This window comes from Oncorhynchus nerka, linkage group LG3 (genome assembly GCF_034236695.1).
Source record: "Oncorhynchus nerka isolate Pitt River linkage group LG3, Oner_Uvic_2.0, whole genome shotgun sequence".
In the NCBI taxonomy this organism is placed as follows: domain Eukaryota; kingdom Metazoa; phylum Chordata; class Actinopteri; order Salmoniformes; family Salmonidae; genus Oncorhynchus; species Oncorhynchus nerka.
This window is the reverse complement of record NC_088398.1, coordinates 59,414,211-59,558,389: the sequence shown is the minus strand read 5'-3', so window position 1 is coordinate 59,558,389 and position 144,179 is coordinate 59,414,211. Positions and strand designations below refer to the sequence as shown.

Genomic DNA, 144,179 nt, shown 5'->3' with positions numbered 1-144,179 from the left:
GTCTGTAGACCTGATGGACTAATGACTGTCATTCTAATTGTCTGTAGACCTGATGGACTAATGACTGTCATTCTAATTGTCTGTTGACCTGATGGACTAATGACTATCATTCTAATTGTCTGTAGACCTGATGGACTAATGACTGTCATTCTAATTGTCTGTAGACCTGATGGACTAATGACTGTCATTCAAATTGTCTGTAGACCTGATGAACTAATGACTGTCATTCAAATTGTCTGTAGACCTGATGGACTAATGACTGTCATTCTAATTGTCTGTAGATCTGATGGACTAGTGACTGTCATTCAAATTGTCTGTAGATCTGATGGACTAGTGACTATGTTATTCAAATTGTCTGTAGACCTGATGGACTAATGACTGTCATTCTAATTGTCTGTAGACCTGATGGACTAATGACTGTCATTCTAGTTGTCTGAAGACCTGATTGACTAATGACTGTCATTCTAATTGTCTGTTGACCTGATGGACTAATGACTGTCATTCTAATTGTCTGTAGACCTGATGGACTAATGACTGTCATTCTAATTGTCTGTAGACCTGATGGACTAATGACTGTCATTCAAATTGTCTGTAGACCTGATGAACTAATGACTGTCATTCAAATTGTCTGTAGATCTGATGGACTAATGACTGTCATTCTAATTGTCTGTAGACCTGATGGACTAATGACTGTCATTCAAATTGTCTGTAGACCTGATGGACTAATGACTGTCATTCAAAGTGTCTGTAGACCTGATGGACTAATGACTGTCATTCAAAGTGTATGTAGACCTGATGGACTAATGACTGTCATTCAAAGTGTCTGTAGACCTGATGGACTAATGACTGTCATTCAAATTGTCTGTAGACCTGATGGACTAATGACTGTCATTCAAAGTGTCTGTAGACCTGATGGACTAATGACTGCCATTCAAAGTGTCTGTAGAGCTGATGGACTAATGACTGTCATTCAAATTGTCTGTAGACCTGATGGACTAATGACTGTCATTCTAATTGTCTGTAGATCTGATGGACTAGTGACTGTCATTCAAATTGTCTGTAGATCTGATGGACTAGTGACTATGTTATTCAAATTGTCTGTAGACCTGATGGACTAATGACTGTCATTCTAATTGTCTGCAGACCTGATGAACTAGTGACTATGCTATTCAAATTGTCTGTAGACCTGATGGACTAATGACTGTCATTCTAATTGTCTCTAGACCTGAAGGACTAATGACTGTCATTCTAATTGTCTGTAGACCTGAAGGACTAATGACTGTCATTCTAATTGTCTGTAGACCTGATGGACTAATGACTGTCATTCTAATTGTCTGTAGATCTGATGGACTAATGACTGTCATTCTAATTGTCTGTAGATCTGATGGACTAATAACTGTCATTATAATTGTCTGTAGACCTGATAGACTAATGACTATGCTATTCAAAGTGTCTGTAGACCTGATGGACTAATGACTGTCATTCTAATTGTCTGCAGACCTGATGGACTAATGACTGTCATTCTAATTGTCTGTAGACCTGATGGACTAATGACTGTCATTCTAATTGTCTGTAGACCTGAAGGACTAATGACTGTCATTCTAATTGTCTGTAGACCTGATAGACTAATGACTATGTTATTCAAATTGTCTGTAGACCTGAAGGACTAATGACTGTCATTCTAATTGTCTGTAGATCTGATGGACTAATGACTGTCATTCTAATTGTCTGTAGATCTGATGGACTAATGACTGTCATTCTAATTGTCTGTAGATCTGATGGACTAATGACTGTCATTATAATTGTCTGTAGACCTGATAGACTAATGACTATGCTATTCAAAGTGTCTGTAGACCTGATGGACTAATGACTGTCATTCTAATTGTCTGCAGACCTGATGGACTAATGACTGTCATTCTAATTGTCTGTAGACCTGATGGACTAATGACTGTCATTCTAATTGTCTGTAGACCTGAAGGATTGACTGTCATTCTAATTGTCTGTAGACCTGATAGACTAATGACTATGTTATTCAAATTGTCTGTAGACCTGAAGGACTAATGACTGTCATTCTAATTGTCTGTAGATCTGATGGACTAATGACTGTCATTCTAATTGTCTGTAGACCTGATGGACTAATGACTGTCATTCTAATGACCTGATGGACTAATGACTATCATTCTAATTGTCTGTAGACCTGATGGACTAATGACTGTCATTCTAATTGTCTGTAGACCTGATGGACTAATGACTGTCATTCAAATTGTCTGTAGACCTGATGAACTAATGACTGTCATTCAAATTGTCTGTAGACCTGATGGACTAATGACTGTCATTCTAATTGTCTGTAGACCTGATGGACTAATGACTGTCATTCAAATGTCTGTAGATCTGATGGACTAGTGACTATGTTATTCAAATTGTCTGTAGACCTGATGGACTAATGACTGTCATTCATTCAGACCTGATGAACTAGTGACTATGCTATTCAAATTGTCTGACCTGATGGACTAATGACTGTCATTCTAATTGTCTCTAGACCTGAAGGACTAATGACTGTCATTCTAATTGTCTGTAGACCTGAAGGACTAATGACTGTCATTCTAATTGTCTGTAGACCTGATGGACTAATGACTGTCATTCTAATTGTCTGTAGATCTGATGGACTAATGACTGTCATTCTAATTGTCTGTAGATCTGATGGACTAATGACTGTCATTATAATTGTCTGTAGACCTGATAGACTAATGACTATGCTATTCAAAGTGTCTGTAGACCTGATGGACTAATGACTGTCATTCTAATTGTCTGCAGACCTGATGGACTAATGACTGTCATTCTAATTGTCTGTAGACCTGATGGACTAATGACTGTCATTCTAATTGTCTGTAGACCTGAAGGACTAATGACTGTCATTCTAATTGTCTGTAGACCTGATAGACTAATGACTATGTTATTCAAATTGTCTGTAGACCTGAAGGACTAATGACTGTCATTCTAATTGTCTGTAGATCTGATGGACTAATGACTGTCATTCTAATTGTCTGTAGACCTGATAGACTAATGACTGTGCTATTCAAACTGTCTGTAGACCTGATGGACTAATGACTGTCATTCTAATTGTCTGTAGACCTGATGGACTAATGACTGTCATTCTAATTGTCTGTAGACCTGATGGACTAATGACTGTCATTCTAATTGTCTGAAGACCTGATTGACTAATGACTGTCATTCTAATTGTCTGTTGACCTGATGGACTAATGACTATCATTCTAATTGTCTGTAGACCTGATGGACTAATGACTGTCATTCTAATTGTCTGTAGACCTGATGGACTAATGACTGTCATTCAAATTGTCTGTAGACCTGATGAACTAATGACTGTCATTCAAATTGTCTGTAGATCTGATGGACTAATGACTGTCATTCTAATTGTCTGTAGACCTGATGGACTAATGACTGTCATTCAAATTGTCTGTAGACCTGATGGACTAATGACTGTTATTCAAATTGTCTGTAGATCTGATGGACTAGTGACTGTCATTCAAATTGTCTGTAGACCTGATGGACTAATGACTGTCATTCTAATTGTCTGTAGACCTGATGGACTAATGACTGTCATTCAAATTGTCTGTAGATTGGACTAATGACTGTCATTTGTCTGTAGATCTGATGGACTAATGACTGTCATTCTAATTGTCTGTAGATCTGATGGACTAATGACTGTCATTCTAATTGTCTGTAGATCTGATGGACTAATGACTGTCATTATAATTGTCTGTAGACCTGATAGACTAATGACTATGCTATTCAAAGTGTCTGTAGACCTGATGGACTAATGACTGTCATTCTAATTGTCTGCAGACCTGATGGACTAATGACTGTCATTCTAATTGTCTGTAGACCTGATGGACTAATGACTGTCATTCTAATTGTCTGTAGACCTGATGGACTAATGACTGTCATTCTAATTGTCTGTTGACCTGATGGACTAATGACTATCATTCTAATTGTCTGTAGACCTGATGGACTAATGACTGTCATTCTAATTGTCTGTTGACCTGATGGACTAATGACTATCATTCTAATTGTCTGTAGACCTGATGGACTAATGACTGTCATTCTAATTGTCTGTAGACCTGATGGACTAATGACTGTCATTCAAATTGTCTGTAGACCTGATGAACTAATGACTGTCATTCAAATTGTCTGTAGACCTGATGGACTAATGACTGTCATTCTAATTGTCTGTAGATCTGATGGACTAGTGACTGTCATTCAAATTGTCTGTAGATCTGATGGACTAGTGACTATGTTATTCAAATTGTCTGTAGACCTGATGGACTAATGACTGTCATTCTAATTGTCTGTAGACCTGATGGACTAATGACTGTCATTCTAGTTGTCTGAAGACCTGATTGACTAATGACTGTCATTCTAATTGTCTGTTGACCTGATGGACTAATGACTGTCATTCTAATTGTCTGTAGACCTGATGGACTAATGACTGTCATTCTAATTGTCTGTAGACCTGATGGACTAATGACTGTCATTCAAATTGTCTGTAGACCTGATGAACTAATGACTGTCATTCAAATTGTCTGTAGATCTGATGGACTAATGACTGTCATTCTAATTGTCTGTAGACCTGATGGACTAATGACTGTCATTCAAATTGTCTGTAGACCTGATGGACTAATGACTGTCATTCAAAGTGTCTGTAGACCTGATGGACTAATGACTGTCATTCAAAGTGTATGTAGACCTGATGGACTAATGACTGTCATTCAAAGTGTCTGTAGACCTGATGGACTAATGACTGTCATTCAAATTGTCTGTAGACCTGATGGACTAATGACTGTCATTCAAAGTGTCTGTAGACCTGATGGACTAATGACTGCCATTCAAAGTGTCTGTAGAGCTGATGGACTAATGACTGTCATTCAAATTGTCTGTAGACCTGATGGACTAATGACTGTCATTCTAATTGTCTGTAGATCTGATGGACTAGTGACTGTCATTCAAATTGTCTGTAGATCTGATGGACTAGTGACTATGTTATTCAAATTGTCTGTAGACCTGATGGACTAATGACTGTCATTCTAATTGTCTGCAGACCTGATGAACTAGTGACTATGCTATTCAAATTGTCTGTAGACCTGATGGACTAATGACTGTCATTCTAATTGTCTCTAGACCTGAAGGACTAATGACTGTCATTCTAATTGTCTGTAGACCTGAAGGACTAATGACTGTCATTCTAATTGTCTGTAGACCTGATGGACTAATGACTGTCATTCTAATTGTCTGTAGATCTGATGGACTAATGACTGTCATTCTAATTGTCTGTAGATCTGATGGACTAATAACTGTCATTATAATTGTCTGTAGACCTGATAGACTAATGACTATGCTATTCAAAGTGTCTGTAGACCTGATGGACTAATGACTGTCATTCTAATTGTCTGCAGACCTGATGGACTAATGACTGTCATTCTAATTGTCTGTAGACCTGATGGACTAATGACTGTCATTCTAATTGTCTGTAGACCTGAAGGACTAATGACTGTCATTCTAATTGTCTGTAGACCTGATAGACTAATGACTATGTTATTCAAATTGTCTGTAGACCTGAAGGACTAATGACTGTCATTCTAATTGTCTGTAGATCTGATGGACTAATGACTGTCATTCTAATTGTCTGTAGATCTGATGGACTAATGACTGTCATTCTAATTGTCTGTAGATCTGATGGACTAATGACTGTCATTATAATTGTCTGTAGACCTGATAGACTAATGACTATGCTATTCAAAGTGTCTGTAGACCTGATGGACTAATGACTGTCATTCTAATTGTCTGCAGACCTGATGGACTAATGACTGTCATTCTAATTGTCTGTAGACCTGATGGACTAATGACTGTCATTCTAATTGTCTGTAGACCTGAAGGACTAATGACTGTCATTCTAATTGTCTGTAGACCTGATAGACTAATGACTATGTTATTCAAATTGTCTGTAGACCTGAAGGACTAATGACTGTCATTCTAATTGTCTGTAGATCTGATGGACTAATGACTGTCATTCTAATTGTCTGTAGACCTGATGGACTAATGACTGTCATTCTAATTGTCTGTTGACCTGATGGACTAATGACTATCATTCTAATTGTCTGTAGACCTGATGGACTAATGACTGTCATTCTAATTGTCTGTAGACCTGATGGACTAATGACTGTCATTCAAATTGTCTGTAGACCTGATGAACTAATGACTGTCATTCAAATTGTCTGTAGACCTGATGGACTAATGACTGTCATTCTAATTGTCTGTAGATCTGATGGACTAGTGACTGTCATTCAAATTGTCTGTAGATCTGATGGACTAGTGACTATGTTATTCAAATTGTCTGTAGACCTGATGGACTAATGACTGTCATTCTAATTGTCTGCAGACCTGATGAACTAGTGACTATGCTATTCAAATTGTCTGTAGACCTGATGGACTAATGACTGTCATTCTAATTGTCTCTAGACCTGAAGGACTAATGACTGTCATTCTAATTGTCTGTAGACCTGAAGGACTAATGACTGTCATTCTAATTGTCTGTAGACCTGATGGACTAATGACTGTCATTCTAATTGTCTGTATATCTGATGGACTAATGACTGTCATTCTAATTGTCTGTAGATCTGATGGACTAATGACTGTCATTATAATTGTCTGTAGACCTGATAGACTAATGACTATGCTATTCAAAGTGTCTGTAGACCTGATGGACTAATGACTGTCATTCTAATTGTCTGCAGACCTGATGGACTAATGACTGTCATTCTAATTGTCTGTAGACCTGATGGACTAATGACTGTCATTCTAATTGTCTGTAGACCTGAAGGACTAATGACTGTCATTCTAATTGTCTGTAGACCTGATAGACTAATGACTATGTTATTCAAATTGTCTGTAGACCTGAAGGACTAATGACTGTCATTCTAATTGTCTGTAGATCTGATGGACTAATGACTGTCATTCTAATTGTCTGTAGACCTGATAGACTAATGACTATGCTATTCAAACTGTCTGTAGACCTGATGGACTAATGACTGTCATTCTAATTGTCTGTAGACCTGATGGACTAATGACTGTCATTCTAATTGTCTGTAGACCTGATGGACTAATGACTGTCATTCTAATTGTCTGAAGACCTGATTGACTAATGACTGTCATTCTAATTGTCTGTTGACCTGATGGACTAATGACTATCATTCTAATTGTCTGTAGACCTGATGGACTAATGACTGTCATTCTAATTGTCTGTAGACCTGATGGACTAATGACTGTCATTCAAATTGTCTGTAGACCTGATGAACTAATGACTGTCATTCAAATTGTCTGTAGATCTGATGGACTAATGACTGTCATTCTAATTGTCTGTAGACCTGATGGACTAATGACTGTCATTCAAATTGTCTGTAGACCTGATGGACTAATGACTGTTATTCAAATTGTCTGTAGATCTGATGGACTAGTGACTGTCATTCAAATTGTCTGTAGACCTGATGGACTAATGACTGTCATTCTAATTGTCTGTAGACCTGATGGACTAATGACTGTCATTCAAATTGTCTGTAGACCTGATGGACTAATGACTGTCATTCAAAGTGTCTGTAGATCTGATGGACTAATGACTGTCATTCTAATTGTCTGTAGATCTGATGGACTAATGACTGTCATTCTAATTGTCTGTAGATCTGATGGACTAATGACTGTCATTATAATTGTCTGTAGACCTGATAGACTAATGACTATGCTATTCAAAGTGTCTGTAGACCTGATGGACTAATGACTGTCATTCTAATTGTCTGCAGACCTGATGGACTAATGACTGTCATTCTAATTGTCTGTAGACCTGATGGACTAATGACTGTCATTCTAATTGTCTGTAGACCTGATGGACTAATGACTGTCATTCTAATTGTCTGTTGACCTGATGGACTAATGACTATCATTCTAATTGTCTGTAGACCTGATGGACTAATGACTGTCATTCTAATTGTCTGTTGACCTGATGGACTAATGACTATCATTCTAATTGTCTGTAGACCTGATGGACTAATGACTGTCATTCTAATTGTCTGTAGACCTGATGGACTAATGACTGTCATTCAAATTGTCTGTAGACCTGATGAACTAATGACTGTCATTCAAATTGTCTGTAGACCTGATGGACTAATGACTGTCATTCTAATTGTCTGTAGATCTGATGGACTAGTGACTGTCATTCAAATTGTCTGTAGATCTGATGGACTAGTGACTATGTTATTCAAATTGTCTGTAGACCTGATGGACTAATGACTGTCATTCTAATTGTCTGCAGACCTGATGAACTAGTGACTATGCTATTCAAATTGTCTGTAGACCTGATGGACTAATGACTGTCATTCTAATTGTCTCTAGACCTGAAGGACTAATGACTGTCATTCTAATTGTCTGTAGACCTGAAGGACTAATGACTGTCATTCTAATTGTCTGTAGACCTGATGGACTAATGACTGTCATTCTAATTGTCTGTAGATCTGATGGACTAATGACTGTCATTCTAATTGTCTGTAGATCTGATGGACTAATGACTGTCATTATAATTGTCTGTAGACCTGATAGACTAATGACTATGCTATTCAAAGTGTCTGTAGACCTGATGGACTAATGACTGTCATTCTAATTGTCTGCAGACCTGATGGACTAATGACTGTCATTCTAATTGTCTGTAGACCTGATGGACTAATGACTGTCATTCTAATTGTCTGTAGACCTGAAGGACTAATGACTGTCATTCTAATTGTCTGTAGACCTGATAGACTAATGACTATGTTATTCAAATTGTCTGTAGACCTGAAGGACTAATGACTGTCATTCTAATTGTCTGTAGATCTGATGGACTAATGACTGTCATTCTAATTGTCTGTAGACCTGATAGACTAATGACTATGCTATTCAAACTGTCTGTAGACCTGATGGACTAATGACTGTCATTCTAATTGTCTGTAGACCTGATGGACTAATGACTGTCATTCTAATTGTCTGTAGACCTGATGGACTAATGACTGTCATTCTAATTGTCTGAAGACCTGATTGACTAATGACTGTCATTCTAATTGTCTGTTGACCTGATGGACTAATGACTATCATTCTAATTGTCTGTAGACCTGATGGACTAATGACTGTCATTCTAATTGTCTGTAGACCTGATGGACTAATGACTGTCATTCAAATTGTCTGTAGACCTGATGAACTAATGACTGTCATTCAAATTGTCTGTAGATCTGATGGACTAATGACTGTCATTCTAATTGTCTGTAGACCTGATGGACTAATGACTGTCATTCAAATTGTCTGTAGACCTGATGGACTAATGACTGTTATTCAAATTGTCTGTAGATCTGATGGACTAGTGACTGTCATTCAAATTGTCTGTAGACCTGATGGACTAATGACTGTCATTCTAATTGTCTGTAGACCTGATGGACTAATGACTGTCATTCAAATTGTCTGTAGACCTGATGGACTAATGACTGTCATTCAAAGTGTCTGTAGACCTGATGGACTAATGACTGTCATTCAAAGTGTATGTAGACCTGATGGACTAATGACTGTCATTCAAAGTGTCTGTAGACCTGATGGACTAATGACTGTCATTCAAATTGTCTGTAGACCTGATGGACTAATGACTGTCATTCAAAGTGTCTGTAGACCTGATGGACTAATGACTGCCATTCAAAGTGTCTGTAGACCTGATGGACTAATGACTGTCATTCAAAGTGTCTGTAGACCTGATGGACTAATGACTGTCATTCAAATTGTCTGTAGACCTGATGGACTAATGACTGTCATTCTAATTGTCTGTAGATCTGATGGACTAGTGACTGTCATTCAAATTGTCTGTAGATCTGATGGACTAGTGACTATGTTATTCAAATTGTCTGTAGACCTGATGGACTAATGACTGTCATTCTAATTGTCTGCAGACCTGATGAACTAGTGACTATGCTATTCAAATTGTCTGTAGACCTGATGGACTAATGACTGTCATTCTAATTGTCTCTAGACCTGAAGGACTAATGACTGTCATTCTAATTGTCTGTAGACCTGAAGGACTAATGACTGTCATTCTAATTGTCTGTAGACCTGATGGACTAATGACTGTCATTCTAATTGTCTGTAGATCTGATGGACTAATGACTGTCATTCTAATTGTCTGTAGATCTGATGGACTAATGACTGTCATTATAATTGTCTGTAGACCTGATAGACTAATGACTATGCTATTCAAAGTGTCTGTAGACCTGATGGACTAATGACTGTCATTCTAATTGTCTGCAGACCTGATGGACTAATGACTGTCATTCTAATTGTCTGTAGACCTGATGGATTAATGACTGTCATTCTAATTGTCTGTAGACCTGAAGGACTAATGACTGTCATTCTAATTGTCTGTAGACCTGATAGACTAATGACTATGTTATTCAAATTGTCTGTAGACCTGAAGGACTAATGACTGTCATTCTAATTGTCTGTAGATCTGATGGACTAATGACTGTCATTCTAATTGATCTGTAGACCTGATAGACTAATGACTATGCTATTCAAACTGTCTGTAGACCTGATGGACTAATGACTGTCATTCTAATTGTCTGTAGACCTGATGGACTAATGACTGTCATTCTAATTGTCTGTAGACCTGATGGACTAATGACTGTCATTCTAATTGTCTGTTGACCTGATGGACTAATGACTATCATTCTAATTGTCTGTAGACCTGATGGACTAATGACTGTCATTCTAATTGTCTGTAGACCTGATGGACTAATGACTGTCATTCAAATTGTCTGTAGACCTGATGAACTAATGACTGTCATTCAAATTGTCTGTAGACCTGATGGACTAATGACTGTCATTCTAATTGTCTGTAGATCTGATGGACTAGTGACTGTCATTCAAATTGTCTGTAGATCTGATGGACTAGTGACTATGTTATTCAAATTGTCTGTAGACCTGATGGACTAATGACTGTCATTCTAATTGTCTGTAGACCTGATGGACTAATGACTGTCATTCTAGTTGTCTGAAGACCTGATTGACTAATGACTGTCATTCTAATTGTCTGTTGACCTGATGGACTAATGACTGTCATTCTAATTGTCTGTAGACCTGATGGACTAATGACTGTCATTCTAATTGTCTGTAGACCTGATGGACTAATGACTGTCATTCAAATTGTCTGTAGACCTGATGAACTAATGACTGTCATTCAAATTGTCTGTAGATCTGATGGACTAATGACTGTCATTCTAATTGTCTGTAGACCTGATGGACTAATGACTGTCATTCAAATTGTCTGTAGACCTGATGGACTAATGACTGTCATTCAAAGTGTCTGTAGACCTGTTGGACTAATGACTGTCATTCAAAGTGTATGTAGACCTGATGGACTAATGACTGTCATTCAAAGTGTCTGTAGACCTGATGGACTAATGACTGTCATTCAAATTGTCTGTAGACCTGATGGACTAATGACTGTCATTCAAAGTGTCTGTAGACCTGATGGACTAATGACTGCCATTCAAAGTGTCTGTAGAGCTGATGGACTAATGACTGTCATTCAAATTGTCTGTAGACCTGATGGACTAATGACTGTCATTCTAATTGTCTGTAGATCTGATGGACTAGTGACTGTCATTCAAATTGTCTGTAGATCTGATGGACTAGTGACTATGTTATTCAAATTGTCTGTAGACCTGATGGACTAATGACTGTCATTCTAATTGTCTGCAGACCTGATGAACTAGTGACTATGCTATTCAAATTGTCTGTAGACCTGATGGACTAATGACTGTCATTCTAATTGTCTCTAGACCTGAAGGACTAATGACTGTCATTCTAATTGTCTGTAGACCTGAAGGACTAATGACTGTCATTCTAATTGTCTGTAGACCTGATGGACTAATGACTGTCATTCTAATTGTCTGTAGATCTGATGGACTAATGACTGTCATTCTAATTGTCTGTAGATCTGATGGACTAATAACTGTCATTATAATTGTCTGTAGACCTGATAGACTAATGACTATGCTATTCAAAGTGTCTGTAGACCTGATGGACTAATGACTGTCATTCTAATTGTCTGCAGACCTGATGGACTAATGACTGTCATTCTAATTGTCTGTAGACCTGATGGACTAATGACTGTCATTCTAATTGTCTGTAGACCTGAAGGACTAATGACTGTCATTCTAATTGTCTGTAGACCTGATAGACTAATGACTATGTTATTCAAATTGTCTGTAGACCTGAAGGACTAATGACTGTCATTCTAATTGTCTGTAGATCTGATGGACTAATGACTGTCATTCTAATTGTCTGTAGATCTGATGGACTAATGACTGTCATTCTAATTGTCTGTAGATCTGATGGACTAATGACTGTCATTATAATTGTCTGTAGACCTGATAGACTAATGACTATGCTATTCAAAGTGTCTGTAGACCTGATGGACTAATGACTGTCATTCTAATTGTCTGCAGACCTGATGGACTAATGACTGTCATTCTAATTGTCTGTAGACCTGATGGACTAATGACTGTCATTCTAATTGTCTGTAGACCTGAAGGACTAATGACTGTCATTCTAATTGTCTGTAGACCTGATAGACTAATGACTATGTTATTCAAATTGTCTGTAGACCTGAAGGACTAATGACTGTCATTCTAATTGTCTGTAGATCTGATGGACTAATGACTGTCATTCTAATTGTCTGTAGACCTGATGGACTAATGACTGTCATTCTAATTGTCTGTTGACCTGATGGACTAATGACTATCATTCTAATTGTCTGTAGACCTGATGGACTAATGACTGTCATTCTAATTGTCTGTAGACCTGATGGACTAATGACTGTCATTCAAATTGTCTGTAGACCTGATGAACTAATGACTGTCATTCAAATTGTCTGTAGACCTGATGGACTAATGACTGTCATTCTAATTGTCTGTAGATCTGATGGACTAGTGACTGTCATTCAAATTGTCTGTAGACCTGATGGACTAATGACTGTCATTCTAATTGTCTGCAGACCTGATGAACTAGTGACTATGCTATTCAAATTGTCTGTAGACCTGATGGACTAATGACTGTCATTCTAATTGTCTCTAGACCTGAAGGACTAATGACTGTCATTCTAATTGTCTGTAGACCTGAAGGACTAATGACTGTCATTCTAATTGTCTGTAGACCTGATGGACTAATGACTGTCATTCTAATTGTCTGTAGATCTGATGGACTAATGACTGTCATTCTAATTGTCTGTAGATCTGATGGACTAATGACTGTCATTATAATTGTCTGTAGACCTGATAGACTAATGACTATGCTATTCAAAGTGTCTGTAGACCTGATGGACTAATGACTGTCATTCTAATTGTCTGCAGACCTGATGGACTAATGACTGTCATTCTAATTGTCTGTAGACCTGATGGACTAATGACTGTCATTCTAATTGTCTGTAGACCTGAAGGACTAATGACTGTCATTCTAATTGTCTGTAGACCTGATAGACTAATGACTATGTTATTCAAATTGTCTGTAGACCTGAAGGACTAATGACTGTCATTCTAATTGTCTGTAGATCTGATGGACTAATGACTGTCATTCTAATTGTCTGTAGACCTGATAGACTAATGACTATGCTATTCAAACTGTCTGTAGACCTGATGGACTAATGACTGTCATTCTAATTGTCTGAAGACCTGATTGACTAATGACTGTCATTCTAATTGTCTGTTGACCTGATGGACTAATGACTATCATTCTAATTGTCTGTAGACCTGATGGACTAATGACTGTCATTCTAATTGTCTGTAGACCTGATGGACTAATGACTGTCATTCAAATTGTCTGTAGACCTGATGAACTAATGACTGTCATTCAAATTGTCTGTAGATCTGATGGACTAATGACTGTCATTCTAATTGTCTGTAGACCTGATGGACTAATGACTGTCATTCAAATTGTCTGTAGACCTGATGGACTAATGACTGTTATTCAAATTGTCTGTAGATCTGATGGACTAGTGACTGTCATTCAAATTGTCTGTAGACCTGATGGACTAATGACTGTCATTCAAAGTGTCTGTAGACCTGATGGACTAATGACTGTCATTCAAAGTGTATGTAGACCTGATGGACTAATGACTGTCATTCAAAGTGTCTGTAGACCTGATGGACTAATGACTGTCATTCAAATTGTCTGTAGACCTGATGGACTAATGACTGTCATTCTAATTGTCTGTAGACCTGATGGACTAATGACTGTCATTCTAATTGTCTGTTGACCTGATGGACTAATGACTATCATTCTAATTGTCTGTAGACCTGATGGACTAATGACTGTCATTCTAATTGTCTGTAGACCTGATGGACTAATGACTGTCATTCAAATTGTCTGTAGACCTGATGAACTAATGACTGTCATTCAAATTGTCTGTAGACCTGATGGACTAATGACTGTCATTCTAATTGTCTGTAGATCTGATGGACTAGTGACTGTCATTCAAATTGTCTGTAGATCTGATGGACTAGTGACTATGTTATTCAAATTGTCTGTAGACCTGATGGACTAATGACTGTCATTCTAATTGTCTGCAGACCTGATGAACTAGTGACTATGCTATTCAAATTGTCTGTAGACCTGATGGACTAATGACTGTCATTCTAATTGTCTCTAGACCTGAAGGACTAATGACTGTCATTCTAATTGTCTGTAGACCTGATGGACTAATGACTGTCATTCAAATTGTCTTTAGATCTGATGGACTAGTGACTATGTTATTCAAATTGTCTGTAGACCTGATGGACTAATGACTGTCATTCTAATTGTCTGCAGACCTGATGAACTAGTGACTATGCTATTCAAATTGTCTGTAGATCTGATGGACTACTGACTATGTTATTCAAATTGTCTGTAGATCTGATGGACTAATGACTATCATTCTAATTGTCTGTAGACCTGATGGACTAATGACTGTCATTCTAATTGTCTCTAGACCTGAAGGACTAATGACTGTCATTCTAATTGTCTGTAGACCTGAAGGACTAATGACTGTCATTCTAATTGTCTGTAGACCTGATGGACTAATGACTGTCATTCTAATTGTCTGTAGATCTGATGGACTAATGACTGTCATTCTAATTGTCTGTAGATCTGATGGACTAATGACTGTCATTATAATTGTCTGTAGACCTGATAGACTAATGACTATGCTATTCAAAGTGTCTGTAGACCTGATGGACTAATGACTGTCATTCTAATTGTCTGTAGATCTGATGGACTAATGACTGTCATTATAATTGTCTGTAGACCTGATAGACTAATGACTATGCTATTCAAAGTGTCTGTAGACCTGATGGACTAATGACTGTCATTCTAATTGTCTGCAGACCTGATGGACTAATGACTGTCATTCTAATTGTCTGTAGACCTGATGGACTAATGACTGTCATTCTAATTGTCTGTAGACCTGAAGGACTAATGACTGTCATTCTAATCGTCTGTAGACCTGATAGACTAATGAGTATGCTATTCAAAGTGTCTGTAGACCTGATGGACTAATGACTGTCATTCTAATTGTCTGTAGACCTGATGGACTAATGACTGTCATTCTAATTGTCTGTTGACCTGATGGACTAATGACTGTCATTCTAATTGTCTGTAGACCTGATGGACTTATGACTGTCATTCTAATTGTCTGTAGACCTGATGGACTAATGACTGTCATTCAAATTGTCTGTAGACCTGATGAACTAATGACTGTCATTCAAATCGTCTGTAGATCTGATGGACTAATGACTGTCATTCTAATTGTCTGTAGATATGATGGACTAATGACTGTCATTCAAATTGTCTGTAGACCTGATGGACTAATGACTGTCATTCAAATTGTCTGTAGACCTGATGGACTAATGACTGTCATTCAAAGTGTCTGTAGACCTGATGGACTAATGACTATGTTATTCAAATTGTCTGTAGACCTGATGGACTAATGACTGTCATTCAAATTGTCTGTAGACCTGATGGACTAATGACTATGTTATTTAAATTGTCTGTAGATCTGATGGACTACTGACTATGTTATTCAAATTGTCTGTAGATCTGATGGACTAATGACTGTCATTCTAATTGTCTGTAGACCTGATGGACTAATGACTATGTTATTCAAATTGTCTTTAGACCTAATGGACTATTGGGTATCTCACTAAAGGGCCTCTAAACCGGATGCACATCACCAAGAGGTTTGGCGTACGTCTGCAGTTTCATTTCATCTTTAAAAAATATATTTTGTTCTTGTATCAGCTGCGGCATCAGAACAGAAATAGAACAGAGAGGTGGTTTTAAGGAGAAACATCAAAGCACAGCTTAGTCACTGAGCCTCAGGCAACAATTAAACACAAACTCAAAATAAGGGAATAAGGATTCTCAAAGGATTTTACTCCATTACCATTTCATACCTAATGAAACTGTAATCTCAGATATAATAATGTAATTACTAGTTTCACTTCAATCTCAAGCAACATTCAGCACCTGCACCCAACCTGTATGTAAATATACTGTAGTTTGGGTGTGTGTGTGTGCGTATGTGTCTGTGCACATGTGTGTGCAGCAGTATCTATCTAGGGAAGAGAAGGGCTCCATGAGAAAATGCATTATGTTCAGGTCACTTTGTGTAGTTACTGTTGCCAGGACGTGAGTGTCACGTCCTGACCATAGAAAGCCTTTATTTTCTATGGTGGAGTAGGTCAGGGCATGACTGAGGGGTGTTCTAGTTTATTATTTCTATGTATAGTCTAGTTTTTGTATTTCTATGTTGGCCTGGTATGGTTCCCAATCAGAGACAGCTGTCGTTGTCTCTGATTGGGGATCATATTTAGGCAGCCTTTTCCAGCCTTTGTGGAATCTTGTTTTTTTGTATTGTTGCTTTTGAGCCCTACAAGGCTGTACGTTCGCTTGTTTGTTTCTCTTTATTGTTCGTTGCTGGTTCACATTTAAATAAATTATGATGAACCCAAATCACGCTGCGCCTTGGTCTACCCATTTCGACGAGCGTTACAGTGAGAGAGAAGGGAGGGATGGTGAGAGCGAGAGAAATAGAAATTGAGAAGTTTTGAGTCTTTTGTGACAACTCCAGCCTTGCTAACAAATTATTATGAGAAAATAGTAAAATGTAGTAATGGTGGTGCAGTGTAATTGATAATAAATGTTGACGCCAAACAAATATTTGAACATTTCACACTGGCAATTTTGTGTAATTTCTGGGGCTAGCCCCAAATAGACAGTAACGGACCAGGGTAGGTTAGGTTCCAGTGCTGGATTAGGCAGGAAAATGTACAATGTGAAAAGCCCCCTTTTTTCTCATCCCTGTTGTTAGGATAAAGTAATCCTTCTCACCCCCCCCCCTTAAAATATTTAGATGCACTATTGTAAAGTGGCTGTTCCACTGGATGTCTTAAGGTGAACGCACCAATTTGTAAGTCGCTCTGGATAAGAGCGTCTGCTAAATGACTTAAATGTAAATGTTAGAAAACTTCACCTTCAAGAAAATCGTTTTTTTTTTTTGCAAGGTCACAGCATCATGCTTGGTCACATCTAAAGGAGGGCACAATCCGAAAATAGTGAGGCAGAGGGGGAGGCTTAGTGATGAGTGAGAAAAGAGAGATTGGAGGAAGGAGCAAATGTTTAATCACTACATCTCCAGCTTCACATTTCCCCTCAATTTCTCTCCAGAACAGCACTTTAATTTCCACCACAAAGAGCACTGATGATTTTCTTCTCATAATTCATGAAGCACACAGGACGAGGAGAGGAGAGGAGCACAGGGTCTTTAAACATGTAACTTCAATCAATCAAATGTTTTTATTAAGCCCTTTTTACATCAGCAGATGTCACACAGTGCTTATACAGAAACCCAGCCTAAAACGCCTAAGAGCAAGCAATGCAGATGTAGAAGCATGTAGCTAGGAAAAACTCAATTGAAAGGCAGGAACATAGGTAGAAAGCTAGAGAACCAGGCTCGGAGGGGTGGGCAGTCCTCTTCTGGCTGTGCCGGTGGAGATTATAATAGTACATGGCCATTAAGGTTAGATCGTTCTTCAAGATGTTCAAACATTCATAGATGACCAGTGGTTATAGGAGCGTGCAACAGGTCAGCACCTCATGAGTAAATGTCAGTTGGCTTTTCATAACCAAGGATATAACCAAGGATATTAGAGGTACAGTAAACTGAATACAGTAGATTACCGTAGAATGCACAATAAAATAAAATACTGTACATTTGTTTTACAGCACACTGTAAGACCCTTCTGTAAATTCAACAGTAAACACTGTATAATGCACAGTAAAATAAAGTAAATATGTTTTACAGTATTAATTATGGTGCATTGTGGGGAAATGTTGTGGGCGGTGAAAGAATCTGGCTAATTAACATATTTTAAGGAGGGTCTTGTCCCATGAGTGAGATTGCTGTACCCCCACAGAATATGGTAATATACTTTATTTGAGGAATTCTACAAACCTTGTCCTGAAACTTTACAGTAACATACTGGCCAATTGATGCCAGTCATTTATTGTAATTCAGAATACACTACCATGCCGCATTTTTGGAGTGCCAAAAACATTTTGAACGCTAGTGAGTGCATGGTATTGTTGTTTCTCACTAATACTTTTGAGGTGTGTCTTGTAAGAGGCTTTATCAATTGAAGTGATATGTGGGAGTGGTTCCCTATTAATTCCATGTATTTAGGGGACAGATCAGAGTGGTAGAAAGTCTCAAGACTTTATTGATTGAGTGGCTAGACATGTCCTTTTGATCTGTTTTGCCCTGTAGTCACTGTCAGTCTAGAAGCCTTTGTTAAGGCCTAAAGTGCAAGTGATATTTTCAACACCAACATCAGTTGGTATACTGTCATATATACAGTAATACAATATTCACTATTAGCAATTGCTGATTTTATTTACAATACAATTCAACAATAAAGTACTGTATTGCTGTTTTGCTGTATATTTACTGCAGCATACTGTAAATGATGATGCATTTTGGAAAAATATTGTGGGAGGAGAAATAATGGTTGGCTCATTAACATATTTTAAGGCATGCCTTGTAGGTGGCTATACAGTGCCTTGCGAAAGTATTCGGCCCCCTTGAACTTTGCGACCTTTTGCCACATTTCAGGCTTCAAACATAAAGATATAAAACTGTATTTTTTTGTGAAGAATCAACAACAAGTGGGACACAATCATGAAGTGGAACGACATTTATTGGATATTTCAAACTTTTTTAACAAATCAAAAACTGAAAAATTGGGCGTGCAAAATTATTCAGCCCCCTTAAGTTAATACTTTGTAGCGCCACCTTTTGCTGCGATTACAGCTGTAAGTCGCTTGGGGTATGTCTCTATCAGTTTTGCACATCGAGAGACTGACATTTTTTCCCATTCCTCCTTGCAAAACAGCTCGAGCTCAGTGAGGTTGGATGGAGAGCATTTGTGAACAGCAGTTTTCAGTTCTTTCCACAGATTCTCGATTGGATTCAGGTCTGGACTTTGACTTGGCCATTCTAACACCTGGATATGTTTATTTTTGAACCATTCCATTGTAGATTTTGCTTTATGTTTTGGATCATTGTCTTGTTGGAAGACAAATCTCCGTCCCAGTCTCAGGTCTTTTGCAGACTCCATCAGGTTTTCTTCCAGAATGGTCCTGTATTTGGGTCCATCCATCTTCCCATCAATTTTAACCATCTTCCCTGTCCCTGCTGAAGAAAAGCAGGCCCAAACCATGATGCTGCCACCACCATGTTTGACAGTGGAGATGGTGTGTTCAGGGTGATGAGCTGTGTTGCTTTTACGCCAAACATAACGTTTTGCATTGTTGCCAAAAAGTTCAATTTTGGTTTCATCTGACCAGAGCACCTTCTTCCACAAGTTTGGTGTGTCTCCCAGGTGGCTAGTGGCCAACTTTAAACAACACTTTTTATGGATATCTTTAAGAAATGGATTTCTTCTTGCCACTCTTCCATAAAGGCCAGATTTGTGCAATATACGACTGATTGTTGTCCTATGGACAGAGTCTCCCACCTCAGCTGTAGATCTCTGCAGTTCATCCAGAGTGATCATGGGCCTCTTGGCTGCATCTCTGATCAGTCTTCTCCTTGTATGAGCTGAAAGTTTAGAGGGACGGCCAGGTCTTGGTAGATTTGCAGTGGTCTGATACTCCTTCCATTTCAATATTATCGCTTGCACAGTGCTCCTTGGGATGTTTAAAGCTTGGGAAATCTTTTTGTATCCAAATCCGGCTTTAAACTTCTTCACAACAGTATCTCGGACCTGCCTGGTGTGTTCCTTGTTCTTCATGATGCTCTCTGCGCTTTTAACGGACCTCTGAGACTATCACAGTGCAGGTGCATTTATACGGAGACTTGATTACACACAGGTGGATTGTATTTATCATCATTAGTCATTTAGGTCAACATTGGATCATTCAGAGATCCTCACTGAACTTCTGGAGAGAGTTTGCTGCACTGAAAGTAAAGGGGCTGAATAATTTTGCACGCCCAATTTTTCAGTTTTTGATTTGTTAAAAAAGTTTGAAATATCCAATAAATGTCGTTCCACTTCATGATTGTGTCCCACTTGTTGTTGATTCTTCACAAAAAAATACAGTTTTATATCTTTATGTTTGAAGCCTGAAATGTGGCAAAAGGTCGCAAAGTTCAAGGGGGCCGAATACTTTCGCAAGGCACTGTATTTGAGCCTTGTACCAATTGAAGTGATATGGCATAGTAGTTCTCTAACAATTAAATGTACTGTATATAGGGACCAGATCAGAGTGTATTGGGTTTTAAAAAATGTAATGGTTGAATATTTACCCATTTGATCTGTTTTGCCCTGTAATCAGTTTGAAAGCCTTTGTTAGGCCTCTGGAAATTAAAGTGATATAAAACACATAGTATTCATTAATGTGCTGTAATATGTAAATACCTACAGCCAACCTGCTTGCTTTCTCTAATCCCCTGTAATTATAGTAAAATACTGTAAAAAAAATCTTATAGTTTAATAGTCACTTTTACTGTATCGAGTACAGTTACATGCACACTAATAATACGGTATTAAACTGATTATGGCAGTAGGCCGAGTATGGCAATAATCATGTAAACACTTTACTCTGTTTATCCTAATCGGCGTAAGGTCATAATCAAAGTAAGCATACGCCGATTAAAACACCTGGTTTTCTAATCAATCTTTCAAATTACTAGGACATGTAAACGGCAATCCAGTGGTGTATTTGATCTGTGCATATGCCTGCACTGGTAGCGCAAGCCTCCCTCTTATGTTATGCACGAGTGAAGTGAGTTCGGAAAAACAGAGATAGTCAGATATACAGTGCATTCGGAAAGTACTCAGACACCTTAACTTTTTCCACATTTTGTCACGTTACAGCCTTATTCTAAAATTGCTTAAATAGTTTTTTTCCCTCGTCAATCTACACACAATACCCCATAAAGACAAAGTAAAAACTGTTTTTTATCAATTTTACCATATAAAAAATATAATAAAAAATGAAATATCACATTTACAGAATTATTTAAACCTTTTAATCAGTACTTTATTGAAGCACCTTTTGGCAGCGATTACAGCCTCGGGTCTCTTGGGTATGATGCTACAAGCTTGGCACACCTGTATTTGTGGAGTTTCTCCCATTCTTCTCTGCAGATCCTCTCAAGCTCTGTCAGGTTGGATGGGGAGAGCCGCTGCACAGTTATTTTCAGGTCTCTCCAGAGATGCTTGATCTGGCTCAAGTCTGGGCTCTGGCTGGGCCACAGAAGAACATTGAGAGACTTGTCCCGAAGCCACCCCTGCATTGTCTTGGCTGTGTACTTAGGGTCGTTGCCCTGTTGGAAGGTGAACCTTGTCCCCAGTCTGAGGACCTGAGCACTCTGGAGCAGGTTTTCATTAAGGATCACTCTGTACTTTGCTCCGTTCATCTTTCCCTCGATCCTGACTAGTCTCCAAGTCCCTGCCACTGAAAAACATCCCCACAGCATGATACTGCCACCACCATGCTTCACTGTATTTTAAAATTTTTAATTTAACCTTCATTTAACTAGGCAAGTCAGTTAAGAACAAATTCTTATTTACAATGAAGGCCTACACCAGCCAAACCCAGGGCCAGTTTTCCCCCCCTATGGGACTACAAATCACAGTCTGTTGTGATACAGCCAAGTTTGGTGCCAAATTGCCAAGTTTCCTCCAGACATGACGCTTGGCATTCAGGCCAAAGAGTTCAATCTTGGTTTCATCAGACCAGAGAATCTTGTTTCTCATGGTCTGAGAGTCTTTAGGTGCCTCTTGGCAAACACCAAGTGGGCTGTCATGTGCCTTTTACTGAGGTGTGGCTTCCATCTGGCCACTCTACCATAAAGGCCTGATTGGCGGAGTGCTGCAGAGATGATTCTCCCATCTCCACAGAGGAACTCTGGAGCTCTGTCAGAGTGACCATTGGGTTCTCCCTGACCAAGGCCCTTCTCCCCCGATTGCTCAGTTTGGCCGGACGGCCAGCTCTAGGAAGAGTCTTGGTGCTTCCAAATTGTTCCATTTTAGAATGCTGGAGGCCACTCTGTTCTTGGGGTGTTTCAATGCTGCAGACATTTTTTGGTACCCTTCCCCAGATCTGTGCCTCAACACAATCCTGTCTTGGAGCTCTACGGACAATTCCTTCAACCTCATGGCTTGGTTTTTGCTCTGACATGCACTGTCAAATGTGGGACCTTGTATAGACAGTTGTGTGCCTTTCCAAATCATGTCCAATCAATTGAATTTACCACAGGTGGTTCAAATCAAGTTGTCAAAACATCTCAAGGATGATCAATAAAAAAACGGATGCACCTGAGCTCAATTTCGAGTCTCATAGCAAAGGTTATGAATACTTAAATAACTAAGGTAATTATGTTTTTCATTTTTGATACATTTGCAAAAACGTTTTCGCTTTGTCATTATGGGGTATTGTGTGTAGATTGATGGAAAACGTTTATTTAATACATTTTATAATAAGGCTGTAATGTAACAAAATGTGGATAAAGTCAAGGGGTTTGAATACTTTCTGAATGCACTGTATATCATAAGGTATCTAATTGTAATTACAGTTATTTTGAAGATCAATGTATCCCTAACTACAACAACATTTTGAGTCACTGTTACAGAAACATTTGACTTACTATGACTGTGATATGTTTTTTTTTTATCAACCTTGGTTGAATGCACTGACTGTAAGAATGCCAAGCTAAATGACCAAAATGTAAATATTAAAACATGCAAAGAACACTGGGTAATATGTTGCTGTGTGGGTAATTCCAGTATTATACTGTAAATTAAATTACCATAAAATGGATTACTGTCAAATAAATGACAGTAACTTACTGGCCAATTGAAATTACTGTACATTTTACATTAAATGTTTTACAGTGCAATATCTCCTCTTTTACACTCAGCTCTTGTTGGTATTTTCCAGGGCAGAGGGGAGAAATCATGACTGATTCAGTTTGAAGGTTTTTCTCTGAAAACGGCTGGTCTGCTCCTCAGCTACTGTGATCCTTCAAGATCAGCTGAAGGGCATCAGATAACCACACAGCCATTTAGTGAAGAGAGAGGGAGAGAGAGAGAGTATGTGTGTGTGTCCTGAAAAACAGTGGGTTTGTTTATGAACATCAGGATTTTTATTCCAGAAGACAGTATACCTATGAGAGTATAGTATATGTAGTGCCTTCGGAAAGTATTCAGACCCCTTGACTATTTCCACAGTTTTTTACATTTACAACCTTATTCAAAAATGGATTTTAAAAAGTTTCTCAAACTAGACACTAATGTACTTGTCCTCTTGCTCAGTTGTGCACCTCCCACTCCTCTTTCTATTCTGGCTAAAGCCAGTTTGCCCTGTTCTATGAAGGGAGTAGTACACAGCATTGTATGAGATCTTCAGTTTGTTGGCAATTTCTCGCATGGAATAGCCTTCATTTCTCAGAACAAGAAGAGACTGACAGGTTTCAGAAGAAAGTGCTTTGTTTCTGGCCATTTTGAGCCTGTAATCGAACACACAAATGCTGATGCTACACATACTCAACGAGTCTAAAGGCCAGTTTTATTGCTTCTTTAAACAGAACACCAGTTTTCAGCTGTGCTAACAGAATTGCAAAAGGGTTTTCTAATGATCAATTAGCCTTTTAAAATGTATAAACTAGGATTAGCTAACACAACGTGCCATTGGAACACAGGAGTGATGGTTGCTGATAATGAGCCTCTGTACGCCTATGTAGATATTCCATTAAAAATATATTTAATTGAATATACAACATTAACCATGGCTACACTTTATTTCTGATCAATATGATGTTATTTTAATGGACAAAAAATGTGCTTTTCTTAAAAAAAATTAAAAAATAATAATAATTCTAAGTGACACCAAACTTTTGAACGGTAGTGTAAGTATTCAGACCCTTGCTATGAGACTCGAAATTGAGCTCAGGGGCATCCTGTTTCAATTGATCATCCTTGAGATGTTTTCATAACTTGATTGGACATGATTTGAAAAGGCACACACCTGTCTATATAAAGGTTCCACAATTGTTAGTACATGTCAGAGCAAAAACCAAGGAATTATCCCGAGAGCTCCGAAACAGGATTGTGTCGAGGTGCAGATCTGGGGAAGGGTACCAAAACATTGCTGCAGCGTTGAAGGTCCCCAAGAACACAGTGGCCTCCAACATTCTTAAATGGAAGAAGTTTGGAACCACCAAGACTCTTCCAAGAGCTGGCCGCCCGGCCAAACTGAGCAATCGGGGGAGAAGGGCCTTGGTCAGGGAGGTGACCAAGAACCCGATGGTCACTCTGACAGAGCTCTAGAGTTCCTCTGTGGAGATGGGAGAACCTTCCAGAAGGACAACCATCTCTGCAGTACCACCAATCAGGCATTTATGGTAGAGGGGCCAGATGGAAGCCACGCCTCAGTAAAAGGCACATGACAACCCACTTGGAGTTTGCCAAGAAGCACCTAAAGACTCTCAGACCATGAGAAACAAGATTCTCTGGTCTGATGAAACCAAGATTTAACTCTTTGGCCTGAATGCCAAGCGTCACGTCTGGAGGAAACCTGGCAGCATCCCAACGGTGAGGCATGGTGGTGGCAGCACCATGCTGTGGGGATGTTTTTCAGTGGCAGGGACTGGGAGACTAGTCAGGAATGAGGCCAAGACGAACGGCGCAAAGTACAGAGATCCTTGATGAGAACCTGCACCAGAGCACTCAGGACCTCAGACTGGGGTGAACGTTCACCTTCCAACAGGACAATGACCCTAAGCACACAGCCAAGACAATGCAGGAGTGACTTCGGGATAAGTGTCTGAATGTCCTTGAGTGGCCCAGCCAGAGCCGGACTTGAATCTGATATAACATCTCTGGAGAGACCTGAAAATAGCTGTGCAGAAACGCTCCTTATTCAACCTGACAGAGCTTGAGAGGATCTGTAGAGAAATGGGAGAAACCCCAAATACAGATGTGCCAAGCTTGTAGCGTCATACACAAGAAGACTCGATGCTGTAATCGCTAACAAAGGGTGTTTAACAAAGTACTGAGTAAAGGGTCTGAATACTTATATAAATGTGATATTTCCATTTTTTTTTTCTAAGAAATTTGCAAAAATTTCTAAACCTGTTTTTGTCATTATTGGGTTTTGTGTGTAGATTGATGAGGGGGGGAAACGATTTAATCAATTTTAGAATAAGGCTGTAATGTACCAAAATGTGGAAAAAGTCAAGGGGTCTGAATACTTTCCGAAGGCACTGTATATGAGAAACATATAAATGGTAAAATACTGATACTTTATTTAACAAAATGGAGCAGAAAGTTCATACAGTACATACAGCAAAGACTCCTTCCATCTGTTAAGGCAGAAACTGAAAATATTTTGAAAAAAAAGAATCTTTTAATCTAGCCTATGGTAATATTTAAAATAAGATTCATTGTTTCAGATCCACTATTTCAGCTTTCAGTATATGATTTCATATTCGTTTTATTTTATGGTTCAAAAAGCTCACAAATGCAGGATTTGTGTCGGGACGGATTTTAATCGCAACGTTTTAGACTTCAGTATGATTGAATTTGGGTCTCAGGTCATCTGATCAGTTTTGTCTCTGGGAGACATGGTGGAAGTAGGTAGGGTCAGGATCAGGGTTAGAAGACAGGGTTAGAGGTAAGGGGTCAATAAGTGTAAGGACTGAAATAAGAGTTCATAGACAGGTTGAGGGTCCAAGTTAGGATGTAGGTCAAAGTTAGGATGAGGATAGGGTTAGAGGTCAGGGTCAAAGGTTACAGGTCAGGGGTAAGGACAAAAGTAAGGGTCCATGGCTGAGAGATGGGGCCAAAAATAGACCCAGTTCCATGTCCCAGTACAAGTTTCAGATCAGGGAAGAGGTTGGGCATAGATGTGGTCAGGGTTAGTGTTAGGGTCAGGGTTTACATCTTGTTAGATGTGGTCAGGGTTAGTCAAGCGTCAAGTTACATCTTGTTCTGGGGACCTATACATTTATAATCAACTCAAATTAAAACCTACGGTCGTTAAATAACATATTTGAATGCAATAAAACAGTAAAAGTTTTAAATCTTACCATCTTTTCTCCATTATGTTTACAAGTTATTTACATATTTGAACAGACTGCTGGTTGGTAGATCTTCGGACTGTTGAACTTGTTATTGTTGAACCATTCAGAGGAATTTGTCCCAGGTGCTATGAATACAGTCTGTCTCTGTCCATCTGTTGTTCTCTGTCTGTCTGTGTGTCTGTCTGTCCTTCAGACTACATCCCTGGCCTGGCTGAGCACAGAGCTACAGGGAACATTGATCCTCTGAAGGATTTCATTGCAATTGAAATATTCTACATTCACATTTCACAGGTTCTTCAAGTTGTTCCCAGAGGGTTCAGTCAGTAGTCTGATCTGGACATCACAGCAGCCCCGCTCCAGGGCAAGTCACATGGCAACTTCAGCCATTTCGGACGCAGCTTATAGAAGCAATGTTTCCATGATGTATGGACCAAATTGGCAGCCATATTGGATGTTCTCATTTATAATGTTCTTTTTACTGATGCACATTACTTAATCTCCCAGAGTTCATCACTTCCGCTCCCTCATTGTTCTATTCATGCAACACTGCAGACTGGATCGTTCCGCCATCTTAGGTGCTGGAGAAACTATCCTGCATCGTTCTGCCCCATCTCTGTCTGTGGTTATACACGTGTGGTAGAATGTGTGTGTGTGTTGGGGTGTGTGTGCGTGTGTGTATGGGGCAGGTGAGTGTTACTGTAAGGACTATAGCCCTGCATGGGCTGCACCCCCACAACAGATCCAGGGGTCATGGGGGTGGCAGGGTGAGAACCAGGGGTCATGGGCAGGGACCTGGGGGTCATCAGGGGCACGTCGTCAGGGGAGCGTCTCAGGGTCAGGGTGTAGTCAGGTGGACAGGTCAGTCGCAGGGTGTCCAGAGTGTTGTAGATGTCCTGTGTGTCCAGCGTGTCCAGAGCCTCCAGTGTGTGGTGTATGTTGTGTGTGTCATGTATCTCCAGCGTGTTGTGTTGGTGCAGAGCCTCAGCCTCCAGCTGCTTCAGAAGTCCCTCCCCCTGCAGTTGGTGTGTGATGTCAGCGTTCATGATGTCATGGCGTGGAGGTGGGCGTGGCAGCCTCCGGTGTTCCATCTTGCGTTTGTCCTTCTTGTAGAGCAGAGCGGCAAAGGCCAGGATGTTGAGGAAAAGGAGTGAGGCTCCCACTGCGATGGTAACACTCAGCTCAGTGGAGTAGTCCTCCATGACGGGGTGGGGGACCTGCAGCTCCTCCCCCTGCAGTGCTGGAGCCTGGGGCGTGGCAGGGGGGTTGGGGTTGGGGTGTCGCGTGCTACCCAAGCCCAGGCCTTTAGACAGCCGCTTGGTGTAGGAGTGGGGGGTGGTGTCCTGGGGAGGGCTGTGGGTTGCAGAGGACACATACTGCAGCAACTCGTTGATGTTGTGGAGGTGGGGCACCAGCTGTAGCCAGAAAGCTGTCTTGGCGGCTCTGGAGTCAGAATCATCATCCATACAAAGAAAAATACATTTAACAAGGAATCGGATAATATACTCAATAACGTAAGATAACATCATAAATTATAAATTATAGTTATTATACATTAAACAGTCAGAAGGGGAAAAGTGGCAAGTGCTGCTAGCATGAAGTGCTAACACTGCAAAGTGGTTCATTATACATAATTTAACAAGATATGGAAGCAGCAAGATATATATTGCTCTTGGAAAGGTAGGCAAAGGAATATCTACCTGTAGTAGTCTGTGATTATCTGATCTACCTGTAGTGGCCTGTGATTATCTGATCTACCTGTAGTGGCCTGTGACTATGTGATCTGTCTGAAGTGGTCTGTGATTATCTGATCTACCTGTAGTGTTCTGTAGTGGACTGTGATTATCTGATCTACCTGTAGTGTTCTGTAGTGGACTGTGATTATCTGATCTACCTGTAGTGTTCTGTAGTGGTCTGTGATAATCTGATCTACCTGTAGTGGTCTGTGATAATCTGATCTACTTGTAGTGTTCTGTAGTGGACTGTGATTATCTGATCTACCTGTAGTGGTCTCTGACGCGTGGCTTCAGGCCGATGTGCAGGTACAGCTGTTCCTTGGGGGTGTACTTGGCCCAGGCCACCTCCTCAAAACGGTTGGGTTTGGTGTGGATGAACTTGGTGTCCTGGGGCACCGGCTGGTTAGGATCTCTGAGACACAGCACAAACACAATCAGAAAACGTGATCTTAAAAGTGAACTGTTGTTACTTTACCATTCATTAGAGGAAAGTAAGATATTTCTTAGCAAAGAAGTTAGACAAGAGATTTTTCTCACCCTGTCTTGGCGAAGTTGGTCCAGTATGTCATGACCACGGCGCTGAGCATCACATCGTTCTTAGAAAAGTTACAGTTGAAGAGGTCCGTGGGGCCGATCAGCGGCAGACCGAACACATACGGCACCTCATCTCCATGAGCGGAGTCAGCCCAGGCGGGCGACGCGTCACTCTGACAGTGGTGGTAGAAGGAGTAGAAATATGTTGGCGATCCGTACTGGGCATGGAGGTCTGCTGTGGCCACCGCCGGCGCCACCCACTGGTGATCAGTGAACAACGCGACTAGCGTCTTCCGCCGCGTTTCAGGGTTCTCCCGGTCGGCCCAGTCTGTGTACATGAACTTGATGCTCTCTCTCAGCGTGTCCTGCCGCAAGGATAAAAACAAGGTAAAAAAGACCTTGTCAATAAAGCACATGAGAGCATAGACAGATTGCAGTATGCAGAGTGTAGTTCTACTTTTTGCTGAACTTATTCTTTGCCCTCCAGCACCTTGCGTAGAAACACTGGATGGGCATATATATTTTCCTACAGCCTACCTTCCCCTCTGGGTAGCCGTAGAGACTGTCCACGAAGTCCGACACGGCAAAGTCAAAATCGTCGCTGGAGACACCATCCTCACTGTCCACCATCCCGTCAACAAACTGAAGCCCCTCCCCCTGGTTCACACCCAGCATGATGTCATAGTTGAGGAACTCTCCCTATGTGTGACGAACAGGGTTGACAATAACAACATTATGCATCCTTAACCCTGACTCAGAACCAAATCTTGCTAAATCTAATAAACCATATTTTATTATTAACTTTTATTTAATCAGGGGAGCCCAATTATATTATTATTCTTTTTTTACTCCATATACAAACTTATACGAACATCAACTTACAGACACACAAAACATGAGTACATTTCATCTGCCCGGACCAGCATGCTCACACCCCCATCCCTAGTGCCTGCATTATTGTTTGCTAAATGGCCTGCAATTGTATCGATTTGTTTTTCTCAGTCGCCAAGGCTATTTATATATTTTAATAATAAATCATTCGATTTTTCCATTGTGTTAATGATGGCGGATTGATTTATTTCCAAGTTTTTACAATAGGTTTTTTCAAGTGATGAGAAGATAATTGTCCAGTCCATTGGTATCTAACTACACCCCAATATGCCATGTCTTGAAATATGCAGAAAGATTATAAGTAAGTTACATTGAAATACTTCTGACAGCAAACTTTATAGCTCCGCCCACAACTTCCGGACTTTATAGCATTCCCAAAAAGCATGGATTATTGAGTCATTATTAGTTTTACACGTAAGACATGGATTTTGCATCTTGTATAAAAAATTATATACAGTAGTTTATACCTCCATCTTGTACCATCATCAGTTCTTTATAAGTCTTGGTTGCAATAGTTTATATATTTTTCTAAGAGACTGTCAGTTGGATATGCCCTCTGCAAGGTTTTGTATGTTCCCTATCATTTGAGCATCTGTTTCCGTAACTTTTAAGTTGCATATATTTAATACTACTGTATCTTCACTGGTCAGTCCAAAATTACTTTTTAATTCTGTCATGGAAATACATTTATTTTCTGTTACCAAGTAATTTAGGGTTTCTATGCCTTTAGTTTTCCATGTGGACCAATTCATCTGTGAATTCTGAAAAGCTATCCAAGGATTGTTCCATAAGGTTGTGTTTTTAGGGAATTATATTTTTTATTGTAGAATATGTTTCATTTTCTTCTATACTGTTATAGTGTTCTTAACTATGAAGTTGATCCTGGAGATGAGCATCTGCATTTTCAATATGTACCATTGTTCCTCTTTAGTGCATTTTATCATATGTTGCAAATAAAAGCCTTGGGTAGTGAGTTGATACAATTCCATGTCTGGAAGGTTAAAGCCAACCTCAGACTTATACATTTTATTTGCCCATATAAATTCTGTTATGACCAAGTATACTTTTTTAAAGAATGTCTTCGGTAGGGTACTTGGTATTAAATCCAAAATCATTGGCAGCCATGCCATTCTAAAGAGGTTTATCCTACCTGTAAGATTTATGGGAAGATACTTCCATTTAATTAGACCTGCTTTCATATAGTTGAGTAATGGAATAAAGTTATTTGTTGTTATTTATTAAGCATCCTTAATATTTCATATTTTTGTGGTCCACTTAAAGGATTCCTGTAGATCGTGACTTATTATTTTACTTTTTCCTAATGCCATCATTTCATTTTTTCCACATATATTTTTGATCCTGAGATTTGAGTATTCATAAAATATTTTTAGCAAAAGAGGGCATTGAGTTTTCAATATTGGTCAGTATATCAGGAGATCATCTGCAAATAAGTAAAAAATTTTATTAATGTTTACCAATACTGATACCTGTTACGTTTGGGTCCTTTCTAATTCTTTCTGCAAGTAGTTCAATAGCCAGTGCAAACAGGAGTGGGGAGAGGGGACACCCCTGTCTTGTGCACCTTTCTAAAGCAATTTCAGCAGATAATTTATTATTTGTGTATATTTTGGCTTTGGAACATTCATGCAATATTTTTATAAATGTATTATTTCAGCTGGAAAGTAGAAAGCTTCCAAAGTTGTGAATAGAAAAGACCATTCAAGATGGTTGAAACCTTCTCGGCATCAACAGACATTATTGATAAATGTAAATCGTGTTTTTTGGGGTATTGTATTGAACTGAAACATGATCTTGTATTTCTTTGTGTATATTTTCAATAAACCCTGTTTAATCAATATATACTGTATCAAGTCTGTTAAGATTTTTGCCATTCTATTGCTTATAAGCTTTGTTATTATTTTATTGTCACAATTTATTAAACTTAAGGGTCTATAATCAGCAGGGGACTCTCCAGGTTTTCCTGGTTTTAATATAACTGAAATAACCGTTTGATACATGAAACTAGGAAGTATTGAATTGAGTGACATGTGCTTTGTCATTTGTGTGGGGCTATTTTGTCCCAAAATGTTGAATAGAATTCTATGTGAAAGCCATCCATTCCTGATGCTTTTCTCCATGTGAATGTTTTAACAGTATCTAATATTTCTTCTTGGGTGATATCTGTTTTTTCAATGGTGTCCTGAGGACATAAAATAAAATATAAAAAACAAGTACATCACATTAGAACATCACAGGCATCATTAACAAATTATTAAAGTCAATTAAAACAATTGCACACCTCAGTGAACTCATTCATCATCAGAGTTTTAAACTGCCCTAGTGGCACCAGGGAATCCAAATGTAATCAATTTTGTAAGTGATTCCAAAAATGTGGAGCATTAAAACAAAAAACAGATATACCTAGTTTGGTGGAGACCAGCCCTGTGAACGGGTTTGGTATCTCATGTTTTTATACTTTAAAAAACTAAGTTAGGTAAGTCAAGAGCTTGTATAGTAGAGCTTTGAACACAAAAAGGGACTCATGAAGTGATCTACGGGACTTTAATGAGAACCAGCCAACCTTTTAATACAGGATGCAGTGATGCGTATTAAAACTATCACCTGTGATAAAGCGAAGGGTGCTATGGTAGACGGCATCCAAAGAGTTAAGAGTAGTGCCTGCTGCATTCCAATAAATGGTCACCTTAGTCAAGCTCTGGCAGGAAAGTTGACAATACAAATCTGCCTCTTGTTGATCAGGGAGAAGCATGATCTATTTCTATAAAAGAAGCCTACTTTAAATGTCAGCTTCTTAACTAGCTCATCCATATGTTTTTTACAGACATATTGTCAGTCCAAAAGCCCAGATATGTATAGGTGGGAACCTGCTCAATTACCCAAGCCCAGCTCAGTTAATCCCTACCATTGTGTCGCTGAGTCATCATAATGCTTTAGAAAATGTACATTATACCAGGGGCATTGGTAGACACAATGTAAGTAACCTAATATATGTCCCTCTAACTGCCCTGAATGCCTCTGCTGAACCTACAGCTATTGTACGCAGCAATCATCTGTCTATTAACCAGATTTATGCTGTTAGCAATGAGGTGGTGTGCCCTAGTAGGAAGTCCACTGTGTGCAGCTCACCCTGAACTAACATAAATACCATGAGAATATCTACTTCTGCTAAGCTTCCCAATAAAGCTATGAAAAGAAGCAAGCCTCCCAGAAAAGTGCTCAAAATAGCCCACGTTAACATATGTAGCTTTACCTTTTGCGTGTAGGGGGCAGTATTTTTGTTTTTGGCTAAAAAAACGTACCCATTTGAAACTGCCTATTTCTCAGCCCCAGAAACTAGAATATGCATATAATTGTCGGATTAGGATAGAAAGCTCTAAAGTTTCCAAAACTGTCAAAGGATTGCCTGTGAGTATAACAGAACTGATATTGCAGGCGAAAACCTGAGGAAAATCCAATCAGGAAGTGCCTCTTATTTTGAAACCTCTCTGTTCCTATGCATGCCTATCCTCCATTTAAAGGAATATCAACCAGATTCCTTTTTCTATGGCTTCCCTCACGTGTCGACAGTCTTTAGACATAGTTTCAGGCTTTTATTTTGAAAAATGAGCGAGAAAGATCACATTGAGTAAGTGGATAGGTGGGGGCTCTCAGAGTGAGTTTTGCGTAACAGAGTAAAGCGGCCATTGTTTCTCCCGGTCCTATTGAAAAACCTACACTCACGGTTGATATATTATCGAATATATATTTGAAAAAATACCTGAGGATTGATTATAAAAAACGTTTGACATGTTTCTGTGGACATTATGGATATTATTTGGAATTTTCGTCTGCGTTGTCGTGACCGCTCTTTCCTGAACATAACGCGACAAACAAACGGAGGTATTTGGATATAAAAATAATCTTTATGGAACAAAAGGAACATTTGTTGTGTAACTGGGTGTCTCGTGAGTGAAAACATCCAAAGATCATCAAAGATAAATGATTAATTTGATTGCTTTTCTGATTTTCGTGACCTAGCTACTTAATGCTTAGTGTACATAATGTTTTGTTGTGCTATCGATAAACTTACACAAACACTTGGATTGCTTTCGCTGTAAAACATAATTTCAAAATCTGAGATGAAAGGTGGATTAGCAAAAGGCTAAGCTGTGTTTTGCAATATTGCACTTGTGATTTCATGAATATGAATATTTTTTTGTAATATTATTTGACTGTGGCGCTATTGCTGATGACAATTATCCCGCTTAAGGGATGGGTAGCGTCAAGATGTTAAGAAACAAGGTTCATGAAATTAATAACTTGTAGTAACAGATTACATTAATTTTCTGACTATCTTTGAAACTCACTTAGACAATACCTTTATTGATACAGTGGTAGCAAGACAAGGTTATAACATTTACAGAAAATACAGAAATGCCAGTGGTGGAGGTGTTGCTGTTTATATTCAGAACCACATTCCTGTAAAGATTAGAGAGGATCTCATGTTAAATACTGTTGAAGTAATATGGCTACAGGTTCATCTGCCTCACCTAAAGCCCATTCTTGTGGGAAGCTACTATAGACCACAGAGTGTTAACCTCTTGAACCTCTTGGGGCAGTATTTCATTTTTGGACGAAAACGTTCCCGTTTTAAACAAGATATTTTGTCACGAAAAGATGCTCGACTATGCATATAATTGACAGCTTTGGAAAGAAAACACTCTGACGTTTCCAAAACTGCAAAGATATTGTCTGTGAGTGCCACAGAACCAATGCTACAGGCGAAACCAAGATGAAACTTCAAACAGGAAGTGAGCCAGATTTTTGAGGCGCTGTGTTCCAATGTCTCCTTATATGGCTGTGAATGCGCCAGGAACGAGCCTACACTTTCTGTTGTTTCCCCAAGGTGTCTGCAGCATTGTGACGTATTTGTAGGCATATCATTGGAAGATTGACCATAAGAGACTACATTTACCAGGTGTCCACCTGGTGTCCTATGTCGAAATTGGTGCGTAATCTCCAGCTGCATGTATTTTTCCATGTGATTCAGAGGAGAAACCAAACTGCCACGAATGACTTATCATCGAATAGATATGTGAAAAACACCTTGAGGATTGATTCTAAACAACGTTTGCCATGTTTCTGTCGATATTATGGAGTTAATTTGGAAAAAAGTTTGGCGTTTTGATGACTGAATTTTCGGGGTTTTTTCATAGCCAAACGTGATGAACAAAACGGAGCGATTTCTCCTACACAAATAATATTTTTGGAAAAACTGAACATTTGCTATCTAACTGAGAGTCTCCTCATTGAAAACATCCGAAGTTCTTCAAAGGTAAATGATTTTATTTGAATGCTTTTCTTGTTTTTTGAAAATGTTGCCTGCTGAATGCTAGGCTTAATGCTATGCTAGCTATCAATACTCTTACACAAATGCTTGTTTTGCTATGGTTGAAAAGCATATTTTGAAAATCTGAGATGACAGTGTTGTTAACAAAAGGCTAAGCTTGAGAGCCAATATATTTATTTCATTTCATTTGCGATTTTCATGAATAGTTAACGTTGCGTTATGGTAATGAGCTTGAGGCTATAATTACGATCCCGGATACGGGATTGCTCGTCGCAACAGGTTAACAGTCAGTAGCTGGATAGCATGTGTGAAATGCTTGATAATGTATGCAATATCTGTCACGTCCTGACCTTAGTACCATTTTTATGTCTCTATTTTACTTTGGTCAGGGCGTGAATTGGGGTGGGCATTCTATGTTTTCTGTGTCTGTGTTTTCACCATACAGAACTGTTTCGATTTTCATTTCTTTCCTGCACTTTGTTATTTTGTATTTTCTCGTGTTCTGATATAATAAATGATCATGGACACTTACAACGCTGCATTTAGGTCCGATCCTTCCTACTCATCATGAGACGAAGAAGAAGTTTGTTACAATATCAACAGAGAGGTATAATTTTCTAGGTGATTAAAATATGTCTTTCATCAAGCTGCCCACTCAAGAAAAAGCTTCAAACTGTAACCAGTGCCTGCAACCTGCTTCAGGTTATCAGTCAACCTAACAGGGTAGTTACAAACAGCACAGGAATGACATTTACAATATGTATTGATCACATCTTTACTAATGCTGCAGAAATATGCTTGAAAGCAGTATTTGGATCCATCGGATGTAGTGATCACAATAGTGGCCATACCTAGGAAACCCAAAGTTCCTAAGGCTGGGCCTAATATAGTGTATAAGATGTCATACAATAAGTTTTGTAGTGATTCCTATGTTGTTGATGTAAATAATATTTGTTGGTCCGTGGTGTGTAACTAAAATGAGGAGCAAACAGACATTGAAATGAAATTGCTTATCCCAGTTACTAATAAGCATGCACCCATTAAGAAAATGACTGTAAAAATGGTTAACTCCCCGTGGATTGATGAGGAATAGAAAAATTGTATGGTTGAGATGTATGAGGCAAAGGGGATGGCAAATAAGTCTGGCTGCATAACTGATTGGCAAACGTACTGCAAATTGAGAAATCATGTGACTAAACTGAATAAAAAGAAGAAGAAACTACACTATGAAAGATAAATGACAAAGAACACTAGTAAAACGCGTTGGAGCACCTTCAATGAAATGTTGGGAAAGCAAACTCAGCTCCATCATTCATTGAATCAGATGGCTCATTCATTACAAAACCGACTGATATTGCCAACTATTTAAAAACAAATAATTGGCAAGATTAGCAAACTTAGGCATGATATGCCAGCAACAAACGCTGACACTACACATCCAAGTATATCTGACCAAATTATGAAAGACAAGAATTGTACTTTTGAATTCTGTGAAGTGAGTGTGGAAGAGGTGAAACAATTATTGTTGTCTATTAACCGCCCTTGCTGTCTCTGCCTGGCCGGTTCCCCTCTTTCCACTGGGATTCTCTGCCTCTAACCCTATTACAGGGGCTGAGTCACTGGCTTACTGGGGCTCTCTCATGCCGTCCCTGGAGGGGGTGCATCACCTGAGTGGGTTGATTCACTGTTGTGGTCATCCTGTCTGGGTTGGCGCCCCCTTGAATCAAATGTATTTATATAGCCCTTAGATCAGCTGATATCTCAAAGTGCTGTACAGAAACCCAGCCTAAAACCCAAAACAGCAAGCAATGCAGGTGTAGAAGCACGGTGGCTAGGAAAAACTCCCTAGAAAGTCCAAAACCTAGGAAGAAACCTAGAGAAGAACCAGGCTATGAGGGGTGGCCAGTCCTCTTCTGGCTGTGCCGGGTGGAAATTATAACAGAACATGGCCAAGATGTTCAAATGTTCATAAATGACCAACATGGTCAAATAGACATAGACCTATGCATACACACATATGATAACATACACACTATACACATGTACACATGTATTTTGTGTTGTAGATATGTGGTAGTGGTGTATGGGCCTGAGGGCCCACATTAGTGTGTTGTGAATTCTGTAATGAATGTATTGTAATGTTATTAAAATTGTAAAACTGCCTTCATTTTGCCAGACCCCAGGAAGAGTAGCTGCTGCCTAGGTTTTAAATCGACCCCTGTAGGACACCTTTAGTAATAGAGGAAACTTGACTTAACACCATCAGAATGCACACATTGTGTCCTATCTCACAGATAGTTCCTAAACCACTTGCAAGTATCCTGGTCAAGGCCCATTTCAGACAACCTTTGAATGAGTAAGGGATGGTCGACAGTATCAAAAGCCTTGGATAGGTCTATAAATATGGCAGCACAGTGATTCCTATGATCCAAGCAATTTAATATAACATTTAAGACAAGCGCAGCTGCTGAAATGGTGCTATGTCCAGGTCTAACATTTTAAGAATAACTTGTAATACATGTATAATATATATAAGCCATAGAGTGTTCTATATTTTCTCACCTGCTCCATTAGTATCTGGGGGTCATCAGGGATGACATCACCGTCGATGACAGGTCCGAAGGCGGTGTGGTATTTAGCTGGAGTGATATTCTGTTCCACCAGCTCCTGGTAGGTCTTCCCCTGCAGACAGACGATGAGCTCTGATGAGTCCTCCAGGCTGCAGCCCACCTTGTCCCCCAGCAGCCTTGCATACTTCCCTGGCTGGTAGTTGACCGCCCAGCTGGACAGGGCTGTCCCACTCTGGATGATCGCCTTCTGGAACAGATCTGATACACAGCATGCTGACAGAGGTTAGAGGTCAGAGGTTATGGGTCAAGAATTGGAGGTGACTCTTTGAGAAGTGTGACCAGGCTAACAGTTAGAAATTAAAGGTCTAGGGTAAGGGTTCATAGGTTGGGTTCAGGGGTTAGAGGTTACTTACCCTCAGAGTAGTGGGACAGAGTTAGTAGGCTGACACAGGAGGCTCCAGCCCCGGAGCCAAACACAGTGACTCTGTCTGGGTCTCCGCTGAATGCAGCAATGTTCTCCTTCACCCAGCGCAGAGCCTGGATCTGGTCCAACAGACCATAGTTGCCTTTAGCTGCCTGGTCACCCGTACTGAGGAAACCTAAGGGAATAACACATATAAAATACACAACAATATAGAAGGAAAGTCTAGTAGATATTAGAGTAAAAAAATATATATAACACAACAAACAGAAATACAGTGCATTCAGAAAGTATTCAGACCCCTTGACTTTTTCCACATTTTGTTACGTTACAGACTTATTTTTTAAATTGATTGAATTGTAGTTTTTCCTCATCAATCTACACACAATACCCCATAATGACAAAGCAAAAAACGTTTAGTTTTTTTAGCAAATATCACATTTACATAAGTATTCAGACCCTTTACTCAGTACTTAGTTGAAGCACCTTTGGCAGTGATTACAGCCTCGAGTCTTCTTGGGTATGATGCTACAAACTTGGCAGACCTGTATTTGGGGAGTTTCTCCCATTCTTCTCTGCAGATCCTCTCAAGCTCTGTCAGGCTGGATGGGGAGCATCGCTGCACAGCTATTTTCAGGTCTCTCCAGAGCAGAGGTCGACCAATTAATCGGAATGGCCGAATAATTAGGGGGGATTTCAAGTTTTCATAACAATCGGTAATCGTCATTTTTGGACACCGATCATGGCCGATTACATTGCACTCCACGAGGAGACTGCGTGGTAGGCTGACTACCTGTTATGCGAGTGCAGCAAGGAGCCAAGGTAAGTTGCTAGCTAGCATTAAACTTATCTTATAAAAAACAATCAATCTTAACATAATCACAGGTTAACTACACATGGTTGATGATTTTACTAGTTTGTCATGCGTTGCATATAATCGATGCGGTGCCCGTTAATTTATCATCGAATCACAGCCTACTTTGCCAAACGGGTGATGATTTAACAAGCTAATTTGCGGAAAAAGTACTGTCGTTGCACCAATGTGTACCTAACCATAAACATCAATGCCTTTATTAAAATCAATACATAAGTATATATTTTTAAACCTGCATATTTAGTTAATATTGCCTGCTAACATTAATTTATTTTAACTAGGGAAATTGTCACTTCTCTTGCATTCTGTGCAAGCAGAGTCAGGGTATATGCAGCAGTTTGGGCTGACTGGCTCGTTGCGAACTGTGTGAAGACCATATCTTCCTAACAAATACCGTGATTAATTTGCCAGAATTGTACATAATTATGACATAACATTGAAGGTTTTGCAATGTAACAGCAATATTTACACTTAGGGATGCCACCCGTTAGATAAAATACAGAACGGTTCCGTATTTCACTGAAAGAATAAACATTTGTTTTCAAAATTATAGTTTACAGATTTGACCAAATTAATGACCTAAGGCTCGTATTTCTGTGTGTTATTATAATATAATTAAGTCTATGATTTGATAGAGCAGTCTGACCAAGCGGTGGTAGGCAGCAGCAGGCTCGTAAGCGTTCATTCAAACAGCACTTTCCTGCATTTGCCAGCAGCTCTTCGCTGTGCTTCAAGCATTGCGCTGTTTATGACTTCAAGCCTATCAACTCCCGAGATTACGCTGGCAATACTAAAGTGCCTATAAGAACATCCAATAGTCAAAAGTATATGAAATACAAAGGGTAGAGAGAGAAATAGTCCTATAATAACTATAACAGAAAACTTCTTACCTGGAAATATTGAAGACTCATGTTAAAAGGAACCACCAGCTTTCATATGTTCTCATGTTCTGAGCAAGGAACTAAAACGTTATCTTTTTTACATGGCAAATATTGCACTTTACTGTCTTCTCCAACACTTTGTTTTTGCATTATTTAAACCAAATTGAACATGTTTCATTATTTATTTGAGACTAAATTGATTTTATTGATGTATTATCTTAAGTTAAAATAAAAGTGTTCCTTCAGTATTGTTGTAATTGTCATTATTACAAATATATATATATTTTTTTAAATCGGCCGATTAATCGGTATCGGCTTTTTTTGGTCCTCCAATAATTGGTATCGGTATCAGCGTTGAAAAATCATAATTGGTCGACCTCTACTCCAGAGATGTTAGATCAGGTTCAAGTCCGGGCTCTGGCTGGACCACTCAAGGACATTCAGAGACTTGTCCCAAGCCACTCCTGTGTTGTCTTGGCTATGTGATTAGGGTCATTCTCCTCCAGTTGGAAGGTGAACCTTCGCACCAGTCCGAGGTCCTGAGCGCTCTGGAGCAGGTTTTCATCAAGGATCACTCTGTGCTTTGCTCCGTTCATCTTTCCCTCAATCCTGACTAGTCTCACAGTCCTTGCCACTGAAAAACATCCCCACAGCATGATGCTGTCACCACTATGCTTCACCGTAGGGATGGTATTGGCCAGGTGATGAGCGGTGCCAGGTTTCCTCCAGATATGACGCTTGGTATTCAGGTCAAAAGTTCAACCTTGTTAACATCAGACCAGAGAATCTTGTTTCACGTGGTCTGAGATTCCTTTCGGTGCTACTTGGCAAACTCCAAGCGGGCTGTCATGTGCCTTTTACTGAGGAGTGGCTTCTTTCTGGCCACTCTACCATAAAGGCCTGATTGTGGAGTGCTGCAGAGATGGTTGTCCTTCTGGAAGTTTCTCCCATCTCCACAGAGGAACTCTGGAGCGCTGTCAGAGTGACCATCAGGTTCTTGGTCACCTCCCTGACAAAGGCCTTTCTCCCCCGATTGGCCGGGCGGATTACTCTAGGAAGAGTCTTGGTGGTTCCATACTTCTTCCACTTAATATCAAATCAAATCAAATCAAATTTATTTATATAGCCCTTCGTACATCAGCTGATATCTCAAAGTGCTGTACAGAAACCCAGCCTAAAACCCCAAACAGCAAACAATGCAGGTGTAAAAGCACGGTGGCTAGGAAAAACTCCCTAGAAAGGCCAAAACCTAGGAAGAAACCTAGAGAGGAACCAGGCTATGTGGGGTGGCCAGTCCTCTTCTGGCTGTGCCAGGTAGAGATTATAACAGAACATGACCAAGATGTTCAAATGTTCATAAATGACCAGCATGGTCGAATAATAATAAGGCAGAACAGTTGAAACTGGAGCAGCAGCACAGTCAGGTGGACTGGGGACAGCAAGGAGTCATCATGTCAGGTAGTCCTGGGGCACGGTCCTAGGGCTCAGGTCCTCCGAGAGAGAGAAAGAAAGAGAGAATTAGAGAGAGCATATGTGGGGTGGCCAGTCCTCTTCTGGCTGTGCCGGGTGGAGATTATAACAGAACGTGGCCAAGATGTTCAAATGTTCATAAATGACCAGCATGGTTGAATAATAGTAAGGCAGAACAGTTGAAACTGGAGAAATATGATGGAAAATAAAATATGATGGAGGCCACTGTGTTCTTGGGGACCTTCAATGATGCAGACATTTTTGGTAACCTTCCCCAGATCTGTGCCTTGACACAATTCTGTCTCCGAGCTCTACGGACAATTCCTTCGACCTCATGGCTTGGTTTTTGCTCTGACATGCACTGTCAACTGTGGGACCTGATATAGACAGGTGTGTGCCTTTCCAAATCATGTCCAATCAATTGAATTTACCACAGGTGGACTCCAATCAAGTTGTAGAAAAATCTCAAGGATGATCAATGGAAACAGGATCCACCTCAGCTCAATTTCGAGTCTCATAGCAAAGGGTCTGAATACTCATGTAAATAAGGTATTTCTGTTTGGTTGTTTTTATAAATTGACATACATTTCTAAAAACCTGTTTTCGCTTTGCCATTATGGGGTATTATGTGTAGATTGATGGGGGAAACATTTTATTTAAACCAATTTAGAATAAAGCTGTAATGTAACACAATGTTGAAAAAGTGAAGGGGTCTGAATACACTGTATGGAATGCACTGTATTGTATTTAAAAAATAATTTTCATCAAAGACATGAACAGCAGGATGTAAATATGGACTTGGAACTAAAGGCCGATCTCCACTTGAAACTAGATTTGATTCCTTACAATTATGAGACTAGTATTCTCACTGGGGATTGGTTAATACGGCAGATACTTATAAATCTCTCATTAGTGATTTGAATAAATCAATAATAACAAGTATTACAGTATGCCGTTATAACCTAAACCTAATCCAGTAAGTGGCTAAAGTTGCACACTAACCCTTATACTGTAGAACAAATTAATTGTCTAAACACAGATTGACAGACATGTTTTACAGTGTAGCCAAACCCTGAGGACCCTGGGTAATGTGGTGACATGACTCAGTGACTGATGATGTCATGTGACCGTTGCTCACCACCCTCAGTCAGACCTGGGGTAGACCTGGGACAGCAGAACATCCATGTGTCACTGAACACATGCACACGCAAAATGAGTGTGTCACTAATTCACACGCCACACTAGGGACATGAGTGTGTCATTAACAGGATGAGCTGGAGTGTGTGTGTGTTACTGAGGGCTGAGCCACAAGATACATGTGACCTTCAATGATTATAAATCCGATCACTTAGCCCTCCTCTTCTTCCCTCTTGTTTTCCTCCTCCCCTCCCACTCTTTTCCTCTTAACCCTTTCCGCACTACCTCTTTCTCTAGATCACCTCCTCTTCTCCCCTCTTGTTTTCCTCCTCCCCTCCCCTCCCACTCTTTTCCTCTTAACCCTTTCCGCACTACCTCTTTCACTAGATCACCTCCTCTCTTACCCTCTCTCTTATTCCCTCCCCTTCCTTGCCTCACACCCTGCTTCTCTTATCTCAATTAAATGTAATTCAAAGCGCTTTATTGGTATTGGAAACATATATTTACATTGCTACAGCAAATTCAATAGATATTTTATAAGTGATATAAATGATAAAAAACAAACAGTAAACATTACATTAACAAACGTTTCAAAGGAATAGACATTTCAAATGTTATGTACAGTGTTGTAACGATGCGCAAATAGTTAAAGAACAAAAGGGAAAATAAATCAACATAAATATGGGTTGTAGTTTATTATAGTTGTTCTTCACTGGTTGCCCTTTTCTTGTGGCAACAGGTCACAAATCTTGCTGCTGTGATGGCACACTGTGTTATTTCACCCAATAGATATGGGAGTTTTTTTAAATCAAAATTGGATTTGTTTTCAAATTCTTTGTGGTTCTGTGTAATCTGAGGGAAATATGTGTCTCTAATATGGTCATACATTTGGCAGGAGGTTAGGAAGTGCAGCTCAGTTTCCACCTTATTGTGTGGGCAGTGTGCACATAGTCTGTTTTCTCTTGAGAGCCAGGTCTGCCTACGGCGACCTCAGTCAATAGCAAGGCTATGCTCACTGAATCTTTACATTGTCAAAACCTTCCTTCATTTTGGGTCAGTCACAGTGGTCAGGTATTCTGCCACTTTGTACTCTTTATTTAGGGTCAAATAGCATTCTAGTTTGCTCTGTTTTTTGGTTAATTCTTTCCAATGTGTCTAGTCTCTCTCTCTCCTCCTCTCATAAAGCTTAATTTAACCCTACCTACTGTGAGCCATAAACACAAAGCTGATGGCTCCCCTCTAACCAGGCATACACACAGATGAATCTGGCTGTCTACAGGCTGCTAGCTACTCAGTGTCAACACAGACCGGTGACATTTCAACCAGTGAGAGAGTAAGCCAGAAAGGTGATTAGGTGGAATCTCACGATGATGATGGTAAAGATGACGATGACGTTGATGAAGAAGTTGACTAACCCAGTACTCCCAGCCTGTAGTTGATTGTGATGACAATGACGTTTCCATAGCTAGCGAGGACACTGCCGTCCATCATGTTGCCGCTCCCTTCAGAATAAGAACCTCCGTGGACATACACCATCACTGGCCGCAGACCGCCCTCATCATGGATGTCTGGAATCACACACACACACAAGCCAGATTTTCAGAGCGTTCAACAGCTCTTGCAGTATGCAAAGAAACATATGTGGGTGCATGCATAAATATGTAGAGATGGATGCATCCACCCGCCAACCCCTCTTTACGCTACTTCTACTCTCTGTTCATCATATATGCATAGTCACTTTAACCATATCTACATGTACATACTACCTCAATCAGCCTGACTAACCGGTGTCTGTATGTAGCCTCGCTACTGTATACAGCCTCGCTACTGTATATAGCCTTGCTACTGTATATAGCCTCGCTACTGTATTTAGCCTCGCTACTGTTTTTTACTGTTGTTTTTATTTCTTTACTTACCTATTGTTCACCTAATACATTTTTTGCACTATTGGTTAGAGCCTGTAAGTAAGCATTTAACTGTAAGGTTAAATGTTGTATTCGGCGCACGTGACAAATAAACTTTGATTTGATTGTGTGTGTGTACTGTATATACTACATACCTTCCTCAGTAGGGACGTATATATTGAGGTAGAGACAGTCTTCACTCTGCTGTGACAGGTATGTGCTGGCTATGTCCAGATTGGCAGAGTACCAGAGAGGTAACATCTCTGTCAACAGGCTGTGTTCCTCTACAGGCTGGGGACAGACGGGGGAGAACTGGGTGGCGTTCCTCACCCCTGGCCAGGACAGTGGGGGCTCGGGGGGCTGGAAGCGTCTCTCCCCGGTGGGGGGGCGGGCGTAGGGGACCCCCAAGTACTGGACCACAGGGCCCAGCAGGTCAGAAGGCAGGGGGGTCAACTGACCCCTCAGTCTGCCCTGGGACGTGGTGATGACTGACTGGCTAGCAGCAGGGGGGAGGGACAGGACAAGGGAGAGGAGAGGGGGGAGGATGCCCCTCAGTCTGGACAGGAACAGGAACATGGAGAGGACACACAGTAGATAGGAGGGCAGAGAGGGGATAGGGGTGGGGGGAGACGGGGGAGACATGTGGGAGTGTCGGCGTTCGGTTTAGATCAGGACTCCGTCTGAGAGTTTAACACACACTCACACAGCCCTGCTCAGTTTTTTGTGTGTGTTTGTCTCAGAATATGTCTCTCTCCTCCCTGGGTCAGCCAGTCACCTCCCGGTTCTCTTCGTACAGTCACACTGTTCTGCCTGGAGGGAGGGAGAGAGACAGAGACAGACAGACAGAGAGAAAAAGCAGAGACAGAGCTTGAATTATATATACATACTGCATGTACAATGGTTCTCCTCCAAGCGTGCGGGCTGAACTGGGAAAATTCGCTCTTCCACTGCCAGTTGAAAAAAAGCATGCAAGTTTTGACACAGCCTAGTCTGAAAGAGTACAATACCACAAATAAAGGCGGACTTTGTATAGACATGAAGACCCCATTAAAACAACATGACTGGCCAGAGAGAACAGGTTGCAACCTCTCAGGGTGCAGAGTGGTAGAAACTGAGAGACATTTTCTCCTCTCATGCTCCAACTAAAGAGAAACTGAGAGCAATCTTGGTATAATTTTACATAGCAGCCAGTGGAGACCTGTCATTTTGAGCCCCACTTGTTTTTTTGTTGCCTGTCTTGCATGTTATTTTGGCAAACAATATATATTTTTTTATGTATTGAGTTAATAAAGCCACGTACAAACATGCAAGTGCTTCAGCCTAGCTCAGTTCTTTCTGTGGTGTAGGGGCAGCTAGCGGAAAATACAGAGCATAGGGGTTGGTCATCTTCTCTAGTTGTGCCGTGATTGGCTCAGTGTTCTGTCACTCATGGGGACACTACATCACCTCAAAATCTACAGGGAGAGATAGAAATTTCAAGCGCTAACGGGTGCTGTCATAGACTTACATTTGAAGTGCACATCCAAGAATCCTCAAGGTCATTGGCCACAGATAAAATGACGTCAAATCACATTATATCTACCGTAGCTTTGATTGAACTTAAAAAATCTTAGCTTCCAAGCTAGACAAGCAGTCATCATCATGACAAAATTTGCCCACAAGAAGGACTGCTGCACCACATTCCTGTTCAAGTGAGCACAGCACAACAGTGATTCCAAAAATGTATTAAATAATAAATAATGTAATTTGCTAGGGAGATATGTATACTGTAGCTAAGAAAGTAATACTAGGTGTATGTTGTGTAATAAGCTGTTAGTAACCCATGTGCCTCACCCTAATAATTTGGCACCTATCCCCCTCAGAACTTAACCTACTGTTCTGACTTAGTGGTGCACATGTAGTCTATAGCCTGTTTTAGAGAAACGTCATCATTGAATATTGAAATAGCTTTCATTGTCTGCTTATATGCCCCCTTTATTTATCCTAGGTTCTGACTTGAGAATACGTTAAGAACAGCCCATGATCTGAATTCTGTCGCTATATATTTCAAAAGTGCTGAACAAATAGTTGTATTGACTACGTCCATCTTAGCTCATTCATTAAATGTCTTAATCGAAATTACGATTACCTCTCATCCGCTCATCGTTCCTTTATGCCATAGTTTGTACATCTCAATTGTCAGAAGAAATCACTTTTGTTTAAGCAAGTCAACCATATGAGCTATGTTTTTTAAAAAGGCAGTAAATGAGGCTGAATTAACTGTTTCGCTGCCAGACAAGGCTCCGCTGATAGCCAGGTGTAGCGGTGGTAAGGATTCACTCCATGGTGCTGAAAAGAAAGCTCTGCTGTTGGGACAGCTTTATGTTGGCCCTAACAGTTTGTGGGCCCCGTTTGTCACCGTTATAGTGCAATTAATGTATTGTTTAGTGTTGTGTTGTGTAGTGGCTTTGCTGGCATGCATCTAAAAAATAAATGTGTGGAGTTAGCCCCACCAAGACTTAGATGCTTAAATCACCACTGACTACAGCACAGGATAAAATGGTAATAGCATTGCAATATCATGGTAACAAGTTATAGTTACTCACCATTGGGGCATTATTTTGCCCAGTTACCACTTAACTTCAGTGTAATAATCTATATTATTATTTCAGTGGAATAATCATTTGTGCCTTCATTCAAAATCGACATGGCAATAGTCTTGGCGCTGGCAGCACAGTATGTGCTAGTTATTGCAATTGTCATTCATGTAATTTCCGTATTGTAATTTTTGTTAAATATCAGTCTTTGGTTTCTAAATCTCAGAAACCCCCTGCCCTTTTGGGGAAATTAGTATGAATGTTTAAAACGTCCGCACAAGTTGTTGTTGTAGCTATAGCATTGATCTTGTATTGGTCGTTCCCATTCGTGCCAATAAAGGTCATTTGAATTGAATCGATTTTAGAGAAAGAGATGGAGAGAGCGTATGCGCGAGAGAGAAATTAATATGTAACATTTAAATGTTATCTCTTGGCTGTGACTGGTACTGCAGCTGCATCATCAGGTATCCTATATCTGGACCTGTATCAGCGGCATATGGCTGGATATTTTAATCAGAGCCCATTCCTCTCCATTCGCTGCAGTGACACCCCCCAGGTGCTACAGGGGCCATGACACCGGTTGTGTTGCTTAAATCATGACGTTTAGACTCAGGACATGTCTAAAGACAATCAACCTGCTATCCATCTGAAATCCAGCTATTTATCTATTATATACAGCCAATAGTGAAATACATTCTATAGCGGGGTTTTAGTCACAAAAATGTGACTGTGAAGCGCAACATCAGATGAATAGTAATGAGCGTACTGTAGCAGCACCCCCACACACACACACACATACACAGTAGAACATGGTGATAAATGAGACTCACCGACACACGTCATTGCTCCATTGGTCTGTTCACGCAGCTGCTGCAGTAAAAATGTCAGCTGACAGAGCGTTTCATCCCTCACTGCGAAGAAAACTGAAAAGAAGATGGGGAGAGAGGACAGGAGAGCGGTGAGAGAAATCCTGGGACCGTGTGTCGATGACTGCAGAGCCTCGTGCACCAGCGACGTGCCTGGGGTAAATTCCACCGTTGCCGTGAGCTCCCGGGAATAGCCTAAGTATTTGTGGTCTGAACCCCGCAACAACTGAATACCGTACAGGACGTGATTATCGTTAACAGAAGAAAAAACTACGACGTTCACATCTTTCTCGCTCTCTTTCTCTCTCTCTCTCTCTCTCTCTCTGTCTCTCTCCAGATGCTATTGGACAGTGTTGAATGGAGCCTGCAGCCAATAGATTCATGCACCCTCATCAGCTGGGACAGACACACACACACACACACCACAGGACAGGCAGTAAGGCAGTAATCACAACAACACAGCCCATCTTAACTTCTGAATCCATGTTGGGAGAACTGTGTCTCAGACAAGATGGAACATAAATGGAATGGGATATCTTCAAAACACTAGGCTTTGCCAAAACCACACATTCTATCATTGCAGTAAAATACATACAATCACACACACACAACTTTGTGACAAACAACCTTCAATGAAACTAAGTCACAAGATGACATCACATTAGTGTGTTTTTCTGTCTCCAATAACTACCCTATGTCTGTATTCTTTCCTGGGGCCATTCCGGTGGACAGTGTGTGTGTATGAGTGAGAGAGACATGACATGACTCACCCAGTCACCTCAATCCCTAACCCTTAATGTCAGCTCAGTGATTCATGTCCCCTCCCATGACGCTACCCTAACTCTAACCCTAACCCACGATGCCACACAACAAAGCTGATTCTCCCTACATAGACCATCTGGTTCTATAAACAAATTATACACTGCACAAATCTGACTTTGCGGCCCCCAAGAGCTAGAACGCTGGTAGGAGCAGTAGGCCTCAGTATGGATGGGATCCTGAAGACGTAGAGGTGCAAATGGTAACAGCTATACTAGAAATACTGTTGTGTGTGTGTGTGTCGTTCTTTCAGTGTGTTTGGGAACATTCACCATGTCAGACACATTTAGTTTCCTCCACACGTTCTCTCCATCCTCTCAGATCCCCGTGTTCCAACCATCCTCTCTTCACCTTCTCAGCAAACATAGAAAAACATTCACCAAAAACAGGGTATGCAAACATAAGCCCAAAACAGTACAGTGCATGAGGGTACTTTTATAAACACACAAATCCCTAAAAGGGGTGCCTAGGAGGACAGAGTGCAGTCCTTGTCATTCAGTAGCCTGGTATGTCTTCCAATATAAAGCCTGCCTCAGGTGTCTGCTATGAGGCAATGTGAGGACTGGCTCCCTGATGTGGCCTTTTAGGAACGCTCATCTCATCTGCAGGTGTCACACACACACACACACACACACACACACATACACACACAGGCTGTATCACAACCGGCCGTGATTGAGAGTCCCATAGCACGGCGTACATTTGGCCCAGAGTTGTCCGGGTTAGGGCTTGGCCGGGGTAGGCAGTAATTGTAAATAAGAATTTGTTCTTAACCAACTTGCCTAGTTAAATAAAGGTTAAATGAAAAATAAAAACGCCTCTTCCCCCTCAGGAGGCTGAACAGATTTGGCATGGGTCCTCAGATCCTCCAAAAGTTATACAGCTGCAGCACTGAGAGCATTTTGACTGCATCACCGCTTGGTACGGCAACCGCTTGGCATCCGACCGCAAGGCGCTACAGAGGGTAGTGCGGACGGCCCAGTACATCACTGATGCCAAGCTTCCTGCCGTCCAGGACCTCCATACCAGGCGGTGTCAGAGGAAGGCCCAAAACATTTTCAGAAATTCCAGCCACCAAAGTCCTAGACTGTTCTCTCTGATACGGCACAGCAAAGCAGTATCGATGCTCCAAGTCTGGAACCAACGGGACCTTAAACAACTTCTACCCCCAAGCCATAAATCTACTTAATAGTTACCCAAATAGCTAATCTGCATTGACCCTTTTTGCACAAACTCTTGACTCCTCACATATGCTGCTGCTACGGTTTATTATCTATCCTGTTGCCTAGTCACTTTATCCCTACCTACAGTTGAAGTCGGAAGTTTACATACACTTAGGTTGGAGTCATCAAATATTGTTCTTCAACCACTCCACAAATTTCTTGTGCACTCACTTTTGTTGCCAGCAGTTTAGACATTAATGGCTGTGTGTTGAGTTATTTTGAGGGGACAGCAAATGTACACTGTTATACAAGCTGCACACTCACTACTTTACATGGTAGCAAAGTGTCATTTCTTCAGTGTTGTCACATGAAAAGATATACTCAAATATTTACAAATATGTGAGGGGTGTACTCACTTTTGTGATATACTGTATATCCACAGTAAAACGAGTCCAATATCGACATAACCTGAAAGGCCGCTCAGCAAGGAAGAAGCCACTACTCAAAATCCGCCATAAAAAAAGCCAGACAACGGTTTGCAACTGCACATGGGGACAAAGATCGGACTTTTTGGAAAAATGTCCTCTGGTCTGATGAAAAAAAAATAGAACTGAATGGCCATAATGACCACTGATATGTTTGGAGGATAAAGGGGGAGGCTTGTAAGCCCAAGAACACCATCCCAACCGTAAAGCACAGGGGTGGCAGCATCATGTTGTGGGGGTGCTTTGCTGCAGGAGGGACTGGTGCACTTAACAAAATAGATGGCATCATGAGGGAGGAAGATTATGTGGATATATTGAAGCAACATCTCAAGACATCAGTCAGGAAGTTAAAGCTTGGTCGCAAATGGGTCTTCCAAATGGACAATGACCCCAAGCACACTTCCAAAGTTGTGGCAAAATGGCTTAAGGACTACAAAGTCAAGGTATTGGAGTGGCAATCCCAAAGCCCTGACCTCAATCCTATAGAAAATTTGTGGGCAGAACTGAAAAATTCACCCAACTTATTGTGGGTAGCTTGTGGAAGGCCACCCGAAACGTTTGACTCAAGTTAAGCAATTTAAAGGCAATGCTACCAAATACTAATTGAGTGTACGTAAAATTCTGACCCACTGGAAATGTGATGAAAGTAATAAAAGCTTAAATAAATCATTCTCTCTACTATTATTCTGACATTTCTCATTCTTAAAATAAAGTGGTGATCCTAACTGACCTAATACAGGGAAGTTTAACCAGGATTTAATGTCAGGAATTGTGAAAACTGAGTTTAAATGTACTTGGCTAAGGTGTATGCAAACTTCCGACTTTAACTGTATAAGTACAGTGCCAGTCAAAAGTTTGGACACACCTACTCATTCAAGGGTTTTTCTTTATTTTTACTATTTTCTACATTGTTGAATAAATATATGAAATAACACATGGAATCATGTGGTAACCAAAAAAGTATTAAACAAATCAAAATATATTTTAGATTTTTCAAAGTAGTCACCCTTTGCCTTGATGATAGCTTTCACACTCTTGGCGTTCTCTCAACATGATTCATGAGGTAGTCACCTGGAATGCATTTCAATTAACAGGTGTAAGTTGCTAAAAGTTCATTTGTGCATTTTCTTTACTTCTTAATGCGTTTGAGCCAATCAGTTGTGTTGTGACAAGGTAGATGTGGTATACAGAAGATAGCCCTATTTAGTAAAAGACCAAGTCCATATTACGGCAAGTACAGCTCAAATGTGCAAAGAGAAACGACAGTCTGTCATTACTTTAAGACATGAAGGACAGTCAATCTGGAAAATTTCAAAAACTTTGAAAGTTTCTTCAAGTGCAGTCGCAAAAACCATCAAGCGCTATGATGAAACTGGCTCTCATGAGGACCGCCAGAAGAAAGGAAGACCCAGAGTTACCTCTGCTGTAGAGGAGAAGTTCATTAGAGTTACCAGCCTCAGATTGCCACCCAAATAAATGCTTCACAGAGTTAAAGTAACAGACACATCTCAACATCAACTTTTCAGAGGAGACTGCGTGAATCAGGCCTTCATGGTCGAACTGCTGCAAAGAAATCACTACTAAATGACACCAATAAGAAGAGACTTGCTTGGTCCAAGAAATAAGAGCAATGGATATTAGATCGGGAGAAATCTGCTTTTGTCTGTTAAGTCCAAATTTGAGATTTTTGGATCAAACTCCCTTGTCTGTCAAACGCAGAGTAGGTGAACAGATGATCTCCGCATATGTGGTTCCCACCGTGAACCATGGCGGAGGTGGTATGATGATGCTTTGCTCGTGACACTGTCAGTGATTCATTTAGAATTCAAAGCACACTTAACCAGCATGGCTACCACAGCATTCTGCAGCGATACGGCATCCCATCTGGTTTGCGCTTAGTGGGACTATCTTTGTTTTTCAACAGGATAATGACCCAACACACCACCAGGCTATGTAAGGGTGATTTGACCAAGAAGAAGCGTGATGGAGTGCTGCATCAGATGACCTGGCCTCCACAATCACCCGAACTCAATCCAATTGAGATTTGGGATGAGTTTGACAGCAGAGTGAAGGAAAAGCAGCCAACAATTGCTCAGCATATGTGGGAACTCCTTCAGGACTGTTGGAAAAACATTCCAGGAGAAGCTTACCCATTTGGGTCTTACCTTGCTGACGTCATTTCCGGTCACAACTTGCAGGCTTGTTTTCGAGTTGCTGTGCGTTTTGTTGCCAACCTATTTTGCTACCTGACAACTTTACGGTTTTCACTTTTTAATTACCGTTCATATATTTATTTATTTTTTCCTCAACTTTTTCACTCCGGACGCTTTATCTGGACACGATTCGTCAGGACCTCCAACAGCCGAAGCTAAGTAGTAACATTAACATGATGCCTTCTAATTGCAGCCGCTGTGCTCGCCTTACGGCGAGGATAGCTGTACTGCAAGCCCAGCTTCAGACGCAATCGTTAGGCAAGGGTAATTTTAGTGTAGGAAAGGATGAAACAGCGTCTGTGCCACCAGTAAGTACAGATAGTAGTATAAATCCCCTGGCACAGTCCCCGCAGCCGGACAACTTTCTCACGGTTTCTGGAAGGAAATGCTGTAGGAACGCTCAACCGGTGTCGCTCATTCAGCCGACAGAAACTTTCAACCGGTTTTCCCCATTAAGCAGCGGGTCGGTGTCAGAGGCCGAGTCTTCTCTGGTCTCTACTCCTCCCGTTACGGGGTCTGAGACGCCGAAGCTTCCCACCATTAGCTCTGACAAATTGAAAACTCTAGTCATTGGCGACTCCATTACCCGCAGTATTAGACTTAAAGCGAATCATCCAGCGATCATACACTGTTTACCCGGGGCAGGGCTACCGACGTTAAGGCTAATCTGAAGATGGTGCTGGCTAAAGCTAAAACTGGCGAGTGTAGAGAGTATAGAGATATTGTTATCCACGTCGGCACCAACGATGTTAGGATGAAACAGTCAGAGATCACCAAGCGCAACATAGCTTCTGCGTGCATATCAGCTAGAAAGATGTGTCGGCATCGAGTAATTGTCTCTGGCCCCCTCCCAGTTAGGGGAGTGATGAGCTCTACAGCAGAGTCTCACAACTCAATCGCTGGTTGAAAACTGTTTTCTGCCCCTCCCAAAAGATAGAATTTGTAGATAATTGGCCCTCTTTCTGGGACTCACCCACAAACAGGACCAAGCCTGACCTGCTGAGGAGTGACGGACTCCATCCTAGCTGGAGGGGTGCTCTCATCTTATCTACCAACATAGACAGGGCTCTAACTCCTCTAGCTCCACAATGAAATAGGGTGCAGGCCAGGCAGCAGGCTATTAGCCAGCCTGCCAGCATAGTGGAGTCTGCCACTAGCATAGTCAGTGTAGTCAGCTCAGCTATCACCATTGAGACCGTGTCTGTGCCTCGACCTAGGTTGGGCAAAACTAAACATGGCGGTGTTCGCCTTAGCAATCTCACTAGGATAAAGACCACCTCCATTCCTGTCATTACTGAAAGAGATCATGATACCTCACTTCTCAAAATAGGGCTACTTAATGTTAGATCCCTTACTTCAAAGGCAATTATAGTCAATGAACTAATCACTGATCATAATCTTGATGTGATTGGCCTGACTGAAACATGGCTTAAGCCTGATGAATTTACTGTGTTAAATGAGGCCTCACCTCCTGGCTACACTAGTGACCATATCCCCGTGCATCCCGCAAAGGCGGAGGTGTTGCTAACATTTACGATAGCAAATTTCAATTTACAAAAAAATGACGTTTTCGTCTTTTGAGCTTCTAGTCATGAAATCTATGCAGCCTACTCAATCACTTTTTATAGCTACTGTTTACAGGCCTCCTGGGCCATATACAGCGTTTCTCACTGAGTTCCCTGAATTCCTATCGGACCTTGTAGTCATTGCAGATAATATTCTAATCTTTGGTGACTTTAATATTCACATGGAAAAGTCCACAGACCCACTCCAAAAGGCTTTCGGAGCCATCATCGACTCAGTGGGTTTTGTCCAACATGTCTCTGGACCCACTCACTGTCACAGTCATACGCTGGACCTAGTTTTGTCCCATGGAATAAATGTTGTGGATCTTAATGTTTTTCCTCATAATCCTGGACTATCGGACCACCATTTTATTACGTTTGCAATTGCAACAAATAATCTGCTCAGACCCCAACCAAGGAACATCAAAAGTCGTGCTATAAATTCACAGACAACACAAAGATTCCTTGATGCCCTTCCAGACTCCCTCTGCCTACCCAAGGACGCCAGAGGACAAAAATCCGTTAACCACCTAACTGAGTATCTCAATTTAACCTTGCGCAATACCTAGATGCAGTTGCACCCCTAAAAACTAAAAAAATGTCTCATAAGAAACTAGCTCCCTGGTACACAGAAAATACCCGAGCTCTGAAGCAAGCTTCCAGAAAATTGGAACGGAAATGGCGCCACACCAAACTGGAAGTCTTCCGACTAGCTTGGAAGGACGGTACCGTGCAGTACCGAAGAGCCCTTACTGCTGCTCGATCATCCTATTTTTCTAACTTAATTGAGGAAAATAAGAACAATCCGAAATTCCTTTTTGATACTGTCGCAAAGCTAACTAAAAAGCAGCATTCCCCAAGAGAGGATGACTTTCACTTTAGCAGTGATAAATTCATGAACTTCTTTGAGGAAAAGATTATGATTATTAGAAAGCAAATTACGGACTCCTCTTTAAACCTGCGTATTCCTCCAAACCTCAGTTGTCCTGAGTCTGCACAACTCTGCCAGGACCTAGGATCAAGAGAGATGCTCAAGTCTTTTAGTACTATATCTCTTGACACAATGATGAAAATAATCATGGCCTCTAAACCTTCAAGCTGCATACTGGACCCTATTCCAACTAAACTACTGAAAGAGCTGCTTCCTGTGCTTGGCCCTCCTATGTTGAACATAATAAACGGCTCTCTATCCACTGGATGTGTACCAAACTCACTAAAAGTGGCAGTAATAAAGCCTCTCTTGAAAAAGCCAAACCTTGACCCAGAAAATATAAAAACTATCGGCCTATATCGAATCTTCCATTCCTCTCAAAAATTTTAGAGAAGGCTGTTGCGCAGCAACTCACTGCCTTCCTGAAGACAAACAATGTATACGAAATGCTTCAGTCTGGTTTTAGACCCCATCATAGCACTGAGACGGCACTTGTGAAGGTGGTAAATGACATTTTAATGGCAACGGACCGAGGCTCTGCATCTGTCCTCGTGCTCCTAGACCTTAGTGCTGCTTTTGATACCATCGATCACCACATTCTTTTGGAGAGATTGGAAACCCAAATTGGTCTACACGGACATGTTCTGGCCTGGTTTAGATCTTATCTGTCGGAAAGATATCAGTTTGTCTCTGTGAATGGTTTGTCCTCTGACAAATCAACTGTAAATTTCGGTGTTCCTCAAGGTTCTGTTTTAGGACCACTATTGTTTTCACTATATATTTTACCTCTTGGGGATGTTATTCGAAAACATAATGTAAACTTTCACTGCTATGCGGATGACACACAGCTGTACATTTCAATGAAACATGGTGAAGCCCCAAAATTGCCCTCGCTAGAAGCATGTGTTTCAGACATAAGGAAGTGGATGGCTGCAAACTTTCTACTATTAAACTCGGACAAAACAGAGATGCTTGTTCTAGGTCCCAAGAAACAAAGAGATCTTCTGTTGAATCTGACAATTAATCTTAATGGTTGTACAGTCGTCTCAAATAAAACTGTGAAGGACCTCGGCGTTACTCTGGACCCTGATCTCTCTTTTGAAGAACATATCAAGACCATTTCGAGGACAGCTTTTTCCATCTACGTAACATTGCAAAAATCAGAAACTTTCTGTCCAAAAATGATGCAGAAAAATTCATCCATGCTTTTGTCACTTCTAGGTTAGACTACTGCAATGCTCTATTTTCCGGCTACCCGGATAAAGCACTAAATAAACTTCAGTTAGTGCTGAATACGGCTGCTAGAATCCTGACTAGAACCAAAAAATTTGATCATATTACTCCAGTGCTAGCCTCTCTACACTGGCTTCCTGTCAAAGCAAGGGCTGATTTCAAGGTTTTACTGCTAACCTACAAAGCATTACATGGGCTTGCTCCTACCTATCTCTCTGATTTGGTCCTGCCGTACATACCTACACGTACGCTACGGTCACAAGACGCAGGCCTCCTAATTGTCCCTAGAATTTCTAAGCAAACAGCTGGAGGCAGGGCTTTCTCCTATAGAGCTCCATTTTTATGGAACGGTCTGCCTACCCATGTCAGAGACGCAAACTCGGTCTCAACCTTTAAGTCTTTACTGAAGACTCATCTCTTCAGTGGGTCATATGATTGAGTGTAGTCTGGCCCAGGAGTGGGAAGGTGAACGGAAAGGCTCTGGAGCAACGAACCGCCCTTGCTGTCTCTGCCTGGCCGATTCCCCTCTTTCCACTGGGATTCTCTGCCTCTACCCTGTTACGGGGCTGAGTCACTGGCTTACTGGGGCTCTCTCATGCCGTCCCTGGGGGGGTGCGTCACCTGGGTGGGTTGATTCACTGTTGTGGTCGGCCTGTCTGGGTTGGCGCCCCCCTTGGGTTGTGCCGTGGCGGAGATCTTTGTGGGCTATACTCGGCCTTGTCTCAGGATGGTAAGTTGGTGGTTGAAGATATCCCTCTAGTGGTGTGGGGCTGTGCTTTGGCAAAGTGGGTGGGGTTATATCCTTCCTGTTTGGCCCTGTCCGGGGTGTCCTCGGATGGGGCCACAGTGTCTCCTGACCCCTCCTGTCTCAGCCTCCAGTATTTATGCTGCATTAGTTTATGTGTCGGGGGCTAGGGTCAGTTTGTTATATCTGGAGTACTTCTCCTGTCCTATTCGGTGTCCTGTGTGAATCTAAGTGCGTTCTCTAATTCTCTCCTTCTTCTTTCTTTCTCTCTCTCGGAGGACCTGAGCCCTAGGACCATGCCCCAGGACTACCTGACATGATGACTCCTTGCTGTCCCCAGTCCACCTGGCCATGCTGCTGCTCCAGTTTCAACTGGCCTGGGCCCTAGGACCATGTCCCAGGACTACCTGACATGATGACTCCTTGCTGTCCCCAGTCCACCTGGCCATGCTGCTGCTCCAGTTTCAACTGTTCTGCCTTACTATTATTCAACCATGCTGGTCATTTATGAACATTTGAACATCTTGGCCACGTTCTGTTATAATCTCCACCCGGCACAGCCAGAAGAGGACTGGCCACCCCACATATGCTCTCTCTAATTCTCTCTTTCTTTTCTCTCTCTCTCGGAGGACCTGAGCCCTAGGACCGTGCCCCAGGACTACCTGACATGATGACTCCTTGCTGTCCCCAGTCCACCTGACTGTGCTGCTGCTCCAGTTTCAACTGTTCTGCCTTATTATTATTCGACCATGCTGGTCATTTATGAACATTTGAACATCTTGGTCATGTTCTGTTATAATCTCTACCCAGCACAGCCAGAAGAGGACTGGCCACCCCACATAGCCTGGTTCCTCTCTAGGTTTCTTCCTAGGTTTTGGCCTTTCTAGGGAGTTTTTCCTAGCCACCGTGCTTTTACACCTGCATTGTTTGCTGTTTGGGGTTTTAGGCTGGGTTTCTGTACAGCACTTTGAGATATCAGCTGATGTACGAAGGGCTATATAAATAAAATTTGATTTGATTTGAAGCTGGTTGAGAGAATGCCAAGAGTGTGCAAAGCTGTCATCAAGGCAAAGGGTGGCTACTTTGAAGAATCAAAAATATATTTAGATTTGTTTAACACTTATTTGGTTACTACATGATTCCATATGTATTATTTCACAGTTTTGAAGTCTTAACTATTATTTTACAATGTAGAAAATAGTACAAATAAAGAAAAACCCTTGGATGAGTAGGTGTGTCTAAACATTTGACTGGTACTGTACATATCTACCTCAATTACCTCGTACCTTTGCATATCAACTCGGTACTGGTGCATTGTGTATATAGCCAAGGTGTTGTTAACAATTGTGTATTTCTTCCTTGTGTTATTATTGTACTCTCTGCATTGTAGGCAAGAGCCGGAAGTAAGCACTTCATTGTTCATCTACACGTGTTGTTTTCGAAGCATGTGACAAATAACATTTTACTTGATGACACACGGGGAGTGGAGCGATGCTGCACTCTGCTGGATCATAAACGTAGAGGCAGTTGATATGTGTTACATGAAAATTCAAATCTATGTAACTTTTTAACCAACATTTCAACAGACTCAACAATGTATGCAACATAATAAACTCAAAACTTGATTCAGTAAAAAATAAATACACTTGTGACTTGTTTAATAAGGACATTCATTTTCTGATGCAAAATATTTTGCTATGCTGTGCCCTACTGAACACACCCTGTATTGGTTTTACAGTGCATTCGGAAAGTATATTCAGACCCCTTGACTTTTTCAACATTTTGTCACGTTACAGCCTTATTCTAAAATTGATTAAAAAATAAAATAATTGTCATCAATCTACACACAATACCCCATAATGGCAAAGCAAAACCAGATTTTTTTGCTAATTTATAAAACATAAAAACTGATATATCACATTTACACAAGTATTCAGACCCTTTACTCAGTACTTTATTAAAGCACCTTTGGCAGCGATTACAGCCTCGAGTCTTCTTGGGTATGATGCTACAAACTTGGCAGACCTGTACTTGGGTAGTTTCTCCCATTCTTCTCTGCAGATCCTCTCAAGCTCTGTCAGGTTGGGTGGGGAGCATCGCTGCACAGCTATTTTCAGGTCTCTCCAGAGATGTTTGATTGGGTTCAATAGCGGGCTCTGGCTGGACCGCTCAAGGACATTCAGAGACTTGTTCTGAAACCACTCATGTGTTCTCTTGACTGTGTGCTTAGGGTGGTTGTCTTGTTGGAAGGTGAACCTTCGCCCCAGTCCAAAGTCCTGAACGCTCTGGAGCAGGTTTTCATCAAGGATCTCTCTGTACTTTGCTCCGTTCATCGTTCCCTCGATCCTGACTCGTCTCCCAGTCCCTGCCACTGAAAAACATCCCCACAGCATGATGCTGCCACCACCATGCTTCACTGTAGTGCCAGGTTTCCTCCAGACGTGATGCTTGGCATTCAGGCCAAAGAGTTCAATCTTGGTTTCATCAGACCAGAGAATCTTGTTTCTCATGGTATGAGAGTCCTTTAGGTGTAGGGAAGTAGGGGTTAGTAAGCATGACTCCCAGCTGACCTTGATGCAGTGGGCTCTCTCTGTGGTGGGCCAGCGCTGCAGAAGGTGGGGCCAGTGGGCCTTCTTCAGATAATAGTTGATCAGCTCTACTGTTGGAACAAGTTCCGCCTCCGTCACACCTTCCACTGGCAACAACGTCTCCCTCCACACACTTTGGCATCCTATAAAAGACAAACATACAAACGCACGCAGATCAATAGAGTTATTTGAGAATATTTAAGACATTTTACTGGCTAACTCTTTGAACTGCTTTAAGACATCCTACCTGCAAGTCCTGGGCGGGTCTTGTGAAGCTCTCCAGCTCCAACCATTGGTAGAGTTTCTCTGGCTCATGGACAGGAGTGGGGAGGAGTGAGCCAGTCAGAGAATAATATCTCTACCAGTGGAGGCTGCTGAGGAGAGAACGGTTCATGAATGGCTGGAACGGAGTAAATGGAATGGCATCAATCACATGAAAGCCATGTGTTTAATGTATTTGATACCATTCCACTAATTCCGCTCCAATCTTTACCTCGAGCCTGTCCTCCCCGATTAAGGTGCCACCAGCCTCCTGTGATCTTCACTGACAAGTCACATGCTCATGATATCCAATCAACCCTCTCACCAATACCAGGCTGGGAGTCAGGACCTACACACACAATAATCAGACCACACAATATTAACATACAATCATCAGACCCCTCACAGGCACACACACAATATTAACACACAATCATCAGACCCCTCACAGGCACACACACAATATTAACACACGCAATCATCAGACCCCTCACAGGCACACACACAATATTAACACACAATCATCAGACCCCTCACAGGCACACACACAATATTAACACACGCAATCATCAGACCCCTCACAGGCACACACACAATATTAACACATACAATATTAACACACACAAGCACAGTGGCCCCATTTAGACACCATGGCAGGCTGGTACTGAACACACACACACAGACAGAGATGGGATCCCATAATTCTGTAGATTGACATACTGAATGCTAATGTGTGAAAGATATCAAAGTCGTTGTGTTATCTTGATGTTCTCGTTGTTGACTCCAGCGTGGGCAATGGACTGGAAGCATCCATCTATATTGCCGACCTCATCGGTCAGATCTCTGACAACTTCAGAACCTCAACACGCCTGTCCACTGTCCTGTACCACCAGGTCCACCTAACACACACACAATAAGCACAATTACACACATACACAATAATCAACACACACGATAACCACGACACACGCTACATAGCAGCATATGATCCTCACTTGATTCAAGAGGTAGTGGTCCAGCCTTTCCTCAGAAAAGTAATTTTCACTATCTAACTCTGAGAACAGTTCAGCTCTGATCTCTCCACCAGAATTTAGGGGACTGACTGGGACTGCCGAATGAGTGTGTGAGACCCGTTTTCCTGGCACTATGGTCCGGCAGTCAAAAGTGTTCCACCATCATTTTTTTTTTTTTATACTATAGAGCTTCCATGAGTCTTTGAGCCACCATGGTCACAACGGCATGATCATAGCTGGTGTGTATTCATTAATTTGATTCTGTTGCAAAACATTTAGTCGGTTGCAAAATATTTTGCAACAGAAACCGTTTTTTTCTCAAACTGAAAACAAGTTTCTATTGGACAAATTCAGGTAGGTCCCTCAATTTTATTTTGCTTGCCATTCTTGGTTCCTAGAATAAACGGCTAATGGTTATCGTTGCAACAGTCTGAATAATGAATACACCCCTGGCCCTGCTCTGAACGTGCGATCTGAAAAGCCCAAATAAGGGCAAGTAAAACAATGAACTGTGGATCTTTAGAACCCACGAAGTGCAAGGCAGAAGGACCTCCAGTGCCTCAGGACCCATTAGCACTAGATCCCTGGCTGAGGTCAATAGGGTTGTCCTTTGGAATGGGAAAGAGGTTAAACTTACTTACACGGCTCAGAGTTAGTCATATAGCTGTGAGGTCAGAAATAACAAACAGGAGCAACGTTCAATACGTTTTTAAGTTCGGAAAATTCAATTGAACGGAAACGGTGCTGTACTAAACAACCATATGAAAAACAGGGAGGGGTTGTGGAATACTGTCAGCATGGCCACTGCCTTTTAAATACGTCACTCATTGCTTCAAGCCACACCTCGCCACACTCACCAAACGGGAGTAAACGTACCTCAAAGTCTGTTCAAGAACATTTTGGTGTAAAGTGTCGTTCACTAGAAACTGTTTCAAAATGTAGCAAGCATTCAAGCAAACTAAAAAGACTTGTGTTCCAGGTCTGAATCAGTCTCTGATTAGAATCAAAGAATATATAGTACATCAGGGGTAATTAATGCAAACAATTAAAACAAGTTTCTATTGGAGAAACGTTTTGCAACAGAATTGGCGTAATGAATACACCCCTGCCGTACTGACCACAAGGTAAAGATTTAGAAAAAAAGGGGGACCTTAACAGTTAGGCTCCTACATAAAGAACATTAGACAACAGGTGATTTTCTGGTTTCCTTTAATAATCAACATATTATGTACAAAGTCAGCCAAATAATATTCTACTACTGATCAAGGAAATCCTAAAATGCATTTGTTATTAAAATAGCTAAAGATTACATCAGTTAATATGTAGAGAAATGAAAACATTTAGAGTGGATCCTACAAAGACCTGATAAGTTTGTCTTCTCAATGGAGAGACCTGGTCGTCTGCCAGTCACTAAAGACACACCTGACCATCATATTACTGATGTGTGTATTTGTGTGCCCGTGCGTGCTGAGGGCAGACCGAGCAGTTCACTTAATTACAGGTTAAAATGTCACTAAAGGAACCATGAGGTGGAAATATTATTACTGAACACAATAAAAAAGGAACAGAAGTTTAACATTAGAAAGAGTTGACAAAACATTGAAAATATGTTCCTATATCATTTTGCTTCAGTCATTGTCCAGAGAGCTCTGTCTGAGCAACGTGTAGAAGCTAGGGATAACCACACTGTACACACTGCAATCCGTCCAATGACACACAAGAACACTCAGGCCAGTCTGTCCAATGGGACACAGGATCACTGACGTTTCAAACACTTCCCCAGACAGCTAGAGTACTGATGGGAGGGGTTGGGGAGGGAATGATTGTCCAGAGAACAAGGGCTGGCAGTATCTGATGAGGTTCCTGCTCTATAACCACAACAGCCTTGACACCTGGTGATGGTATCCATGGGGAGTACCTCTGATGCGCCCCAAAGAAAGTTACTGCGGAATAGAGAGAAAAATGTATGTTACTAAATCACTCTACTACTCATCATTCATCTAATATGGGTGAATGTTTGAATGTATAGTGGGTGAATGCTAGAATGAAGCTTGGGAGTTCTTACACTTAAGCTCTTGCCACAAGGCTTCCTGTCCTCATCCTCATCATCAGACACATGCGGCTTCGCTATGGCCATCTCCTCTTTACTTGCCGCTATCATCTTACATTTCTACACACACAGAATGATATTAGAAACATAAACAAATCATTGTGAAGTCAACACAGTCAGAATAATACGAGAGAACACCCCAAACAACACAGTTGTCTTCACATTTGAGTCTTGTCGTGCTTGTAACCTTAAGAAACTACATAAAACATCTGGAACCGGTTGACTCGTCAGTAAGATGCAGGTTCATTCTCTTCATGTTTGTAACCTTTAAGGATACTTCGCGATTTTGGAAATGAAGTCCTTTACTTCCCCAGATCAGGTCTCTGCATCCAGTATGAAGTAAGTTAGAGGTAGTTTTGTGAGCCAATGCTAACTAGCATTAGCACAATGGACTGGAAGACTATGGCATCTACTAGCATGCTAGCAGTTACCATAGACTTCCAGGCATGACGGTAACACTAGTTAGCAATTGCACAGTTAGCAAATTCCTTCAAACTGCATGCAGAGACATAAAAATGGTATCCATAAGATCATGATTCTGGGGAAGCAGATAAAGGGCTTAATTGCCAAAATCATTACATAAAACAATACAGATGGGAGTCTGAGCTAAAGTTTGACGCTTGCTGTAATACATCATGGGGGGTCTACATCCACAATTGATAAAGTAAGTCTTTGTTATTACATACAGTACAAGTCTCTTGTAAGTCTTACCTCAGTGAGCTCCTTGATGCTGTAGATGTTGGCCTGCTGAGTCACCTTCCTCTTCACCTCCTCTATGTGGTCCAGGTTGAGGGGGGGAAGGGTTGTTTGGGGAGCCTGGCTAGGAGGGGGCTTGTTGGTGATGGTGGGGAGGGGAGCCATCTGGGGCATGTTTGACATCTGGGCCATGTTGGTGAGGGCTGCAGTCATGGTGGCAGCTTTCATACTGGCCATGGCAGCACTCATGGCCATATTGGATATGTTCATGTTGGGCATGTTCATGTTGGGCATGTTCATGTTGGGCATTCCCATGCCGGGCATGTTGAGAGGCAGGGGCAGGGGAAGAGGCAGATTCAGAGGGGTTGGGGCTGGGTTGGGCAGGGAAGCTGGAGGATGGCCTTGGGTCTCAGACTCTCTGGAATGGGCACACCTGCTTTAGCACACATGGCTGCTGCATTGGCCTTCGCTATCTCCAGTAGCTGGTCTTTGTCTGTGAAGAGAGAAAGGGGAGAAGAAAGTGGAGAATAGACATCTGTCAACAGTGGTATTTTAGACTACATATTCACACCTAATCTGTTCTAAGGTGCCTAGAACAGCCACCATTAAACCGAGGGTACTTAACTAAACCGAGGGTACTTAACGGGGCGGCAGGGTAGCCTAGTGGTTAGAGCGTTGGACTAGTATCCGAAAGGTTGCAAGTTCGAATCCCTGAGCTGACAAGGTACAAATCTGTCGTTCTGCCCCTGAACAGGCAGTTAACCCACTGTTCCTAGGCCGTCATTGAAAATAAGAATTTGTTCTTAACTGACTTGCCTAGTAAAATAAAGGTTAAAAAAATAATAATAATAATAAAATAAAAAATATGACAATACATTGGATTGGTGTATGTATATACGGAGTGGCTGCGGATCCAAGTTCTCTGGAACCCTCTTCCCGACAGCTAAAGGTTCTAAGCTTCTGCGCATGTGTGGGATTCTCTACTTTACACCCAGTCTCTGCTGTACTTGTTCAGCTGTCCAGAGAACAGGCTACTCTGGCGAATGGTGCTTGTTTAATAAAGTTCGATCAAATCTGAAACAATGTCTGCTAGACAGCATGATAGTATTCTACATAACAGAACCAAATATAATAGCATAGTATAACGTTACTGTAAGACTAAGAACACCCTAAAATATTAGAAACTAGGTGTGAGAATTCTCACATTTCAAGATTTACTGATGAAACGTCCATGCAGCATCAATTAGTTTCATGGGGATATGCTAGCAACAGTGTTGTTTGAAGTAACCTACAGTGTTGTTTTGAATGTACAGTGAGCAAAATGTATTGCAAATTTTTGTTAAAATGTAGCATACCTGTGTTTTGTTTCAATCAAAGCACATATTTTGCCTAGTGGTGCACTCGGTTGAGTTTTGGCTGCATGAGAGAATTGAGACCATTCGCACAATCCTCCAAAAATCTCGTAAGAAATTAGGTGATTATTTTTGTCTTACAGTAACGTTATACTATCCTATTATATTTGGTAAAACACTATCATTATGTGATCTTGCAGACATTGATTCCGCTTTCGCCAGAGTAGCCTGCACTCTAGGCAGCTGAACAAGTAGAGCACAGATTGTGTGTAAAATAGAGAATCCTGCACATGCGCAGAAGCTTCGTAGCTTTAGCTGTCGGGAAGAGGGTTCCAAAGAACTCCATACTTGTAGTCTTACCCAGCTCAGTGAGACGAGGAGGGGTCTTGCTGGCACTGCGGCGGGTTCGAGATGTGGACCGGCGCTTGCGGAGGATGAGGATGGGTGAATGGCTTGGTTCCCGTTTCCATCGGTCGCGGCGGTCAAACGAGCGATTTCGCATGATGGGCCGGCGCCGTCGCGACACGGACCTTCTCCTCCGGCCTGGAGAACGAGACTTGAGGCGTTTGCGCCGGTCTGTGGATTTGGACCTCTTCCTTCTGGCCGGGGAGCGGGACTTTGAGTGCTTGGTCCTGGACTTGGAATGTGACTTCCTGCGCCGTGCCGGTGACTTAGAGCGTGATCTCCTGCGCCAGACAGGACTTCTGGACTTGGACCTCTTCTTCCGTCTGGCAGGCGGGGAGACAGACTTCCTTTTCCTGGATGGGGACTTGGAACGCCTCCTTCTGGAGGTAGACTTGGACTGAGAGGTAGACTTGGACCGGGAGCACCTCCGTGAGGGAGAGGTGGACGTCTTTCTGCCGGCAGGTGAGTGGGACTTCCTGGCAGGAGATGCTGATTTTGAGGACTGACGTTGTTTCGAGGATGATGCCTTCTTGATGGAGGATTTAGAAGATGATACCCTGTAGCGACGATCAGCACAAGCGGTCTCTGGTGACACAGACCTGGAGATAGCATGCTCATCTGGCTCTTCTTCAGAGGAGCTTGTTGGGCTTCTTGCTCCCTTTGGCTCTTCTGCTGCGGAGTCGTGGTCTTCAGATGGAATCTCAGAGCTGCTCTCGTCAGCCTGCCCAGCCACTGGCTTGCCCTGTATGATAGAACTGGAGGGTGCAGCCCAAGGGAGGGGCTTCCAGGGCCCTGTTGCAGCTGTTGCTACAGCCTCCCCAACAGGCTTGGTAGGTGGGTCATCATTCACAGTCTTGTCTGCAGTATGTTTGACTGATTTCAGAGACTTCAGGTCAGTAGACCTGGACCTTGAGCATTCTGGGGATACGCTCTCAGATTGCCTGTCGCTTAAGACAGACCTAGATTTCGATGTGTCTCTTTTGGGCGATTTTGACAGTGAACACTTGTTTCTTTTCAGCGATTTGGATTTAGGAGTACAAGACCTGTTACATGGGGATGGTGATCTTGATGGTTTACTGCGTATTGGGGATCTGGACTTTGTCCTGCTCCGCTTTGGTGATCTAGAAAGTATTTTCTGTACTGGTGAACTGGATTTCCTGCAGCTCCTGGAGCGGGACTTGGTGTTCTTGCCTGTTGGGGATTTGGACAGTGAGCCTTTCCTGTTCCTCTTCAGGATCACGACAGAGCGGGACCGAGTACGCTTGCCTTTCCTGACCGGAGACCGGGACCGTCGTGTCCTGGGGGGGGACCTCTTCCTGTGAGACGGGGAGCTGCTTTTGGAGCGCCGGCCTCTTCTCAAGGACCGGGAATGACGGAGCCGTCTAGATTTGGAGCGTGAGCGGCGAGTCAGCCTCACAGGCGAGCGGGACCTCGAGGGTCTACCACGACGAAGGGGGGGGGTTCTGGTCCTCGACCTCCTGACACGACCACGAGGCCTGGACTCTGACCGCCGCCCTCGTCTTGGAGACGGAGACAGTTTGCGTCCCCCCCTGGGGGATAGAGGAGACGACTTCCGTCCCCCCCTGGGGGACAGAGAAGGGGACTTGCGTCCTCTCTTGGGGGACTTGCGTCCTCTCCTGGGGGACAGAAGAGACGACTTGCGTCCCTTCCTGGGGGACAGAGGAGACGACTTGCGTCCCTTCCTGGGGGACAGAGGAGACGACTTGCGTCCTCTCCTGGGGGACAGAGGAGACGACTTGCGTCCTCTCCTGGGGGACAGAGGAGACGACGTGCGTCCTCTCCTGGGGGACAGAGGAGACGACGTGCGTCCTCTCCTGGGGGACAGTGAAGGGGACTTGCGTCCTCTCCTGGGGGACAGAGAAGGGGAGTTGCGCCCTCTCCTGGGGGACAGAGAAGGGGAGTTGCGCCCTCTCCTGGGGGACAGAGAAGGGAATTGCGCCCTCTCCTGGGGGACAGAGAAGGGGACTTGCGTCCTCTCCTGGGGGACAGAGAAGGGGACTTGCGTCCTCTCCTGGGGGACAGAGAAGGGGACTTGCGTCCTCTCCTGGGGGACAGAGAAGGGGACTTGCGTCCTCTCCTGGGGGACAGAGAAGGGGACTTGCGTCCTCTCCTGGGGGACAGAGAAGGGGACTTGCGTCCTCTCCTGCGGGACAGAGAAGGGGACTTGCGTCCTCTCCTGGGGGACAGAGAAGGGGACTTGGGTCCTCTCCTGGGGGACAGAGAAGGGGACTTGCGTCCTCTCCTGGGGGATAGAGAAGGGGACTTGCGTCCTCTCCTGGGGGACAGAGAAGGGGACTTGCGTCCTCTCTTAGGAGTCAGAGAATGGGACTTACGTCCTGTCCTTTTAAGGGACTTAGACTGCTTCCTCTTGGGAGTCATGCTCTTTGAGAAGGATCGAGACCTGCCCCTGCTAGACACAGGCAGACCAGACAATTGCTTGGGGCTTAGTGAACGACTGCGGCTTGATATGGACCGCTTGGAGCTTGTCGAACGACTAACACTCGATCTGGCTCTTTTAGTGTCCGTCAGTGACTGTGACCTTGACCGTGAGGGAGCATGGTTATTCACCTTTGACCTCTGCCCTGCGTTTGTCTCCTCTCTCTGGCCGCCTTGCTTGGGGATGATGTCCGGAAGCTCCTGGGAGTGACTGAAGCACCTGCCGCTCCGTGAATCTTCTGCCTTTATGACGGAGACGGTCTGTTCCTCCCTGTCAGCAGGGGGCACCTTCTCTTCTGTCTTTCCTCGTGCATCCATAGACTGCTCATCCAAGGTTTGACACATTTTCAGAGATCGCTCTTTTTGGCCGAGAGTTAGGCATAGGGAGGACACATATACCTCTTGTCTGGCCTTAGACAGGATGGGAACTGCTTGCACATCCGTGCCAGCTGGCTTCTCCTCAGACTCAGAATCTGACCCTGACATAGATTCGCTCTCTGATGGGGAGTGTAAAGGTGAGTTCTTCTCCTGCTTCTCTTCCCCTTTTCTCCTCCTCTTTTTCTTCTTTTTCCCAAAATGTCTTTTGTGTTTTCTGGCTTTAGCATCACATACCTCAGGTTTATCTGCTTGTACCGGTACACAGGCATTAGCAACAAATAACTTTAGTATCTGTTAATTTCCTACACCCGAACCCAGAGCCACACTCCTTACCTGTGATCAAGCCCTTTGTTGCCTCATCTTTTGTACCTGCTGCTGCATCAGGAGCCACAAGGCCAGCACTCCTCAAGCTAAAAACAACAAAGAAAACATTTATTATTACAGCAAATATTCACAATCGTCCCAGTAGTATAAAGACAAACAAGAGCCTGTTGGCTGATTAGTGCAACATTTCTGCTGCTTTGTCTCCTATATTCCAGTGAGGAAACCATCTAGGGGTGACCAGGCACAGCACAGGTCTGGGTGTAATGGGCAGAGTCTAGCAGTGAGTGCATTCAATTATTTGGCCCATGTTGCTCTGGTGGGAAGAGTATGCGCCGGGTGAAAAGTAATTGCATTAGTTTTGGAACTGCGCTGCCATCCGGGTGTGAGCCAGATGCCCTGCTCTGGCTGATGGCGAAGTCTTCTCAAAACAAAAGGGACATAGGTTAAGCACGTGCACAGCAGTTAAGATTAATCTAACTTCCTCATTGTTGTGGTTCTAACGGGAGGAATCAAACAATGTTCTGAGTCTAATGGGAGGAGCCTCACCCTGCTCTGGTTCTGACTGGTGGCTTCTCTACGTCGGACTCTGGGACCGACTCTGAGCTGGTCTCCCGCTCTCCCTTGCCACGTTTCTTCTTCTTCTTTTTGCCCTTGTGTTTTTTGTGCTTCTTGTTCTTCTTGTGCAGCATCTCACTTCCTTCTTTTGCAGACGTTTCCTCTAGAGTGTGTTCACTCTCTGCTGCCTCGTCCCCACCTGCACAGATTAACCAATCATATTCCTTATTTACAGATTAGCCAACCACATTCTTTAGTCACAGATTAACCAATAGAATTTCTTTGTCTGGATAAATTACGAGTTTGGTGAATTTCATCAGCAACATGGGACATACATTCCTAACGAAAGGTGGCCAGGAAGAGAATTGGCAACCTCTGGTGTGTGTGTCATTGGCATTTCATGATCTAGCCAATCCAGCTCGAACCTCCAGCGGCATAGCTATAGCTATCTTGAGGTCGAGATGATAGTCTACCGAAAGCACGGCAAAGAAACTTTCAACAAACATTTACTTGGGGCAGGGTTTCCTCTAGGTTCACTTAAGTGTTGCACTGCTCCACGGCAGAATAATTTCTACCACACCAAAATAAATACCAAACATAGTTTCAATAAAGTTCTGTAAAGCACATTCACTTTTCTTGGTAAAAAAACAATCTGTCTGGGTTCAACACAGTTCTAAAGGTTATTTAGCTCTGTGAGCTGTGGCAGGCAGCCTACAACTCAAGAAACACCCGTGCCAGTGACAAGTGCACGAGTGACCCATGCTCGATACAGACGCTCTATGGCGCGAAACACAATTCACTTGAATCACTTCAGAATACACCTGTGTGAGAAACGGCACGCCAGGGACCAGTATACGAGTGACCAGTGCACAATACAGAAGCCCTGCGGCTTGAAACACAATTCACTTGAATCCCCTCAGAGTGATCCTGCATGACAAACTGCAAGAAAGGTAAGTTAGGTTGTTTGACTAACGTTAGCTAGCCAACTAGTAAACTACATAAGATAGATATAACCTAAAAACGAACATAATTTAGCTCTATAATATTGCTGCCACAATTGTAATGGCAATTAGCTAACAAATATCCAAAAGTATGTTGATGATAGAAACATGATTAACTAAAGTTAATAGTCTAGCAAGTTAGCTAGCTAGTTTGTTTGGAACTGTATAAAGTGCAAGCAAGATAGCTACATTTATCGGTCTTCAATTTTTAAAAAATCCTCATGTGAGTTTGAAATATTTCCAGCCACAGCAGAAGAAAAAAGGGGAGCAGGGACAAGAGTGTCAGGTAAAGTTGTTCAAAATTCTAAAAGATGTGCAACATAATAGGGAAGACATCAAAACTATGAACACATATGGAATCATGTAGTAACCAAAAAAGTGTTAAACAAATCCAAATATATTTTAGATTCTTCAAAGTAGCCACCGTTTGCCTTAATGACAGCTTTGCACACTCTTGGCATTCTCTCAACCAGATTCATGAGGTAGTCACCTGGAATGCATTTCAATTAACCCCTCTGCGCACGGAACCCACTAGCGGGCTGAAATTCCACAACATACGGTGATCGCTACATAAATAGTCATATTAAACATTCATGAAAATACAAGTGTCTCACGTATCGAAAGCCTAGAATCTTGCTAATCCAACTGCATTGTCAGATTTAAAAAAGCATTTACTGTGAAAGAATATGATGCGATTATCTGAGCATAGAGCCCCATAAAAACAATAAAATAAAAAAAATCAGCACAGGTGTAACATAATCACAAACTGCATTAAAATAAATTGTTCACCCTTGACGATCTTCGTCTGTTTGCAATTCCAATGCTCATTGTTACACAATGAATGATCCTTTGTTTGATCAAATCCGTTTTTATAGCCTAACACGAAACATTTTGTGAACCGCTTGTGTCGTGAATTCCGTCTCATTCCATTTTCGATGACACATTCCAGGTAAATAACCCACACAGAACGTGACTTTTCCAGTCATGTTTGGTGGTTTCACTGCAATCAACTGGTTTGTTTGTAACACAATCAAACATGATGGGCCATTTCGCGGGATGTATTGACTGAAAGAAACCGATTTGAAGACAACAAGTCATGACATCATTGTGCACCAATGATTTGCCCGCTGTTTCGTTGATTGACTGTCTTTTAACCCAATGACCACTGATCGTCTTGAAATCTAGCTGGGTAGATAGCCAATGAACTGAGCTAAACGGCAATACGCCATGTTTATGTGTTGCAAGACCAATCCATGTAGTAAGCTCCAGCGTAAAGTGAGTCATTCGCTATTGAAGTTTCATACCGGAAGGAGAAACACGTTACGCACTGCATTGTTTGGTGAACGCGCAGATTCAGCTGTTTATATATCAGTCATTATGGCGACTAAGTCAGGGAAAGCTAAATCTAAGTCTAGATATACAGATGTACACACAATTTTAGAATAAATTGACTGGGAAGGTGAGACAGAGATTCTTGTAGGACGATTCATTTAGCGATTGTGGATGAATATTTTTTGAACGGGAGAGGACATCGTTTTGGACTGGTAAGTTCGTATCATGCTAATGCCCTTGTTTGAAATTAATAATATAAAATATTATTTGTGATTTTTTTTTAATTTTAGAAGCAATATATAAACATGTAATGTGAGAAGCGTGTGTCTGCCGCCCCACCCCAACCCACATGAAATAGCCTATTTGGGGCTGTTGAGGAGAGGGCAGGACCACATCAATGGCCAAAGTGAAATGGAGACAGTAGATTCAGCTGGTCTGTTGTAATATAATAAAGACAGTAGATCTAGCTGGTCTGTCATAATATAATAGAGACAGTAGATCTAGCTGAAATGTCATAATATAAAAGAGACAGTAGATGTAGCAGGTAATAATAATATAATATATTCAACCTAATATATTCAACCTTCAACTCTCTATATATATCTGTTTATTATACCTGTTGATACAGGGCTCATATGTGAAACTATTCTAACGGAACATTTTCTTTCACAGTGACACTGACTCCGAATGAGAGTCTTATCCGGTGTCCTGTGTGAATTTAAGTATGCTCTCTCTAATTCTCTCTTTCTCTCTCTCGGAGGACCTGAGCCCTAGGACCATGCGCCAGGACTACCTGGCATGATGACTCCTTGCTGTCCCCAGACCACCTGGCCTTGCCCCTGTTCCAGTTTCTACTGTTCTGCCTGCGGCTATGGAACCCTAAACTGTTCATTTTTACTCGAGGTGCTGTCCTGTTGCACCCTCTACAACCAATGTGATCTCCACCCGGCACAGCCAGAAGAGGACTGGCCACCCCTCATAGCCTGGTTCCTCTCTAGGTTTCTTCCTAGGTTTTTGCCTAACCTGTAAGAGGTTAACAGGTGTGCCTTTGTTAAAAGTTAATTTGTGCAATTTCTTTCCTTCTTAATGCATTTGAGCCAATCAGTTGTGTTGTGACATGGTATGGGTGGTATACAGAAGATAGCCCTATTTGGTAAAATACCAAGTCCTTATTATGGCAAGAACAGCTCAAATAAGCAAAGATAAATGACAATCCATCATTACTTTAAGACATGAAGGTTAGTAAAAAATTTCAGTAACTTTGAAAGTTTCTTCAAGTGCAATCGCAAAAACCATCAAGCGCTATTATGAAACTGGCGCTCATGAGGACCGTTAGTCTTAATTTGAGATTTTGGGTTCAAACCTGTCTTTGTGAGACTAAATGGATGATCTCTTTATATGTAGTTACACTGTGAAGCATGGAGGTGGTGGTGTGATGGTGCTTTGCTGGTGACAGTGTGTGATTTATTTCGAATTCAAGGTACACTTAACCAGCATGGCTACCACAGCATACTGCAGCAATTCACCGTCCCATCTGCTTTGCGCTTAGTGGGACTATCATTTGTTTTTCAACAGGACAATGACCCAACACACCTCCAGGCTGTGTAAGGGCTATTTTACAAAAAAAAGAGTGATGGAGTGCTGCATGAGATGACCTGGCCTTCACAATCACCTGACCTCAACCCAATTGAGATGGTTGGGATGAATTGGACTGCAGAGTGAAGGAAAAGTAGCTAACAAGTGCTCAGCATATGTGGGAAATCCTTCAAGACTATTGGAAAATATTTCCTCATGAAGATGGTTGAGAGAATGCCAAGAGTGTGCAAAGCTGTCATCAAGGCAAAGGGTGGCTACGTACTTTGAAGAATCTCAAATATAAAATACATTTAGATTTGTTTAACACTTTTTTGGTTACTACATGATTCCATATGTGTTATTTCATAGTTCTGATGTCTTCACTGTTATTTTACAATGTAGGAAATAGTCAAATAAAGAAAAACCCTAGAATGAGTAGGTGTGTCCAAACTTTTGACTGGTACTGTATATACTGCACATTTACACATGCAGCCCAAAGTGGGAGGTTTAAAAAATGCATACTAGCCACCAAAGTTTCTGAGCATGTCTGGGCATGGGTGTCTGTTTCCAGTTGCTGGTGAAACTCTGATAACCAGAGAATATTCAGAAAGATATTAAATCCACCTTTTGTACTGAGTGAGGCGATACCTCGTCATTTTAGCTGCCAGACATATCACATTTCCCAACATCTAAGCTGGAGCTAGTTATTTCTAAAAGACGTGGCCATGTGTATAAATAGGTGACAGCACACACACAACCCAAACAAAGATCTACGTCACACACGAGAAGCATCTCTCACTTCTATACAAAACGTGGATTTAATATGCTTCTGAATATTTCCTAATTATTGGAGTTCCACCAGCAACTAGAACCAGGCATTTATAAAACACTGGTGCTTTCCAAATGAGAATTTAAGAAGCATTGCCAAGTAAAATAGTTTTGGTCATGAATTTCCCGTATTTAGGGATAACCATCCATCGTATTACAGGCATATTTCTATAGTAAATCTTGATAACACACCTTGCCGAGTGTCCATTGCATACTCCATTTTATCAGCTCTGTGTGGGGGGTGAGTGATGGCCTGAAAACCTCTGGCCACTAGCACTGTTCTCCTGGCCCTCGTCTCTCACTCTATAAGGAAAAACAGTACAGTTACTCCAGGGCACTCAACAGGGGATGTGTTGATTAGTCAGATTCCGTTGTTAAATGTTCCATCTGTTGCAAACCTGTTTATAGGTCTACTCTGAACTGAAACCTTTTGCAACGAAAATCAGTGTTTCTATTGTACAAATTCAGGTAGGTCCCTTCCCTTTTCTGTGGTTCCTACTTTCTATAATAAACGGTTTCCATTGCAAAACGTTTTGCAACTGAATCTGACTAATGAATAACCCCTGCCTGTTTCAGAATGTCAAGACAATACAAATGAATTACATTACTACAGTTAAACAAACAGCCATGAATGTCCTCTTGGTTACACTGAGTCTGGGCACACAACAAAAAGGAACACTGCAGCAGTATTACATAACCAATGACCCACTTACATGCAACCTTTTTGTAATCGTTCATCTCAACTGGCAATAACACTTGCTCTGTAACGTTAGATAAAAACAACTGTGCGAAACACTTGCTAAGAGTTAGAAATGTACTTTGCTGGGCAGCTACATAGCAACCAAAGTAAAGTAACGTTACCCCGCTAGCACTAGTTGGAGTATAGTTAGCTAACGTGGCACACTAATGCTAGCTAGTTATCAACGAGAGGATTCTGTCGTTTTTAATCCCACAGAATGGTACAAAAAAAGTTAAGTCTTAAGCGTAACAATTTCTAAAACTTGTGAACTTTAAAATGACTAACGTAGCTAGCTAGTTATCCACTACGTGTTATCTAACAAAGACATGCCGTATCAGCGCCTCGGCCTCATTCATTCGACTAGCTTGCTAACAATTTGTAGATTACTTAACTCGTCGCACAAAACCAACAATATGTAATGCAGACAACCGATGCTTGCGCTATAACGCATATGCACACCGTTTTTTTTGTGTGTTTTTTTTTACCTATGTCTCCAATTCCTTGAATTTAAATTGTTAGGAAATCCAGCAACGCCTGTTTAATGGTAGTCGCCATCTTCACAGGACGCCATTATAGTTTGGGGAGACCCAGTAATCCCAGAATGCCGTCCTGGGCGGCAAATTCCTAGAGGAATCTCCATGGCAACTCAGAGATGAAGGCTCTTCTTTAAAAATCAACAAAGAATAATCAAAGAAATCATACATTCTATGATTAATTCGACCAATATATTCTATCTATTTCTATGACAGAGGCATAGGGCACAGGGGCCATATAAATAGACACTTTAGCTGAGACAGGTTGTGAGTTTTTTTTCTCTACAACCCAATATGTAGGCCTATTCTATACAGTAGCCTCTAATACAGTGTATTGCATTGGGGCATGGGGCAGAGTAAAAAGCCATGCAGCAGACCGTGTGACACAATGTCCCTCAAAAAACAAAACATATTTGGTTAGTAGAGACCTCAATTAATAATTACCACCCCAGTTTAGCTGAGACTAAACCAGGTTTCCACCCTACATTATATGCAAGTAAAGTAGGCCTAAAAGAGGCCTGGTGGAAACAGCACATTTGCCAGTAAAATTTCCAAATGTTGACAAAACAAAATATGCTAGATAAGGTGGGTTCTTTTTGTGTAGATAAAATACATTATACAAGAACAAATGTTGATATAATATGTTGTGTGGTCCTCCCACTTGACTCTGTCAAGCATGGAGTTTATTAGGCTACATATGAAATATGTTATGATGAACTTCACGGTGGTGAAAATTGCACGCTGTTTAGCTTGATGCTCCTTTCCAAGAAATATCGAGGGTCTTATTCTGGTGACATGATGTCGATGCTTGACTGTCATTTGACAATTAAAAATAATCTCTCTCTTTTGTCCATAATAATCTTATCATGTATACTATTGGTTTTATATGCAGTGTAGCCTATCTGCGAGCTGTTGGCTAGTGCAGCGCCAATACCGGTGGGCGCATAAGGCAACATGTTTTGAGACAAACCATCAGTGGAGTTGAAAATGAGATGGAAACCCAATGAACTAGTATTTTTTATTCGGTAGGCTACTTGGGAATGTAAACACAGCATGCGCTGACCAACTGGCAAGGGTCTTCACTGACATTTTCAACCTGTCCTTAACTGAGTCTGTAATACCAACATGTTTCAAGCACACCACCATAGTCCCTGTGCCCAAGACTAAGGTAACCTGCCTAAGGTAGCCTGCCTAAATGACTACCGACCCGTAGCACTCACGTCTGTAGCCATGAAGTGTTTTGAAAGGCTGATCATGGCTCACATCAACACCATTATCCCAGAAACCCTAGACCCACTCAAATTTGCACACCGCCCCAACAGATCCACAGATGATGCAATCTCTATTCCACTCAACACTGCCATTTTCCACCTGGACAGAAGGAACACCTATGTGAGAATGCTATTCATTGACTACAGCTCAGTGTTTAACACCATAGTGCCCTCAAAGCTCATCACTAAGCTAAGGACCCTGGGACTAAACACCTCCCTATGCAACTGGATCCTGGACTTCCTGACGGTCCGCCTCCAGGTGGTAAGGGTAGGTAACAACACATCTCCCACGCTGATCCTCATTACGGGGCCCCTCGGGGGTGTGTGCTCAGTCCCCTCCTGTACTCCCTGTTCACTCATAACTGCATGGCCAGGCACAACTCCAACATCATCATCAAGTTTGCAGATGACACAGTGGTAGGCCTGATCACCAACAATGATGAGACAGCCTATAGGGAGGGGGTCAGAGACCTGGCCGTGTGGTGCCAGGACAACAACCTCTCCCTCAACGTGATCAAGACAAAGGAGACGATTGTGGACTACAGGAAAAGGAGGCCCGATCACGGCCCCATTCTCATCGACGGGGCTGCAGTGGAGCAGGTTGAGAGCTTCAAGTTCCTTGGGGTCCACATCACCAACAAACTATCATGGTCGAAACACACTAAGACAGTCATGAAGAGGGCACGACAAAGCCTATTCACCCACAGGAGACTGAAAAGATTTGGCATGGGTCCTAAGACCCTCAAAAGGTTCTACTGCTGCACCATCGAGAGCCTCCTGACTGGTTGCATCACTGCCTGGTATGGCAACTGCTCGGCCTCCGACTGCAAGGTACTACAGAGGGTAGCGCGTACGGCCCAGTACATCACTGGGGCCAAGCTTCCTGCCATCCAGGACCTCTATACCAGGCGGTGTCAGAGGAAGGCCCTAAAAATTGTCAAAGACTCCAGCCACCCTAGTCATGGACTGTTCTCTCTGCTACCGGAGCACCAAGTCTAAGTCCAAAAGGCTTCTTAACAGCTTCTACCTCCAAACCATAAGACTCCTGAACAGCAAATCAAAGGGCTACCCAGACCCCTCTTTTACACTGCTGCTACTCTCTGTTTATTATATATGCATAGTCACTTTAACTCTACCTACATGTGAATATTACCTCAATTACCTTGACTAACTGGTGCCCCCGCACATTGACTCTGTACTGGTACCCCTGGATATAGCCTCGCTATTGTTATTTTACTGCTGCTGTTAAATTATTATTTATTTTTTTACTTATCTATTTTTTACTTAACACTTTTTTCTTAAAACTTCGTAAAGCATTGTTGGTTAAGGGTTTGTAAAGCATTTCACTGTAAGGTCTACCTACACCTGTTGTATTCGGCGCATGTGACAAATAACATTTGATTTGATATGCACTACGGAATTACGCACAGGCAATTTTATCCGCAACAAGTCAATTTGATGGAAACACATCACTAGCTAGGTTTCCATCCAATTGGCTGCAGATTTTCATGCGAATATTCAAAAAAATCTGTATTTTCACACCAGTGGTGTGTTTCCACAAAATGTAACCTACTTTTGCGCTTAAGTTTTCATGTAACTTACCGAACAAAAATCTAAAGTTCAATGTGTTTCCATCACCTTTTCAACTCTAATGATAGTTCTGTCACAAAAACTGTAATTGTGTCAAATAGCAAATGTGCCTACTCTGGTCCTGGCACGTGCGCTCTAGCCAGCAACTCGCAGATACAGTGCGGTTAGGCTAGTCTACATAATGACATTTTTATGGATATAGGCCTAAAAACGAGAATATTTGTATTTGTCAAACAGCAATCAAGGATCAATCATCGTGTTACTAGAAACAAAACACCCTTCTCAAACATCTTTCTCATAAATACAGGTATTTTATCAACCAGCACATTTGAGTTTAGCCAGAATATTTGTTCTAATATCTTTTCAGGTCGATGAAATTGAAATTGTAGCCAGCTCTGTAATGCTTGTTTGAAAAAGAGAAATACTTTGAAAAAGTATAATTTTCAATTAATCGAAAATTAGACATGGCAATCTGCACAAAGGCAAAAAGGACATTTTTAAACAATGGATGAGCTTTTCTTAGTAATCTACTTGAGAACCATTTAGGGTACAAGTGTCATGTCCTGACCATAGAGAGCCCTTATTTTCTATGGTAGAGTAGGTCAGGGCGTGACTGGGGGTTAGTCTATTTTATTATTTCTATGTGGGGTTTTAGTTTTGTTTTTCTATGTTGGTGATTTTGTATGATTCCCAATTAGAGGGTAATCGTTGTCTCTAATTGGGGATCATATTTAGGTAAATGTTTTTCCACCTGTGTTTTGTGGGATATTGTTTATGTATAGTTGCATGTTAGCACTCCGTTGTCATTTCGTTTAGTCTTTATTGTTTTGTTGTGTGGTTTACTTACTTTAAATAAAAAGATGTGGAACCCAGATCACGCTGCACGTTGGTCCGAGTATGCTTCCAACGATCGTGACAACAAGTAAAACTTTTGAATAAGTGAAGCTTTTAGAGAGAGGTTTAGTGCTTTTATATTTAATCATCTCAACCCACCCAATTCATATTCATTATATACAGTAGATAGGCACGCTTTATTTTGTCTGGTTTAGCATCGCAAATAAAGCAAAATATTTTTTGCTCATATGATTTGAAAAACGAATCATCAGGAGTAGGCAGCGCCATAAGTAAGTGAGTAAACTGAGATATGACTAAGGAGTTAATCAGGGAATTTTTTTCCAAAAATAGACAGGTATTTACCTCTCCATGGTTGCAGGATCTTGTAAACATTTGACACGTTTTCTATTGAAATTCATTGTGGAGAGCTCATTAATATATTTTGTGATATGAATACCAAGTATATCTACTTCACCGTCAGCCCATTTTATAGGTAAACTGCAGGGTAATGTAAAAAGTTGTATTTTTTAAAGATCCAATACATAATATTGTACACTTATTATAATTAGGTTTTAGTCCAGAAAAGTAATCTAGATCTTCAATGAGACATTGCAGGGATCTAGCTTGTAGACCTAATATAAAACTTGAGTCATTGGCATACATGGACACCTTTGTTTTTAAGCCTTGGATTTCTAATCCTCTAATGTTGTTATTTGATCTGATTGTAATAGCTAGCATTTCAATGGCCATAACGAATAGATATGGTGACAGCAGACACCCTTGTTTAACTCCTCTTGACAATTCAAAACTCTCTTGAGAAGTAGCCACGATTTACTATTTTACACCTGGGGTTGTTATACGTTACATTTACCCATTTTATAAGAGAATCACCAAAATTGAAAAAATCCAGGCATTTATAAATAAAATCCAGTCTTTATCAAAGGTCTTTTCAAAATCCACTATAAATACCAGGCCTGGCTTCTTAGATGTTTCATGATGTTCTATTATTTCTTGTAGTTGTATATTATCGCCAATGCATTGTCCATGTAAAAAAAACCTGTCTGATCAGGCTGAACAATACATGGTAAAACCTTTTTAATTCTGAGTGCTATGCATTTCACTAGTATTTTTTTCATCACAACATTGAAGCGTAAGAGGCCTCCAGATTTTTATATATACTGGGTCTTTATATTTGCCATCTGGGTTTTGTTTTAATAATAGTGAAATCAGACCTTACTGCTGAGTACTTGACAGACTACCATTTCTACAGGAGTAGTTAAAACAAGCTAGCAATGGAACTTTGAGTGTATCAAAAAAGACTTGATATACATCTACCAGTATCCATCAAGCCCTGGGGTTTTTCCAGATTGAAATGGTTTAATAGCTTCAAAAAGTAATTCCTCTGTAATTTGGCCTTCGCACTGATCTTTGTGTACATTTGTTAATTTTCATTTTTTAAATTATTATTTGGAAAGAATTCCTTACAATAATCATAATTCAGTGGTTGAGGATGAGAAGGAAAAGAGAACATCTGCATAAAATATTTAGTTTGCTCTTTTAAAATATAATTTGGAGAATCATAGATGACTCCCTTTTCAGGAACGAATTTCTGCAAATTATTTTTGTTAGCGTTCCTGTGTTGGAGATTCAGGAAGAATTTGGTGCATTTTTGTCCATATTCCATCCAGTTTGCTTTATTTATGTAATAGATTACATTAGATCGTTCTTGAATAAGTTCCTCCAGTTCTTTTTGTTTTTCCTTTAACTTATTTAGTATCTCTGTAGTATCATTTTTATTGCTATCTACCTGTACTATTAGTTCATGTATTTCCCTTGTTAGTTTTGTCTCTTTAGCCAGAAACTGCGTTTTTATTATTGATGAATATTGAATTGAATGACCTCTGAAGGTACACTTAAAAGTATCCCAAACAATAAGGGGATTTGCTGAACCTATATTATACTGTTATAAATGACTATGTCTTAGTTAAAAATAAATTGTCCTCCAGTAAATGTTGATTCCATTTCCAATATCCCCGTCCACGTGGAAATTCTATAAGAGTTATGTGAAGGCCAACTAGATGATGATCCAATCGCATTCTGTCTCCTATTAAAACTTTTTTAACCTATGATGCAAGAGAGAAAGAGACAAGAAAGTAGTCAAGACGACTAGCTTGATTAAGTCTCCTCCATGTATATCTCACTAGGTCGGGTTTTTATAGTCTCCAAATATCCACTCTTTCTAATGTGTCCATAATATTTGTGATTTCCTTAAGTGCACGGTGATGATAGTTTGTAGAGTGATTTCCTTTTCGGTCCATTGAGGTACTTAACACTGTGTTATAATCTCCCACCATAATGATTTGATTTGTAAGTTCAATAAATTGGTATGAATATTTTCGAAGAAGTATGGATCATCCTGATTTGGACCATGTAAATTAATGAGCCAAATCTCTTTTTCGTCCACTTTCATATTCCGAAAGATCCACCTTCCTTGCAAATCATTCTTGACTATTTGCACATTCAGATCACCATTTTTGTTAATTAATATCATCACACCTTTTGAGTTCCTTTGTCCATGACAGAAAATTATTTCACCACCTCATTTCTTTTTCCACGCAACTTCATCTAAGTTTGCAGAGCGAGTTTCCTGTAAACAGTTGTCATGACGTTGCCCTCTTTGGGTACAGCAAGCCCCATCCCCCTCTCCCTGCCTCCTACATCTAGGCTGCTGTGGTCAGAGAGGTCGTAAATTCCTGGAAGAGATTGTCTCATGGACACAGTATAGAGACAGAGTGAAGTTTCATAGAGAACAAAGGAATTTCTTCCACCTCACAGAACTTGAGGTCCGAGCAACATTTATGTTCCGGAGAAGGTATAAAAGATTGGTGAAGAATCCAGCTACGAACTGGTCCGTTTGGTACAAGTTTGTAAAACTCATGAGAGACGGTGTCGGCCACATTGCCATAACGAGCTCCATCACAACCCTGTGACTCTCAGATCAATTCAGTGTCTATAAATTAATTCTCTGAGAGTGTTTACATATTGGCAACTGAGATCCTTTATAGCAAAGATCCTCCCCCCTAGTCGACATGACAAATAACAGATCTTAAGAACATTATACAAAGAAAGATTTTACTTGAGAGAGGAGTATCCCATCGCCAGACAGTATTTAGCTATAAATTATTGTTCAGTTTGGTCTCCTAAACGAAGCTCTTATCTCGTTCTTGGTACAAAATAGTACCAAGACATTACCTCATCCAATGGGATATATCAATTGTCATTTTAGACACTCCCATCCCAAATACAACCCATCCTGGACAAGCTCACAGAGAGGAGTGAGCCTCTAGTTCAAGATAAGGGCAACCTCAGAGGCAACATAGAATGGTTCCAGACACTGCCATCCTCCTCTCCCTGATGGGAAAAGTAGGGAGTGACTGGCACACGGACATTGTGGAGCGAAGAGATAATTGGTTCCCCCTCAATCATTCCTTCACATGGTTTAAAAGATACGTTTACATATGAAGACAAGCCAGACCTCTCCTCTCTGTGTGGCCCTCTGAACCCTGACAGAGAAAGGATAACTGCAAACGGCCAACACTATAGTACAAAAAGATACATTCTAAATGACAAGTATCTCACAAGCATATTATGAAAATAAAACATCTTATCTATGTTACCCAACTAATTCGGATTCATCCCCAACAAGGTTTACATCTAATTGTTGTATAAGATGAATGAGTGAGGATGATACTGTTTGTAAAATTGTGTAATGTGATTTTGGACTGTTTAATGAAGGAAACTACAATTCCATTTTGAGTTGAACTAAATCAGAGGACCGCCCATGAGCCCAGTTAGGGTCGGGCATCCTGGGACAAGCCCTTTTCTGCAACTCCTGAATAAAACCCCAACTTTGAGAAGTTCTCACTAGACCATGTTTTTCTCCATTACAAGAGGACAAAGGTTACAGACCATGTTTTCTCTCAATCACGAGAGGACAAAGATTGAGACGATTGCTGAATCTTTTAACCATACCACGTGGTTAAACTCTTAGACTATCGATACCAACAGAATAAGAACAAGTCTTTGATATGAATTACTAGTCTGCAGCTAGGAATTCGGTATCATTGAACGCGAATAACGACAACCGCCAAAACATTCATTATACAACAACATGAATGAATATCACTCTGAACTATCCCCTCTAACCACGACACACACACACACAGAGAGCGAGAGAGAGAGAGAGAGAGAGAGAGAAGGAAACTCTCCAACAGAAACTAACTTTTCAGCAGAGATCCCGGCGACACCCTGAGCGTAAATATATATATTGATTGCAATTGTTCCCGAATGAGTGAGCGTTCATGTGCAAAGGATTAGCATACTATTCTCAGTCTAAATTGACCATAATTAGTGCTTGTTAAGTTACTGCCATAAGAGGTATTATGACGGTCATATTTTGAGATTTCAAATGTCTGATATTTAGAATTCAAGAAACAGGTTCTAGCAATATTTGTTTTATTCCCTTGCCTGTTTGCCTGTGAGCCAATGCCACAGATGTTGGAAAATTGGGCCAAGATATTATGTGTGTAGTAAATATGAGTAGGATGATGTGTATGATATTGGATGTGATTTAGTGAGAGTGTGTATGATGTCTGGATTAGAGTAAGACTATAATGTGTGATGTCCAAATAAATAGTAACCCAGACAATTTGCATGGTTGAGTGTCTATGTGTGTAACATGAAGTGAGTATAGCCTTAGTATTCAGGGTGATAATTGTAATCCATATCATATCACCATCATAGTTGCATCATTTTCATTGAAAAACACATCCCAGTATTGCCATAGCAATTGACTTTTTACATGATCATGAAAGAGACCTTGCATTACTATAGAGACGGCTTCACTACAGTACAAATGTATCCCGTACAATATGTTATTATTCCACAACATTCCTGTTCTGATATCTTCCCCGTTCTGATATCATCCACTGGCTTGTTGTAAACATAGATAAACATGTAGACAAAGACATAGAAAAGATAGACAAATAAAAAACATTAAATTATAGAAAACTTATCGACGATAAAGAGAAAGGGGAGAGAGGGAGAGGAGAAAGAGAGAGTGAGAGAAGAGAGAGAGATCAGGTGTGTATGTATAAGTCTGTATGTCTAAGCGAGCATGTAATTGAGTGCGTGTGTGTTCATATCAACTTCATAGTGTTCACATTTTTACAGTTCACCACTTTCTTTTTTTTTCATAACCTGAAGTCACTGAAGAATTTAGTACAGCCATGGTGTTATGGAGCTGTCCATTTATAAAGAGTTTGTCCACAATGAGGCAGGCACGCTTACCACTCTCCCTCTGTTGCCTCTGTACAGGATACAGTCTCTTGTGACGTTCGTTTATCTCCTGTAAAAATTGGTAATTGAGACCGAATTTGGTCCCTTTTAGCTCATTTTGTTGGTAGTGTTCAAATTTTGAGATGATAGGTCTGGGACCCTTGGCCTTGTCGCTCCGAGCTCCAAGTCTGTGTACTCTGTGAAAAGTCACCTTGTTTACCTTGGAATTTAAAAATGATCTGTCTGCATTTATTGTACCAAAACTACCTGTTCATCACAGCTGTCATTATTTTCTTTATATAGGATATGACTACTCACATAAAAACTGGATGGAAACGTGGTTTCTGGTGAGAAAGTGCTCTTTTTTATGTAGATTTTAGAATATTTGCATGAAAATCTGTCGCCAATTGGATGGAAACCTAGCTATAGTTAGTAACGTTTTTTTTCTACAACCCATGTAGCCTATTCCATATGTGTATTGCATTGGGGGAAATGGAGGGGGCAGAGTACGAAGTACTGCTGGATATGTATGACAGTCCACGGTCCCTCTCAAAAACAAAACATATTTGGTTAGTAGAGACCCACATTTTTGCTGGGATAGGTAGTAAGGTTCTCTACAGCCCGATTTGTATTCCATATACAGTATTGCATTGGGGCAATGGAGGGGGCGGAGTAAAAAGCCGCAGCAGGCCTTGCCTGTAACGGTTGTCTTCCTCTGACGAGGAGTAGTAGGAAGGATCGGAGGACCAATGCGCAGCGTTGTAAGTGTCCATATTTATTTATTTATTTTATTTCAAACTTTATTTAACCAGGTAGGCAAGTTGAGAACAAGTTCTCATTTACAATTGCAACCCGATATTGTTTGATAAGAATAATGAACACTGAAAAAAAACAATAAACGACAACGTGAAATAACAAAACCAAACCAGTTCCGTGTGGAACTGACACGGAAAATAATCACCCACAACTCAAAAGTGAAACCAGGTTACCTAAGTATGGTTCTCAATCAGGGACAACGATTGACAGCTGCCTCTGATTGAGAACCATACCAGGCCAAACACAGAAATCCCAAATTATAGAAAAAGGAACAGACGGCCCACCCCATACTAAAACAAAGACAAAACAAAGGAACTAAGGTCAGAACGTGACATTGCCAACAGTCCCGCTAAAAAAAAAAAACATATGTCTTTGTAAAAAAATAAATATACATGTATATAATTTAAAAAACATATTTGGTTAGAACTAGAGACCATGCTGAATAATTTCCACCCCACTTTAGCTAACACAGGTGTTTCCTCTACAGCCCAATATTATCAACATATCAGTCTCAACATTGTAACTTTCATTATTGGTCTTAAAAAAGTGGCCATTGATTAAAATGCAATGTGATGAAATGCTAGACTTTATTTTGAAGGTTTCGCCATTACCATACGAAAGTGATGTTTTCGTTTGTGCATAATTTTCAAATTTCATATTTAAAAAAAAATTAAATGGGATAATAATACTGCAGCTGCTATAGCCTAATTTATTCAGAATCAATAGAGCTTGTCAGCTTGTTGACCTAAAAATCGGAAATGAGTTAGCATTTTCTACCTCTGGTTCGTTGAACATTCCTATAGGTGAAATTAATGGGAAAAGAATGGAGTTTTGGGATAATCACCAAAAATTAGGTTTGAGGTTAACTGCAGGCTTAGGAGATCTTATACGTTTTGTTCTATATGAGACAATAGCATTTAGTTAACATGACCTTTATGAATCCAAAAAGTTATGTTAGCTGATGAAGATGATCTCATATGTAGCGACCCGCACAGACAGCTGTGTGTTATGTGCTAGGCTAGGAGGTGGTTGTGTTGTACTGACCAGTACCCGGTGTTCGCGGGGTCCGACATGTCAATCAACCTGCTATCTGCCAATCACGGGAATGCCTGGAATGTTCTGATGCCGGGCATCCTGGTGGTTGGCGGAGTGGCGTGGAGGGGGGTTGGGCATTGGAAGTTAAGACCAGGTTCAGCCTTTGTTCTCTCTCTCTTACGTCTGGGCTTCACAAGAGAAGGTCACGATTGGCTGGTGGGTTATCTGTCATCTATTTGGCGTGTGCTACGGCCCAAACAGTAGCCTGTGTAAAGTTGGTTCAATAAACCGTCAATTCGCAAACTCAAGCCTCTGTCTGGACAATTGTTCATTTATGATCTAGTCAGGTCATTACATTGGTGTCAGAAGTAAAAACGTTGATACAAGTTAGCCAGCTAGCTAGCTGACTTATGTGGCTAGCTACCGTAGGTGATAACGGGGATTGAAAATGCTTCGAGGGAATCCGAAAGTGAAGGTGGAGGTAGGGGACGATTATGGCCAAGGAGGTGCGTGTGAATGGACGTCGGGGGTTCTGTCTGAGGAGATCGCCAGGGCGTCGGAGCGCAGAGGCCGCTTGAGGGAGGACGTTAGAGTGATGGCCGCTGAAGCGGGCATGAGTGCTTCGTCGAGTGTATTTCGCGCGGATTCTGGTGGGCGGACCGAAGTGGCGACGTCGACGCGGCGTAACGAGGAATCTGGGGCTCAGGATGTAAACAAACATGGCGGCGCCCAGTTCCCGGCTGCATCCGTATCTGTTAAGACCCCGAAGTATTCCGGTAAGGCGGATTGGGAAGCTTTTCATGCTCAGTTTGAACTGTTAGCTCATTTTAGGGGGTGGTCGGATGAAGAAAGGGCACTGCAGTTGGCTTTATGCCTCACGGATGAAGCTCTGGCCTGTTTGATATTGATTAGCCCCGAGGACAGGCATGATTATGGTGCTCTAGTGGGAGCACTGAGGAGGCGCTATGGACAGTGTGTACAGCCCGGGCTACTGCGCTCCGAACTGAGGAATAGACGCAGGCAGCCTGGAGAGCCTCTACGGGTGCTAGCTAATGACATTGAGAGCCTCTCTCGGCGGGCATATGCTCACATGCCCCCCTCCGTGCAGAGCGAGCTAGCACGGGACAAGTTCATACAGGCGCTCTCCCCTACGGAGCTGCGCATACAGACCCAGCTGGCTCATCCTGAGTCATTGCAGACAGCCTTGGAGATGGCTTTGGAGAGGGAGCTGGTGTGGGCTGGGGCTTCAGCTGGGGCTTTGGTGGGGGTGCAGGGAGACACACCCTCTGTGCGAGCTGGGGGGCAGAGCAGCCCGGGGCCGGAAAAGCCTGCTTGGGTGGCCGAAATGACAGAACTCATTCGGGCTGTGTCGCTACAGGCGGCACGAACCACAAGCCCTGGGCCCAGGGTCTGCTGGGGTTGTGGCCAGCCAGGCCATCTGCGCCGAGATTGCCCCATGTCCCCCAGAGCTCAGGGAAACGGCTCGGGGTCCGCATAGACCGGGTAGTGCGGACCCCTGGCTTTCTATCCCAACCACCATCATCTTCAGGAGGAGCCCACCGGCACAGACGGGGGAAGCAAGGCTCCACTTCCCCCAGAAGCAGATGAGGGCAAGCGGATGGAGCCTGTTGTTGTGGTGGGCCGGACCTGTGTTGGGGACTTTTTGTCATGTCCCTGTCACTGTGGAGGGGGTGCCCTGCTCCGCCCTGGTGGACACTGGGTCCACAGTAACCCTGGTGAGGCCAGATATTGTGCCAGGTTGGACTCAGTGTGAGCCTACAACTGTGCAGCTCCGCACAGTCACAGGTGAGCTGGCACCCATGAAAGGGAAGGCAATAATGACTCTGACAGTAGGGGGCAGGACTGTGCGTCATCCTGTGTGGGTGGCGGCTGTGCAGGACCCTTGTATCCTGGGGTTGGACTTTCTTAGGAGCACAGGCTGCCAGTTAGACCTAAATAGGGGCACACTGAGCTTCCAGGGAGGGACGGAAGTCACCATGGCCCCCCCTAATGTCACATTCACTCAACCCAACAAACCCTTTACTCCAACAGTTAAAGCAGCAAAGACTCATGGCTGCGCCCCCTCCCCCACAGCTGTGTGTGACTTTTCCCCAGTCCCCCTGTCACCTACGGCGGTGTGTTACATTCCCCCAGCTACCTCCATGACACAGCCCTCTGTGAGCCCGGGCCGCACCCCCCCAGCCCAGCTACCCCAGATGGGAGAGGAGAGGACACTGTCTGCAGTGAGGGAGATATGGGGGAGGAACTGTGTTGGTCTTGACCCCGAGCAGCAGGAACGGTTGTGGCGGTTGCTGTTTGAATTCAGAGACAGCTTTGCGTTGAGTGAGGAAGAGGTGGGTCAGACCCATCTGGTGCAGCATGAGATCGACACAGGTGATGCTCGACCCATCAAGATGCGTCCCCGCCGTATGCATGCCAGGAGGCGGCAGACAAGGCTGTGTTGGAGATGCAGCGGGCAGACTTCATTGAGCCCTCAGACAGCCCCTGGGCGGCGCCAGTCGTCATGGTTCCGAAGAAGGGGGGCAAGCTGAGGTTCTGTGCGGACTACAGGCGGCTGAATGAGGTAACCAGGAAGGACTCATACCCCATACCACGTATCGATGAGTCGCTGGACCTGGTTAGGGGGTCCTCCTGGTTCTCCTCACTAGACCTCCGCAGCGGCTACTGGCAGGTGCCCCTCTCCCCAGAGGCCAGAGCCAAAACTGCGTTCTCCACTAACAGAGGACACTGGCAGTTCAAGGTCCTGTGCTTTGGCCTGTGCAACGCTCCAGCTACTTTTGAGCGTTTGATGGACAGGGTGCTGGATGGCATCCCCCGACAGCAGTGTCTGGTATACCTCGATGACATCCTGGCCCATGGCAGCTCCTTCCAGTCAGCCCTGGGGGCGCTACGGCGTGTGCTGGAGAGGGTGGCTGCCGCAGGTCTGAAGCTCCACCCCGAGAAGTGCCACTTCATGAGGAGAGAGGTGTCCTTCTTGGGCCACCGAGTGGGGAAGGAGGGGATCAGCACCATGGAGGACAAGGTAGGGGCAGTCAGAGACTGGCCCACCCCCACCGACCAGCGTCAGCTGAAGTGCTTCCTGGGCCTGGCCTCGTACTACAGGAGGTTTGTACGGGGCTTCTCAAGCGTTGCTGCTCCACTGAACCGCCTGCTGCCGAAGGACAAGGCTTTCACTTGGACAGTGGAGTGTGAGGAGGCGTTCAACACCCTCAAACGTGCACTGATCGAGGCCCCCGTGCTCGCCCCCCCTGACCTCACCTTGCCCTTTATCCTGGACACAGACGCGAGCAATGTGGGCATGGGTGGGGTGCTGGCCCAGGTGGGGCCAGAGGGGGAGAGAGTGGTGGCGTACTTCAGCAAGACATTTGACAAACATGAGCGCCGCTACTGTGTCACCCGGCGGGAGCTCTTGGCTGTTGTGGCTTCCGTCAAACACTTCAAGTACTACCTGGGTGGTCTGCCCTTTACTGTAAGGACTGACCACTCTGCTCTCCAGTGGCTCATGTCTTTCAGAGAGCCAGAGGGGCAGGTGGCACGCTGGTTGGAGGAGCTTCAGCCGTATGACTTCACGGTGGTGCACAGGGCAGGGGCACGCCACTCCAACGCCGACGCCATGTCCCGTCGGCCCTGTACTGCAGACGGCTGCCGCCACTGTGAACGGAGAGAGGGACGGGAGAGAGAGCTGCGGGCAGAGGAGGGTGTCTGTGCCACAGTGTGTCGGGCGAGCGGGCCTGTCTGCTGTGAGCTGCAGACTGTCGACGTGGCTGAATGGCGGCAGCAGCAGGGACGGGACACAGACCTACAGCCAGTGCTACAGTGGGTAGAGGCGCAGGTGAGGCCACCATGGGAAGAGGTGACAGCGCTCTCACTCGCGACCAAAGGGTTGTGGTCGAAGTTTGAGAGACTGCGGCTGGCTGATGGCGTGCTACAGCGGGCATGGAAGGAGTCAGCTACGGGAGAGGAGAGGTGGCAGGTGGTGGTCCCAAAAGCATTGCGGGAGGCTGTGCTCCAGAGTACTCATGGGGGTGGGGACTGGACACTTTGGGGTCACAAAAACACTGCGCCGTCTCCGTCAGGGCTTCTACTGGGGGCAGCACAAGAGGGATGTGGAGGACTTTTGTCGCCGCTGTGACAACTGCACAGCGAGAAAGGGCCCCCAGGCCGCTCTCATGCTCAGCTCCAACAGTTCCCAGTGGGGGCTCCCATGGAGAGGGTGGGAGTGGATGTAGTTGGACCGTTCCCCACCACAGACAGTGGAAACCGCTGGGTGCTCACGGCCATGGACTATTTCACAAAATGGCCCGAGGCCTATGCTCTGCCTGACCAGGAGGCAGAGACCATCGTCGACGCCCTGACAGCGGGGATGTTCAGCAGGTTTGGAGCTGCAGAGTCCATCCACAGCGACCAAGGCAGAAACTTTGAGTCCCGTGTGTTCGCCACCATGTGTGAGAGGCTGGGTATGCACAAGACCCGCACTACTCCTCTCCATCCTCAAAGTGATGGCCTTGTGGAGCGCTTCAACAAAACGCTTGGACAGCAGCTGGCCATCGTCTCTTCCAAACACCAGCGTGACTGGGACAAGCACCTGCCTATGGTCCTCATGGCATGCCGCTCCGCTGTCCAAGACTCCACCTCCTGCACGCCTGCCCTCCTCATGCTGGGGAGAGAGATCCGCACCCCTGCGGAGATGGCGTTGGTCGGCCCCTGGATAGCCCTCATGTTCCTCCGGGGCCGGAGTATGCCCGGAGACTCCAGGACCGCCTGAGACAGCCCACACCTTCGCCAGAGAGCAGCTGGTGAATGCAGGTGTGAGGCAGAAAAGGAACTATGACGTGCACACCCGGGGAAGGCACTTTGTGGCTGGGGAGCTGGTCTGGGTCTACAGCCCCTAAGGAAAAAAAGGCAGATGCCCCAAGTTGGACAGTCACTGGGTGGGACCCTGCAGTGTCCTGGAGAGGGTAGGGGAGGTTGTGTACGGGTGCAGCTTCCTCCCAGTGGGAGAAAGGTGGCACTGCACCGGGACAGGTTAGCCGCATACAGAGGGGCCTCTTCTCCCCAAACCCCAGGAACCCCCACAATTCCCCTCTCTGGCAATGACATTCTCCAGGCACCCACCCTCAGGTGCCGCAGACAAGGCTCCAGACAGCCCACTCCCCCTGTCTCCCCCTGTGTCACCGCGTGGTTCCCCAGAACCACGGACTGTATTACCCGTTCCCGCTTCCTTGTCCCCCATATCCCTGCCTTCATCCCCTGGTTCCCAGAGGGGCACTCTGCGACCATCACGGCCACGCAGGCAAAGGAGACCTCCGGGTCGCTTCAGAGACTTTGTTTGTTCCCTCGGGGACGAGGGACTTTGTGGTGGGGGGGCTGTGTAGCGACCCGCACAGACAGCTGTGTGTTATGTGCTAGGCTAGGAGGTGGTTGTGTTGTACTGACCAGTACCCGGTGTTCGCGGGGTCCGACATGTCAATCAACCTGCTATCTGCCAATCACGGGAATGCCTGGAATGTTCTGATGCTGGGCATCCTGGTGGTTGGCGGAGTGGCGTGGAGGGGGGTTGGGCATTGGAAGTTAAGACCAGGTTCAGCCTTTGTTCTCTCTCTCTTACGTCTGGGCTTCACAAGAGAAGGTCACGATTGGCTTGTGGGTTATCTGTCATCTATTTGGCGTGTGCTACGGCCCAAACAGTAGCCTGTGTAAAGTTGGTTCAATAAACCGTCAATTCGCAAACTCAAGCCTCTGTCTGGACAATTGTTCATTTATGATCTAGTCAGGTCATTACACATAGATCAAAACGTATAAGATCTCCTAAGCCTGTGTTTAACACTGACCTTATTTTTGGCGTTGATCCAAAAACCCTACAAAACCCCCATTCATTTCCCCATAGGCTTTGAAATGTCATATGTCATTGCTTTGACCATTGCGGACGAAGTTAGCCTACCCCCGTTAGTGCCTACAAAAATACGCCAATAAAATGACTCTATTTAGCATCTATTTGGCAGAACTGTTTACATAGTAGGGATGCGGAATATCACATAACTGATGTGATTTCATCAGTATGTGATCATTTTAATAATATGTACTATTTGCATATACAGTAACAAGTACAACTTTTCTAATATTGATTTTCCGGTAGGCTTTCCATTCTATTTTTTCGATATCTATGGCGCGAACATGGGCGTCGTTGTTCAATGTCCTGTCAGCTGACTAGCAGGATCTTTTGGCTGTTACAACAGACAGGTCGCTGTGTTCAAACAGTTTCTAGCTTGCTAGCTACTACCAACCTCGAATACCTATGCGGCTCGGCTATGGTGTTATTTTACGAAGGAGCTAAATACCTCCGGCTTTGCATTTCCCCATAAGCTTTCAAACGTCATTGCTTTGACCTATGAGCCATTGCAAATGTTAGCCTGCCTCCGTTAGTACCTACAAAAATAGGCCATTAATATTGCAGAACTGTTTACATAGTAAGAATGCTGAATATCACATAACTGATGTGATTTCATCAGTATGTGCTAATTTCTAGTTTGTTTGAACCATTTGTATATACAGTAACAAGTAAAACAATATTGCAACTTCCGGTAGACTTGCGTTCTAGTTTTTTCGCGCATGTCTATGGTTCGAACATGGGCGTCGCAGTAGGTGAATGTCTTGTCAGCTGACAAGCAGCATCTTTGGCTGTTGCAACACACGGGTCGCTGTGTTCAAACAATTTCTAGCTACTACAACCTAGAATACCTATGCGGCTCGATTAGGGTGTTATGTTACGGAGAGACAGAACTGGCGAAGGAGCTATACCTCCAGCATGGCGGCAGAAATACAACCCAAACCGCAGACTCGGACGCCTGTTCTGCTCAATAAAATCGAGTCTTCCCAAGATGTTGTGAACACGGCGGTTATAATTCCAAAGGAGGACGGGGTGATCAGCGTGTCTGATGACAGGTAGGATGATACTGCTTTACTATACACTTTTATGAGACCATGTTTTCAGATATGTGACTAGCTAACGTTACAATATTACATACATTTTGCACAATTTCTATGCAAACTTGACGCTATAAGATCCCTATCGCTTAGTGGGTTTTCCCTCCGAACCGACGACCGCTCGGTCATTGCTCGAGTTTATTTATGCGACGTTAGCTGACTAAACTCAAGGTGAATAACATTTCTTATTCACTCCACAAACGGAGTTGAGCAGAGACCAGGCTTTGTGTAATTCAGTTCCGACCACATCGATTCGGTAAAGGTCAATACTATATAACGCTTACCTTGTTCTTATGTTTGTCCTCTGTAGTAGGGTGTTGGGGGGTAAAATAAACATCGCTTGAACTGAGCATACCCAATGATACAACAGAATCTCAGAAGCATAGTACACTTTGCTTCATGTATGTAATTTATTTAACCTTTACTTAGCCAGGTAGGCAAGTTGAGAACAAGTTTTCATTTACAACTGCGACCTGGCCGAGAATAAAGCAAAGCAGTTCGAAACACAACACAGTTACACATGGAATAAACAAAACATACAGTCAATAATACAGTTGAAAATCTTACCATTGCTGAGATAATACAATTTGTGTGTCCGAATTCTGGGTCAAAGGTCGCTAGAGAAAGTGTTTAACAAAAATAGCACCAAAATGACACAGGTGGGATCAGATTAACTAACAAACATTCCAGGATATGAATTTCCAATCAAAATGACATGCAGGGTTATACAATGTGCATTTCAAAATGAATTGGGATTAAATATATATACACGTATGCATTTGAGTGGCGCAGCGGTCTAAGGCACTGCATCTCATTGCAAAAGGCATCACTATAGTGCCTGGTTCGAATCCAGGCTGTATCACATCCGGCCATGATTGAGAGTCCCATAGGGTGGTGCACAATTGGCCCAGCGTCATCTGGATTTGGCTTGGGTAGGCCGTCATTGTACATAAGAATTTGTTCTTAACTGACTTGCCTGGTTAAATAAAATAAAGGATAAATAAAGAAATGAAATATGCACATTGGCATTTAATATGCAAATTATCTGTTAATTTATGCACATTTTATGTTGTACACAATAAATCATTGACATTCAAGTTATTTATTTTGACCTATTGCAATTAATCACACACATATGCTACTGACCTAACCAGAGGTAATACTTTTAGGGTTTTAGTGTGTTTATAACAGCAACTCTTATGTAATTTGAGTCAACATACTCACATTATTTTTCTTCTGCCCACCCTTGCTCAAAACCTTTGAGCTAGAGACACCAAGCTAACATTACTGAGTACTTCAGACTAGATTATCTGACAAAATAGTTTTGATACTATTTCTACCTTTTAAACCATAGCAATATATGCATACAATTTAATGCATTTCAAAGGCCTTAGACTTTCAATGGGGAAATTTCCATTCGCAGCTCCTCCCACACCTTCTATGCAAGACTCACTAGATTTACCCCTCCCTTAGCCTACACAGTGTGTGTGGTGGTGGCTAACCTTCCTGAGCTACTCTAGCAAAGATGAGATTGCAGATGTTCATAAATGTGTGCACAACAAACCACTTCCAAAAAATAGATTCTTGGTTGGCCCAATTTTTGTTTTAGCAGCTAAGGTATAATATTTCATACAATCAGGTGTCATTACAGTAGGTGCATATCTTAAGTGGCAAAAAAACATGCCTATTAATATCAAACTAAACAGAATGAGCATCTGTGCTTTTCACACAACATTAAACTGTGTGTGTGATTACATTATATACAGATTAATTGGTCAGAAGAGGAGTATACAGTTGAAGTCGGAAGTTTACATACACTTAGGTTGGAGTCATATAAAAACTAGTTTTTCAACCACTTCACAAATTTCTTGTTAACAAACTATAGTTTTGGCACGTCGGTTAGGACATCTACTTTGTGCATGACACAAGTCATTTTTCCAACAGCTGTTTACAGACAGATTATTTCACTTATAATTCACTTTATTACAATTCCAGTAGGTCAGAAGTTTACATGCACCAAGTTGACTGTGCCTTTAAACAGCTTGGAAAATTCCAGAAAATGATGTCATGGCTTTAGAAGCTTCTGATAGGCTAATTGACATAATTTGAGTCAATTGGAGGTTCCCCTCGGATGTATTTCAAGGCCTACTTTCAAACTCAGTGCCTCTTTGCTTGACATCATGAGAAAATCAAAAGAAATCAGCCAAGACCTCTGAAAAAAATTGTAGACCTCCACAAGTCTGGATCATCTTTGGGAGAAATTTCCAAATGCCTGAAGGTACCACGTTCATCTGTACAAACAGTAGTACGCAAGTATAAACACCATGGGACCACGCAGCTGTCATACCGCTCAGGAAGGAGACGTGTTCTGTCTCCTAGAGATTAACATATTTTGGTGCGAAAAGTGCAAATCAATCCCAGAACGACTGCAAAGGACCTTGTGAAGATGCTGGAGGAAACGGATCTAAAAGTATCTATATCAACAGTAAAACAAGTCCTATATCGACATAACCTGAAAGGCCGCTCTGTAAGGAAGAAGCCACTTCTTCGGCAACATCTCAACTGTGAAGCAACTGTGAAGCACAAGGGTGGCAGCATCATGTTGTGGTGGTGCTTTGCTGCAGGAGGGACTGGTGCACTTAACAAAATAGATGGCATCATGAGGGAGGAAAATTATGTGGATATATTGAAGCAACATCTCAAGACGTCAGTCAGGAAGTTAAAGCTTGGTCGCAAATGGGTCTTCCAAATGGACAATGACCCCAAGCATACTTCCAAAGTTGTTGCAAAATGGCTTAAGGACAACAAAGCCAAGGTATTAGAGTGCCCATCACAAAGCCTTGACCTCAATTCCATAGATATTTTGTGGGCAGAACTGAAAAAGCGTGTGCGAGCAAGGAGGCCTACAAACCTGACTCTGTCAGGAGGAATGGGTCAAAATTCACCCAACATTGTGGGAAGCTTGTGGAAGGCTACCCGAAAAGATTGACCCAAGTTAAACAATTTAAAGGCAATGCTACCAAATACTAATTGAGTGTATGTAAACTTCTGACCCACTGGGATTGTTATGAAATTAATAAAAGCTGAAATAAATAATTCTCTCTACTATTATTCTGATATTTCACATTCTTAAAATAAAGTGGTGATCCTAACTGGCCTTATACATGTCAGGAATTGTGAAAACTGAGTTTAAATGTATTTGGCTAAGGTGTATGTAAACTTCCGACTTCAACTGTGTGTGTGTGTGAGATATATCACACACACGGTACCAGTCAAAAGTTTGGACACTTACTCCATTCAAGGGTTTTTCTTTATTTGTACTATTTTCTACATTGTAGAATAATAGTGAAGGCATTAAAACCTTGAAATAACACATGGAATCAATGCAGTCTCAATTGCTGTACCTTTTTTCACAAAACTCATATCGTCCAAGAAGTTATACTTTTGAATCATCTGTCCATAGCACATTCTTCCAAGAGTCCAGGTGCTTTTTAATTTTTTTTTTAGCAAACTTGAGTGAACCTACTGGATGACATGGGTCCCATTATGCCTGGCAAAAAACAGTAAGAACCTCATACCAATGGTCAAGCATGGTGGTGGTAGTGTGATGGTTTGTGGATGCTTTGCTGCCTCAGGACCTGGATGACTTGCCTTAATAGAAGGAACCATGAATTCTGCTCTGTATCAGAGAATTCTACAGGAGAATGTCAGGCCATCTGTCTGTGAGCCGAAGTTGAAGCGCGGCTGGGTCATTCAGCAAGACAATGATCCAAAACACACAATCAAGTCTACATGGAAATGTCTAAAAAGCAATAAATTAAACGTTTTGGAATTGCCTCGTCAAAGTCCAGACCTAATACCAATTGAGTTGTTGTGGCAGAACTTAAAATGAGCAGTTCATGCTTGAAAACCCAAAAATGAATTAAAGCAGTTCTGCATGGAAGAGTGGGCCAAAATTCCTCCACAGCGATGTGAGAGACTGATCAACAACTATAGGACTCATTTGGTTGCAGTCATTGCAGCTAAAGGTGGCACAACCAGTTATTGAGAGTGTAAGGGGGCAAATACTTTTTCACACAGGGAAATTGGGTGTTGCAGAACTTTGTTAATTAAATAAATAAAATAAAAAATGTTTTATTTGTAAACTCAGGTTCCCTTTATCTAGTATTAGGGTTTGGTTGAAGATCTGGTTACATTCAGTATAAAAAATATGCAGAATCAGAGAATCTGATGGATTTCAACAAACAAAGGCATGAAACTACTGAAGACAACTAGGCACAATCATTTCATAATTAAAAAAAACCTTGGGTGAAATCGCTGTATCCAAAGCTGAATTCCACAATGCCTGGTCTCTGCTCAATTCCGTTGGTTGAGGTCATCAGAAACTTTCTTCACCATGGAGTTTAGTCAGCTTGAGCTTATTTTGTATGCAGCATGTCGTCATGGCTCTTTCTGGCTGGACGTGGTCACCTAGCGTCTTCGCTCCGTTAGACCTGTACACATTGGTCTTGATGTGTACCAATGTCACCCCGCTTTAAAACTAATAGGCAGAGAGAGAGATGTATCTCATCAGAAACCTGACTTCTACACTGTGTCTGTCTGGCTATCGACCACTGATATACTGTCATGCAGACGTTGCATAAAAACAACCGGGCTTGTCAGTCAGCTGACATGAAAGCCCACTGGTCATCTCTCTAGCGTGTCAAAAAATTCCCACAGTTTCAACCACATGCTCATTCCAGTCATTCAAAGGTCACATAAGTAACAAGTAATGATAGACCTATCAATTCGTTATTGTGATTTTACTTGTGTTCATTTTCTTTATGAATTATTAAAGGGAAATTTTAAAAATGTTCAACTTTATATTCATCATCTCACCAGCCCAACATCATACAGTATGTGTAAATTGCACATTTCTATGTTTTGTATTAAAAAAAGATCGAGGAAGATAAGTGTTTCCAATGACAGAATCAACCAATTTAGTAGGCAATGCCTACTCATAATTGGTTAAAATAACATTATGTGATTGTTTACACTTATATTCCCCTCGTTTTTCCCACAAAACATAGAAAACGCTCAATTTTCACATAAAGCTCTGTAAAAAATGAAGAGACCACTGCAAAATGATCAGTTTCTCTGGTTTGACTATTTATAGGTATGTGTTTGGGTAAATGTAACATTTATTTTATTCTATAAACTACTCACAACATTTCTCCCAAATTCCAATTAAAAATATTGTCATTGAGAGCATTTATTTTCAGAAAATGACTGGTTAAAATAACAAAAAGATGCAGTGTTTTCAGACCTCGAACAATGCAAAGTAAATAAGTTCATATTCATTTTCAAGCAACACAATACTAATGTTTTAACTTAGAGTTCAGTAATCAATATTTGGTGGAATAACCCTGATTTTCAATCACAGCTTTCATGTGTCTTGGCTTGCTCTCCACCAGTCTTTCACATTGATGTTGGGTGACTTTATGCCACTCCTGGCGCAAAAAATAGTTTAATGGCTTGTGACCATCCATCTTCCTCTTGATCACATTCCAGAGGCTTTCAATGGGGTTCAGGTCTGGGGATTTGGCTGGACATGACAGGGTCTTGATCTGGTGGTCCTCTATCCACACCTTGATTGACCTGGCTGTGTGGCATGGATCATTGTCCTGCTGGAAAAACCAATCCTCAGAGTTGGGGAACATTGTCAAAGCAGAAAGAAGCCAGTTTTCTTCCAGGACAACCTTGTACTTGGCTTGATTCATGTGTCCTTCACAAAGACCAATCTGCCGATTCCAGCCTTGCTGAAGCACCCCCAGATCATCACCGATCCTCCTCCAAATTTCACAGTGGGTGTGAGACCTGGAGAGGCCTACAAGCCACAGTGTCTCGCACCCACTGGGACATTTGGTGGAGGATCGGTGATGATCAATAATTATGAATTTCTGTGTAGTACAGATCAGGAACCCATGGTGCAATTTCATTACCGGGTCTAAATCCACTTCAACAAAATCTTTTTTTTTTTGTTTTGTTTTTTTCAAACTCAAGGTGCCATGTTATAGCTGACACCCCATTCTTTCTGCAGACATCTTTTTAATCTGAATTTGGAGCAGATATTTAAGAGTTTTTGGGAAACGTGGTCGCATAAAACCTAAGGGAGATTTTACCGTAATACCATTACCAAAGTTTGCATCTGACCCGCAGGACGATCCGGATATGGTTGAAGAGAGACAGTGGCCAGTACTGGCCCAGCATCTATCACACTATGCCAGGTGAGTACTCGTCTCTCATTAGCTACTTATGCATGTATGGTTAAGCATCTAGGCCTAGAAACTCCATTGGCCTCATTTTGTGAGCTGTCGTTAGCTATTCTGTCTGTATGGAATCTGTTTTAGCATCTGTTCCAGTTTTAATACACACCAACTTTTCTTAGACTTGTCATTTCTTTCTTTTTGTAGCTTCATGCTCCTGTATGTCCTTTAACCCAGAGACCAGGAGGCTGTCTGTGGGAATGGAAAATGGAACCATCTCTGTAAGTGACAATTTATGTAGTTTTAACATACACTCATGTATGGGCGTTACATATATACTTTTCTACTTAGCATCCAGCCTCAACCCTGACACACATATGGCTACCAAAGCTTGTACCCCAGTGCCAGGGTCAGATTGGGGGTTGGTTGTCATGGTTTCACATCAGCGGGTCACTGAGTAGCTACTGTGTGTTACTCTTTCACCAAGTCTTTGCTTCTCCAGACACTCAGCACTGATCTATACTCCCAGAGGGTTTGTATCTCTGAGTAATCTCTTGCATGATTGGCTAAGCAGTTAGGTGGATCAATCAACACTGGGATAGTAAATATGCTTTCATCTTCAGGAATGGCTGTTTCACTGGGAAATTTAAGTGAGTTGTAGAATAATTGCCCTCACATTTTTGTAATTGGTGATCTCATTGGACATGTAGGCTAGGGTTGCTGTAAAACCCTTTGTCATTATGTGTAGATTATGGGATTTATTTGCAGAATAATTGCCTGTCTAAAAATAACATGGATATAATTTTAAAGCTAAGCACTTCTGTTTTTGCTTAGGGCTCTTCGTAAAGTTATATTAAGCGTTGGATAATTTTGACCCAAAAGTATGTCCCATAATAAATATTGCGCTACTTCTTGGGAAAACCAGTGAGTGACATACTTCCTGTGTTTCAGGAGTTCATCCTGTCTGAAGACTACAACAAGATGACCCCGGAAAGGACCTATGAGGGTGAGAAGGGAAGTGTAGACACAGGCTGTGTTCTCTGTGTGACTCAGCTGACTCTGGTCAATGGCAGGAAGGGATTAAACCAGTCAAAATATATATATATTTTTTCTGTTCATGGCACTTTGCTTGGTTTTATCTGCAAGACCTCTAAAAGCAATAAGCTAAGATTGAGGATGCAAAGAACACCAGTCCATCTACTGTATACTATGTTTGGTCATATATACCTGTATTGTTTCATCTGTTTTATTATCATGATGTGTTTCATAAGTGTGTGTGTGTTTTTTAGCCCACCAGGGCAAAGTGACAGTGGTGCTCTTTGTGTTGGAGATGGAGTGGGTCCTTAGTACAGGACAGGACAAGAACCTCACCTGGCACTGCTCTGAGAGTGGAACACAGCTGGGGTTATACCGCACCATAGCCTGGGTCTCTGGACTACAGTATCCTTCATCAGTTAGAAACAACCTATTCTACTCTTTCTATGCTATTCACATGATGTTGCAATGCCACATATACAGTTGTGGCCAAAAGGTTTGAGAATGACACATATTAATTTTCAGTCTGCTGCCTCAGTTTGTATGATGGCAATTTGCATATACTCCAGAATGTTATGAAGAGTGATCAGATGAATTACAATTAATTGCAAAGTCCCTCGTTGCCATGCATATGAACTGAATCCCCCCAAAATATTTCCACTGCATTTCAGCCCCGCTAAAAAAGGACCAGCTGACATCATGTCAGTGATTCTCTTGTTAACACAGGTGTGAGTGTTGACGAGGACAGGGCTGGAGATCACTCTGTCATGCTGATTGAGTTTGAATAACAGGCTGGAAGCTTCAAAAGGAGGGTGGCGTTTGGAATCATTGTTCTTCCTCTGTCAACCACGGTTACCTGCAAGGAAACATGTGCCATCATCATTGCTTTGCACAAAAAGGGCTTCACAGGCAAGGATATTGCTGCCGGTGTTAGAATTGCGTCAATTCGAATCTGGTATCAGGATAAATATGACAATGAGTCACCGATTGTATACTATGTATTTTTTATTAGCTAAGCAATAAATGTTAAATGCAATTTTCGTATATACGGGCTCTCTGTCCCACCTCGCAGTGCAAAAACAGAGAACTGACTTGTTCCTGACAAAGATATTATAATATACCCTGATGACAGTATTAGTTCCTGCTTCCCGAGCCGGCCTGTCAGAGTAGAGACTGGGCGTGGTTTAGACTCACCCAGCCTATCGTTGATTGTTGTCGAACGAGCTGGTACCAGCCCCCGGGCGCTCGAGTTGATAGATGTAACTTGCTGTGAAGAATATCTATGCGCTCATGCTCGATACTGTTATCTCGCACCTGGCTCCTGTTATCTAACAAAAGACTGTTTGTTCTCGCAACACTACGTTCTGAATGTGCCCCCCCCAACCCAATTGCACAGTTCCTGTCTTCATGTTATTCTGTATTTTTCCATCATGAGAAAGGCCCATGGCCCTGAAACTGTTGACAATGTTTCAAGTCAGCTATGTTGCAAAACACATACATAAATCCACACAAGCCAACAGCAGATAATATTCAATCACATATATGGTAACGGGCTATAGTGCATAGCACAGAATCCTCATACCGGTAAGCTTGCATCTAAATCAACCATTTATCAGATCATCAAGAACTTCAAGGAGAGCGGTTCAATTGTTGTGAAGAAGGCTTCAGGGTGCCCAAGGAAGTCCAGCAAGCGCCAGGACCGTCTCCTAAAGTTGAATCAGCTGTGGGATCGGGGCACCACCAGTACAGAGCTTGCTCAGGAATGGCAGCAGGCAGGTGTGAGTGCATCTGCACGCACAATGAGGCGAAGACTTTTGGAGGATGGACTGGTGTCAAGAAGGGCAGCAAAGAAGCCACTTCTCTCCAGGAAAAACATCAGGGACAGAGTGATATTCTGCAAAAGGTACATGGGTTAGACTGCTGAGGACGGGTAAAGCCATTTTCTCTGATCAATCCTTTTCCGATTGTTTGGGGCATCTGGAAAAAAGCTTGTCCGGAGAAGACCAGGTGAGCGCTACCATCAGTCCTGTGTCATGCCAACAGTAAAGCATTCTGAGACCATTCATGTGTGGGGTTGCTTCTCAGCCAAGGGAGTGGTCTCACTCATAATTTTGCATAAGAACACAGCCATGAATAAAGAATGGTACCAACACATCCTCCAAGAGCAACTTCTCCCAACCATCCAGGAACAGTTTGGTGACAAACAATGCCTTTTCCAGCATGATGGAGCACCTTGCCATAAGGAAAAAGTGATAACTAAGTGGCTCGGGGATACTCCCCAGACCTTAATCCCATTGAGAACTTGTGGTCAATCCTCAAGAGGCGGGTGGACAAACAAAAACCCACAAACTCCAAGCATTGATTATGTAAGAATGGGCTGCCATCAGTCAGGATGTGGCCCAGAAGATTATTGACAGCATGCCAGGGTAATTGCAGAGGTCTTGAAAAAGAAGGGTCAACACTGCAAATATTGACTCTTTGCATCAACTTCATGTAAATTGTCAATAAAAGCCTTTGACACGTATAAAATGCTTGTAATTATACTTCAGTATTACATAGTAACATTGACAAAAATATCTAAAGAAACTGAGGCAGCAAACTTTGTGGAAATTAATATTTGTGTCATTCTCAAAACTTTTGGCCACGACTGTACAATGCCTTCAGAAAGTATTCACACCCCTTTCCTTTGTCCACATTTTGTTGTTACAGCCTGAATTTAAAATTGATTAAAAATATGTAAAAAATCCCTGCCTACACAATACCCTATAATGTCCAAGTGGAATGTTTTTTTTTTTTTTTTTTTAATTTTTAGAAATTAATTAAATGGAAAGATGAAATGTCTCGAGTCAATAAGTATTCAACCCCTTTGTTATGGCAGGCCTAAATATGTACAGGAGTAAAAATGTGCTAATAATAATATCTCACAAGTTGCATGGACTCACTCCTGTGTGCAATAATAGTTTTTAGCATGACTTTTGAATTACGATCTCATCTGTACCCCACACATACAATTATCTGTATGGTCCCCCAGTCGAGCAGTACATTTCAAACACCGATTCAACCACAAAGACCAGGGAGGTTTTCCAATACCTCGCAAAGAAGGGCATCTATTGGTAGATGGGTGGAAAAACAGACATTGAATATCCCTTTGAGCATGGTGAAGTTATTAACTACACTTTGGATGGTGTATTAATACACCCAATCACTACAAAGATACAGGCATCCTTCCTACCGCAGTTGCCAGAGAGGAAGGAAACTGCTCAGGGAGTTCACCATGAGGCCAATGGTGACTTTAAAAAACAGTTTTTAATGGCTGTGATAGGAAGAAAACTGAGTCTGGAGCAACATTGTAGTTACTCTACTATATTAACCTCATTAACAGAATGAAAAGAAATAAGCTTGTACAGAATAAACATTTTCCAAAACATGCATCCTGTTTGCAACAAGTCACTAATGTAATGTTGCAAAAAATGTGGCAAAGCACAACTTTTTGTCCTGAGTACAAAGTGTTATGTTTGGGGCAAATACAACACATGACTTGAGTACCACTCTCCATATTGTCAAGCATAGTGGTGGCTGCATCATGTTATGGGTATGTTTGTAATTGTTAAAGACTGGGGAAAGAAATGGCGCTAAGCACAGGCAAAATTCTAGAGGAAATTCTGGTTTAGTCTGCTTTCCACCGGACACTGGAAGATTAATTCACATTTCATCAGGACAATAACCTAAAACACAAGGCCAAATCTACACGATTTGCTTACCAAGAAGACAGTGAATGTTCCTGAGTGGCCGAGTCACCCTTTGCCCTGATGACAGCATTACACACTCTTGGCATTCTCTCCACCAGATTCATGAGGTAATCACCTGGAATGCATTTCAATTAACAGGTGTGCCTTTGTTGAAAGTACGTTGTGGAATTCTTTTCTTTCCTTAATGTGTTTCAGCCAATCAGTTGTGTTGTGACAAGGTAGGGGTGGTATACAGAAGATAGCCCTATTTGGTAAAATACTGTGGCCATATTATGGCAAGAACAGCTCAAATAAGCTAAGAGAAATTACAGTCCGTCATTACTTTAAGACATGAAGGTCAGTCAATGCGGAAAATGTCAAGTACTTTTTTTTTCTTTTCAATTTTAAATTTTTACCCTGTTTTCTCACCAATTTCGTGGTATCCAATCTTGTCTCATCGCTACAACTCCCGTACCGGCTCGGGAGAGACGAAGGTTGAAAGTCATGCGTCCTCCAATACACAACCCAACCAAGCCGCACTGCTTCTTAACACAGCGCGCATCCAACCCGGAAGCCAGTCGCACCAAAAACCATCAAGCACTATGATGGAACTGGCTCTCATGAGGACCGCCACAGGAAAGGAAGACCCAGAGTTACCTCTGCTGCAGAGGATAAGTTCATTAGAGTTACCAGCCTCAGATTGCAGCCCAAATAAATGCTTCACAGAGTTCAAGTAACAGACACATCTCAAAATCAACTGTTCAGAGGAGACTGTGTGAATCAGGCCTTCATGGGTGAATTGGTGCAAATAAACCACTACTAAAGGACCCCTAATAAGAAGCTGAGACTTGCTTGGGCCAAGAAACACGAGCGATGGACATTAAACTGGTGGAAATCTTTCCTTTTGTCCGATGAGTCCAAATTGGAGATTTTTTTGTTCCAACCACCATGTCTTTGTGAGACGCAGAGTAGGTGAACGGATGATCTCCGCATGTGTGTTTCCCACCGTGAAGCATGGAGGAGGTGTTATGGTGTGGGGGTGCTTTGCTGGTGACACTGTCAGTGGTTTATTTAGAATTCAAAGCACACTTAACCAGCATGGCTACCACAGCATTCTGCAGTGATACCCCATCCCATCTGGTTTGTGCTTAGTGGGACTAGCATTTGTTTTTCAACAGGATAATGACCCAACACACCTCCAGGCTGTGTAAGGGATATTTGACCAAGAAGGAGAGTGCTGCATCAGATGACCTGGCCTCCACAATCACCCGACCTCAACCCAATTGAGATGGTTTGGGATGAGTTGGACCGCAGAGTGAAGGAAAAGCAGTGATCAAGTGCTCAGCAAATGTGGGACCTCCTTCAAGACTGTTGGAAAAGCATTCTAGGTGAAGCTGGTTGAGAGAATGCCAAGAGTGTGCAAAGCTGTGATCAAGGCAAAGGGTGGCAACTTTGAAGAATCTCAAATATAAAATATATTTTGATTTGTTTAACACTTCTGTGGGGTACTACATGACTCCATATGTTATTTCATATTTTTGATGTCCACTATTATTCTACAAGGTAAAAAAAAATAGTTAAAATTTTAAAAACTATTGAATGAGTAGGTGTCCAAACTTTTGACTGTTACTGCACATCTGCTTTAAAATCTATGGCAAAACTTCAATGGATGTCTATCAATGATCAACAACCACGCTGCCAAAGATTATTCTAACATGTATTGACTCGGGTGTGAATACTTATGTGAATGAGATATTTCTGTATTTCATTTTCAGTACCTTTTCAAAAATGTCAAAACATGTTTTCACCTGTTTATAAAAACCCTTATTTTACCCAGTACGTTGACAACCTGGGGAATAGTTACAGGGGACAGGAGGGAGCTGAATGAGCCAATTGGAACTGATGGGGTATTGTGTGTAGATGGATGAGGAAAAAATAAATACATTTAATCCATGTTGAATTCAGGCTATAACACAACAATGTGTAATAAGTCATGGGGTATGAATACTTTCTGAAGGCACTTTATCTTAACGGATACTTAAGTGAAATGTAAAGCCACAAAACATATTTCAAGTGGTAATGGCTTTTGACTGTCTCCTTCACCTCAAACAAGTGTATGTTTTTATAACAACGAAGCGCTGTGGGGTACACCAGAGAAGGAGTCAGATTAGCGTCCAAGTAGTTGTTCTTATTGGGAGATGCTAACAACAGCCTTCAGTCATGCGGTCACCAAGGCAGAGGTCCAGAGAGTTTTCTGTAATGGCGGAGGGCACTCAATACCAACCAGCTCTGTGAGGTCATAAGACTGACTGCTTCTTCAAAGCCAGGGATAAACACTTCCCATGTTAAATATAGCAAAGCAAAACGGCGTTGCATTTCAGCTGACATCATTCATATGGCAGCCATTGTTTTGCTTTGTTTGCCTTGCAAACCTAAAGGAGGCACTGTCCAAAATTGTTGAAATTTAAAGAAATCAACTTGGAACGTGTATTTTCTTTAGTATGTCATCCAGCTAATTCTCCATAACAGCCACAGTTCTGAGTTGGCCTAGGGTCAGATTAGTACAGCAACCTTTTTCAGAAGAAGGTGAAATTACATTATGCTAAGTGAGAAGATTTGTCTTTTTTTTCCTCTCTGGCTGTTATTGTTCTGGCCTCTTGTATCCAGGTCACAGGGATAACTGTGTTCCTGGCTGCGCCCTCAGAAGGTCACTGAAAGGACTCTTGAGCTCAGAGACTAAGTATATATGATTTTGTAGCTAATGAACAGTTGATTGTTGTGGTAAGTTTACTGAAATGGGATCTTTAGTTTTTGTTGGATATGCAGTCAACCTTTCTCTGACTAGAATGAACCACATACAGATCAGATCCAGTAGGTTTCAACAAGGTAACATTTTGAGAATAGAGTAAATGTGTATGAAGTTGCTCAGATGCAAATTGTTCAGTTAAAGCAGCAATCCGTAGTTAAACGATAACAAAGTATTTTCCCGCCCATGTTTAGGTAAAAGATTAGAAATGTAACTATTCTCAAATTCATAGACAGTGCTATAGATGCAAGGACTGACCATTAATGATATCACGATTATAGTTTTAACTATGTTCTTTAAAAAAACATTTACATTTACTTTATTTACTAACATTGGAGTCAAACAAGCTCATTATTTTCAGTTCTGATGTGGTACGACAGTTGAACTAAGGTCATGAGGCATTTATACGTTATATTCTTCAATAATCTATGGGTACATATCATTCATTTATAAAGCCAAAAATGAATGTAACAACTGCAGATTGCCTCTTTAATCAGTCATTGCCACTGTCATGTTTTTGCTGGAGACCATCCTTGACACAACCTCTCCCAGGTTTGATGTGGAGACAAGGCACGCCTTTGTGGGTGACCACTCTGGTCAGGTGACCATCCTGAAGCTGGAGCAGGACAGCTGTAGTCTGGTCACCACCTTCAAAGGACACACAGGTACTACAACTACATCCCACGTTGGAACACAACACTCGTCCTCTACTATCCCATCCTCCACCAGCCTTAAAACTCCAGCTGGGGGGGTTTGCCCTTTTTGAACTACTCCAGTGGTTCATTACGCAGTGGAAACCAAATAAAGTGACCCTAAATATTTGAAAGAAAACACAAATACTATTTTAAACCCAGGTCTGGAAAAATCATGTAGATTTTACAAGTAGGTCTGTTACCCACTGACTGTCCCTCCCGACCACTTGATCCCCTGCCAGCAGTGATAGAGCTAATGAGCTGTGTGAGATATACACCCCGGAGGATAACCCTCACAGCTATTTACAAACCCTATGTTCTGATCTGGGGTCAGCTGTTGTAGCATAGTCACATCTCCTACTTCCTATATTGACAAAAAAGCGTGTGACTGACAACTGCTAACAGCACCACTATTCCAGGCCTGTCTCTTATCAGTAGAGTTGCACATTAGGGTTGAATATTTTCCCTGTATTTTACAAATGTTCCATCCTGAGAATAAATCACTTTTCTCCTGGGTCACCAAGTATTTCCCAACAACACCGGAAGTGTCATTCAAAGCATTATGAAGCATATAAATATGTCTGGGTTTGTTAGGGCTTTGATCAGCATAAAAATTCAAACCTGATGCTACCTGATTCTGATGATCCATATATTAAATACATTTATGAGCCTTACATTAACATGCTGTATTATATGGATTGAAACACATACACACATTGTTCAAACCATGATAAAGTAGAAGAGAACACGTTGCCTACAAATTTACAAGTATAGGCTAGTGAATTTGATTTTCATTTTGAAATACACTGCTCAAAAAAATAAAGGGAACACTTAAACAACACAATGTAACTCCAAGTCAATCACACTTCTGGGAAATCAAACTGTCCACTTAGGAAGCAACACTGATTGACAATAAATTTCACATGTTGTTGTGCAAATGGAATAGACAACAGGTGGAAATTATAGGCAATTAGCAAGACACCCCCAATAAAGGAGTGGTTCTGCAGGTGGTGACCACAGACCACTTCTCAGTTCCTATGCTTCCTGGCTGATGTTTTGGTCACTTTTGAATGCTGGCGGTGCTTTCACTCTAGTGGTAGCATGAGACGGAGTCTACAACCCACACAAGTGGCTCAGGTAGTGCAGCTCATCCAGGATGGCACATCAATGCGAGCTGTGGCAAGAAGGTTTGCTGTGTCTGTCAGCGTAGTGTCCAGAGCATGGAGGCGCTACCAGGAGACAGGCCAGTACATCAGGAGACGTGGAGGAGGACGTAAGAGGGCAACAACCCAGCAGCAGGACCGCTACCTCCACCTTTGTGCAAGGAGGAGCAGGAGGAGCACTGCCAGAGCCCTGCAAAATGACCTCCAGCAGGCCACAAATGTGCATGTGTCTGCTCAAACGGTCAGAAACAGACTCCATGACGGTGGTATGAGGGCCCGATGTCCACAGGTGGGGGTGTGCTTACAGCCCAACACCGTGCAGGACGTTTGGCATTTGCCAGAGAACACCAAGATTGGCAAATTCGCCACTGGCGCCCTGTGCTCTTCACAGATGAAAGCAGGTTCACACTGAGCACATGTGACAGATGTGACAGAGTCTGGAGACGCCATGGAGAACATTCTGCTGCCTGCAACATCCTCCAGCATGACCGGTTTGGCGGTGGGTCAGTCATGGTGTGGGGTGGCATTTCTTTGGGTGGCCGCACAGCCCTCCATGTGCTCGCCAGAGGTAGCCTGACTGCCAATTGGGTACTGAGATGAGATCCTCAGACCCCTTGTGAGACCATATGCTGGTGCGGTTGGCCCTGGGTTCCACCTAATGCAAGACAATGCTAGACCTCATGTGGCTGGAGTGTGTCAGCAGTTCCTGCAAGAGGAAGGCATTGATGCTATGGACTGGCCCGCCCGTTCCCCAGACCTGAATCCAATTGAGCACATCTGGGACATCATGTCTCGCTCCATCCACCAACGCCACGTTGCACCACAGACTGCCACCTCATCAGGAGCATGCCCAGGCGTTGTAGGGAGGTCATACAGGCACGTGGTGGCCACACACACTACTGAGCCTCATTTTGACTTGTTTTAAGGACATTACATCAAAGTTGGATCAGCCTGTAGTGTGGTTTTCCACTTTAATTTTCCGTGTGACTCCAAATCCAGACCTCCATGGGTTGATAAATTTGATTTCCATTGATAATTTTTGTGTGATTTTGTTTTCAGCACATTCAACTATGTAAAGAAAAAAGTATTTAATAAGAATATTTCATTCATTCAGATCTAGGATGTGTTATTTTAGTGTTCCCTTTATTTTTTTGAGCAGTGTATAGTAAGGCCTATTTGTATAATTAATAGGCTGACTCATTTATACCTTTCATAATATTTCCTCTAATGTTATTAGCCTACCGTTCTCTCTCTGTTGCTTCATTCCTTCCTAGCTTTCAACATTTAAATTAAATACATTTTGTTGTCCTTATCATCATTCTAATGGGTTCTTTGAATAATATAGAACTAGTATTGGATGCAGAAGGCTTTCACTTCTCTTCACGAAGATTGAATGGTTATGGGTCTGAATAAATAACTGCTATAGCCTACTGCCATCGTGCGTTCACTCTTCTTTCTAACTACCCATGAGTTCTATTGGCTGCTGTATTTAACATTCAGCAAAAAACAGCTTGCATCTCTTCTCGAATAGTCTATTGGTATAAGAAATGCTAAAGACATTATGTCCAGCAAGCTATTCTAGTCTAGCTGTTCCTGCATGGGACTCCGAGTTAAGGAGTGTTTTTTAAGGAGAGGCCAGCGAAGCACAGGTGCTTGAGTATTGCGCAAGAGACAGAGGCTATAAGTTAGAGGCTTTTCATGCATAACACATCATAAATTAGCTCAACATAAGGCTAACACATTGAATTTATTACCTGAAAGAGTAGGCTAGGACACAGTGCCTTCTGAAAGTATTCAAACCCCTGGACCTTTTCCACATTTTGTTAGGTTACAGCCTTATTCTAAAATTAATTAAATAGTTTTTTCCCCTCATCAATCTACCCACAATACCCCATAATGATAAAGCAAAAACAATTTTTTTTGTGCAATTTTTGCTAATTTATGTACTTTTTTTAACTGATGTCACATTTACATAAGTATTCAGACGCTTTACTCAGTACTTAGTTTTAAAGCACATTTTGGCAGCGATTACAGCCTTGTGTCTTCGTGGGTATGACACTACAAGCTTGGACCACCTGTATTTGGGGAGTTTCTCCCATTCTTCTCTGCAGATCCTCTCAAGCTCTGCACAGCTATTTTCAGGCCTCTCCAGAGATGTTCGATTAGGTTCCAGTCTCTGGCTGGGCCACTCAAGGACATTCAGAGACATGTTCCGAAGTCACTCTTGCGTTGTCTTGGCTGTGTGCTTAGTGTTGTTCACCTTTTGGAAGGTGAACCTTCGCCCCAGTCTGAGGTCCTGACCGCTCTGGAGCAGGTTTCCATCAAGGATCTCTGTAATTTGCTCCATTCAACTTTGACTTGATCCTGACTAGTCTCCTAATCCCTGCCGCTGAAAAACATCCCCACAGCATGATGCTGCCACCAACATGCTTCCCCGTAGGGATGGTGCCAGGTTTCCTCCAGACGTGACGCTTGACATTCAGGCCAAAGAGTTCAATCTTGGTTTCTCATGGTCCGAAGAGTTTTTAAGTGACTTTTGGCAAACTCCAAGTGGGCTGTCGTGCCTTTTACTGAGGAGTGGCTTCTGTTTCAACTGTTCTGCCTTACTATTATTCGACCATGCTGGTCATTTATGAACATTTGAACATCTTGGCCATGTTCTGTTATAATCTCCACCCGGCACAGCCAGAAGAGGACTGGCCACCCCACATATGCTCTCTCTAATTCTCTCTTTCTTTCTCTCTCTCGGAGGACCTGAGCCCTAGGACCGTGCCCCAGGACTACCTGACATGATGACTCCTTGCTGTCCCCAGTCCACCTGACTGTGCTGCTGCTCCAGTTTCAACTGTTCTGCCTTATTATTATTCGACCATGCTGGTCATTTATGAACATTTGAACATCTTGGCCATGTTCTGTTATAATCTCCACCCGGCACAGCCAGAAGAGGACTGGCCACCCCACACAGCCTGGTTCCTCTCTAGGTTTCTTCCTAGGTTTTGGCCTTTCTAGGGAGTTTTTCCTAGCCACCGTGCTTCTACACCTGCATTGCTTGCTGTTTGGGGTTTTAGGCTGGGTTTCTGTACAGCACTTTGAGATATCAGCTGATGTATGAAGGGCTATATAAATACATTTGATTTGATTGATTGATTTGTTTAGCCACTCTATCATAAATGCCTAATTGGTGGAGTGCTGTAGAGATGGTTGTCCTTCTGGAATGTTCTCCCATCTCCACAGAGGGAAATCGAGAGCTCTGTCAGAGTGACCATCGGGTTCTTTGTCACCTCCCTGACCAAGGCCCTTCTCCGCCGATTGCTCATTTTGGCCCGGGCGGCCAGCTCTAGGACAGATTCTTGGTGGTTCCAAACTTCTTCCAGTTAAGAATGATGAGGCCACTGTGTTCTTGGGGACCTTCAATACTGCATAAATGTTTCTGTGCCCTTCCACACATCTGTGCCTCGACACAATCCAGTCTTGGAATTCTACGGACATTTCCTTTGTTTTTACTTTGTCATTATGGGTTTTTGTGTGTAGATTGAGGAGGGGGAAAAATAATTTAATTCATTTTAGAATAAGGCTGTAACAAAACAAAATGTGGAAAAAGGCAAGGGGTTTAAAAATACTTTTTAAATGCACTGTATAGGGTAGAGGTCGACCGATTATGATTTTTCAACGCCGATAACGATTATTGGAGGACCAAATAAAGCCGATACCAATTAATCGGTAGATTTTCATTTTTTTATGTATATATGTGTGTATTTATACAGTGGGGCAAAAAAGTATTTTGTCAGCCACCAATTGTGCAAGTTCTCCCACTTAAAAAGATGAGAGGCCTGTAATTTTCATCATAGGTCCACTTCAACTATGACAGACAAAATGAGAAAAAAAAATCCAGAAAATCACATTGTAGGATTTTTCATGAATTTATTTGCAAATTATGGTGGAAAATAAGTATTTGGTCAATAACAAAAGTTTATCTCAATACTTTGTTATATACCCTTTGTTGGCAATGACAGAGGAAACGTTTTCTGTAAGTCTTCACAAGGTTTTCACACACTGTTGCTGAATTTTGGCCCTTTCCTCCATGCAGATCTCCTCTAGAGCAGTGATGTTTTGGGGCTGTTGCTGGGAAACACGGACTTTCAACTCCCTCCAAAGATTTTCTATGGGGTTGAGATCTGGAGACTGGCTAGGCCACTCCAGGACCTTGAAATGCTTCTTACGAAGCCACTCCTTCGTTGCCCGGGCGGTGTGTTTGGGATCATTGTCATGCTGAAAGACCCAGCCACGTTTCATCTTCAATGCCCTTGCTGATGGAAGGAGGTTTTCACTCAAAGTCTCACGATACATGGCCCCATTCATTCTTTCCTTTACACGGATCAGTCATCCTGGTCCCTTTGCAGAAAAACAGCCCCAAAGCATGATGTTTCCACCCCCGTGCTTCAGAGTAGGTATGGTGTTCTTTGGATGCAACTCAGCATTCTTTGTCCTCCAAACACAACGAGTTGAGTTTTTACCAAAACGTTATATTTTGGTTTCATCTGACCATATGACATTCTCCCAATCTTCTTCTGGATCATCCCAAAAAATAATTTCGGCTCTCACAGACCTGTTAGTTTTTCTTTAAGAAGCCCTCCTGTTCTCCACTCATTACCTGTTTTAACTGCACCTGTTTGAACTCGTTACCTGTATAAAAGACACCTGTCCACACACTCAATCAAACAGACTCCAAACTCTCCACACTGGCCAAGACCAGAGAGCTGTGTAAGGACATCTGGGATAAAATTGTAGACCTGCACAAGGCTGGGATGGGCTACAGGACAATAGGCAAGCAGCTTGGTGAGAAGGCAACAACTGTTGGCGCAATTATTAGAAAATGGAACAAGTTCAAGATGACAATCACCCTCGGTCTGGGTATCCATGCAAGATCTCACCTCGTGGGGCGTCAATGATCATGAGGAAGGTGAGGGATCACCAGTCTCAAAGAAAACCATTAGTAACACACTACGCCGTCATGGATTAAAATCCTGCAGCGCACGCAAGGTCCCCCTGCTCAAGCCAGCGCATGTCCAGGTCCGTCTGAAGTTTGCCGATGACCATCTGGATGATCCAGAGGAGGATTGGGAGAAGGTCATGTGGTCTGATGAGACAAAAATAGAGCTTTTTGGTCTAAACTCCACTCGCCGTGTTTGGAGGAAGAAGAAGGATGAGTACAACCCCAAGAACACCATCCCAATTGTGAAGCATGGAGGTGGTAACATCATTCTTTGGGGATGCTTCTCTGCAAAGGGGACAGGACTACTGCACCGTATTGAGGGGAGGATGGATGGGGCCATGTATTGTGAGATCTTGGCCAACAACCTCCTTCCCTCAGTAAGAGCATTGAAGATGTGTCGTGTCTGGGTCTTCGAGCATGACAACGACCCGAAACACACAGCCAGGGTAACTAAGGAGTGGCTCCGTAAGAAGCTTATCAAGGTCCTGGAGTGGCCAAGCCAGTCTCCAGACCTAAACCCAATAGAAAATCTGAAAGTCCGTATTGCCCAGCGACAGCCCCGAAACCTGAAGGTCTGTATGGAGGAGTGGGCCAAAATCCCTGTAGAGGTCTGTACTTTTTATCATAGGTACACTTCAACTGTGAGAGACGGAATCTAAAACAAAAATCCAGAAAATCACATTGTATATCTTGGTCAAGAACTACAGGAAACGTATCATCTCTGTAATTGCAAACAAAGGTTTCTGTACCAAACATTAAGTTCTGCTTTTCTGATGTATCAAATACTTATGTCATGCAATAAAATGCTAATTATTTACTTAAAAACCATACAATGTGATTTTCTGGATTTTTGTTTTAGATTCCGTCTCTCACATTTGAAGTGTACCTATGATAAAAAGTACAGACCTCTACATGCTTTGTAAGTAGGAAAACCTGCAAAATCGGCAGTGCATCAAATACTTGTTCTCCCCACTGTATATATGTGTGTGTGTAATAATGACTATTACAACAATACTGAATGAACACTTTTATTTTAATTTAATATAATACATCAATAAAATCAATTTAGTCTCAAATAAATAATGAAATGTGTTCAATTTGATTTAAATAATGCAAAAACAAAGTGTTGGAGAAGAAAGTAAAAGAGCAATATTTGCCATGTAAAAAAGCAAACGAAGAGCTGCAGGAAAGTGCTGTTTGAATGAATGCTTACGAGCCTGCTGCTGCTTACCACTGCTCTGTCAGACTGCTCTATCAAATATGAAATCATATACTTAATTATAATATAATAACACACAGAAATATGAGCCTTAGGTCATTAATATGGTCAAATCTGGAAACTATCATTTTGAAAACAAAATGTTTATTCTTTCAGTGAAATACGGAACCGTTACGTATTTTATCTAACGGGTGGCATCCCTAAGTCTAAATATTGCTGTTACATTGCACAACCTTCAATGTTATGTCATAATTATGTACAATTCTGGCAAATTTATTACGGTCTTTGTTTGGAAGAAATGGTCTTCACACAGTTCGCAACGAGCCAGTCAGCCCAAACTGCTGCATATACCATGACTCTGCTTGCACAGAATGCAAGAGACGTGACACAATTTCCTTAGTTAAAAGAAATTCATGTTAGCAGGCAATAATAACTAAATATGCAGGTTTAAACATATGTACTTGTGTATTGATTTTAATAAAGGCCTTGATGCTTATGGTTAGGTACACATTGGTGCAACGATAGTGCTTTTTTCGTCGAAGTAGGCTGTAATTCGATGATAAATTAACAGGCAGGCACTGCATCGATTATATGCAACGCTGGACAAGCTAGATAAACTAGTAATATCATCAACCATGTGTAGTTAACTAGTGATTTATGTTAATATTGATTGTTTTTTATAAGATAAGTTTAATGTTAGCTAGCAACTTACCTTGGCTCCTTGCTGCACTCGTGTTACAGGTAGTCAGCCTGCCACGCAGCCTCCTCGTGGAGTGCAATGTAATCGGCCATAATCGGTGTCCGACAATGCCAATTACCGATTGTTATGAAAACTTGAAATCGGCCCTAATTAATCGCTCATTCCGATTAAATGGTCGACCTCTAGTATAGGGTTATACTGTATATCAATCTAGAACAGAATAAATGATTTTGGATGCAATTTGAATGGAGTTGATGGAGAGAGACTGCTGGAGGGGGCTCACTTGTGCACTGATTTAAACCGACGATATTCGAGTGAAAGGCTATTTTAAATCTCTGCAGCTACATAAAAAAAAAGTTACGTTTACAATTGAAAAACAAGGTAACCCTAAAAGCCAGATGGAGATTAAGATGGCGCCGGAGGGGATGTCCGTTTCATGGGTTCTTAACCGTGCTATTTTGTTTGATTTTCGCATTGTTTGTAACTTATTTGTACATAATGTGGCTGCTCCCATCTCTTATGATCGAGAAGAGCCTCTGGACATCAGAACAGCGATTACTCACTTTGAACTAGACGAATACTTTGTCTTAAATGAGTCGGACAAGAGGGACTTAATCAAGACACCCGAACAGGACACCCAAACAGGCCCTCATCCCCGTCATTCGCAGGAGAAATAGACAGAGGTTTTGTGGAAGGAGATTGGGCTGCCTTGTGAGGATCCAGCGACGAGTGGCTAATCTGCCTTTGCAGATTGTCGGTACTACATATTTTTTTTTGTCTTTTTAGTATTTCTTATTGTATAAAATGTTTTTTTTCCATGGGTGGATCAGCTTTGATATTGCAGATTGTTGCTTCCATCAATGTAATTGTCTGCATTTCCAATCTCCCATATGTTTTTGGGGTAAAATATATATACACACACTACCATTCAAAAGTTTGGGGTTACTTTGAAATGTCCTTGTTTTTGAAAGAAAAGCACTTTTTTTTGTCCATTTAAAATAACATAAAATTGATCAGAAACACAGTGTAGACATTGTTAATGTTGTAAATTACTATTGTAACTGGAAATGGCAGATTTTTTTATGGAATATGGCATACAGAGGCCCATTATCAACAACCATCACTGCTGTGTTCCATTGGCACGTTGTGTTAGCTAATCCAAGTTTAGTATTTTAAAAGGCTAATTGATCATTAGAAAACCCTTTTGCAATTATGTTAGCACAGTTGAAAACTGTTGTTCTGTTTAAAGAAGTAATAAAACTGGCCTTCTTTAGACTAGTTGAGTATGTGTAGCATCAGCATTTGTGGGTCCGCTTACAGGCTAGAAAAAAATAACTTTCTTCTGAAACTCGTCAGTCTATTCTTGTTCTGAGAAATGAAAGCTATTCCATGCGAGAAATTGCCAAGAAACTGAAGATCTTGTACAAGGCTTTGTACTACTCCCTTCACAGAACAGCGCAAACTGGACCTAACCAGAATAGAAAGAGGAGTGGGAGGCCCCGGTGCACAACTGCGCAAGAGTACAAGTACATTAGTGTCTAGTTTGAGAAACAGGCGCCTCACAAGTCCTCAACTGGCAGCGTCATTAAATGCAAAACACCAGTCTCAACGTCAACAATGAAGAGGTGACTCCCGGATGCTGGACTTCTAGGCAGTTCCTCTGTCCAGTGTAACGGAATTCCTCTTCTTCAGAGGAGGAGTAGCAAGGATCAGAACAATGTGCAGCATGGTAAGTGTCCATAATGATATATTTAATAAATCAACTGAACAAAAATACAAACAATCAACTGAAACAGTCCCGTATGGTACTAACACAGGATACAACCACCCACAAAACACAATATAAAACAGGCTACCTAAATATGGCTCCCAATCAGAGACAACGACTGACACCTGCCTCTGATTGAGTACCATACAAGCCAAACACAGAAATATAACAACAAAACAAAACATAGAAAAACAACATAGAATGCCCACCCCAACTCACGCCCTGACCAACTAAAATAAAGACGTGACAGTCCAGTGTGTTCTTTTTTTGGGGTTTCTTCACTGTTGACGTGCGCTGCCAGTTGAGGACTCAATTACCTCTACTAACCAGTACCCACTGTATATAGCCTCTCTCTTGTTATTTTACTGCTGCTCTTTAATTATTTGTTACTTTTATTTTATTTGTATCTTTTGTATTTTTATTAAACTGCATTGTTGCTTAAGGGCTGTAAGTAAGCATTTCACTATAAGGTCTACTACACCTGTTGTATTTGGCACATGTGACAAATAGAATTTGATTTGATTTGGAGATGGGTAAGTAAGACACACATTCTGTCTTTATATTACTGTAACATACATAGGCTATGCTGCAGCAAATGCAGACCATACCTGTCGCAAGAAAAAAAAGTTACCATGATGAGATGATATGTCTACATGCATTGTGAACTGCGCTCCATACTGAGATGGGTCTGTCCCCACTCTGAGCGTTGATTCATCATGCAGAGGTGGTAGAGAAGCCACATTTATTTCCATTTCCACGCCATGCTGTTCATATAAATAATTTATTATAATTTACATGTTTCTCTCAGTTATTTATTCCGGGAAAGGGGAGTGGTTTTGGGTGGTAAAATCTCGGTAACCGGGTTCTCGCCATTCAACCCTATTACACGTTTGCCATTATGCAATTATCTGCCTGTTAAACTGCCCTGAACATAAGTAAGAATTTAACACGAGGGTGCTCAAGAATGGCTCAAGATATTTACATGAGCGTAAACCCCCAGTGGCCTAGAGAGGCAATTCACTTTATTTTTTTTCAACATTCATTCAATGCATCATTGTATTTATTTTCTGTTGTCCTGCTTACTGAATGTGTGTATGTCATTGGTTGTGCGTTATATGTTTCGAAGGTCGATCCTTTTTTGTCTTACTCTCTAGCTGCTGCCTGATCAAACTGCCTGTTAGATTAATGGGATCCCTGGTATGCCATATTCTCAGCAACATTTACATTGACGATCATAGACATGTATAATACTGTATTAATACCACATATATTAGAATGTCAACCTAAACTGAGTGATGCAACTCTAACTACATCCTCTTGGAACTTTAGAGGAATAAATTCACCCCCCCCAAAAAAATGGTTGAGAATCCTCTCCCCTCTCAGGCAGTTCAAGTCAGATATGTTTATTACAAGAAACACATCTAACTGACCTTGAACATGAAAAATTACAAATAAAGTGAATAAGCCAATTTTACTATTCTTCCTTTAACTCCCAAGAACAGAGGGGTTGCCATCCTCAAAAAAATAAACACTATTTAAACTCATAATTTTTTTTCAAAGACTGAAGGGCGCTTATCTTAATTCATGGTACAATCAATCATACACCATACTGAATTTATATGGTCCCAATACTGGCTGTCCTCAATTTTTGTATTTAATCTTCAAGCATTTACAAGAATTCTAATTGGGGACTTTAACACTGTTCTTGACCCACTAGTTAACAGGAGCCCATGGCACATGCATTCAACAAGCGCCCCAGGACCATTAAAGGATTCATGATAGAACAAGATATGGTGGATATTTGGCGCCTCTTCAATCCAGACGAGAGAGTATACCTATTTCTCACCTCATCATAAAGCGTATTCCCATATAGACCTTTTCATCGGTAATGCATCTTTGATGTCCCAAATTTCCAATGCTACTCTGGGAAACTGCTAATTAAGTTTGAGTCTGGCCTGTAATAGTTGCTTAGGAATATTATTGGTTTGAATGGATGCAAGGAGGGTATCAAGAGCATTGAAATTTTTCTCAAGTTCCTATTTTATTTTCCTTCTTTGCTGAGCAGAAGGAGATCATTTTTCCTCAAGGCATTAAATATCTCTGAGTACAAGTACCACACAGGCTAGATAAAATGTTTGAATATAATTTCCCTCAACTATTGAAATTGGTCGAAGATCTCGAAAGATGGACCTCTTCCTCTGTCTCTTGCCGGTCATATTAATACATTTAAAATGATTCTAGTCCCCCCCCCTACAGAAATGGTTTGATACCCTTAACCATTCATAAAATCTCAAGATTTTATTGGAGACAGAGAAAGGCCCGAATTAAACTTACTATATTACAATACTGTAAAACAAAAGGCAGACTAGTAGCACCAGACTTTCTAAATTATTATTTGGCCTTTGGAATGAATAACAGCCAAATGGCTGTAAACTCACCTTCCTGGATTGATATAGAAGACTCCTGCGTAAAACCACTTAAGATTCAAGATCTTCCCTATATTTTTCAATCTGTTGAAAAACTGCCTTTTTCCAATCCCTTCACATTAAATACACTGGAAGCATGGACAAGTTACTTGATAAAGGACATTTCATTTAAGTACTGAACAAAAATATAAACGCAACATGTAAAGTGTTGGCCCCATGTTTCATGAACTGAAATAAAAGATCCGAGAAGTTTTCCATTTGTACAAAAAGTGTATTTCTCTCAAATTGTGTGCACAGATTTGTTTACATCCCTGTTAGTGAGCATTTCTCCTTTGACAAGATAATCCATCCACCTGATAGGTGTGGCATATTAATAAGATGATTAAACAGCATGATCATTACACAGGTGTACCTTGTACTGGGGACAATAAAAGGCCACTCTAAAATGTGCAGTTTTGTCACACAGCACAATGCCACAGATGTCTCCAGGTTTTGAGGGAGCATGCAATTGGCATGCTGACTTCAGGAATGTCCACCAGAGCTGTTGCCATAGAATTTAATGTTAATTTCTTTACCATATCGCTGCTCCAACGCCGTTTTAGAGAATTTTGCAGTATGTCCAACTGGCCTCATAACTGCAGACCTCATGTAACCAGCCCAGGACCCCCACATTCGGCTTCTTCACATGCAGGATCGTCTGAAACCATCCACCCGGTCAGCTGATAAAACTGAGGACTATTTCTGTCTCTAATAAAGCCCTTTTATGGGGAAAAATTCATTCTGATTGGGTGGGCCTGGCTCCCCATGGCTGATCCCCTGCCCAGTCATGACATCTATTGATTAGGGCCTAATTAATTTATTTCAATTGACTCATTTCCTTCTATGAACTATAACTCAGTAAAATCGTTGACATTGTTGCATGTTGCGTTTTATATTTTTGTTCAGTATAGATACAGAAAAGGATTCATTTGAATAGCTCCTCAAGTGTTCAGTACCTACAGATTAAACAGCTACTTAAATCTAAATTGCAATTCAATCCGAAGCATTAACATATCTCGGAGCTAAGCCGATTGCTCTTAGACAACCAGAGTTCAATAAATATTACTTCCAAAATGTTAAAAAAACTGACAGGAGTAGGTGATGCTCTATCCTCCCTAGAGAAATGGAACCAGCGATTTGGACATCTCCCTTAACAGGGAAGCCCAGAAGAAGGTATTTACCACCGCCCACAGCATCTCATATAATAAGAACATTTAACTTATCCCGTACGAAGTCCTACATAAATTACACAATATCTATGGAACTTGGTGGCTGATGGGGCTTGTTGATTCGCTTCTGTGTTTTTTCTGCCAAAAAGATGTTCCCGACACTCATCTCCATGCGTTCTGGCTTTGTCCCATCATTGAGAATTACTGGAAAAAAGTTCTCAGCATTGTCTGTCATCTTCCATATTACCATGTTTTCATCCCCTTCACTCTGTATACTACACTATTTTGATGATGACGACCCCTGTTTCTTTTAATGACTATTTTGATCTCATTAACATTCTGGAAAAAAAGGGATATTGTTCAAGTCGAAAAGCAGATCCAATGTTTCAACCATACACTGGCTTAGTTTATGGTCTGACCTATAGCCTCCCTGGATATATCCATCTTCAAACTAAATAACATACTGAAGGACTTTTACACAATCTTGGAACCATTTCTATCCTACACTGCCCCCAGGCAACCCCAAATATGGCACTTCCTACCTATATCTCTTCTAACTGGCAACTTATCCACTAGTCTGGTCCTTTGTTGTCCCCTCCTGTCTTGTCCTGTCTGGTCGTCTCTTGTTTTGTCCTGTTTTGACTTCTCCCTATTTTCTTTAAATAATTTTTCTCTTTCTCCTCTTTTTTATTTTTTACCCTACTTTTCTGCTCTTTCTAACTTTTTGGTGGTAATTTACATTCACAATAATAAACAGTAGATGGGATGGTGGAAGAGCTACGGGATGAGAGTGGGTGTTAAGAGGACAATGGATCGTATTTGGTGCCTGGTGTACTGGCTTATATTTGACGTGATGAATTTGCACCATATTTTAAAATTACAAGTAAATAATCAATTGTCCTTCTGTTATGGGGGGGTGGATGTGCATTTGCTGTCTTACCAAGAAGTAGAAACTCAGTGAGCCGTTTTAGTTTGTTTCTTTAGTTTGTTCCACTTGGTGCAGCCTTGACCAGGTCAAGTTAAAGATCCAGAGGCTGGGAATGTTCGTTATCTCCAGTACGATCTAAGAATATGTGTTAAGTGTTCTGCTGTCTCTAGGCAACGTGACGGCACTCTGTTGGGACCCAGCCCAGAGAGTGTTGTTCTCTGGCAGCTCAGATCACTCCATCATCATGTGGGACATCGGGGGACGCAAAGGCACCGCCATAGAACTGCAGGGACACAAGTAAGACTTGCACACTGAACGTCAACATGGTCGTCCAATATAGTCTTCAAATGTACTCCCAATGTAGTATTAAAACCCAGTGTATTCATCTGGATGATACAGTCTTAGAAACTGTTGAAATGCCTCTAGTAGTCTCCTAAGGGGCGTTTCTGCTAATAACTGCCATAACTTTAGGCTGATACATGTACAGTCATGCAGTTGGAGAAGGTGTCTGAGTCCGCAAAATGGAAAACCAAGAGCACTTGTGGATAGAATGTATGAAATCTAATCATCAAATCAAGCTTTATATACTGCATCCTTGTATGTATGTTAACTATGCAGTGATAAGGTCCAGGGCCTGTGCTATGCGCCACACACACGTCAACTGATCTCCTGCAGCTCAGATGGCGGCATCGTCATCTGGAACATGGACGTGACCAGACAGGAGGTGAGGGAGGGATGGACTGATAAAGATAGAGGGATGGAGCAGGAGGAGGGAGGAAGAGAAACCTCAAGGCAGTGAGACAGATTGCGGGGGGGGTGTGAGAGAGTGACCTGAAACAGACCGAGTGGCTTTAAACCACAGCCATAGATGCACAGACAGAGAGAATGACAAACTGAATGAAAATTTGAATGTTCATGTACTGAATGCAAATGAGGTGTTCAGTGCCAACATGGCAGATAGTTTGCTGAATCTGTGTAGACTACCTATGGCTTTGTTTGGCTCTAACCATCTCTCACTTAGATTATACCTAAGCACTGATTATGGGTCAGTTCCCTTTATTAACTCCCAATGGTTAAAGGTAGGATTGAGAAAGGGAAAGCTGATTCTAGGAATTACTGTATTTAAGGTCTGTTTTCAACCTGTCTATCTGTGTGTTCCCACAGACCCCAGAGTGGCTGGACAGTGACTCGTGTCAGAAGTGTGAGCAACCATTCTTCTGGAACTTCAAACAGATGTGGGACAGTAAGAAGATCGGCCTGCGCCAGGTACAGTGGGCTCCATACTGTCACTATCACTCTGGGGTGTAGTTCACCTATTGTCCACAAAAGGGCAGGAGAAGTCCCTATTTTGTGTTCTTACTATGGCATGGTGAAATACAGAAAAACAGCCCTGGTGTGGCCTCACCTGTTTGTGAGTCTACATGAGTGAGATATATGCACATTGTCGTTGTCTGCCAGCCGAGTAGGGCCAACCCAAGCCTCAGTATCTCCTATCTCCTCTCCCCCAGCACCACTGCAGGAAGTGTGGGCAGGCTGTGTGTGGAAAGTGCTCTGCCAAGCGCTCCACCATCCCTCTCATGGGCTTCGAGTTCGAGGTGCGGGTGTGTGACAGCTGCCATGAGTCCATCACAGATGAGGAGTGAGTAAACACAACTGTGCACAAAAAAGCTAATAACATCAGTGGTGTTTATTTTAATTTTATTTTTTTATTTATTTCACCTTTATTTAACCAGGTAGGCTAGTTGAGAACAAGTTATCATTTGCAACTGCGACCTGGCCAAGATAAAGCATAGCAGTGTGAACAGACAACACAGAGTTACACATGGAGTAAACAATTAACAAGTCAATAACACAGTAGGAAAAAAAAAAGAAAAAAAGGGGAGTCTATATACATTGTGTGCAAAAGGCATGAGGTAGGCGAATAATTACAATTTTGCAGATTAACACTGGAGTGATAAATGATCAGATGGTCATGTACAGGTAGAGATATTGGTGTGCAAAAGAGCAGAAAAGTAAATAAATAAAAACAGTATGGGGATGAGGTAGGTAAAAATGGGTGGGCTATTTACCAATAGATTATGTACAGCTGCAGCGATCGGTTAGCTGCTCAGATAGCAGATGTTTGAAGTTGGTGAGGGAGATAAAAGTCTCCAACTTCAGCGATTTTTGCAATTCGTTCCAGTCACAGGCAGCAGAGAACTGGAACGAAAGGCGGCCAAATGAGGTGTTGGCTTTAGGGATGATCAGTGAGATACACCTGCTGGAGCGCGTGCTACGGATGGGTGTTGCCATCGTGACCAGTGAACTAAGATAAGGCGGAGCTTTACCTAGCATGGACTTGTAGATGACCTGGAGCCAGTGGGTCTGGCGACGAATATGTAGCGAGGGCCAGCCGACTAGAGCATACAAGTCGCAGTGGTGGGTGGTATAAGGTGCTTTCGTGACAAAACGGATGGCACTGTGATAAACTGCATCCAGTTTGCTGAGTAGAGTGTTGGAAGCAATTTTGCAGATGACATCGCCGAAGTCGAGGATCGGTAGGATAGTCAGTTTTACTAGGGTAAGTTTGGCGGCGTGAGTGAAGGAGGCTTTGTTGCGGAATAGAAAGCCGACTCTTGATTTGATTTTCGATTGGAGATGTTTGATATGAGTCTGGAAGGAGAGTTTACAGTCTAGCCAGACACCTAGGTACTTATAGATGTCCACATATTCAAGGTTGGAACCATCCAGGGTGGTGATGCTGGTCAGGCGTGCGGGTGCAGGCAGCGAACGGTTGAAAAACGGTTTTACTAGCGTTTAAGAGCAGTTGGAGGCCACGGAAGGAGTGTTGTATGGCATTGAAGCTCGTTTGGAGGTTAGATAGCACAGTGTCCAAGGACGGGCCGGAAGTATATAGAATGGTGTCGTCTGCGTAGAGGTGGATCAGGGAATCGCCCGCAGCAAGAGCAACATCATTGATATATACAGAAAAAATAGTCGGCCCGAGGATTGAACCCTGTGGCACCCCCATAGAGACTGCCAGAGGACCGGACAGCATGCCCTCCGATTTGACACACTGAACTCTGTCTGCAAAGTAATTGGTGAACCAGGCAAGGCAGTCATCCGAAAAACCGAGGCTACTGAGTCTGCCGATAAGAATATGGTGATTGACCGAGTCGAAAGCCTTGGCAAGGTCGATGAAGACGGCTGCACAGTACTGTCTTTTATCGATGGCGGTTATGATATCGTTTAGTACCTTGAGCGTGGCTGAGGTGCACCCGTGACCGGCTCGGAAACCAGATTGCACAGCGGAGAAGGTACGGTGGGATTCGAGATGGTCAGTGACCTGTTTGTTGACTTGGCTTTCGAAGACCTTAGATAGGCAGGGCAGGATGGATATAGGTCTGTAACAGTTTGGGTCCAGGGTGTCTCCCCCTTTGAAGAGGGGGATGACTGCGGCAGCTTTCCAATCCTTGGGGATCTCAGACGATATGAAAGAGAGGTTGAACAGGCTGGTAATAGGGGTTGCGACAATGGCGGCGGATAGTTTCAGAAATAGAGGGTCCAGATTGTCAAGCCCAGCTGATTTGTACGGGTCCAGGTTTTGCAGCTCTTTCAGAACATCTGCTATCTGGATTTGGGTAAAGGAGAACCTGGAGAGGCTTGGGCGAGTAGCTGCGGGGGGGCAGAGCTGTTGGCCGAGGTTGGAGTAGCCAGGCGGAAGGCATGGCCAGCCGTTGAGAAATGCTTGTTGAAGTTTTCGATAATCATGGATTTATCGGTGGTGACCGTGTTACCTAGCCTCAGTGCAGTGGGCAGCTGGGAGGAGGTGCTCTTGTACTCCATGGACTTCACAGTGTCCCAGAACTTTTTGGAGTTGGAGCTACAGGATGCAAACTTCTGCCTGAAGAAGCTGGCCTTAGCTTTCCTGACTGACTGCGTGTATTGGTTCCTGACTTCCCTGAACAGTTGCATATCGCAGGGACTATTTGATGCTATTGCAGTCCGCCACAGGATGTTTTTGTGCTGGTCGAGGGCAGTCAGGTCTGGAGTGAACCAAGGGCTATATCTGTTCTTAGTTCTGCATTTTTTGAACGGAGCATGCTTATCTAAAATGGTGAGGAAGTTACTTTTAAAGAATGACCAGGCATCCTCAACTGACGGGATGAGGTCAATGTCCTTCCAGGATACCCGGGCCAGGTCGATTAGAAAGGCCTGCTCACAGAAGTGTTTTAGGGAGCGTTTGACAGTGATGAGGGATGGTCGTTTGACTGCGGCTCCGTAGCGGATACAGGCAATGAGGCAGTGATCGCTGAGATCCTGGTTGAAGACCATCCTCATCTCTCCCAAGTGGTCATTCTCTCTTTCTCCCCTTACCCATCTGTCTATCGCCTCCTTTGAATTCCATGCTGTCACAGTTACCAGCCCTTTCAAGCTTAACATCCTTATCATTTATCGCCCTCCACGTTCCCTCGGAGAGTTCATCAATGAGCTTGATGCCTTGATAAGCTCCTTTCCTGAGGACGGCTCACCTCTCACAGTTCTGGGCGACTTTAACCTCCCCACGTCTACCTTTGACTCATTCGTCTCTGCCTCCTTCTTTCCACTCCTCTCCTCTTTTGACCTCACCCTCTCACCTTCCCCCCCTACTCACAAGGCAGGCAATACGCTCGACCTCATCTTTACTAGATGCTGTTCTTCCACTAACCTCATTGCAACTCCCCTCCAAGTCTCCGACCACTACCTTGTATCCTTTTCCCTCTCGCTCTCATCCAACACTTCCCACACTGCCCCTACTCGGATGGTATCGCGCCGTCCCAACCTTCGCTCTCTCTCCCCCGCTACTCTCTCCTCTTCCATCCTATCATCTCTTCCCTCTGCTCAAACCTTCTCCAACCTATCTCCTGATTCTGCCTCCTCAACCCTCCTCTCCTCCCTTTCTGCATCCTTTGACTCTCTATGTCCCCTATCCTCCAGGCCGGCTCGGTCCTCCCCTCCCGCTCCGTGGCTCGACGACTCATTGCGAGCTCACAGAACAGGGCTCCGGGCAGCCGAGCGGAAATGGAGGAAAACTCGCCTCCCTGCGGACCTGGCATCCTTTCACTCCCTCCTCTCTACATTTTCCTCTTCTGTCTCTGCTGCTAAAGCCACTTTCTACCACTCTAAATTCCAAGCATCTGCCTCTAACCCTAGGAAGCTCTTTTCCACCTTCTCCTCCCTCCTGAATCCTCCTCCCCTCCCCCTCCTCCCTCTCTGCAGATGACTTCGTCAACCATTTTGAAAAGAAGGTCGACGACATCCGATCCTCGTTTGCTAAGTCAAACGACACAGCTGGTTCTGCTCACACTGCCCTACCCTGTGCTCTGACCTCTTTCTCCCCTCTCTCTCCAGATGAAATCTCGCGTCTTGTGACGGCCGGCCGCCCAACAACCTGCCCGCTTGACCCTATCCCCTCCTCTCTTCTCCAGACCATTTCCGGAGACCTTCTCCCTTACCTCACCTCGCTCATCAACTCATCCCTGACCGCTGGCTACGTCCCTTCCGTCTTCAAGAGAGCGAGAGTTGCACCCCTTCTGAAAAAACCTACACTCGATCCCTCCGATGTCAACAACTACAGACCAGTATCCCTTCTTTCTTTTCTCTCCAAAACTCTTGAACGTGCTGTCCTTGGCCAGCTCTCCCGCTATCTCTCTCAGAATGACCTTCTTGATCCAAATCAGTCAGGTTTCAAGACTAGTCATTCAACTGAGACTGCTCTTCTCTGTATCACGGAGGCGCTCCGCACTGCTAAAGCTAACTCTCTCTCCTCTGCTCTCATCCTTCTAGACCTATCGGCTGCCTTCGATACTGTGAACCATCAGATCCTCCTCTCCACCCTCTCCGAGTTGGGCATCTCCGGCGCGGCCCACGCTTGGATTGCGTCCTACCTGACAGGTCGCTCCTACCAGGTGGCGTGGCGAGAATCTGTCTCCTCACCACGCGCTCTCACCACTGGCGTCCCCAGGGCTCTGTTCTAGGCCCTCTCCTATTCTCGCTATACACCAAGTCACTTGGCTCTGTCATAACCTCACATGGTCTCTCCTATCATTGCTATGCAGACGACACACAATTAATCTTCTCCTTTCCCCCTTCTGATGACCAGGTGGCGAATCGCATCTCTGCATGTCTGGCAGACATATCAGTGTGGATGACGGATCACCACCTCAAGCTGAACCTCGGCAAGACGGAGCTGCTCTTCCTCCCGGGGAAGGACTGCCCGTTCCATGATCTCGCCATCACGGTTGACAACTCCATTGTGTCCTCCTCCCAGAGCGCTAAGAACCTTGGCGTGATCCTGGACAACACCCTGTCGTTCTCAACTAACATCAAGGCGGTGGCCCGTTCCTGTAGGTTCATGCTCTACAACATCCGCAGAGTACGACCCTGCCTCACACAGGAAGCGGCGCAGGTCCTAATCCAGGCACTTGTCATCTCCCGTCTGGATTACTGCAACTCGCTGTTGGCTGGGCTCCCTGCCTGTGCCATTAAACCCCTACAACTCATCCAGAACGCCGCAGCCCGTCTGGTGTTCAACCTTCCCAAGTTCTCTCACGTCACCCCGCTCCTCCGCTCCCTCCACTGGCTTCCAGTTGAAGCTCGCATCCGCTACAAGACCATGGTGCTTGCCTACGGAGCTGTGAGGGAAACGGCACCTCAGTACCTCCAGGCTCTGATCAGGCCCTACACCCAAACAAGGGCACTGCGTTCATCCACCTCTGGCCTGCTCGCCTCCCTACCACTGAGGAAGTACAGTTCCCGCGCAGCCCAGTCAAAACTGTTCGCTGCTCTGGCCCCCCAATGGTGGAACAAACTCCCTCACGACGCCAGGACAGCGGAGTCAATCACCACCTTCCGGAGACACCTAAAACCCCACCTCTTTAAGGAATACCTAGGATAGGATAAAGTAATCCTTCTCACCCCCCCCCCCCCTTAAAAGATTTAGATGCACTATTGTAAAGTGGCTGTTCCACTGGATGTCATAAGGTGAACACACCAATTTGTAAGTCGCTCTGGATAAGAGCGTCTGCTAAATGACTTAAATGTAATGTAAATGTAAGACAGCGGAGGTGTAATTGGAGGGCCAGTTGGTCAGGATGACGTCTATGAGGGTGCCCTTGTTTACAGATTTAGGTTTGTACCTGGTGGGTTCCTTGATGATTTGTGTGAGATTGAGGGCATCTATCTTAGATTGTAGGACTGCCGGGGTGTTAAGCATATCCCAGTTTAGGTCACCTAACAGAACAAACTCTGAAGCTAGATGGGTTGGCGATCAATTCACAAATGGTGTCCAGGGCACAGCTGGGTGCTGAGGGGGGTCGGTAGCAGGCGGCAACAGTGAGAGACTTATTTCTGGAGAGAGTAATTTTCAAAATTAGTAGTTCGAACTGTTTGGGTATGGACCTGGAAAGTATGACATTACTTTGCAGGCTGTCTCTGCAGTAGACTGCAACTCCTCCCCCTTTGGCAGTTCTATCTTGACGGAAGACGTTATAGTTGGGTATGGAAATCTCAGAATTTTTGGTGGCCTTCCTGAGCCAGGATTCAGACACGGCAAGGACATCAGGGTTAGCAGAGTGTGCTAAAGCAGTGAGTAAAACAAACTTAGGGAGGAGGCTTCTGATGTTGACATGCATGAATCCAAGGCTTTTTTGATCACAGAAGTCAACAAATGAGGGTGCCTGGGGACATGCAGGGCCTGAGTTTACCTCCACATCACCCGCGGAACAGAGGAGGAGTAGTATGAGGGTGCGGCTAAAGGCTATCAAAACTGGTCGCCTAGAGCGTTGGGGACAGAGAATAAAAGGAGCAGATTTCTGGGCATGGTAGAATATATTCAGGGCATAATGCGCAGACAGGGGTATGGTGGGGTGCGGGTACAGCGGAGGTAAGCCCAGGCACTGGGTGATGATGAGAGAGGTTGTATCTCTGGACATGCTGGTTGTAATGGGTGAGGTCACCGCATGTGTGGGAGGTGGGACAAAGGAGCTATCAGGGGTATGAAGAGTGGGACTAGGGGCTCCATTGTAAACTAAAACAATGATAACTAACCTGAACAACAGTATACAAGGCATATTGACATTTGAGAGAGACATACAGCGAGGCATACAGTAATCACAGGTGTTGAATTGGGAGAGCTAGCTAAAACAGTAGCTAAAACAGTAGGTGAGACAACAACAGCTAATTAGCTAGCACAACAACAGCAGGTAAAATGGCGTTGACTAGGCAGGGAGGGTCGGATTATCTACACACAGAGCCTGAGTGCGGCTGGGGCCGACAGATAAAACATAAACAAGCAGAATGGAGTACCGTGATTAATGGACAGTCCAGCATGCATCAGCTATATAGCCAAGTGATCAGTGTCCAGGGGGGCAGCGGTGGATGGGGCAGGGAAGCTGGACGGGCGAGTGTTATCCAGGTTTAAAAAACTGTCTGGCTGTGCAAAAGGTAAAAGCCGCTAGCAGTGGCTAACAATGACTAAATAGCTTGTTGCTAGTTAGCTGGTTAGCTTCTGGAGGTTCTTGAGTGTGTTCTAAAAATTAAAAATAATAGCGATTCCGTATCACATTGGGTGAGGCATGTTACCGGAAGGTATGAACAAATAAAAAATCGAAATGAGATAGAAAGTAAATATGGGTCCAGTGAGTGTTTGGGACCCGGCGATTCAGACGGTTAGCAGGCCTGTGCTAACAAGCTAACAGTTAGTAGGCCAGGGCTAAACAAGGTAGCAGTTAGCGGACCGGGGCTAAACAAGGTAGCAGTTAGCGGACCGGGGCTAAACAAGCTAGCAGTTAGCAGGCCGAATTAGCAAGCAAGGAGATAGCAAGGGATAGAAAGTTAGCCTTTGGGGGACGTCGCGATGGGGTGAGTCTGTTTATTCCTCTTCATGCGGTGACATCGATAGACCGGTCGTGGGTCCGGATATTGTAGCCCAGGAGTATGCTTCGGTGGTAGCACAGGAGCGCTGACCGGGCTAGCTTCAAGCTAAGTGGGTGGAAACGCTAGCCAGGAGTAATCATCCTGGGTTGCGGTTAGCTAGATAGCTAGTTGTGAAGAATCCAGCTGAAAATGTTCCGTTTGCGGTGGGAATCCGGGGATAAAAAATAATAGGTCCGTTATGCTCTGGTTAGAGTTGCGTTGTTCGAACTGGCGAGAGCTTTCCGAGCTAAAGGTTAGCTGATGACCGGTTAGCTGAAGACCGCTAGCAATGGTTTGCTGACTGATAGCTGGTAGCTAGCTGGCTAGCTTCAGTTGAGGGGTTCCGGATCCAAAGTAGATATAAATACTTTAGAAAAAAATAGCTACATTGGGTGAGGCGGGTTGCAGGAGAGTATTTAGAAGTTGAGGTTTAGCAAAATGTTTTAAAAGATATGCGAAGAAAAATATATATATATATTTTTTAACGATATACAAGGGACACGACACGACAAGACGTTCGACTGCTACGCCATCTTGTAAAGTACTTGAGTAAAAATACATGACATGTGGACACCTGCTTGTCGAACATCTATTTTCAAAATCATGGGTATTAATATGGAGTTGGTCCCCCCTTTGCTGCTATAACAGCCTCCACTCTTCAGGGAAGGCTTTCAAATAGATATTGGAGTATCCATTCAGCCACAAGAGCATTAGTGAGGTTGGGCACTGATGTTGCGTGATTACTCCTGGCTCGTAGTCGGCGTTCCAATTCATCCCAAAGGTGTTCGATGGGGTTGAGGTCAGAGCCTAGTGGCCAGTCAAGTTCTTCCACACCGATCTCGACAGACCATTTCTTTATGGACTTCGATTTTGGGGTGGCAATACGCTCTAGTGGTTAGAGCGTTGGACTATTAATCGAGAGGTTGCAAGTTCAAATCCCCGAGCTGACAAGGTACAAATCTGTCGTTCTGCCCCTGAACAGGTAGTTAACCAGGCACTGTTCCTAGGCCGTCATTGAAAATAAGAATTTGTTCTTAACTGACTTAACTGACGAAATAAAGGTTAAAAAAATAAAAATTGTGCATGGGGGAATTGTCATGCTGAAACAGGAAATGGCCTTACCCCAAACTGTTGCCACTAAATTATGTTTACTTTTGATGCTTAAGTATATTTTAAAACAAAATACTTATTTAGATAGGTAGCTTTCTATCCACAATATAGCATTTATATAGCATATAAAGCCATAACACATACTTTTTTTCAGCAACAGATTATGATCGATACTATCGAAAGCTGAAGTCTTAACAATACAGCCCCCACAATCTTCTTATTCATTTCTTTCATCCAATCATTGGTCTTTTGTGTTGGTGTGTCAGTGCTGTACACCGTTCTGTGCTGTACATGTTAAGCGACCTTCCCCATAAAGCATGCTGCTGTTAATCAGTTTGCAGTGAAATAAAATTGTATCTGGTCAAACATATAAACATATAAACAGCACAATGCTTGAAGCACAGCGAAGAGCTGCTGTCAAAATGCACGAAAGAGCTGTTTGAATGAATGCTTACGATCCTACTGCTGCCTACCACCGCTCAGTCAGACTGCTCTATCAAATATCAAATCATAGACTTAATTATAACATAATAACACACAGAAATACGAGCCTTAGGTCATTATGGTCGAATCTGGAAACTATCATCTCGAAAACAAAACGTTTATTCTTTCAGTGAAATACGGAACCGTTGCGTATTTTATCTAACGGGTGGCATCCCTAAGTCTAAATATTCCTGCTACATTGCACTATCTTCAATGTTATGTCATAAGTAAGTAAAATTCTGGCAAATTAGTTCGCAACGAGCCAGGCGGCCCAAACTGTTGCATATACCCTGACTCTGCGTGCAATGAACGCAAGAGAAGTGACACAATTTCACCTGTTTAATATTGCCTGCTAACCTGGATTTCTTTTAGCTAAATATGCAGGTTTAAAAATATATACTTCTGTGTATTGATTTTAAGAAAGGCATTGTTGTTTATGGGTAGGTACAGTCGTGCAACGATTGTGCTTTTTTTGCAAATGCGCTTTTGTTAAATCATCCCCCGTTTGGTGAAGTTGGTTGTCTTTGTTAGGAAGAAATAGTCTTAACACAGTTCGCAACGAACCAGGCGGCCCAAACTGCTGCATATACCCTGACTCTGTTGCAAGAGAAGTGACACCATTTCCCTAGTTAAAATAAATTAATGTTAGCAGGCAATATTAACTAAATATGCAGGTTTAAAAATATATACTTGTGTATTGATTTTAAGAAAGGCATTGATGTTTATGGTTAGGTAGACGTTGGAGCAACGACATTCCTTTTTCGCGAATGTGCACCGCATCGATTATATGCAACGCAGGACACGCTAGATAAACTAGTAATATCATCAACCATGTGTAGTTAACTAGTGATTATGATTGATTGATTGTTTTTTTATAAGATAAGTTTAATGCTAGCTAGCAACTTACCTTGGCTTCTACTGCATTCGTGTAACAGGCAGTCTCCTCGTGGAGTGCAATGTAAGGCAGATGGTTAGAGCGTTGGACTAGTTAACTGTAAGGTTGCAAGATTGAATCCCCGAGCTGACAAGGTACAAATCTGTCGTTCTGCCCCTGAACAAGGCAGTTAACCCACTGTTCCTAGGCCGTCATTGAAAATAAGAATGTGTTCTTAACTGACTTGCCTAGTTAAATAAAGGTGTAAAAAAAATAGGCCATATCGGTGTCCAAAAATACAGATTTCCGATTGTTTTACGAAAACTTGAAATCGGCCATCCCGATTAATCGGTCGACCTCTAGTCTTAGGATGGCGCTGTGATATAATGGTAGGGATTACCTGAGACAGCACTGATTTCTGCTGCTGTGGTGGAGGGAAGGCGATAGACTCATGAGGGCCTGGGCTGTGACTGTCAGAATAAGCAACTGTTTTATGCTGGAAGAGAGTCTGTGTTCCGCCGTAGTTGGGATTTATTCTGTCCTCACTGAAACAATCCCTCAGCTCCCAGAACCGGTCAAAATTGTAAATGAACGCCACTTCCACTGAGGCACAGTACATTTTCAGCCAGTGATATATTTGGAGGAGTCTGCTGATGCAGTTAGACCCATGGGTAATTTTTTATTTATTTAACCTTTTTATTTAACTACGCTAGTCAGTTAAGAACAAATTCTTATTTACAATGACGGCCTACCCCGGATGACGCTGTGCCAATTGTGCTTCTGTATTGTGGGAAGCTTCACTAAATTATCATGAATTTTCGCTCCAGGAAAGCACAAGGTTCTGGCATACTCAATAGCTACATGTCTTACCATGGAGCATCCCATGTTATGGGGGGTGGGGGTGCTGCTAGGAGTACTGTTGCCTATAGGGCCGTTGCGGGGATCGACAAGAGGGCCTCTGTTGGCTCGGTGGTCCGATGTCACGTTGGTATGGTGATCCTTTGTTGGGGACATCTTCTGGTCATCAAATTTTTTTTTCCCTATACGTTTGGTGATAACTGTTTTCCCCCCTCCCCGTCTTACAGCCGGGCGCCCACGGCGACATTCCATGACAGCAAGCACAGCATAGTTTACATGCACTACGAGCCCACCACAGGCTGGCTGCTGACCTCTGGGGCCGACAAAGTCGTCAAGGTGAGACAGACACGACCAGACACTTTGTATCTAATACAGGAGGATACATTTATGCAAAGTATTTTCTTGGGTGCATATATGTGTATGAAGGAGTCTGTTTTTTTATACAGCTTATGTTTGTGTGTGTGTCAACAGCTCTGGGACATGACTCCAGTGGTCTCCTGAGGGTCATCGTTGACAGGGAGCAACATGGAGCTCCATCCACCTATCAGGGTAGAGCTTACAGCCTGGTGGCTGTCATCCTGAGAGGAAGATGGAATGTCAACAAGAACAACCACCACCACAACAACAGCTAAACAACTTACAACAGCAGAGCAACATCCACAGAACCTAAAAACACCAGGCCTTTCTTGCCTGTCCTCGTCCCTCTTGGTGACTAAACGTGAAAAGCTTTACACTGGCTGCATAAATAATTCCCTATATTGTTTGGTTTATTATTATATTTATGACAATAGTTTTGTAGTAAAGGGAACTCAGTTTACCTACTGAACATCAAATACAGCTAGGTGGGCAAATATATAGCTTATATTGAAGTGCCTTCCTCTTATTTTCTTATAGCTTTCCCTCCAGTTAACAGAAAGAATGAACCAATAGTCCTAAAACAAATTGAAGCACGAAATGTACCTGGGTTGTGAATACCAGTTAGATATGTAACTTGTATGTACAGCAGCAAGATGGAATACTCTAACATATTCATGAAACTACAGAAGGTCCCAAAGTTGACCTTATAAGGCTCATTGGTTTGACTCTTTGTTTTTAACATTGTTCCAGTCTGCAGAGGGCAAAATACTACTGTTTCTAGGTGGATCATGTTTCAGTTGGTGTCAGGAGGGTCATAGCCTAATGTATGGGAATTAAGCTCTTACCCTACGAGCTACGAATCCTGCTTGTTTCCTGTTGTACCTGATAATTAATTGCAACCACCTGGTGTCCCAGGTCTAAATCAGTCCCTGATTATAGGGGAGCAATGAGGTCCAGAGGTGAATTTGAGGGTACTACTGTATAGCTTCTATGCTCTCTGAAAGTCATCACACATACACACACAGCTGGTGAACAAGTCTACATGTGGTATCTCACTGTCAGGTAATGGTTGACCGCCACAGATGTAGAGGACTTGGAGAAAGAAATGTTTTTCTTTTGTTTTATTTTTTTATGAATACTGTATTACAAACTGAAGTTCTAGTTTAGGCTTGCCAATTGAAATTGTAAATCATAAAGAACATGTTCATTACTTTACATTATTGTAGAGTTATTGAAATGTCACTTACTATACTTTTGTCTTCGGTAGTGGACTTAGGGTGGCAAAATTCCAGAAACATTCAATAAATTCCCTGGTTTTCCAGAAATAGTGGTTGGTCGTTGGATACCGGATTTCCTGCCTATTCCGGGAACCTTCCAACCGGAATTTCAGGAAAACCAGGGAATTTATTGAAAGTTCCAGAAATGTTGCAGCCTTACTTAAACATGATTCACTACTTGTAGTCTCTTCTATGTTATTTGCACTTCAGTTGTTACGGTTCAATTTCTCAGAGAACAAAATCATAACAAAGCACTTTTTATTGTCCAATACATACACTTACAATATGTTGTCTACAGACTCAAATGACACAGGGTTGTAGGCTGAAAATATTTATTTTCCATTGAGGTGAGGGGTATACCAGACTGGTGATGAGTTGTTAGTGGATGTGTGTGTCAAATGTATTGTGTTACGATGAGTTTATTTATTGCTGTGTGTGTGTTACTGTAGCCTCCAAGATAGACATCTCTCGTGTAATACACACACCATCAAGGTCATTATCATTGACTGATAGTGTGGCTATGAATCAGGACTTTTGTGTGATACATACAGTTTTTTACGCTTTAACATTCTCAAAGTGTATTGATGGTTATGATAGGTGTCATATCCTGGATATAACTACAGTTGTTCAAGTTAAGTTCATGCACATGATTTGTTTTCTAGGCAGAGCCACTATTGTAAAACCACAACAACCTGTCTGCATGTTTATATTTGTGTTATACAACCATAATTAGCCATGATACTTTTTCATGAATACTAGCATGTTGATTAATCCGTCACACATATCTTGGGCCTAAGCGAATACATATCTACTGGTGGAGAATGGCTGTATGGGGCTCTAATGCTATTTACTGTAGTGGTCAATCACTGACTTGAGAATTACACTATTCCTATCCGTTTCCTCATTTAATGACCTCTGTACAGTTATCATTGTTGGGAGGCAAAAAGGTATGAGTTCCATGTTGATTCATAAACCAAGACTGATTTACAATATCTGAATGACTGCTGATATGATTTGAAATACGTTTTTCGTGTTATGTTTTTATGTAACCTGGATACCAGTCTCTTTCTCTGCTTTCATCAGCATGTTATCATTGGCAACACTAGTGTTACTAAATGGATGAACTGTCAGTCTGTCACCTAGGCATACCGGTTTTATGTGATGCAGTATGATTCTCACAGGTTGGTGCTGTACTGTGTGTATGTAACCCAGGGGGGTTTATCACAAAGCGGGATCTGGAATCAGAAAATCAAGAGCTATAGTATATCTGTTTATCAAAGCAAGGTAGCTAACTCCTTAATCCTGCTCTGTGCCATTTCCCTCCGGTCTTAATGTGCAGTTTGTCCAAGCAGCAGATTATTGGAGATTTTCTAGTCGTTAAGAATATCATTCCTACATGTCTCATCCTAAAGCTGATCTGGGTACAGGTCATCTGAGTAGAGATGTGTGCTCTTATCATTCTATCATTTTATTTCCCCTTGTTGTACTGCAGCTGATGTACTCATGTTTGTATTTCATAAAATGTATATGAGGTGACAAAGACAGGATGTCTCTTCATGTGAATGCCTAGTATTCATGTAGAGATTCAGCTGAATTCTTCATTTAAAACAAGTTGTTCAGCTCATCAGCTCTCTCCATTGTTCAATCTGTCAATAAATCACGCTTTGTCCAGAAAGTCAATGCAAGGTTATTCAAACAGCAATCACAATGAGTTACAAATCGTCAAACTTATTTGCTGACGAGATGTTAGGAGAGAAAAAACAATAGTATTGGAGCTAAAGTTTTACTGTAGTCCTCTAACAGAAAAATACAAAACATAAAGAATTGTATTTTTCATCTAATCTAAGAGTGTCGGTTATTATCAATTTTATTTATTTAACCTTTATTTAACTAGGCAAGTCTGTTAATAACAAATTCTTATTTATGACGGCCTACCCCGGCCAAACCCAGATGACGCTGGGCCAATTGTGCGCCTCCCAAGGGACTCCCATTCACAGCCGGTTGTGATACAGCCTGGAATCGAGCCAGGGTCTGTAGTGATGCCTCTAGCATTGAGATGCAGTGCCTTATACCGCTGAGCCAATATAAGTTTATTTAAAAAAAAATCTGTATGAAAAATGTAGTGCTATAAACTGAAGAACATTCTCAAATGAAGTGAGGCTTTTACTTTAGCCCCAGTGTACCTCATCAGTGATTGGTTCAGTAGCTGCAACAGTGTGATAGATCAACAAGTTTGGTGTTTATATTGATGTGGATATTTCTTAGCAATAACAATTGTGAGCATCAATTGGAGGTTTTCAACAGTGCAAATTCAAAAGTGTTTGGGGCGGTGGGAGGGCCAGTAACATCCGTTTGTCTGAGCCAGGGGTAATGCCATTGACAACTGCTCCTGTTTTGAGTTTGGGAGTAGAGGATCTGACCTGCGACTTTAACACAAGCGCATTGAGTTCCTCACAGGCTTTCCTATATAGTTGAAGTAGTTACCAAAGCCATTGCTTACACCCTCCACGATACCCTGTGCTCTTTCTCTGTGAAGCCCTTAGCCAACAGCTTCTCCTGCTCCTGGAGAATGCTATCTATCGCTGTCTCCAACTTCTGTTGCTTCTCCTTCGCCTCCTGGCCCATCTCAGCCTAGAATCACAGAGGAACAACACAATACAGACATCCTGGTTATGGATTCCCTCAGTTACCTCCCTCAGTTACTACAATCTGTGGTTATAGTAACATTAAATATATACAATTTTATTTTAGGAGACATGGTATACTATAGGTTTCCAGTGTCCATCCATACCTCAAGCTGACGGATGCCCTCTCCCCCTCTCCTGAATAAGTTTCTCTAATTGTTGCTGTTTCTCTGCCTCCACCTTCACTTCTGTTCAGCCAGGGCACTCTTGCTCCTCTTTGTCAGAAAAGACAGGAGCCAATGGCTATTTCTCGAGTGCAAACTGATTGATTATTAATCTGAAAACGATTTGAATACCAAATTGTGGCCGTTATCTGAGATTAAAGTAAGAAGAATGTCAAGCCACAAAGGCATGATGTGCAGATGTGAGTCAATTACAGACTACTACTACTTACTTACATAAACAGATAAAAAATGTATTCAAAACAATTTATTCATAAACTGATATGCATTTTACATACAACTTCAGAGATTGGTCAAATATTTTCTAATTATAATGAGCTCCAAAGGTATTGATACAGTGACACATTTGTTGTTGTTTTGGCTCTCTACTCCAACACTTTGTATTTTAAATGATACAGTGACTATGATTTTAAAGTGCAGACTGAGATTTTATTTGAGGGTAAATTACAGCAATTTTTGTACATAGTTCCCCCATTTTAGGGGACCAAAAGTATTTAGGGAAGACATAGCATGACTCACTACATAACCTCACACTCAACGTTAACAAAACTTAAGGAGATGATTGTGGACTTCAGGAAACAGCAGAGGGAACACCCCCCTATCCTCATCGATGGAACAGTAGTGGAGAGGGTAGTAAGTTAAGTTCCTCGGTGTACACATCACAGACAAACTGAATTGGTCCACCCACACAGACAGCATCGTGAAGAAGGCGCAGCAGCGCCTCTTCAACCTCAGGAGGCTGAAGAAATTCGGCTTGTCACCAAAAGCACTCACAAACTTCTACAGATGCACAATCGAGAGCATCCTGTCGGGCTGTATCACCGCCTGGTACGGCAACTGCTCCGCCCACAACCGTAAGGCTCTCCAGAGGGTAGTGAGGTCTGCACAACGCATCACCGGGGGCAAACTACCTGCCCTCCAGGACACCTACACCACCCGATGTCACAGGAAGGCCATAAAGATCATCAAGGACAACAACCACCCGAGCCACTGCCTGTTCACCCCGCTATCGTCCAGAAGGCGAGGTCAGTACAGGTGCATCAAAGCTGGGACCGAGAGACTGAAAAACAGCTTCTATCTCAAGGCCATCAGACTGTTAAACAGCCGCCACTAACATTGAGTGGCTGCTGCCAATACACTGACTCAACTCCAGCCACTTTAATAATGGGAATTGATGTAAAATATATCACTAGCCACTTTAAACAATGCTACTTAATATAATGTTTACATACCCTACATTATTTCTCATATGTATACATATATACTGTACTTTATATCATCTACTGCATCTTTATGTAATACATGTATCACTAGCCACTTTAAACTATGCCACTTTGTTTACATACTCATCTCATATGTATATACTGTACTCGATACCATCTACTGCATCTTGCCTATGCCGCTCTGTACCATCACTCATTCATATATCTTTATGTACATATTCTTTATTCCTTTACACTTGTGTGTATAAGGTAGTAGTTGTGGAATTGTTAGGTTAGGTTATTACTGGATTGTCGGAACTAGAAGCACAAGCATTTCGCTACACTCGAATTAACATCTGCTAACCATGTGTATGTGACAAATAAAATTTGATTTGATTTGATTTACATCAAGCTTGTGACTCAGCAAATGTATCCAACACATGTGTAGTTTGTTTTGGTTGTGTTTCAGATTATTTTCTGTCCAGTAGAATGTAATTGTATGTCATTTTGGAGTCACTTATTGTAAATAAGAATTGAGTATGTTTCTAAACTTCAACATTAATGTGGATGCTACCATGATTACATATAATCCTGAATGAATCGAGGTTAGCCGTCATAGGAGTATGCTATTTGTGCATTTAACTTTCTCACTCATCATTAAGGATTACCCCTAATCATGGTAGCATCCACATTGATGTAGAAGTGTTTAGAAACATTTTATTTCAGCTCATGAAACATGGGACCAAAACTTTGTGTTGCGTTTAATATTTTTGTTTAGTATATGTGCCCGACCGCCTTGATTCGGTCTTATGTAGCAAATGTTTAAATGTTTTTTTTTTTACATTGGATAAAAGCAGACACACACACTGCATTTGAGGAACAATTGGAAAGTAATTCTGATTTGAAAGTTCACTTTTGAGAAAATGGCCTTGAATGTTTTGGTACTTCAATAAAAATATTGAACCTTTATTTAACTAGGCAAGTCACCTCTTGGGGACACACGTTCCCATTTAGGAACCCCCCCCACACCCCTTGACATTTTAAACTATAAATGTAATAACATGTACAGTGGGGCAAAAAAGTATTTAGTCAGCCACCAATTGTGCAAGTTCTCCCACTTAAAAAGATGAGAGGCCTGTAATTTTCATCATAGGTACACTTCAACTATGACAGACAAAATGAGAAAAAAAATCCAGAAAACCACATTGTAGGATTTTTAATTAATTAATTTGCAAATTATGGTGGAAAATAAGTATTTGGTCACCTACAAACAAGCAAGATTTCTGGCTCTCACAGACCTGTAACTTCTTCTTTAAGGGGCTCCTCTTGTCCTCCACTTGTTACCTGTATTAATGGCACCTGTTTGAACTTGTTAGTAAACTGGAACAAAGTATCGTTGTCTGGCAAATATTGCATATCTAATAAGATGAAGTATCATACAAACTCATTCATAGAATCTACCCTGTAAAGACCTTTATTATTCACAGATTCAAAATAGCTATCGATTACAAATGTGTATTTTGTGGTTGTGACCCAGAGACTCGACCATTTATTTTGGGACTGTTCTTATGTCAGAAGATTTTGGAGTGAGAAGACTTTATTTTAAAATAAACTACTATTAATGTTAATTTGAAAGACTGATATTATGTTTTATTTTGATCTAAACGATATGGACGATTTAACTTTCATTGTGAATTTGTTTAGTTTTCATGGCAGATTCTTTATCCATAAAATAAAGTGGGCGGAGAAGATAATTGAAATATCACTGAAATTATCTTTAACTTCTTAGGGCTGAGATCGCTAACGGGATCGATATGACAACAACCAGTGAAAGTGCAGGGCGCCAAATTCAAAACAGAAATCCCATAATTAAGATTCTTCAAACATAGAAGTATTTCACACCATTTTAAAGATACACTTCTTGTTAATCCCACCACAGTGTCCAATTTCAAATAGGTTTTACGGCGAAAGCACCACAAACTATTATGTTAGGTCAGAGCCAAGTCACAGAAAAACACAGCCATTTTTCCAGCCAAAGAGAGGAGTCACAAAAATCAGAAATAGAGATAGAATTAATCACTAACCTTTGATGATATTCATCAGATGACACTCATAGGACTTCATGTTACACAATACATGTATGTTTTGTTCGATAATGTTCATATTTATATATTTTTTTTTTTAAAATCGCAGTATACATTGGCGCATAATGTTCAGTAGTTCCAAAAACTTCCAGGGTTTTGCAGAGAGCCACCTCAATTTACAGAAATTCTCATAATAAATGATGAAAATACAAGTGTTAATGGAACTTTAGATACACTTTTTCTTAATGCAACCGCTGTCAGATTTCAAAAAAGCTTTTTGGAAAAAGCAAACCATGCAATAATCTGAGTACGGCGCTCAGAGACCAAACAAGCCAAAAAGATATCTGCCATATTGTGCAGTCAACAGAAGTCGGAAATAACATTAGAAATATTCACTTACCTTTGATGATCTTCATCAGAATGCACTCACAGGAATCCCAGTTCCACGATAAATATTTGTTTTGTTCGATAATGTCCATCATTTATGTCCAAATAGCTACTTTTGTTAGCGTGTTTCGTAAACAGTTCCAAACTCACGACACACGTTCACTAGGAGCAGACGAAATGTCAAAAAGTTTCGTTACAGTCTGTAGAAACATGTCAAATGATGTATAGAATCAATCTTTAGGATGTTTTTAACATTAATCTTCAATAATGTTCCAACCGGAGAATTCCTTTGTCTGTAGAAAAGCAATGGAACACGAGCTACCTCACGTGAACGAGCATCACGAGCTTGTGGCCCTCTGCCAGACCTCTGACTCAAAGAGCCCTTATGAGCCTCTTCTTTACAGTAGAAGCCCCAAACAAGTTTCTAAAGACTGTTGACATCTAGTGGAAGCCTTAGGAAGAGCAACATGACCAATATCTCACTATATCTTCAATAGGGAATGAGTTGAAAAACGACCAACCTCAGATTTCCCACTTCCTGGTTGGATTTTTGCCTGCCTCAGGTTGCTGCCTGCCATATGAGTGCTGTTATACTCACAGACATCATTCAAACAGTTTTAGAAACTTCAGAGTGTTTATCCAAATATAATATGCATATATTAGCAACTGGGACTGAGTAGCAGGTAGATTATTAAGGGCACCTAATTCATCCAAGCTACTCAATACTGCCCCCAGCCATAAGAAGTTTTAACTCTCTTTTGCTCTCTCTCTCTTTCTCTGCAGTAGCGCAAACAAAAAGGGAGGCTTCTGAGCGGGAGTCAAGCCATGGAGGAGTAGCTGGTAGTCCAGGAGAAGTTGAGAGCGGACCAACAGAGGACGTACGAGGAGAATATGAACCAGCTGATGGAGAGGAAGGACAGAGAAGGTAGAAATGCCGTAGCAGAGCATGACAGAGTTCTACAGGCCAGACTCAAGGTAAAAACTTTGAGAACACTTTAAAACTAAAGTAACTGTAGAAGTAAGATCAACTGTGTCTGTGATGTGTACACTGCATTTGTCAGGCGTATACTGTTTGTGGTGTGTATGTGATTTACTGTATCTACAGTGTCTGTGACATTTGTCATTTCAGGAGCAGAATGACCCTTTCCAGCAAGGGTTTGATGACAGAGCACACCAAATGCAAAGAGAGATGCTCTTAAGGGAGCAACTGCACAAGAGGAAGAGAATAGGCCTTAATTTATGAGCAAGGCTCTGGATAAGGGAATAATTCCCAAAGTAGGAGGAATGGCCTTAATTGGCTGTCAAAGTTGTTCTGATGAAGGTTCTTGAGATTGATTTTATCAACATTTATTGAAGTTAATTGACTTACTTACTTTAAATGAAGCACTCCATTTACGGTTTCATTTCATGTTAGCTTAAAGAACCCCCCCTCAAAACAAAAAAAAACATACACACACCTATGTTTTATAAGTAATTTACATGACAAAAATCAAGCTTTTAGAAGGCATGCTGAAAATATAAGATTTAAATATTTATTGGTGCCTTTTATTATTTACTTGAAGTTGATTAACTGTCTTTAATGCACTGGACATTCTACACTAGTGTGTACAGTGGTATCTTAATAAAAAGCTCAATAGCCTTGGCTTTATTTGTGCTCTTAATAATAAAACACATTTCTGCTCACAGGT

At 42.2% G+C, this 144,179-nt stretch overlaps 4 protein-coding genes across 4 annotated transcripts in view; 1 reads left to right on the top strand and 3 right to left on the bottom strand.

The window, feature by feature from the left end:
* Nucleotides 1–23,868: 23,868 nt before the first annotated feature.
* LOC115111686 (neuroligin-4, X-linked-like) lies at nt 23,869–48,235 on the bottom strand. The gene is made up of 9 exons (XM_065013958.1): nt 47,924–48,235; nt 44,673–45,327; nt 44,029–44,181; nt 38,244–38,429; nt 37,823–38,103; nt 29,557–29,718; nt 29,023–29,384; nt 28,751–28,897; nt 23,869–28,192 (listed from the first exon to the last, which is right to left on the bottom strand). The coding sequence occupies exons 2-9, from the start codon at nt 45,157–45,159 to the stop codon at nt 27,376–27,378; spliced, it is 2,595 nt and encodes an 864-aa protein (XP_064870030.1). The 5' UTR covers nt 45,160–45,327; nt 47,924–48,235; the 3' UTR covers nt 23,869–27,375.
* A 13,932-nt stretch (nt 48,236–62,167) lies between these two features.
* On the bottom strand, nt 62,168–74,208 carry LOC115111674 (serine/arginine repetitive matrix protein 2-like). Its single transcript, XM_065005724.1, is given in 9 exon segments — nt 62,168–62,918; nt 63,041–63,145; nt 63,797–64,164; nt 64,167–64,274; nt 65,494–67,866; nt 67,986–68,618; nt 68,707–68,783; nt 69,244–69,451; nt 74,181–74,208. Coding segments are annotated over 9 exon segments (3,903 nt in total). The 3' UTR covers nt 62,168–62,915.
* Nucleotides 74,209–92,383: 18,175 nt separating this feature from the next.
* LOC115111669 (WD repeat and FYVE domain-containing protein 2) lies at nt 92,384–137,627 on the top strand. The gene is made up of 12 exons (XM_029637993.2): nt 92,384–93,106; nt 99,347–99,414; nt 99,601–99,674; nt 100,345–100,399; nt 100,683–100,833; nt 107,515–107,627; nt 122,230–122,356; nt 122,678–122,783; nt 123,224–123,325; nt 123,568–123,698; nt 134,546–134,654; nt 134,790–137,627. Exons 1-12 carry the CDS (start codon nt 92,970–92,972, stop codon nt 134,817–134,819), a joined length of 1,203 nt encoding a protein of 400 aa, XP_029493853.1. The 5' UTR covers nt 92,384–92,969; the 3' UTR covers nt 134,820–137,627.
* A 6,195-nt stretch (nt 137,628–143,822) lies between these two features.
* LOC115111660 (dehydrogenase/reductase SDR family member 12-like) overlaps nt 143,823–144,179 on the bottom strand; it is a 6,421-nt gene continuing 6,064 nt past the window's right edge. The window contains exon 10 of the mRNA XM_029637980.2: nt 143,823–144,179. This exon is cut by the window's right edge and continues 2,940 nt beyond it. The gene's annotated coding sequence lies outside the window, so the exon portion shown is untranslated.

Excerpts from the sequence above, each read along its gene's own strand:
- LOC115111686 (XM_065013958.1), bottom strand. The coding sequence starts at position 45,159 with ATGTCTCCCCCGTCTCCCCCCACCCCTATCCCCTCTCTGCCCTCCTAT. Across the intron at positions 44,182-44,672 it reads ATACGTCCCTACTGAGGAAG|ACATCCATGATGAGGGCGGT; the intron begins GTATGTAGTATA and ends GTGTGATTCCAG. Across the intron at positions 28,193-28,750 it reads CGCGTCAGAGACCACTACAG|AGCCGCCAAGACAGCTTTCT; the intron begins GTAGATCAGATA and ends TTCTGACTCCAG.
- LOC115111669 (XM_029637993.2), top strand. The coding sequence starts at position 92,970 with ATGGCGGCAGAAATACAACCCAAACCGCAGACTCGGACGCCTGTTCTG. Across the intron at positions 99,415-99,600 it reads CATCTATCACACTATGCCAG|CTTCATGCTCCTGTATGTCC; the intron begins GTGAGTACTCGT and ends TTCTTTTTGTAG. Across the intron at positions 99,675-100,344 it reads TGGAAAATGGAACCATCTCT|GAGTTCATCCTGTCTGAAGA; the intron begins GTAAGTGACAAT and ends CCTGTGTTTCAG.